This window comes from Numida meleagris, chromosome 4 (genome assembly GCF_002078875.1).
Source record: "Numida meleagris isolate 19003 breed g44 Domestic line chromosome 4, NumMel1.0, whole genome shotgun sequence".
NCBI lineage: Eukaryota > Metazoa > Chordata > Aves > Galliformes > Numididae > Numida > Numida meleagris.
The window spans coordinates 19,381,703-19,512,650 of NC_034412.1; the positions used below are offsets into that span (position 1 = coordinate 19,381,703).

The window sequence follows — 130,948 nt, forward strand, 5'->3', positions numbered from 1 at the left end:
GAGGAACCAGGGGAGGAAAAGATAAGTGTCGGGTAATAGGGCATAAAAGTTGTAACACTGCTTTCTGCGGCGCGCCTGCTTGCAGGACGCCCGCCATTGCAATTGCGAATAAAATCTGCTTTTATCAGAGATACCGTCCTGATCAATTATTTGGATATTTCCAACAAGTTTACCTTCTGATTTTACTTACTTCTGTAGCCCCACAGAAGACTGACAGGCAGAAAATTGAAGCAAGAATGGAAATTCAGAACATTTTCAGAAAACGTTGTTACCTTAAAGTATTAGTAATTCTTTCAGAGATTCTTAGTCTCTTAGCATTGAAGCAATGCCATTGTCTTTATGAACTAGCAAAAATACCATGAAGTGGAAGCATCGCAGAACAGCACTAATGAAGAAAATTAAGTTCTCTTATTTGTGGTATCTACACATGGTTTAATGCGGTGTTCTGCTTGGAATCACCGTGAAACAATCCAGCAATTTGGAATAACTTGAGGAATCAGGGATGAAAAATGCCAGGCAACTTATACAGACTGAGATATGATGTAAATACTCATATCCTTACTATAAATAAAAACAATGCAGGGAATTGTAGAGGGACATTTCTAGAAGGAGGCATGGGAAGTGTTGGTAATGATGATAAGAAGATGTATGTAATCAATAAATATTTCTGTTCTCCATCTCAGACTACAGGATGCTCTGTTGATGTACTGCCAATGAAACACTTTTCTGTCCAGTAGTGAAGCACAATGTTAAAAGCATCTGTGAAAGATGGACACCTGAATGTCCGGTTTGGCCACGCAGGCTGCATCGTCGTGTTTTGAGAGAACTGTCTGCAAAATTATGTGGCTATTTGGGCTGGTATTACTATGTCTCCAAAAGCAGAGGAAAGCTCAGAAGGAAAGCAACACTGCTGTGAAGAATGCCACTTGGGTGTTGTTTGCTGCATCCCTAGCCCTGGTCCTTCACCAGACACAAATTTTCACAAATTTGGATAGCAGACGTGGTTGGTTAATGGAATCAGAATCATTAAGGTTGGAAAAGACCTCTAAGATCCCCAAGTCCAACCCCAGCCCACCTCACCATGCCCACTGACCATGTCCCTCAGTGCCACATCCCCGTGGCTCTGGAACACCTCCAGGGACGGTAACCCCGCCTCCCTGGGCAGCTGTGCCCGTGCCTCACTGCTCTTCCTGAGAAGAAATGTTTCCTAATACCCAACCTGACCTTCCCATGGCACAACGTGAGGCAGCCGCTGGTACCACGGCCGGGCGTGCAGGAACCCAGCCTGCCCCGATCTGATTGCGATGCACTGCAGATAGTGACCTGCCCAAATTGCTCTCTGCCATAAGTGGGCAAGACTAGAAACATAATCATTGCTGAGTCTAGGAGCAATGCCCCAGGTGGCACGCTTCTGCCCACTACAACCCCCGCGGTCATCACACTGGCCGCTCTGGAGTCGGGCTGGGATCTGTTCCTTGATCCAGCATCCCAGTTCTCGGGATTCGCGCACACACCGGGCTCAGCTCCGCTCCGCCACCGGACACGCCGCTACTGGGGGCTGCCGGCTCCTCAGCCGCCGTCCTCAGCGCCCGCCCCGCGCCTGCGCCAACGCGGCGGCCGGAAGCGGCGGGGCGGCAGGAGCCCGGCAGGAGCGGCGCGGCGGTGCGCAGGTAGCGGCGGGCCGGGCACACCGGCACCGAGGGGCGGGCGGCGGGCCGGGGATGCGGCGGCTGAGACGCTGCTCCGGGCCGGGAGGAAGCCGGGCTCTGCGCCGGTGGAGCCGGGAGCTGCCTTGTTGTAAGGCCGTAGATCCTAGGTTGGCACGCACGGCGAAAAGAAGTTTTGCGCGTTTGAGGAGCTGAAGTTGCATGGCGGCAGTCGCTGTGTGTCAGTGCCTTCGAGGATGCGGGCTGGCACTGCCTGCGAGCAGCTTCGGGGCACGCGGGTGTCCGCGGGACGTCGCCTCCTCTTAGCGGGCGGGAGGAAGCGTTTGGCTAAGCGTGCAGGCAGAGCCGAAGCGGATTATTGCTGAGGCTGCGGTGCTTCGTAATCCTGTCTGGACAGAACGCTTCAGAGGCCGTCGGCAGATCAGAGCATCGCCGAGGCGCGCTGCCATGATCGGTTTAAACAAATGTCTGCCGTAATTTTAGTGGTTTTCTGGTGTGACGGCGTGAGGAGATGGCTCCGCTGGGCACAGTGGGGTCAGCACCCTGCTCCTTCGTCCCGCTCGGTGGAGGTGGTGTGAACAACGTACCCGCAGTGCAGTGTGATGGAAGGGAGACGTAGGGAGAAAGTGGGTTGGAACCCATACCCTCCCTTCTCATGGGAGTTCTGCTGCGTGACAGTGCTGAGGTCGCCTTATGGCTTCGTGTTCCTTTCTTCTGCCCTCTAATAGTACTGTGTCAGAGATAGGCTGGCCTTACGTCTGTCTCCTTTTCAAAGCAGAACGGAAAAATAAAGAGGAATACTGCTTTCAGCAGTTGTCCAGAGGTGGGTTTTGGTACCTGATTCCAGCTCTGAGCTGTGAAAGCTTACACTGCCCTGTAACCCCATCAGTGAGAGTGCAGTGTCAGGAGAGGAGGCTTAAGGTAACATTGTTGCTGAGAAGAGCGGCCTGTGCTCCTCCTTGCCATCCTCCTGTTACCCCCTTTCATTGCCTCTCGGGTGTGAGTGCCTGCGTGGCTGGCCGGCTCCCTGTTGGCAGCGCTCAGCGCTGGATAGAAGCGCGGTGAGCACAGGCTGTGTGTAAGCGGGAGCGGCAGGCCCGCCCAGCTGTGCACTGCACGGATCCCAGTCATTACAGCTGCTTGTGAAAGTGTGCCTGAGGCTGCAGTTCTTTGGACAGGTGAGCTGCCCTCCTGGCTTTGCTTTTCCTTATTCTTCTTTCTTGAAACTGGAAAATCTAGTTCCTTGTTCCCCTCCGGTCCTGCTCAGTATGTTTAGTTAAAGCTGTGCAGCACTGTCTGTCTCCTTATTTCATCATGTGCCAGTATTCTCAGTCCACTTGCACCCCACCTTTTTTTTTTTTTTTTTTTTAAACAATATAGATGCTTTTAGTTTGTTTCCTGAAAAGCTTTACTTTTAGGGCTAGTCTACATGTCAGTGTCAGAGTGTGAAGGGCTAGAAGTGCAGTGCTGCAGAAGTTTAAGAAACCAATAACTACACTAGAATCATTGCTGAAACTGGCGTTCAAAACAGTAAAATAGGGGTACTTGAGAAAGAATAAATAAGTCACATTTAGATAAAGAAAACAGGTGGTAAATCAATTGAAATGGAGTAAACAGGTAATTGCTCTGAATTGCTTTTGATTGGAACTTTATTTTTAGAGCTGTTGGAGACATCAGGAAGATCTCTGGAGTGAGAATATTAGCAGTAATTTATATTGGAGGAATGCAGAGAATATCGCTGGAATTTAAACATGTTGCACTAAAACTAAGGGCAGACTTTCTGCCTGGAAACAAACATCAGCCTCCATGCTAATCGTATTATTTCTAAGTCTGCGGTAGTACAGCAGTTCATAGATTTTTATCCAGATATTTAGTAGAGAATACATACTTTGCCTTGTGAAGTCCAAGAACTTTATGTAAGACTTGGCGACAAAGTTTAATGGTGGAATTGCAGTGGTAAAATGCCTTTTCTTGAGCTTCCAGAACTCCGTGTGGGTAGGTTGTAAAAGACTTTTGCACTGTGGCCTCTGCCCCTCTCCTGAACCTGTTCTGGAGTACATATCACATTGCTTAGATCTCCTTTCCTGCGAGTATTTACTTTTGGGTCCTCTATTAAAATTATTAGGACTGAAACTTAACTGCTGTCCTTGTAGAATTTATCTTTACGACTTCTCATAAAGAAGATAAATTGCCATTGATTATTCTTGGTTAGAACAGTTAGTGTAAGTAGGCTCCTATATCCAGTCCTCTAGGTGGGTCCCACAGTACAGTGCTGAAGTTAAATATTTACTTGCTGCATAGGACTTTGGTCTTGTGCAACCCTTGCGAACATCAGTTGCTGGAGCCAGAAGGGAAGTTCTTTGCCAAAGATAATTACAAGGTAAAAGTTTCCCCCTCCAGACTGGAGCAGTCTGCGCTCCCGGACAGCTAACTGTCACCAGGAGGCTCGGCCTCTAGTGCCTGGAGCTGCTCTGAGCAGCTTCCTCCTTACATAAAAATTAGATAGAAGTTAATTAAAACACCATTTCCAGACAAGTATGAAATAGGAATGTAAAAGTTGTTAGCTTTTTTTGGTTTGTTTTTGCATTGTGGTCTTTAACTGCATAAGCATAAAGCATCCTGTAGTATGCTTGTGTCAAGTGTTGATAGTCTCTGCTGCACGGCATGAGCAGGTAATTAGGGTTGTACTTCCACTCATAGTGATATGACTAGAGCCTGCCTTTGCCACGTCTGGTTGGCTTTCTAATCTTGCTCTTGTTTATACTTAAACTAGCTGGAAGAAATTCTGTGTTCCTGTAAGCCAGCTGTCTGAAGGCCCTGGCTCTGGGACCCTTCCTTCCAGGCAGAAAGCTTGTTGGTTTTAACATACGTTGTAATTTGGAAAACAGCAACAACGAAACCAAGAAAAAAAGTATCCTTATTCTTGTGAGCATTGGCTGTCAAACATGAATTAAGCATGCTTGCTTGAATGTTTTCAGCCTACTCCATGCCTATTTCCATGCTGTGGTGGGCTTTCTTGCAGAGGTCTAAAATCTGATTGATGAACTGCTTTGAAAAGAGAATTCCTCCAGAACTGATGAGATTAGATGTGTTCCTTGGCGATGTGACGTGTCTCAGTCTTGAGTGCTTTGCTGTGGGCAGCCCAGCATGTGACACCAAGTGCTGTATACTAGAGTACCCATTTCTCTAGCTAAGAGGCTTTGTCAGTGGGAGGCATCTCAGACTTTCTTGTTTGCCTGTGGGGAATAGGTGCTCCAGATAATCAGGAGAAAAAAAAAAAAAAACACCATCAAAAAACTAACTACAACCAAAAAGCCCTGCTCACGTATGGTGAAGGAATTATTATTAGGTGAAGGAATTTCTGCATGCTGTAGTGGTAAGATGTTTTGAGTTACTTATAAAATAACTGATTCCTTGCATATGTTTTTGGTAATTCTGGCTTGTTGTCAGAATCCACTTGGAGGAAGATCTTTTCGTGTTATTGGAATGAGTTTGGGTATGTCATGTGTCTGTTTGATTTGCATTTGTTGTTTTTGTTTGGCAGAAGAACGTTCTGTTTTAGCTGTAGCATTTTGCTGCTAAGTCCTGCCTTTCTACTTATTCATTTAGAAACCTCTCCCTAGATGTGATGGACAGGAGTTGCCTCCGGCACAGTCTGTGGCTATTGTGGAACACACACTTATATAGATGTCTGAAGAGCTTGTGGAGTAAAAGGCAGTTCAGGTTTTTAGCATTTCTGTTCTCTTTTACCTCTTTGTGAACTTGCTTTCGTGATGTGGTTCATCTCAGGTGTGTTTATTCCAAATTCTTGGTTTCAGAGGAGCATGGGTGCTTAGCGTAACTGAGATCAGGATTTAGATTGAACTCCAGATGGTGATCAGAGGATTACTTGAAGAGCTGATTATGAGAGTTCTTTGTATAAGTCTCATGCCTAACTGAATAGTTACATCACAAAGATTTCTCTTTAATGAGTCATCAGACAATTTAGTGAAAAAAAACAACCACCACCTTTTAAACTTTTCCATGAAGCTGGTTTTTCCCTTAGCCTATCTGGCTCATATTGAGCTGTACCTCAGCACTCGCAGACTCCTTTAATAGATATTCATTTCCTGACTCTGAAAATGACATCTATGATATCTTTGATGTCTGGGTGGCCTACGTTTGTCCTTGTGTTCATCTACCAGGTGAGTGTACTGCTGTGATGTGAGCTGTGAACAAAGACCGTTGTCTGTGGTTTGTTCCGATGTAGAATCCACTGAATTTGTGTATGCTATTTTTGGAGTTTTCTTAGCAGAGAAGATGGTCAGCCTGTCCGACTTCAGAGCCAAGTTAAGGGGAAAGTAGCAATGCAAACAGCGAGTGGGTGAGAAAACATTCCTTTTACTCCTTTTGTCTGTTACTTCTTGCCAGGAAGCATCTTGTTCTCTTCTTCACATTTGTGAACTGTGGCTACTCTTTTCTTAGCTCAACAGATTTGCCCATCAGCTTGCAGATAAAGGCCAATGCTCCTGGCATCTGCAGCTCTGGATTGCTGTGCTGGCACGACTCGTCAGGCTGCATTGTCACTGTCTTGTTTGGTGCCTGGTACCGTGGCTGCCACAGCTCGGGCCTTTGCTCTGTGACTCTGCTGTGTTAGCTTAGTACTAACAGCGGTGAAGTTCTCTCAGTTATCAGTGCCTGTCTCTGGACTGCTTGAGTGTTTCCTGAAGAGCGTTTTCCCACCGGTGCTGCGTATCCTGCTCTGTTGCTGGCTTCAGATCCACCAGGCGGTTAAATACTGGTGGAGCAGTAGTGGTGTTGGGCTCCCATGCTGGTGGTACCAAGGACCACAGCAGGCAGCAGCCTGATTTTCTTAGCATCATTTGTTTTCTGCCTGTTTGCCTTATAACAAGCTCACTTTCTTTGTGGTATTGCTCAGTGAATTAACGAGAATGTTCAAAAGTTTTTTTTAGTCATGGGGCTACTTGGGAGGATTCTTTTCATCCCTTCCTAAGCAAAGGTTAACATAGCAGCTGGATGACTAAGAGCGCTTTAACCTTCCTGATTCACTTACAAATGTAGTACTTTTTTAATGGGTTATTGTACTTGAGGAATGCAAATGACCTGTAGTTTTGATGTACTTGCCTGTCAGTAAGGGGAGGAAGTAGTGGTGCTGGGTAACTGATTTGTTGTGTTTTTGTGATGAGAGACTCCTCCTGCAGCCTGCTCATCACAAGGCTCTTCAGAGGTGTTGGCTGCAAGCTAGATTATTTTTATGTTCAATCATCCATTGTTTTCTCCTGGAGGCAAGAGCTGCTGGGGAGGAATAATGGCAACTGTTGATGGGAGTGGTCTAATACAGTTATGTTTGGGAGCTCAGTGAGGTGACTGACTAGACAGACAGCTGCAGGGTACTGTACATCTGGCCCCAAAGAGGCTGCTGCTGCTTGTGGCTCTGCAAAGCGTGATGTGTTGTGTTACGTCAGATTCCCTCCTGGCCAACAGATCCTGGGGTCTTCTGCCAGTTTTGTGGGAGGCCTGTATGGTTACAGCACCAAAAAACAGGTTTGGATTAATGTGTTGGATTGCATAGGCTGAGTGCTAGATAGTTCTTAACCCTTAAACCGGTGTGCTCCAGTAAGAGACTGTCATTGTTACCAAGAAAAATGCTAGTAGGAAACCTGCTCAGCCAAAAGGCTAATTTCTCTTTTTGTGTTCAGTGAGCTCAGTGGTTTTGTCAGAGGTGATAGTAGTTTATACTCCTTTTTTTTTTCCCTGTTAAGTCATGCTTTCTCCTAATTGCTTCTTAAGATTTCATTATGGTCTTTTTCAGAAACCTTGCATTTCCAAGGGGTAAGTGATATATCACGCCTGTGAGTTGGGAGAAGACTTTTTTGTTTAATTAAAGGATTAAATCTTCCAAATGCTCTTAGAACCCACTACTGAGAGAGCAGGGCTATTGCCAGAGCTGCTTGGAGGTGCACTAGAGGCTTCCACGAACTTGTTTATGCTTTGCGGGATTAAGTATGCCCCTTTGCCCCCTGGGCCAGATCAAATGATGCTGAGTTTTAATGAAGAACACTTCTAAGTCTGATATCACTTGGCATGAACCTCCATGTTCTTGGTGTGGTTATTCACCAAGCACTGGGACTTTGCAGAGTCATCCAGGAATGAAACTGCACTTTGTGGAGTTGTACTGAGGTTACTGTCTGCGTGGAGGACGCTGGTGCTCATTTCTGGGTAGCTGTGGATGAGTAGCTCCAGGCAGGGCTTTATGCATGTGTTGTGTGCTCTCAAGGTTCCCTGATGGTACAGAAGTGCTGCTTTTAAGTGGCTGGCATTCTTTAGTCTGTCTTGTCTGTCTGACACTCCACTCTCCTTCTCTTAGTAGTTCTTTCCAATTCCAGCAGAAAGGTGAGAAGAACTGAGAGCTGGGAATATATACCAAACCTGTCTGCCTATGAGAGACAACCTCTGCAGAGAGATGTTGGACTTGTCCAGCAGCTGTGGCCAAAGGGGGTAAAAGCTCTTGGGAAGGTTGTGTCTCCAGCATTCTGGTGTAGCAGCGTGTGCTGAGCTGGAGTTGCTGGGAAGTAGCTGTCTTTTCCTAGGCTTCCTGGCTGCTGGGAGCCTTGAGAATGTGACCTGAGTAAACTGGAACAGATGGAGGGTTTCACTGCCTTAGCTAGCGCTGTGACCCTTTCATGGACACTGCAAAAGGGCAGCCTACATAATAGCGATAACAGGAACTGCAGGACACGCTGGGTTGAATTTTTATCTGCCTAAGTAGCTGCTAGTCCGATTCCATTAATGCTTGCATATTTAATAAACTTTTAATGTTGGATTTTAATGAGTTGGCAGTTATCTCTGAACATCCAGCTGCAGCTCTCACGCAGTCTAGGAGGCTCTCGGATGCGGATATCTCTCACTTAGAAGTCATGTGGACTCTCCTTGGGCAGTCAGCACTTGACAGGCTGTAGCATGCTTTGATGTAGGTTGTGCTGATGTGCAGGAGCAGTGAACTTCATAATGTGGTTAGAGCCCCGGAGGGGAGCTTTTCAGGGGAGGAATCTTTTAAAAATCGGAATGTAAGAGAACGTGACCTTGGTTAATCTCAGAGTGAACCATTTATCAAATTGGGATAATTCTTGCTAGCGTTCAAATTATTTTGGTTGCAAAATGGGCCTCTTACGGAATTCGTTTCTAACATGGCGTTTGCTTATTTACAATCTGAATGTTTTGGCTTTGTCTTTTCAGGCTCATTTTCCAAACATACATTAAAGTCCTCGAAACCCTAAATAGGTGAAGTGCTCTTCTTGTGTTGTGCAATTGGAATTGAGTGTCCCTAATGAGGTCAAGGATTCTAATCTATCATTGAGGAAACTTTGGCAAAATGAAGCAGAGAAGTTTGATGGTAGTACTTTGGAGATAAACCCAAGCATAGAGAATAAATGTCACAGAATCAGAGTTGTAGGGGTTGGAAGGGACCTCTAGAGCCCCGAACATGCCTGTAGCCCTCTGCAGGGCTCTACCCAGCACTTCCCTGTCTGTCTGGAGCTGGGGAGCGCAGAACTGGGCGCAGTGCTCCAGCTGTGGCCTCACCAGGGCAGAGCAGTGGGGGAGAATCTCCCTCAGCCCACTGGGCATGCTCTGTGTAATGCATCCCGGGATCCTGTAGGCCTTCTTGGCCACAGGGCACACTGCTGGCTCGGGGTCACCCTGCTGGCCACCAGGACACCCAGGTCCTTCTGTGCGGAGAAGCTATGTAAAATGCAGCAGACAAGGTGAAAAGGGACCTTGGAAAGTATAGTGTAATTCTCAGCTTTGTCACCCGTGTGACTTTAAAGTCACTTATCCATTCCTAACCTTCAGGATAAACTCTCAATATGCTACTGTAAAGCAGATAGTAAATGTATAAACTCTGACCGTTACAGGATTAAAGCAAGGAGTCCTTACTGCCTCCTTTGAGATAAGTCAGCAGAGTTGTTCAGTAACTGGACCTGTCGGGTTGGTTTCAGGTGACCTTTCAGTGAGCCAGGCAAAAAGCAGGAAAAATGTAATGTCTATATAATGTGGTGTCATTTTCTGAGAGAGTGCTATGTTTTAAATTGAGATTCTTTTTATATCTCCAGAATACCCATTTCTGAGAGGAACAGTAAAGAAACAGAAGTGCAAAAACTGATGGACCATTACATCTTCCAAAATGAGCCTATTCACGCGTTTCTGCTGGAAACTAGCATGTCTTGAAGGTGAGTAGGTTTTGTTTGTGACAGATGAGCTGTTTGATGTTTTGGGCCTTGACCATCAGTCATCCCAAAGATAGTGTGCAGCTGCTTCTGTGGGAAGGCACAGCCCATGGAAGCATGCTTGTGAAGCGATGTGTTTTGCCATTGAAGAAATATCTAGGAGGTGGGTATGTTTTCTACCATGTCGATTAACTATTGTTAATTTCAAAACTCTTGAAAAAAATTTAGTGCTTAGTGAAGGGGATGGAGCATGGGTATTTTTTGTAGAGTGAGGGAAGCACAGGTGTTTTACTTGCAGGATAGTAAAGTTAAGTTTGCAAGACAAATTTCAGATTGCTGAATGTATTAAATTAGATAAGGCTTTTTCAACTTCAGTTGCAGTCGTACCTCAAGTGATGTTATCAGTGTTCAGAGCAGTTAAGGAAGAATGCCTGCTGTCAAAGATAGTAAATTAATTTCCCCAAAGTAAAGAACATAGTGCTTCAATGAAATGAAATCAATCTTATTTTCTAGAGTTTGTGGTATCTTTTATGTTATTTTTGTACTCAGCCTCTTAGGGCTGTAGGTGGTGACCGTACAGTGATGTTTTAAAATCCTTTAATAGCAGAAATCAAAATGGGAAAAGTCACAAACAGTTAAGATTTAAAACATGGTCATTCAGACTTCATTATCACTTTAATTGGGACATAAAAGAAGCCTTGTGTCTATACAAGTTCTTCGTGTGTGTTTTATGTGTATATATGTATAAAAAAACAACTTGGTACTGTTTTTCCAACCTAAACTTTCAAACTATACTAATCATTGAACTTGGAGTGCCCAAGTTGCTTTCCACATTATGCATCCCTTTTATGTCAAGAGGCTGTGAATAGTTCTGTATTTGTATAATGATCTTCAGTTATTTTTGGAGGGAAGGATCTTTTAAGCTCATTCTATGAATTCTGCACCAATAACTATCTGTATATTAATATCCGACATTAAAAAATTGTTGCAATGTTTGAGTGATTGCAGAAGTCTGCAGTTACACCTGATGCTGTTTGTGTGTGGGTGAAGGATATTTAGAAGGTAAAATGTCATCTGTGAATCCTATTGCTAGAAAATCTAGACAACTAGGAATCTGAGAAACTTGGAAATATTTATTCTGGTGTAATCTGTACTTTTGTATTTATGTAGATCAACAGAACTACCTCGTCTTTCTTGTGCCCTGTGTTTTCTGCTTTCGCATCTTAGTGGAAAGTGCAGTTTTCATCTCTGGAGAAAGACTGTGCAAGAGTGAGGAAAGAGACTGTGAAAGAAGGATGTTTTTCTTGCTACAAGGCTTCTTTGTTCTCTGAGGTCAGGAAGAGCTGAGCTCCCAGTCGTTTCATACGCTCTCCTGTTACCTGTTCAATGACCGTAGGTCAGTACGCCTAAATGAATGGATTATTCTCTGTATGAGTCATTAGGTAAATACCAGGTAGCACTGGCATTCTGATACTGTCTGCTTTGAGTGCTCCTGTTTCTTGCTTGTGGTTGGCCTGCTAGTTTCTTACCTGCTATCACAGCCCCAGCAGCTTTTCTTAGCACAGGATCTTCTCACGGTGCCGTGGAAGTTAGAGATGTCCATTGGTCCTCGTTGCTGTTCTGGCCTTGTTAGAGTATGTATTTTCAACAGTAGCTGGAAAAAATATTTGGAGATGTTTCCATTAAAACAGTTGGTACTGATTCTTGGCTCTAAGCCTCGTCTTGATCAGAGACAGCATTGTGGTTTGCCAGATGGCCTGCAAGCTGGATCTGCTGTGCGTTCTGATTGCATCCCTCCTGCAGGACAGGACACTGGAGGCAGCGCTCCTCCTCTGGGAGTACCAGGGCATGCTGTGTTCAGACCTGTCACTGAAGCAGGAGGTGTCAGCATTTTGTTCCTGCTTGAATGCCTCAAAAGACAGCTGATTGCTGCAGATAGGGCTTTAGGACTGGAGAGCTGTGAGCTGTGCTTCTGTGGCAGGGGCCTCAGCCAAAGGTGGGTGAGTACTGGTGCTATGTCACTGTCTCCTAGAAGAGGAGTTCTGTAGCTTACATGTGGAGACAGGGCACTGGGAGTATCTGCACTCACTGAGAAGCTTTGTTGGGAGGGAGTAGGGCATGTGTTGCCCTCCAGCCCATGCAGGTACTCTAAGACTTGCTTGCATTTGGATATGGGTTAACCACTCAGTTTTGTTGAGGCTGTGGATTTATGCCCATTTTTTACGTGAGTGAGACAGCAGCGTGCTTCTGTCCTAAGTATAAGACCTTGCATAGACACAGGGGTCTTGATTTGTTTCTGTCCTTTGTCTTTCTGTCCCTAACGTCATCACCTGTGGCCTTATTAGAATTGCTTCTGTATTTTGGACTAAATTCTTTTCTCCCTATGAGAAGACTGTCACCAATTTAATGTAAGTCTTGGCTAAATATGGACAGTTTGAATATGAGGCAAAGTCTCACAAACCGAACGATGCTGTTCAGCCAGAATCCATCACTATACATCTGTACTTTCTCTGGGAGAAGGAATGTTTCCAGTTGTGGATGGATGAGTTCATTTTCAGGGGAGCTCTCGAGCCCAGAGGAGACTAGAGATGTGAAGGAAAGCTGCGTAAACCCTTAGATAGTCCATTGCTGCTACTGATGCTGTCTGCAGGACATTGGTTATCCCCTTGAGCCGAGGGGAGCTATTCTAGCCATCACTAGTGGTTGTTTTTAGAGAACTTCAGGATTTCATGTTATAAACTGAAAGTGCAGTAGACACAACTCATTTATGGTACCAGTAGTGTAACAGCCTGAGACAAACACCAAGTTTCCTAGAGGAGATCCATCAGACTCATCCCCGCATTGAATTTATAGCTGCTGTCAACATTGGGGCAGTGAATTTGTCAGCTTGGTAGGTAGATGTACACAGACTTTTTTGGATGCTTCATTTGCTGTGCTAGGAACCGTTTTGCTTCAGCAGGGTGCTGGGATCTGATAGCATTCACTTAATGGTGAGGCAGGCTGCTCCGTCAGTATCAGCCTGAGACCTGATGCTCTTAGAGCTGATTTACACAGCCACTGTCCCTTAATTAGCTCTCTATGAACAACACTTTAGGGCTTCCTGATCTGGGATCTCACTGTGCCAGTCTGCTGCCTGCTTTAGGTGGGGAATGAGCATCCAGACTGATGGCCACAGTGTGTCTGCCTTCTATTAAGTTCTGCTATGAAGAAAGTCCGTTTTGGTTAGCAGAGCACACTGAGTTGTCATTTCGTTTGGTAGCTTTAGTAGCTGAAGTATTACACAGGATTGTTGCAGTGTTTTTCCCAGCTTCCTGAGTATAACAATTCTATTTTCATGGTATATATTTCTCCTACATTTATATGGTGAGTGGACATATTGAAAAATGTTGGATTGCACTATGGCCATGTGTAATGATTAGGTACGTAAGTGTGGGAGAGGTGCAGCATTCACTTTGTTGTAAATCTGCCAGCTAGTATTATTTGTCTGCATGTTGTCTTATCAAATAAGAAGGTATTGTTTCTCCAGAGCATTTGCACTTGCCATCTTGAAATGGAATTACATTTCTATTAAACTAACGTGTTTACTCAACACTACTGAGTAAAGGAGAAGTTTAGTGTTGTTGATAAGGTACTTGGTTTATTAAACACCTGACTCTGTCTCTGTTCCCTGGTGCATGAATGGTGTTGTATGGCTTGTGTCAAGATAACTGTGTTGGCAGAGGTGCTCAAATCCTGCTCAGTTATGTGTTCCCACACTTTATTTTTCCTTGAAATCTAAACACTGTCTTTGGGTTGATGGATCTTTTTAATCTCAGGTGAAAAGGAACTCTGGTTTTATCTCTTAAATTAAGCAACATTGATAAAAGCAGCCAGGTTATGCCGGAGTCAATGTGATGGTAATAAATTCCTTCCGCTCTTTCTTCAGCCACAGTGAAAATGGAAAAGGCTAAATTTACTGCTGTTCTTCAGGCCTCTTTGTACAACGCAGAAGAAAACGTAGGCATTTTGACCTTCCTCTGACATGTGTAGTCAGTGAAGATGAGGGCAGAGAAAGCCTTTGTCAAAATAAATGAAGTGGATGCTGAGCTTTCTGACATTTACTAATTTACTAGTTACGAATGCACTCCCGTGTGTTGCAATTAAAGTGGAAGCCTGCAAGGCCAAAAGCAGGCAATCTCTGCTGCTGTTTCATACAGCAGCACATTGCTTGGTTTCAAGCTGTTGCTTCTGTTTTTAAAGCTCTCTGTCCCAGAGGTTCTATGGTAGTGGCTGTGAGTGAGATGCATGCTTGCAGATGCAAAGGATGCACAGGCTTGTTGTACTATATGCGAACTAACTGCAAGGAAGGTGGTGAGAGCTGCCAGTTGCAAACCTTTCCCTGGGTTTGTTATGCTGACCTGGTCTTGACTGCAGCAAGGACAGTGAATTTGTTGTCCCAGAGGCTTCTTTGTAGAGGAGGTGACAGCTCAGGGTGCAGGGGGGGTTCCTGCTAGTGGCAGGGGGGCGGGGACCTGCTGGCGGCAGCCCTCAGGGAGCTCAGTGATTATAGAGGTTCCTGTATTTGCCCTATCCTGTACTGGTCTTCAGCCAACTGTTTCCAGCATCAGGATGGCCAAGCGCACATCCAAAATGAGCTGGTGTTGAATTCCTTGCTTGTCAGTGGGGAAGTTTTGTACTCTGAGAACCTGAGCAGCGTAACTCAGTGGTGAACTTAAGTCAGGGTGGATTGTTTCAGGTGCAGACTCTGGGCAATTGAAACCAGCCTGACAGAAGAGTTGCAAAATCTAGCCTGCGTGGCTCAAAGGAAAGGCTTAGTCTGGGGACACTTTTCTTGCAGAAGGTGGCAATACATGTGCCTAACAAGCTGTCTCTTGCAGTTAAGTATTGGCAATTTATGGGAAGTGGCATCTGAAAAATGCAGGTGATTTTCTTTCTCACAGCGTATAAAAGACAGCTTCATTTTGTTGTTCATAACCAGAAATGACAAAGCTGTGCAGTAGACTTAGGATATATGCCATTAAGGTTTTTGTTTTGATTTGCTCTGGAAGGAGCTCATATCCTCAGTGGTACACACAGTGTGGTTTGAAAACTGCTCCTGCTGTAGGTGAGGCAAACCCAATTCTACAGAAACACTTTGTATCCATAGGAAAAATAAAAATGTGGTGACATTGATGTTGGGCGTTGGATGATACAAAGTTAAGGGCTTCTTACAAATCCATCTCTTTCCCTTACTGGGACCTCTCAGGAAGAATGCTGTTACACAAACATTATCTTGCATTGCCATGGACAGAACTTTCTAAATTTTGTTCCTGCTGGAGTATTTCTATGCAAAAAGAAAGTGGATATATGTAGCAGTAAATGCAGTGGCTATAGACACGTCTGGTACAACTGGGCGCTTCTATTAAACCGTGAATTGAAGGGAGCATTAGAATGGTTGCCTGAGGCTCCAGTGTGACTTTTCAGTGCTCTGGATGGTTAATGTGGAATAGTCGTACTGCTAGGATAGAGAACCCAGAATAATTTTCCTTGTCCTAGTTAAGTCAAGAACTATTAGAGCAGTGGAAATAAGGTTTCAACAAGAGGAGGAAAAGGGGTGAGGGAAGCGTCAGCTCTCACTCTTACTAGTTAGAGGGAAAAGTACACAAATGCACCAGAAGTCAGAACTGCAGGAATTGTGAGGAACGGTTACCAGTGAAAACAGAAATTATGCTAATGATGCCAAAGCATGTGAATGGATTAGGAATTATTTTCCCTCTTTCTGGTGCTTAAAAAAAAAAAAAAAAGAAAAAAAAAAGCAAACTGCGTGCGAATGTGCAGTAAGGCAGGGAGGTCAGGTGGATGTGTTTCTCTGACCTGCATGTTTGTCAGGAAAGAGTTCTTTTCAGATCTTAAGCCTGACAGCTGAGTGTTGTGGTTTAATCTGGCAGGTGGTTCAGCACCACACGGTCCTTCCCTCACTCCCCCCTTCCCAGTGGGATGTGGGAGAGAATAAAAAAAAAACACAGAGTAGAACTCATGGGTTGAGATAAAACTACTAAGACAGAGAAAAGAAGATAGTAATTATGATACATATGTGTATGAATATGTATGACAAGTGATGCACAAGCAATGGGTCACCACCCCCCAACTGATGCCCAGCTAGTCCCTGAGCAGTGGAAGAGAGAGAAATGATCTCTCATCCTCTTCAAAACTCCGTCTGCTTGATGTCATATGGTATGGAATATCCCTTGGGCCAGTTTAAGTCAGCTGTCTTAATTCTGTTTGTTTCCTCCCAGTTCCTTGAGCCCTCTGCTATGAACGTCCTGGGCTCTGTACAACACTGCTTAGCAGCAGCTATAAACATTGGTGTGGTAGCAAAGTTGTTTTTCTCCTAGAACCAAACCATACCATCATACCAGGCATTCTGAAGGAAACAGTCCTGTCCCAGCTGAAACTGAGCCACTGAGCCACTCAGGGTCATTCCTCTCCCATCCAGTACCAACATAGCACATAGCTTCCACAGGGGACCGACGGTGGTGGTGTTTCCTCAGTGCTGGGAGTAGAAAAGGGGCAGCAGCTGAGAAACTCCAGTAAATAACCTCAACTGCCTAGTGATACTGAAACGTTTGGAGAAGTGATAGCAAGTACTTTTCGATGTAACTTTCTCACCTCATTTTCCTGAGGCATGTTTTTGCCCTGTACTTTTTCTGTAACGCCTCCAAAAGGTGCATGCAGGAAGGAAGAAGTTTGATCAACTTGTTATTTACACAGAAGAGGATAGAAGAGAAACCCAGAGGGGTGGCAGAAGTGAGCATAAAATGTTCTTCTTATGTTCTCTTCTAATGATCTGAAGGAAATTGTCCTTCGTGTCATCTGAGGTGATTTTCACAAAAGCCAACCTAGAAAAGTCATACCTGTATTAGATACTTAGTGTCTGCAGTCAAAGTCTTATTTTGTGCCTTCATCTTGATTACCTTTGTTACCTTGGGCACTTGACAGGAGGAGGAAAGCTATATTGTTCTGATTGCTTCATGTTTCCAAGATTTTTTTTTTTTTTTTTTTTTGAGAGGAAAGATTTCTTGAGCTTTGTTTGACCTCTGAAGTAGAATTTGGTCTTTCTGGGAATTGTGATTGCCTGGAGCAAGAGTATGTGTACTGAAACAGCAGTAGCAAAGACCTTGATCTCAAAGGCCACCTGCAACTGCACTCCTTCTGTTCAGCCTTAAAGTTCACCAGGTTACAAACTCGGCTTGTCATCTTCCTATACAATGGACGGCAGTTCTGCAAAAGATGAACAGGATGGTTTCTCCAGGATTACTTCATGCTTATAACCCAGCCAGAAGTCTCCTCCTGTGGAAACCTTAGTGTAGTCTTCAGAAGATATGAGTTGTCTTTTGGCCTTCTTTCCAGATTCTCCCTTTACTACTTAGTCTTTTGGGGGCAGTTGGTAAATCCATGTCAACATGTAGCTTTTGACCTTCAGGTTTGCAACCCAGCTAACACAGATACTTGGTAGGAGTTGAATATTTTATAACAGAACTTCAACTGTTTTTTCCACAAATTGTATAAGCTGATCGATATATAGCAAAGAATTTCATTTGAAAAGCTAAACAAACTCCTGAACATTATTGATTGAAGAAAATGGGAAAAGTATGTGATAGTCTTTACTGATGTGGCTGAGCTTTACACTTGTTAATGTTCTGTGTATGTATTTTCTGTTCATGGTGTGTATTTATTTTATTTACTGAGCTCAGTCAGAAATAACTTCATAGCATGAAAGGATTGTGTTTGTGGAGTGAACTCTGTTGGTGAAAGAGAAATCCTAACCAGAATCACTGTCCCTGCATAGGTCTGCAGATCTTTTGGTGATATTCCCTTTCCTGATACTGTCTTAGCTTTGAATGTGAGACATAAAGGGCAGAGTGCCTTCTCAGTCATTTTGCTTTTAAGTAGTTTTGGTAGTTGAGTAGAGCTGTTCTAAAACGTTTTTTTCTTTTTCTACTTATTTTCTTCAGCTTAAACACAAACACAAGAATCCCACGGGTGTTTCAAGACTATGGTCTTTCAAGACTATCTATCTAGGATCAGCAATTTCAGTGTATGCAAGGCGCAGTCAGTTTTTGTGTTTTATTCTGTCTGCTGTTTGGCACAAGAGAGACTCCCTGGCCCCCAGCTGCTGCCAACAATTACAGACAGTTACCAGTCCTCAGCAGGAATAAGTGTTTTCAGCCAATATTTACAGCCTGTTCTGTGCTGGAAGAATGGAGCTACTGCTGCTATTGTAAGTTGGAGATGTAGGGAGGCTTCCTTTTGGCTCTGCAGTAAAAAATAAGATGTAAAATACTGCTCTGGTTGTGTTTGTTAGCTTTATTCAGTACCCAAGAAGCACTGCAGAAGATGTTGCATAGCTGCAGGCTTCCCCAGCTCCAACTAATTAGTGTATCTGTGCTTTCTTCTGAGACTGAGTCCTGACCTGTGAATAACAGTGGTCACCTTGAGCTTGGTCTGGAAGGATCCTCCATACAGTTGTACATCACAAAGCACGACTGATGCCAAGGCTCCTGGAGGCGTTTTGTGAATTGGTTGGTGAGGTGCTTCCTTGGGATATGTCCCTTCTGCAGCATCTGTCTGAAGGCAGGATCGTTAACCAATGTTTGATGAGATACAGGAAAACTCTTTAATTTGCTGAGTGCCATTTATCGTAATTTAAGTGTTTCTCATAAGAAAATGGCACAATTGTCCCACAAGAGGTTGCATTTACAGTATAATCATATCGTAGTGTGTCAATGTAAAGGTTTATTGTTTCCTGTCACTTGAACGGCATGGCACACCAGTGTTTTGGTTGTCGTCCATATCTTTTTAGCATCAGATCTGGCCTCTTTGTCCTGATGCCTACAGAGGTTGTTGTCCTATTGGAAGAATAGTCATCAGCTGTTGGGAAGCTGAAAGTTCAAGGCAGCCAGCAATGAAAATTGAGGTCCCGTGGTCTCAGTGGTAGTGTGTTCCTACCTAAGGTGTACATGGAAGACCTAGATGCTGTCTTGGCTTTGCAAGTTTACTGCCAGCAGCTAATTGCAGTGAAAAAGAGGCTTCTGATGTGGGTGTGCTCGCAGCACTTAATTTTCTCTCTGAAGGTTAACTGTGGTTTTGCTGTGGGTTTCTGTTCCTTCATTTTTTTTCACTACCGCAGGAGAGAAAAAATCTGGGCCTGCTTCTGAAGTGCATGGTCACTTTCTAAAATATACTCCTAATCTTGAGAAGAGTGCAAAATAAGAGAGTATTAGTGTATGTGCTTTGAAATCCATTCCTACTTTGAAAAGGGCAAATGTATGTACTCTTTACTTGTTGTATGGAGGATTTCCAAAGGCTGGACAGCTTTCAATAGACTTGGTAGCATTGGTAGTTTATTACTTTCTAGCTTGCCAACAGCAAAAAGAGTTAGTTGAGGTGAGAAAGATATAAACAAGGAAGGGAAATGGACTCTTCTCTGACAACAGAGGGGAGAGAAGCAGATAGTGATGATTAGGTTACGGTCTAGGAGAGGTGAAAGCGAGAAAAGGAAGAAAAGTAGAGGTAGGGATCTCCATAGTGGTCAGGGAATGCATTCATTTCTTTTCAGGATAAGCAATTTTAGTCGTAAGAAATGCTAATCCACAACTTTTCTCCCCTCATAAATTTATTTAACCAATCTAAGCCTATTCATTAGGATGGGAATAACTCAAGGAAATAACGGGAAAGGGCTGATCCTTACTGGCCTCAATGTTTGCACTTTGCTGTGAGTTTAGCAGTCTCATTACAGCAAGGTGGTGTAATTAGGTAGGAGCTCCTTACTCCTCAAGCCAGATAACACAATGCTGCAGCATGTTACCTACTGACACTGTAAGCTGTGTTGAGTGACTTGGTTTCTGTAAAGAGCAGTCAGATACCTTTGAAGTCTTGGATCTTTTTGCAGACTGTTCTGTGGCCTGAAGCCTTACAACGGTTGTTTCTTGAGCACACCAGAAGGGAAGATAACTTGTAGAAGAGATGGTTGTCTCTAAGCCTAATCAGAGGCTTTTACAGGGACCAAGGGATGTCATAAGTGCCTAATCTTTCCTGCAAAAGCACAATCTACTTTTTTGATTTACCTTTTTTAGCTCAAAATGGTGCTGCATGGATGCTAAAAGCCCACGCTCCTGAAACAGATTGAGCAGAATAAGAGCTTCAGTGATGACTGCTTCAGGAGAGGAGAGGGAGAAGGTAACAACGTACAGCTAGCACGTATTAGGGACATCACTTAATGTATCTGAAGACCTCAGACACTATCAGTGCAAACGTGGCAGAGGAACCCAGAGAGAACTAGTTCCCTTAATGAGCCAGGCTGGATGTTAAAGTTGCACTGGGTGTAGATGTGGGACCTGCAGAAGTGAGGGCACTTCCAGCGAACCAAGCCATGAAGAGTGTTCTCAGTGATGCTCAGGAAGTGTGAGGCAGGTCCAAGCTTCCACTGGCCTGCCTGCAGCTGTTCTCCTGCACTATTGGCACATCCCTCAGAGCAGCTCTCCTTACATTTTCACAGTGCAGCTGCCTGTGCAGTAATGGCTGGTACAGAGGTCTGCTACCACCAAAATAGGTGAAGTCTTCCAATATCAACATCGATTTGAATGGTGTTATTCTAGCTATTACAGTAATGAGTGTTGTACAGAAGCTGCTTGTTCTTTTCCCACACTACCTAAATTGCCAGCATACCTTGCAGCCCTATTTGGCTGGCTCAGCATCCCCACACCTCCCCAGGTCACTGCTATCTGCACATTGGCCTATTCCCATCTGGCAGCCAGCTCACAGAGCTTCTGAGGTGCCACTGCTGCTGGTGTGCTAGGAACACATCTTGTAAACGAAATGCAAAGTGTGTACAGCCATTTGTAGGCAAGTGGCTTCCAGCAGGTGTGACCCCACAAAGCATGCAGGCCACCGATGTACCAGTGGATGCATCGTGGGAGAGGTGCATCAGTTCTCTGTGTGCGGAGGTACAAGGCTGCTTTGGTGGCACCTCCTGGCTTTGTCTTCACCCAGAGGATGTACGGAGTGAGTAAAGCACTGTGAACTCTGCTCATACATCAGGGGCTAAACTAGACCGTGTTTATTAATACTGATAATTCAGATTGTGCCAGAACACCTTGAAAATGTGACAGTGGGTGGAGAAGCAGGCAGTAAACACTGTTAAATGACAATTCTGTTCACTATTGGTTGGTAATTGAGAGAGGCAGCAGCTGCTGGTGTGCTGCTTCAGCCAGGATGAATTAGAATAACATACATTCAACATTTTCCTTGTGCTTTCTGTGCTCTTTGCCATGCAAATGTGGTGTTTAACCTTTGAAAACTTGCTGATAAGCTGCTATCAGCTGACAGTTAAAACAACAAACCCTCCCGCCTTGCTGAGCTGGGATAGGAAATTCCCAGGGCTTCAAGGCCTGGGTGGTTAAAGACCAGCAATAATCCGGGACCAGCAGCCAGGCTGGGACAAAGGTTACTCTCTGAAGAAGTTGGCTGCAGCTGCTGGCTTTGTGCTGTTCCTGCATCCTCCCTGTAAGTATTTATTCTGCACAAAATATTCTATTTTGAACTAGATGTGATCATGAGAGTGCAAAGCCATACTACGGTGCTGAGCAGCATCTCTAACAGATCTTAAACCGGATGCAGGAAGTGCAATCCGAGCTCTGCTGAACACAATGCGACAGTCACAGCTCCGCTTTCACCACTTGTAGGAGAATTTCAAAGCAAATAATGTTCTATTTGTTCAGTTCTTTAAATAAAATACATCTGCGGGGGATTGTGTTTGAATCCAGATACTCAGGATTCTGCTGGTATTTTGTTGGGATGAGAAATAATAGGTTGAAAGAAATCCTTAGCTTATATGAAAGGGGAAAAACTTAATCACCGGGTACGTTTTGTAGTCATTTCCAGTTTGTATGATTCTCTGTGTTGCATATGATTGGCTTTGTATTTGTTTTATTCACGTTAATTTTTTTTTTTACCACGAGTATTGGCTTATAGGCACATAAAATCTTCCGGGTTGAATCTGGAAGGCGATGTGTTAAAAGCAGAGTACTGTAAAGGCTGTAGTAAATCCACATGCAGGAGGAGCAGCACTCACCTGGTGGCTGAAGTCCTCAGGCCCCCAAAGCCTTTTTCCTCCAGAGTGCTGACAATTCCTACTTCTGCTGGCAGTTACAAACTGATGTTTTAAGTCTTAGATGGATATATTTTTCATGTCAAATTCAACAATATATTCTGGTGGCATTCTGCCAGCTTCAGGCATTGTCAGGCTCATGTCTTTTAAGAATATCTCTCCATTATAATGTGCTGTCTAATGTAATCAAATGCAATCTTTTCCTATTTTATGTGGTTTTGATTCTCAGTTATGTATTATTGTTTCATCTGTAGTACTTATCTACTTGCAGTCTGTTTTTCCTTAAGCAGGAAAGCTCATCTTTCTGTGCATGTGTGTACATATATGTATGTGTGCACATAAATACACACGTACCATTCCTTTCCTTAAAACTGTGGTTAAAATCTGTGACTACTGACTTCTGGGGCCATTGATTTAATAGAACCTCTAAGTGAGTTTCTTACAGATTATGGCAAACATCTCCATTTTCATGTATTAATAGGTCTGCAGGTAGAGGCAATCTGTTTTGAGACTATCTACTTCAGTCTTTGCCTTGTTTGGTAAATTCGAGGTCTTGATTATTTCTAATTTTATGAAGAGCTGGGCCAAGTCTTGCAGTCCTTTAGAGTTTTGTGGGGTGGGAAGAATATGCAGTAGGCTGAGGACTGGAAGTCCGAGTTTCTTTGCTGGCATGTTTGTGATGGCAGGAGGGATAACGGTACAATGAATGGTGTGTGTGGTGGAGGACTGTAACAGCTTGTGCTTTTCCTAAAATTTCCTTAAAAACAGGGAAACAACTTGGAGTGCAGGTATAAAATTACGCGAGAAAAATCATTAATAGATTGTCTTAAAGTGTGTTATTTTAAAATCCAATCCAGAATGAGATGTATGCACTTAACATGGAAAGCTGCAAACTCTATTATGGAAGCTGCTTTCTTAATTCAGATAAAAAATTGTAACACAAAAGAATTATAGAGTGTATGCCAGTGCAAAGGAAGGATGTGCTAGATGTGATGAGGTCTTTCTACTTCCAGCTTCTGTCCTTTTTGAAAGTGCATACTTTATTTTGACAGTTTTCTGCTACATTTAAATGTATTGTGTATCATCAAGATGTGCTAATAGGATGTTTTGGATAGATATTAGGAGCATTTAATTAAACAGATTTTTGTTCAATTGGATTCTGAGTTTCCTTACTGTTTTTCTTTCTAGAGAGAAGAATTCAGTGCTGGACTGTCTGGAGCTTTCCCTGTGGTGCGGCTTCAGAGAGCAGCTTGGTTTACCTGACTTGAAGAGTCACATGTGCAGCAAGCCAAGGGGACATGGGCTTTCAGTGCATCTGGAAGAATGATCAGGTAGCAGCAACTGTCTGTGCTTTAACTGTAGCAATGAGTCAGAAACTTGAGGAGGCAAGAAACAAGAAAGCACTCACTCCTGCAGCTACCCATAAATTTTAGATGTGCTTTGCTTTTTAAAGGTGGAGATGAGGTAAGCTTACCATCTTGTGTGACTGTGTGTCCACAGCCATGTCACTGCTAACCTCGCTCTCCTCCAGTAGCTTAGTTGCATGGGTTCCAGTTCAGATGCAGTTTGTAGTGAACAGGAAGGGACAAGTAGACACACCAGTGAAATTCCATAAAATGTAGAGACTAATGATTCACTTTGAAATTGGGAAGCATGCTATAGGCTAAGTAATGCTAGAACAAGATGTTTTTAGCCATTTGTTTGTTTTCAAGCAACTGTTCATCGTTTCTAAAATTATGTCAGATGTTTGATAATAGTATCAAACTTGACTGCTGGAGGTAACTGCTGTGCCACGGGCACTCAGATTTGCTGGCTCTCACTGCTGATTTTGTGTCTGGTGTCTGTTGCCATAGGTAGTGCAGACACGTTCTGTCTGATGCTGCCCTTTGGCAAATACCAGCTGTGATCAGGGACTTTCTTTACTGTTGTGTTTTGTTTGTATTAAAATAAGGTATCTAACATTTCAAATTGGGTGCAGAGCTGTATGTGAGAACTGTGAGAAGGAACAGATTGTAAAATAATACCATAATCTTTTGGGAATTAAGCTTAGTGGAATATTGTCCAAAAAAAAAAATCTTGCTTTCTTTACAGATACTAGCTGAGTAATCATTCTTGTCCTTAACTGTAAAATCATCATAGTTTTCTTCAGTCAGTGAATGGATATATGCATAAGGCAAGAAACCTTTTCAATCTCAAGGAGACTTATAAAACAAGACCATTTTCAATTTTGTTTACATTTGTATGATCTTTCTCTTAAATAGGCCATTCATACATTAAAAAAAAAAACAACCTAGAGATATGAGAGCTTTAGGAGGTAACTGAGCCACCCATGTAAAGGATTGCAGGAACAGATGCATTTTGGGATTCACATTTTTAATATAAAAACTCAATTTTTATTTGTTCTGTGAGGGATAATGGGTGCTGTAGAGGCAAAGCATTCACTTATTCAGTCTCTATCATGCTGTGGATTATAATTAAGGTGAAGTATTTTACTGAACAAAGACATTCTCCCTTGATTTAAAATTTATTTCATCTCAATGAGAGCAGTTAGTTGCTCCCCTTGCTTCCTCAACAACTCATCACTTTCTTCATCAGCACTGCTTCTTTTTATTGATCTTATTTTATTCAGTTAATAGAAAAGGTACTCAGTATTGGTGTGTTATATGCACAGTAGTGGTGTCATAGCAGAATAGAAGTGCCTTAAGGGCAAAAAGTACCTCTTTATGGAGGAATGTGAAGTCTAGTAGATCACATGCAATGGGGGAGCAAGTGAACCAGACGTGCTCTAATCATGTAGTTTATTTTTGGTATTTTTTTTTTCCTGACAGTATGTTACATTCTTTTTGAAAAAGATACAAGCACTTTCTGCAAACCTTGCCTCACTACTAAGTGGGATGTTGGGGTCTGAGCAGGCTTGCATCCCTCAGCTTGAAGGGGACATGTAGTCACCTTTTTTGCTCTGCTTGTGAAATACTACAGGTTTTATATACTGCCATGGCAGAATTGTCCTGGAACGTCCCAGGGTTTATGCTTCGACTGCCGTGTTTTTGAGCATGACTGTCATTCTGTCTCTTGTAGGCATCACTTCTGTTTACAAACATGGTACTTATTTCCTCTGGATAGGTAAAATCCAGTCCAACACAAAGCTGATGGTTTGATGTAGTTCAATATTGGGACACTGGCTAACTTTTATGTGTCTCTTTGAGGGATGTGTTATTTTTGGCTGTCCCTTAGAGACAGCTCTATGACTTAATTCAGAACGCAAGTATTTGGTATGCCATGCAGCACCTCCTAAGATTGTCCTGCTTTGGGGTGATGCACGTGATTCTGCGTTGTCCAGCATCACTCTTGAAAATGAGAATCAAAACCACCATTGCTGACAAGTTCGACACTCAGTCTAAATATTCCGAACCAAAAATCTGCTAAACCTGACTTCCAGTATTTAAGGTGTTATCATCACTCTTTGTAAAGTGAGTAATTCTGTGTTGTGGTTCTTCAGACCAGCCAAGAGGATCTTGGGGTCTGTGTTCAGCAGCAGCAGAACAGAATAAATGCCACGGGAAAGAGGAAAAGGAGAAGGAGCAATGAGCTGTAAAGAAAAAGCTACTGAGAGCTTCATGACTGGTGCTAGTCTGGGAGGAGGATGATGAGTAGGTTTTATGTGTCTTAAGAGTATTTATATAGGGCTGATCAACGGTTCTCAAAGGAACTTTATCACAAAGCTACAGAGAACTGTTAATACCAAAAATACTGCCTCATTCTGGCAGGCTCTAACTTACAAATGCTTGAATTCAGCTGTCTTAATGGGCTTTTGACATTTTTTTGTATTTTTTTTTTTGCTATAAATCTGAGTAATATTCCTCAAAGAGGTTGTATAACAGCAGCAAGGCTGGAAAGATTTAATTCAGCAAGACCTCATGCTGCAAAAGATCAGATTAATTTTTTAGCTTCTGGTCTTGCTGCAGAGCTTTCCGTACTTCGCTGTCTTCATAGGAGGAGAGTCCTGCAAGGCTCCAGAAGATCATTCTCACCTTTTGGCTCAATGCATCATCTGCATTGCTGAGCAGTTCTTGTGAGACATTCACTCATTTACCCTCTAACACAGGAGGCAATGAGAATTCCCTGGGTTAGGGCTGTAGTTACCATTTAGAAAACTACTTTCAGTGGCTTAAGTAAATTTCTCTTATTTGCAATCTGAGCACATTACTCCTCCTCCTCACCACAGAGGTGGAAGATAGGGCTTTTTTGAGTGTGTATGTTTTTTTTTTTCTTTGCGGAAACCATTTCTGTATTTAAGGATCTAAATCATCTCTCAATCTTCTCTTTTTACTTTGCTCAGATGGAGCAACCTCAGTCAACCCGCTCAGCTGTTAGGTCCCCTTGTCAGCTCTGCTCTCCTCGTGGTTCTGTGGTGGATTCTGTTTCTTAGCAAGCCTCACCCGAAATGGGCTTTACTAAAGACTTTACCAAAACTTGAGCATCAAGTGACAACTTGATATTTATAATTTGCACTTGGTCTGTGATCCTCTCTGTATCCCCAAATCTTTCTCTACAGAACATCTGCTCAGCAGTTGTTGATATATTTGTGCAAGTGGATCTTACCCTCTAAACAGAACATCCCATATTGTTTCATTATTTCCCCAGTAGTTTCCTATTCATGCCTTGACAGATCAGTGCCTTTTTGTGGGAATAATGTAGGTGATAGGACTCTCCTTTCCACACATCAGTGCTGAGGCTATGTTCTCAGGTCCCAAGAGCCCAGCAGTGCTCTGCAGCTCCCAGCCTGGGAGGGGAAGGGTGACTATAGCTTAGCCAGCTTTAAAAGCATCCCTTATGGCTGCTAATTGTACATTCTTATTACTTTTGCAGCATTTCTCTCTGCTGGCAATTCTGTTAGTGTTAATTATTGTTATGGAAGACTTCATTTTGGAATGATCTCTGGAAGAATCACTATTTCATGGCTCTTTCCCCTAACTAATGGGTGTGCTTTTCTCACAGGGCCTCTGCTAAGAATTTCTGCAAATGACCTCCAAGGGGAAAAATTAGCAGAAAATGAACACATTTCCTTCCCTTTAATTGTATTTTTGGTTAGGCATTAAAGATAGGGGTGACTTTCTCAAAGCACTGCGTATCTGAGTTTGTAGCCATCTCCAGCTCTCTGCTTTCAATCATGAACAGATCTGAAGGTCTCACCACAGCTCTGGTGCTGTCAGATTGTGATTTTTCTCAGCTGTGTTTGCAGGAAGGAATTCTCAACCAGAATCTCCCCAGTTCTGAGATTTTTAAAAGCCTGGAGATCTTCCAGTGGTTTACATACGATTTCTATCGCCCACTCCACCACTGAAGTTCAGGGCATTTAGAAGAGGAATGTCTGCCTGCAGATATGAAGGGAATCAAGCATTTTGCAGATTTCAGAGCTTGACAACGAAGTGTCCCTTTAGACATCCTATCTGTGCAAATACTTAGGCTTTCAGCAGAGTGGATTTATAAGCAGCTTTGTGTACATGTAGCTATGAAATTAGCCTTTGAGTCACTTCAATCTCTTCTGATTTTCTGCTTTTTCTAGAGGTGTACGCCATGGCGAGTGTTTGGCATTTGCTTTAGTTTTTCTGCTTCCCCGTGTGCCATCGGAGATGGGACGCTAGGATGAATGGGCATTGCTCTGATGTAGCACAGCCATCCCTTACATCCAAAGACTGATTTTTTTTTTAAAGTATTATTATTTTTTCCTAAGATCAATATCAAGTTATCAAGGCCTATAAGCAGCAAGCTTATGTTATTTTTGAATATTGGCCTAATATTGTTGTCTTTAGTCTCCTGCAATTTCAATAGTTTTCCAGTTTATGAAAATTGAAGGTCACAGGATTAGAGTGCTTGTTAAATGATTATATTTGGACTAAAGTGTTACGCCTAGCAGATGCTGTATAGCATTCCTATTAGTTACTAATTGGCTTGGAAGTCCTTAATTATCCTATCTTTTTCAAATGTAGTGAACAGATATTTGTTAAGTACTTTTAGCTTTTCTTTTGCACCCATTTCCACTGGCTTTGCCTGCTGTGTCTCCTAGTGGTCTATTTAGTTACTCAAATATCGTTTCTAGCTGTGAATTTGTCACTAGCACTTGTGTGCTCCCAATGAACTTTGTTTTCATAGTAGCTTATATCCTTGTCGTATGCCGTATGTTTTTTTCTCCTTTTGTTTTCACTTTTAATATTGAACTAAACTTATGCATAGGGTCATGTTAGGGCATCTGATACTTCATAAAGAGTTCCCCACTTTTGCCAGCGCTTTTGTCTGAATGAGATGTGGGGAAATTCTAACACTGGTCCACTTGTAGTGAGTTAGCTCCTCTGTTGCATGAGGGGTGTGTGATGTGTGTTATTGAAATAGATAGCTGATTCCAGCCCTCCTGTTTTCTAATGCTGTTGTTTGGCTAGCAGCACGATCTTGTAAGCAGCCATCACTTTGAGGGCAATGGTTGCTTTTCATACCGACTGAAAGTACTTATCTTGGATTCGGTTTAGGATCTTTGCATCTGGAAAATTTTAACCTGGGCTGTTGAGACAAGGACACAATTCAGTCTTGATATGCTGACCCTGGGCACCATGGAAAAGAAAATCTGAAGTTGCATGTGCAAGTACTTTTCCTCTATGGGATCCATCCTGGGGTTTTGTTCCCACTTACTTTCCCTGCTGGGTGTTTTTTAAATGTCACTGTAATTAACCCTTGGAAACCTCTGAAAATTATTTTTTATTCTATCTTTGCCTCTGAGTTTTTAGTTCTGTGGCAATATTCCTCCTTTTCTTCCACTTCTTGAGCATGGTACTGTGCTCCCCTTCTCAATCCTGAATTTATCCCATTTCGTCTTAGGGCGAGGAAGCAATTGTCATTTTTGTTTCTGTACTGAAAGTGCACAGAAATCTATAAGCTCATTTCTGTACCATGATGGTGAGGCTGTAAAGCAGAATGTTGTGCTCTGGGGGCAAGGAAGGCAGGACCCAAGTGTCCAGGTGCTGCTGGGGTGTGAAGTCATGGCATGCAACTGTCCCTTGGAGGAGATATCACTGCATTCACAGCGCTGCTTCTCCTTTTGTGTCCTACTGCTTGACCTGTAACAGTTGCATTGTCTGGGTACAAACCTTGCGATGTATTTTTTTTGTGAATTCTAGCTCTTAAAAAATAGGTATCCATTCATTAGATCTCCTCAGCAGAAGTTAATGTGTGCTTTCTTTGATCTTGAAAGTAGGTAATGAGAGATTTGCATTAATTTTCATTTTCTCTGGTCAGCTTTATAAAGCTCCATTCAAAAACTGAAGTCCTGAATCAAAGCTGAAATGATTGTGGCTGCTACTGCATTTGGAGCCTACTGATAATTCATATCGTAGCAGCCCTTTGGTTGGATTGATTGCATCCAGCTCCTGGGTACTGCTGAGAGGTGAGGGTGCGCGGATGGGCAGGCGAAGGACTCCCATGCTATACCTTCAGGCTGTGCCATCCTGGCTGTCTGCTGAGCCCCTGGCTCCCTATCAAAGACACTTAAACAAAAAAACACCAAATAACCCTACTGTCTTACCATGTGCAAACAACAACCCATCCCCTCATATAAGTGCTTTTTATGTAAGTACTCTCTGCACATGTGGCTCTATTAGCCTTCAGGAAGGCCCTTCTTCCGTGGAAGTTAGTATCAGGGATGTAACGGAGCACAATCTTTGTTTTTCAAACTCAGATCTGTTTTGTTGTTGCATTCATCCCTAGTTGATTTTGGGATGTTACCCAGTTTCCATAGGAAAACATGGGAATGTCTCAGACATCCTCTCAAAATGTGCTCCACAGGGTGAATGTCACAACATTTGATTTTTGGCTTAGTTGCTTCCTACTGGCTAGGAGCAGGGGTGGTAAAAATATGAAAATCCTGGCTCTTAATAATCTGGAAGGTACAAATTGTTGAGAAACAGTTCTCATCACACTGATGAGTTCTGTTACCCACCAAGATCATGGAACTGTAGAACAGCTTGGGTAGGAGGGGGCCTTATAGCTCACCCAGTCCCAATTCCTGCTGTGGGCTGGCTGCCCCCCACTGACTCAGGCTGCCCAGGGCCCATGCAGCCTGGCCCTGAGCACCTCCAGGGATGAGGCACCCACTCTTCCTGGGCAGCTTGTGCCAAATGGTGTAATTGCACACCATGCAGGTGAGGTTTTTCTTCAGACCTTAATTCCTGGCCATGCTCGTCTCCTCTCAGAGATGCAAAACCAAGGCCGAGCTTGATTCTGGGCAGAGAGAACATGAATTTTGAGGAACATGGTTTAGTGGGAAATATTGGTGATAGGTGGACGATTGGACTGGATGATCTTGGAGATCTTTTCCAACCTTGGTGATTCTGTGATTCTATAATTCTATGGTAAGTGAACTGGTGCTGCTCTTGGTGCCTCCACTAGGACACTACCATCCACTCAGGCCTCCAAAATGGCACAGTGCCCTTGCATCTGGTGTGCTGAACTGAGGGCGTGCGTTGGCACGGCTGTGGGATGGGATGGAGATGGCGGTGGGCTGCTGTGTGGATGGAGCCCTGCTGTGCCCACCGCTCAGTGTGGCTGCACGTGTTCAACTCGGTGTGCTCGGAGTTGTGCTTCTGAGTGTTTCTGACATTGGGCGCTTGTCTGCCTGCTGTTGCGAATGTTTGGGGAGAGCTGAATGCGTGATTCTGTCAGTGCTCCTATTTTGATTTTGTTGGTGCCTTTGCATCACTAATCAAACACAAGCCTCCTATTGTTCTCCCTGCGGCTTCCTTCCAGTACATGCTTATATTTCATTATTTTAATAATAATACCCAGGGTTTGAAATCCTCAAAAAAGCCCGAGAGATAACAAACTCCTTTTCTGATTACTAAATGCACTTGATTCATAGAACAGATGGCTGCTATTCGATACGCTGCCGTCACCGAGCTGCGCGCAGGGGCAGCAGCTCGGCTCGGAGGCAGCGGAGGATGTCCTCGCCCGCTCCTTCCCCAGCATGGCAGTGCTGATGCCATTTTCCCCCCGGCCCCAGCGATGCACAGCCTGCTCCCCGCATCCCCTCCCCGCCTCGCTGGCGTGGGGCTGCTGGGCTCGTGCTGCCTGGATCTGGCTGGCAGGAGGTGGCCAGCGGTGCATGCACCGATTGGCTGCCCCCTGCTCCCCAGCCAGCTCCGCCGAATCTCCAAACAGCCCCATTTCCATCCATTCATGAATCTGTGACGTCAGCATGCTTCTGTGCTCCTTTGCAGCAGGCTGCAGGATTGTGTGGGTGGAATTTCCTTTTATTTTGCAACACTTCCTTTTTTTCTTCTTTTCTTTCTTTTTCTTTTTTTTTTCCTTCCATCTTTTTTAAAACAAGAAAATGGAGCATCACATAGGCGACCTTCATCCTCGTAAGTATTTGGAGAAAATACCTATTTTGAAGCGTGTGTGCTTGTGTCTGTGTTTGATGGGCAGTGCTCCCGTTTCGCCATTTATCTGGGAAGGACAGATGGATGTTGCATTTGTGATGTGATAGGGCTGAAAAATGATGCTGAGAGCAGGGATGGGGAAACAGGAAACCTGAATTCATCCATACCCACGTTACAGAGTCGGAGCTGCCCTGTCCTTTTGCTTGTCTGAGAGACATTTTTCAGTTACAATTCTGCACGTTATCTTCTTGTGCCCCCCTTTTAAAGGGGAAGGAGGGAAAAGCAATAGAGAATGGATATGTGTGGAATATGCAGGGAATGTCATAAGTATTGTTAGAGATAAGATAAAGAAGCAGAATTGTGGTTTTTGTTTGGTTTCTTTTTTTTTTTTTCCTTTTAGGTATTTGTGATGCTTTCCCATGTGGACTAATGAAATGCTGCTTCTGTTGTGTCACAGTAGTAAATAATTTAAATGTGTTTTTGAAGGGATGGAAAGATGTCTTTCTCTCTTTAGCAGCCTGTTAGGAATTTTCCCTTTATTACAGCAAGCAGCGGTTGTGCTGTCTGCGTGGCACCGAACGCGGGAGTTCTCCCCTTTCCCCAATAAACCAGGAGCTGGGAGCAGCATCTGGGTTAAGGATCAGATCACAGGGGCAAGATTTGTCATATTCTTGCTCACCTGGATGGGGCATGATGTCATGTTTTCTCCAAATGTAATGAGTGGAGCTGTTCTATAATTTTATTTTTGGAACCTGGGGGGAGGTGTCTGTACTGCAATATCTTAATCATACTAAGCCAGATAGCTCTACTCGGTAAATGAAAAATGGGCTATTTTAGGTTGATCTGGGGGAAGATGACATCAGATCTGTACGTTTGGATATATGGATTTTATCAATAGGCAGTCTGTTTCAATGGGAGAAACAGAAAGAACTCGTGAGTGCTGATTTTGAGGGAGAATCTATAGAAATATTTGAGAAGCATGGAAGTGAAATTAGAGAGATTGAGCAGGTCTGACTGCAGGTGCGGCCCTTCTCTCAGCACCTGCTGAGAGGATATCCTGCAATTAAAGTTGTTACTGGCGTACAAGTTTCTGTTACTGTCCTTTTTGTTGTGTGGCTTTTTATTCCTAGGGCTACGACCCTTTGAAGCTCCGCTTCGGTAGCACACTGCTGCTGTGAAACTCAAACACATGACATTTTGGTGGAGCAGGTTGCATGTTCTGCTCTTACACCGGTTTTGTTCCTGTGCGTCGGGCCCTCTGGGTCTTTGTAAGCCAGAGCAGTGCTGTCACTCAGAGCTGTCTTTGTCCCCCGCTGCCTGACAGTTGCATCTATGGCCGGGATTCACTGTGACCCCCACGTCTGCAATTAGCCATCAGCTCCCAGCACAGCGCATCTGGTGAGCATGCTCACCATTCCTGCTGTACGAGGAATGGTGTTAATGGGGGCACGTTTTCTTCTGATTGCTTTTTTAACCTTCCTCTTTTGTATTCCGTGCTAAGGAGTTGGTAAGTGCCTTATCTCCGATGGATCAGAAAATTGAGTCATGATTTGTTTGAGAATCTCTTCATAGGAAAGCAGTTTCACAACTGATAGTTATTAAAATGCGGTGCTGTTCTGAGCAGACAGGATAAAGGTTTTGCTCTATTTCCAGTTGCGTTCCTTTTTAATGACTGTGTGGGCAAATACTAGAAGGTGTCTGAGCCCGGAGTTGTTCGGACTTGGTGCCTCTTTGGGGCTTCCTGCAATTCAGCTGTGGGAATAGTCATCACATTTTTCAAAATGAGAGAATCTTGAAAGCTTTTATATGTCTACGTATATTTAAAAAAAAAATAAATAGAGAAACGCGTCTGACACCAGCCATACGAACAGGTTTGATGCTGGTGCAGGTTCTGCAGCCCTGCTGTGCAGGACAGGGTGGGCCGGGCAGTGCCCACAGCTTGCTGTGCACCAAGCGGCTCTGCCAAGCTCCCACCTGAAGTCCCAGCTGTGGAGGAGGATTGCGGAGGGCTGCTTCTGCAGCTTCGGGGAGTTTTGCAGTCATCTCTGAATGAAAGTGAATAAATTGAGGCAAAGATTACCTCTGTGTTTGCGGAAGGAGGCAGGAGTTGGACTCTTCAGTAAGCCCTGGCCTGCTTAGGGCACCTCTTTTCTCTCCTTAAGCCCTGTGCAGGGGCTGGAGCTCCTTTAGGATGCTCTTGCTGTGACACTTCAGCAAATCCCTTTTGCTTCTTGCTTGGGAAAAGGGGGTGGGCAGTAAATATTTCACCAAAACCATGCTCTGCTCTGGATTGGATAGCAAGCTGGCTGCTGTGGCAGGGTGGGCTGGAAGCAGAAACACTGTGTGCTTGCTGCCTCCTCTATGAATACTCATTTTGACCTCTGTGCTCGTCCCCTGTTTACAATCTCAACAAAACATCGCGTGTTGGAGTGGGCTTAAAGGCACTTGTGACAACTGGGAGTGGGCTGGGGTCAAGAAAGGATTTTTCTGTGAAAAGTGCATGGTTCTGTAATCCTCTGTCAAACCTGTGATTGTTGCTGCTCTTTGAAGTGCAGGGTGGGGGGTGAGGAAAGAAAGGAGACACAGACCCCTGTGGAGCATGAAGGGACGCTGGGCTTCCTCCAGCAGCAGGACTGTGGAGCGCAGGTCTCAGGGTGGAGGTTTCCTTTGCTCCTGGGATGTTTGTCCTTTCCTGTCCCCAGCCCATTGCTTTGCAACCTTCAGGTCTTGTGAAGGACACCAAAAGCAGCAACAAAGATGCACAGCTGCGAGCTTACCCCTGGAACATGGAACACCTGATCTCTGTCCTCATGGTGTGAGAAGATCCCCTTCCTTTGTCAGAGCTACCTAGCAGGGTGAGTCAGGGGCTAGCATTGCCTTGGAAGGTCCCTGCAGGATGCCAGGTGGCATGCAGGGCCTGTACGCTCTCCTCTGTGGTTCTGCAGCCCGTGACATTGTGTGTTGTGTGTGCTGCCCTGATCATGTTACCATCACAGACGGCTCTTGTGGCCGAAGAATAGGATCACACCTCTCGGGTGCTGCTCCAGCCCGTACTCTGTGTCGGTAAGATGGGCTTAATAGAGGCCCCTGAGCAGGCCATTGTGCTCGCTGCTCTCTTGAGGAGTAATCCTCTTTGCTTGTGGAAGTGCTGCGGTGCTGAGCACAGCCCAGTGCTGCCGCTTCCCCTGGGAGCTGCCTGCTTCTCCAGGTGTGCCACTCTCCCCATCGGGTGCCAGCACTCATCGTGGTGATGATGGAAGGCTGAAGTGCTGCATGTGCCCCAGTATTCGTTTTGTTTTTGTCTGCAGCTGTTTAGTTACCTTAATGCTGGGTATGAATCACATAAGCTGCTAGTGCCGAGAAGGTTGTGTATAGTTTTTATGTCAAATGTGCTTTGCAAATGTTGAATAATTCATGTCTACTACAAAAATAATAGTAAGTATGTGAGTGAATTTACCTGAGACCAGGCTGATGTCTCACATGAATTCAAGTGAGAGTTTGATTTCAGTCACTGGATTCCTGAAAATAGCACTTGCATATCGATCTTCATCCTCAAAGATCTCTCAGACGTTAATTAATCTTAATGCTGCTCCTTGGAGGAAAATATGATGTTTCTGTTCTGTGAGGGAAATTACAAGATACAGTCCACTGGTAGTACTTGGAAATCCTGGTGGCTTCATGTGGCAATGCCAGGGAAACTGTCAGGGGGTCTGTGAACTCTGAATTTCTCTTGATTTTTGTAGTTGTGAAATATTTGAATTTAAAATCCTTTAATTTGTAATTGTTAATTAGTAATGTAATGTGGATCTATAATGAGGTAGGAAAGTGCAAAATTCTGAAGGATGGAGAGAGGGAAATGGCCCTGAAACCTGTGACTGGCTTTTAAAAAGTGTTTCATAGCATCATGACAGCTGTAAAGATGAAAGAGGTATGTCCAGCTTAAGATCAATTCTAGATTTTGATCCAAGATGGTCTCTGGTAGTAATTCAGTGGTAAAAGGCTAATCAGTGTTTAGTCTGTTTATGGCAGCTGGATGTTGCACAGCATCCTTGAAGAGCTTATGACAGAGGGCATCAGTGGCCTGTTGGACGTTGAAGCCGTGTACATGAAACCACTGGTCTTTGATGGATGCCCATAGCTCGGGACATGCAAGCAACCATACCAGAAGTCGAGAATCATAGAATTGTTAAGGTTGGAAAAGACCTCTAAGATCCAACCATCAACCCGTCACCACCATGCTCAGTAAGCCATGCTTTTTTGGAAAGGGGAAAGGGAGGGGGAAGAAAGATGCCACCGCTCTTCTATAGTAAGGAGACTGTAGGGACAGCAGATATGGTTTCGTAGTACCACCCTGTGCTTCTTGTTTAAGGTTATGTATGGATACTGGGCATGGATGTGCATGTGAACGCAGAGTGAATCACAGCTGCTGTCAGTAATTGCCTTCCTTTCCTATGGACGTCCTCCAGATTTTTGGTCAGGCAACCAGTTCCTGGCAGACACGTGGGGATTTACTGAAGAGTGGATTTAGAAACACTCTTCCCATTTGATTGTCAAGATCACATGTAGAGTCCATGGGCATACAAAGTTAATTTCACATTGTCCCATTCAGTTCGTTGTAACAGCATGGTACAGGGTGATCCCCCTTTTCCAGCCCTTTGTCTGCCTCCCAGCCCTGTCCCCCAAAGGCAGCTGGCTGGTAACCATCCTTTTTTCAGAAACGGATGGCCTCAATTTAGAACCACAGAGAAGGGCTGGCTGCTTTGCAATAGAAATATGTGGTACCAAAATCCTGCAGTGAATGTAAGAGTCATTATGCAACATCACTTATTTCCTATGGCATCAGATTATGCAATTTCTGAGCAGAAGAATGCAAAGCCCTGGAAGAACACAGCAGCACTTTAGGAGATCCAAAAATACCTTATACAGGATAGAGGAAGCATTTATGTACGTAGTGCTGAAAATACACGGTTATGTAAGCTGCTTATTTCATAAACTGTGCTTTGGGAAGCTGGCTAGCTAGCAGGTGAAACAGGAATCAATCTGGCTTTCACTGAAATCAGCTGGAGTGGTCTCCCTGAATATGAGGTGGGGGTGGAGGTTGGTTCTTTGTCTGCCTTGTTCACAAAGATGATTGTTCGTTTTGTTTGTTCCTCATGCCAAAAACTAGAAGTGGCTGCCTCATTTCTTCTTCCAAATCAAGCACCACCTTCTCCACACCCCCAAATCTGTGACCTTATGGTGGAGGAGTTCCTACTTTAAATGTTTGTCTGGTGTCTTTGGAGTTAAAACATTCATTCCTGTGAGGAGAGCCAGTGCAGATGCACGACCCATGCAGTGATCAGTCAGCAGAATTCTTTACGGTGTAGTAATGCCCTGTTAAATTTCTTTGGAGGAGATGAGAAAACATGAGAAAAGGGGATCTGGTTGATGGAACCTGTTGGGGTTTTGACGTGATTGCTTACCAGAGGTTCTTCAGCTGAACAGCTATAAAATACCAGGTACGCCCTTTCACAAACAAATAACAGGTTAAATGACATGAAATAAGAGTAAGGATAAATAAAGTAATGTTGAAAAATGTTTCGCTAATAGCAGTTGTTAGCTCTGGGTTCTGGAGTTGCACTCCTCATACGCCTTACACCTCTGCTTCCTGTATCCCGGTCATTTGGGATCATTCTGAAGCAAGAGCATCCATCAACAAAAGTAAGTAAGTGGTGTGCCCACACTGGGGATTCTTAGTGCAGTTTTACTCCCCTGCCTCTCAGATGATAGAGGAGAAGTGGGAAAGGTGTAGAAAAGTGATCAGAGATGCAGAGTAACTTTCATACAGTGAATGAGTAGGTGGAGTGGATTTTCAGGCTTGGAGATAGATGTTGAGTGGAGGATGAGATGGTTCGTAAAATCACAGCTAGCATTAAGAAGATGAAGGGTTCAGGTATCAGCGAAGAGCTGGCTGTTTGAGGAGAGTGACAAGCATGTGGGGGGGTTGGTGTGAAGGATACGTGGTGCTACCTTGTGCAACACACAGTGAAGCTACAAACCTTCCTGCTGCAACGTAGCGAATGCCAAAGTGTTCTTGTTTGAAAAATAGTTTGACACATCTGTAACAGGAAAAATGTGTTGTGGGCTATAGAGTAGAAAACTAGCACAGTGTGCTGCTGGGCTGGGAGGTCGGTGTGCATTGCGGGGAGACTGCCTGGGGTGTGCTAGGGGCATTTACCTGTCTGCAGATCCCTATCTTGGTTCTTGGAGCAGGAAATGGAGATAGACGACCATGCCATTCTGGTCTGGTCTGGGATTTTTCCTGCGGTATGGCCTATGTGCTGCTTCTTTCAACTCCAGCAGGCTGAGCTGGAATATATGAGATGCAAACCTCCAGCTGGCTCGAGGCACAGAACTCAAATGCAGTCATTCTGAATAATTCTTGGCTGGAATGCCGTACTATTTTTGTCATTGTCAGAAAGAGTTCAGACCAGAAAGCGAAGCAGAGTTGTCTTTCTCACTGATGCAGTGACAGACAAAAGTACATTACAACTGTAAAACCATTTTGCCAAAATGTTGAGCACCTATTTGGGAATAGACTGAGTATATTGAATAGACGTGAACACTGATCAGCAGATGCAGGAATTCAGACTTGTGTTGTGATGGTACATGCGGCATAGTTATTTGTCCAGGTCTCACCTGCTTAATGCCCACGGCTATGTTAAATACTCAGCTAACCTTTTAGTATGCTTGTTGAATTGTAAACCCTAACACACCTAGCTCAGGAAATACTGTGTCTGCCAACGGTGATCATCTTATGTTGAGGTGGCATTCAAATATTTACCAGAGAAAGGAATTGAAAGTACGCAGTCCGGTCTTGTTTCTGCAGTCGGTACAGAAGTCATGCAATATTTATCTGACAGCCAGAAATTACAGGGAAAAGCACAGGAGACAAAAATTGTGACAACATTTCTGTTTACCCAGGAAAGTCTGCTGCTTTCTTGTAGAGCAAGCAAGGGTACATGCATAAATGTGCTGAGATCAGAGCTGCTGCAGTGGCAGCTGGAAAATCTCGGGTAGGCCAGATGAAGTGTTTATCAGAAATTAATGATATTTTGGCAATGTTGTCACTGCAGTACTTGAAAATAAGGCTGGTCGTGGCTGAGAGATCATGCAGGTGTGAGGGATGGGATGTGTGTTGTGATGGAGGAGCTTTGTTGAAGGAGGTGACATTCATTCCCTCCTCTCCGAAAACAAACAAACAAAACACTCCCAAACAAAATCAGCCGCAAAACTAATGAGCTGTTGCCTTGGGCTAGTTCATAGTTAGCTTAAAGATTTGCAAGTTCTTTAACAAAAAAAACCCTTGTTTTAGATGGAGACGTGAAGGCAAAGCAATTCAGTGTGAAGCATCAGGATATGCTCCGTTGCATTTCCCCCATGTGAATAATGCTACTTCAGAAAAAAAAAAAACAGAGGTTACACTTCGGTCTATGCAACTCATTCTGCATTTCTATAGCTGTTATTACAGCTTGTGTTCTGAACAGCCATGTCAAACAGAAATGTGTACTCCAAGTGATGTAAAACCATAGAAGTGCAGTATAGAGGAGTGTCTGATTCATCCATACAGCACTTTCCTCAGCAGAAGACTGTGAAGAGAACAAGTTTGCTGGAATCCTGTGAATTACAGATCATGTGATTGCAAACCCCAGAGGTCAGAAATGAGAGCCCCGACTCTGGTACTCACCAGCTCAGCAGCTCTCTGTTCTTTAACATGCTGGAGGTGGACCATGTGCCAGGTCAGGAGACCGCAGCAGGCTGTGTGGGAAAGTTCCCTGCGGAAGGAGATGGTCACCAGGGGCAGTGGAGCTGCTGCAGGCTGTGTGCGGTGTGGTGAGGTAACTATGCTTCATAAGCAGGCTTTTTGCATTTGTGTTAGACTCCAGAAGGCTTTGAAGTATTGTCCCAAGCCAGGAGTGTTGCATTAGTCTTTAGATGATATGCAGTTGTGTTATCAGAACGGAAAGGTATAGTTACCGTGCTGTACTTAATGTAGCCAGGAGATAGTCATGCTGAGTACCAGGAAAACGTAAGGGAGCTCCTGTGTGTGGTTATAAGTGGTGGTATGGGCAGGAATCCCCTCTGACCTTGAGGTTTGCCCTGTGTCAGTCAGCTAGCTTCTGCCAGCTGCTCTTATTTAGTCCTTCAGTATGCATCAGAGAATTGCCTTTTCTTAGTATAATGGACATGCAATCATAGAATGCTCTTGACTCTGTGATATGATGGCATTTGAAGGAAACCAGTCCAATGTTACTAGACATGCATGTACATATGTACCATTAGGAAACTGAGAGGTGACCGCTTTGTACTCAGGCAACCTTTACGGTATGCTAAGATGTTTTGTGTGATGTCTCTGGAATTATGATTTGCTGTTTGAGTTTTAGCGCAGCTCATCACAGGAGACTTGATTATAGCTTGTGCAAGGCACGTGTTTGACTCGGCCATGTCTTCCAATCTGACCATTGCTTTGACACTGTCATAAATGTTCAACTTGTGCAGGTAGCTCTGTGCGTGTGTGAGAACACTTACCAGAGGGAACACACGTATCAGGCATTGTGGAAGCATGTCTTGTGATAGCTGATTCACCCACACCAGTGCTGCTTTGGTTAATCTGTCACTTTTCTAATAGCTGTCAGCAGCATGGTGAGGTGCAGCCTCATTCTTCCCAGAAGAGGGGTACTTTGCCCTGCTTGTGTTTGGGCATGGGGAGCTTTTGCTGGGAGAAAAGCTGTGCCTGGAAATGGAATCACTTACAAGAAGCTGGGATTATACAAAATTACTCTAAGCTTTAAATTCCTTTATAGACATGAAACAAATTTGCTAGCTGCAGAGTGCATGAACTCATCAAAATAGCTTAAGTCAGAGGTTTTGCCTTGAAGTCTGCAGTTGCAGAAGCACTTGGTGAAATGTGAGTATCTTCAATATACACAGAACCCTCCTACACATGCACGCAGCTTTCAGCTTTGGCTTGGAGGCTGCTACAGCAGAAGCATCAGTAAGACAGAAGAACTCCACTTGCCTATGTTCTTTGGTGTAGAAGCTAAGGAGGCACATACAGATCATAAACATCCCCAATGGCAAATGCTCTGTGTATTGTGAAGCTTCAGACTTTCAATGAAATGTTTAGGGTTTTTTTGCATTCACTGAAAGTAACATTTCTTTTATTGGGAAGTGTTGAATATAAGCGATCTCAGTCATGCATCTGGTACTCTGACCAAAAGAATAGGGGAAGCGTGGCAATAAAGCTTGAAAAATTCTCTTTGTCCCTTGTTTGAAGAGATGGCAAGGTCAAAGGCAACCTAATTTGGTTGTGTTAAATCAAATTTTGCTGAGGTAAGAGACTGCACTGCAGAATTTACTGTAATGTCAGATAATTAAAAAAATGAATTTTGCCAGCAGCATTGATTCATTGTGGCAGAAACCGCCTTCTACCCCCGCTGATGTATCTGGACCACTTCTCTTCTCACTGGCCCTGTATGGAGTTGTTATAAAGTGAACGCTGCCTTCTTGTGCTCTCAGCAATTTGACTACATCACCAAAGTAGCAGGCTGCTTATGTAAGTGCCTGAATAGTAAGGGTGTAGCACGCCAGTTGGGAAACAGTCCTGTAACTTTTGCATTCGTCCTATCCCTTCCTCCTGACTCCATGGAGCTTATATAGCAGTGTATTCTATACAATGTTAAATGTGTGCAAGGAAAGTTGTTCTTTGCTAAATCTACCGAGTAAAGCATTCTGAAGTCAGAAAACTACATGCAGAGGTAACAGCAAAATCCTAGCTTTTTTTAGCTAGTGTATTGTGTTAAGTAGATGTGAGGTACTTTGGGACGTTATCACCTCAATTCTTGTTTTGGCTCTTACTCTGGGGTTTCTTGCAGCTGAAATGAAGACTGTTTCATTCACACTGCTGAACATGCTGTGTTACGGAGAACAGATTCCTCTGTAGGGACACTGGTCACTCTTTTGCTTAAGGAGTCACTTGTCCCTTTCAGAGTGCTGGGAGTCAGTGGTGCCCAGGAGCACTGAGCTGGAGTTGTTTTGGAGTTTTTCTGAAATTCTGTTCAGGTTTGAGACTTTTCTCTTTCTTTCTTTGCATCAACAGCAAAATCTGTGATTGTATAACATCTGTGAGCAGTAACCATGCTGCTGCAGGCACCCCACAGCTCCTACACCAGGTGGGCAGTTGTAATGTTGCTCGTGGATAGGTCCGGACCAACCAGCTCTTGGGGGTTCTGTATAAGTTTTGGTCAGCTCCTTTATTGGGATAGACCGTGGTCTCACTTAGTATTTTGCGTTCTCCTGAAGAATTGTGCTTACAACCGGAATGACATCCTTCTGACAAAGCCTTGATGTGTACCCTTATGATCAGGTGGAAATACAGGAAGAGGAGGTGATGTAGAACAGTCTCCTGGCTGTTCTCGTTCACTGCTTCCCCTCCTGAAGTGGGACTGAAGCACAGGGCATGAGCTTTTCATACACCGAGCTGAAGTTCTTACCTTTCATCTCTGTAGTGACCTCATCTTGAGAAATTATGACTCTGATCTGTTCCCTCTTGATTGGCTGCACGCACCTGGCCACCTCGTTCTTCCTTTCAGTGCCTGTTTGCGGAGCTCAGGACTTTGCACCCGGTGTAACTGATCTTCTTAACAAAATTGTTTCTCTCACTGCCATTTTTCCCCCTGTTAATTTTATATGCAATTTAAAATTGGACTTTGGTCTGTTCCAGGCTGCATGTGCTTAATGACTTGTGGTGCAGGGTCAGAGCCTTGTGTTTCAGAGGTCGCTCTGCCCAAGAAAGGCCCTGGGCAGTGAGTGGCCAGGGGGTGACCTGGGCCCTCCCCCAGCAGGGGTGACACAGAGCTGGCTTGTGGAAATAGGGCTTGCAGTGGATTGTGTAGCAAGAGGAGAGAGACGGGAAGACCTTGAAAAAGGGGCACCGTCTCTGAGTGTGTTTGCAGATTAAACTGGAGGACTACAATGGTCACCACTTGCAGCTGGGGGGGAGCCGGTACCAGCCATCCTTTGGTGGATTCAGAACACTGTGTCACAGAATCATAGAATCGTAGGGATTGGAAGGGCCCTCTGGAGGTCCCTCAGTCCAACCCCCTGCTAAAGCAGGTTCCCTACAGTTGGTCACACAGGAAGGTGTACAGACAGGTCTTGAATGTCTCCAGAGGAAGAAACTCCACCACCTCCCTGGGCAGCCTGTTCCAGTGCTTGGTCGCTCTGTCAGTAAAGAAGGTCTTCCTTGTTCTTTGTTTCTCTAATGCCTCATCTCAGGGGTTTGCAGAGGAATCCTGGGTTTGTACGCTGCACCAGACCTGAGGTCATTGATGGCACTCAAACTGTAGCTGGGCAACACCTGGGGATCAATTTCAGTCTGATAAAGGCTGTGCTGTGAAGTGGGACAGTTCTGACCTTCAGATGCGTGTGCAACACTAGTGGTGCGTGTTCTCCAGGATACTGAGAGTTCTGTGTTGAGCAGAGGTTCTGTAGGAATAATTTATTTGCTTCTTTCAGGGCAGTCCTTGCTTACGAAGTATCAACAGTTGTCTGGTATGGCTGGTTAACTTTGTTAATTATCTGCTCCCCTTGTATAAAAGTGCATGTAGTGAAAATACGTGGATGAAAATTTGAGGGTTGTTCTTTTTCCTCTTGTTGCAGGTACTGGCTCCATGCGTCACGTCTGAATTGTGCCATTCTCTAAGTTTCAGCTCAGCCCGTCTCCTTGATGCACACTCACGGCATCATGGCCAGTACTCAGGATCGCCTGAGCTTGTCTTCCTCTCCAAACTCGGTCAGCAAAGCTTTCTGTGAAGATAAAGACTTTGGTAGGCTACATGATGAACATGGACCTACTGGAAACCACCCGTCCCCCGAGCTCATAGAAGATATGCGTGAGAAGGGCTTGCTGCAGACGGACCTCATGGACAACGTGAGCAGCCCGGTCACTGCAGCCGTGCTGACCAGCATCAGTGAGGACTCTAGGGACCAATTTGAGAACAGCGTGCTGCAGTTGCGAGAGCAGGATGAATCTGAAACAGCCATTCCTCAGGGCAACAGGAGCACTATGGATGGAGAGAGCAACAGTGGAGCGGACGATGTTAAAGTGCAGTTCAACAGATCAGGCAGTGGGAGCGGTGGGTTTCTGGAGGGACTTTTTGGCTGTCTGAGGCCCGTGTGGAACATCATAGGCAAAGCATACTCTACAGACTACAAACTGCAGCAGCAAGGTAAGTGGGGAAACAAACTTCAATTTCTTCTGGGACAATGTGTGAAGATGAGGAAACCAATCTACGGCTTTTCCCAGCTTTGTGTGTGACCATTTTGCCTCATACAGCCCTGTAATGGGTTTGCAAAGAGAAATCTTGTACCTCACAGCCTACAGTTATTGTTAGCATTGAAGGCTGCTAGGGATGGAGTCAAAAACAATTGCATGTTCTTACCCAGGCCCTTGGACTGTTGTGACAAAGTCTGAATCTGAACCACGTATGTTTGTAAGTGAGGGTCCGAAGAACTGTGGCAAACATGGGATTGTACCAACTGCTTCGTTTCTGCATCTTCCCTGTGCCAGATGAACTTGACATAGGCATTTCTACTGCTGTGTGTGCATGAGGGCTGTCTCCAGTTGACTGCCAAGACTGACTGCCAAGTTGACTAGCAGGAGTATTTCTTCTCTATGGGCACATTACATTAGAAAAATGTATATGTATGTACCGAAAATGTAATTTGGGGATAAGTTATGTCCCAAACGATTGCATACATGTATCCTTTGGGGCTACTGAAAGCTTAAGAGCTGATTATGCTATGCCTTTGGTGTCCAATTTCTCCCCTAGCATAGGGGGAGAGAAGTGGCAGATGGGAAAAGAACAAGCTGTCATTGGAATTAAGGAGATGAAATGGGTGAGATGTCTGCTCATTGAGAATGGGAACAGCCTGACCACCACTACCGAGGGGTAGAAATCTCCTGTGTTACTGTGGTCATGACACAGTTTTAATTAAATGATTTTTCTGGTGTAGACAAGTTGTAAGATAACGTGGTCAGAAAACCCAGCAGTGACATCTGAGCTGGTTCCTAAAACACTGGTTTAGTTGGGAAACGGTTCCTAAGGTGAGGTAAGAGCACTGTTAAGCAGCATTTTGGGTGAATCTAGCTTGAAATAAATTTAGAGCTTCTTCCAAGAGTCAGTCGTTTCAGTTCTTGACTCCAAGCAGGGAAACCCACCTCTGGTTGCAGAACAGCAGTTGTCTTCCTACACAGCAGCCCCTGTGTATCAGACCTGTGTGCCAAGCAGCGGTTCATTTCCATTTGGAATCCCTTCTGCAAAATTGGCTCCAAGTTATGTCCACCTATAGTAAACTTAGTGGGTCACACCTGCGTGGGTCCGTAAATAAAACTGGTGTGTGGAAGCTCCTTGAGGAGCTGGTGCTCCTAGGAGGATTACATGGGTAGCAGTAAGATGTGATGAGGTTTAGAAGAGGTGAGCGAGCTGCTGAGCAGCCTGACAGCGCCCAGAGGGGAGTGCTACCAGCCTGTCAGTGTCATGCTGTGTGGTTTGTGTGCTTGATGCTCGATGTGAAGCTGAAGCTTTCAAAGGAGATGACATTGTTTTGTTTATATATCACTATCATACTGGATGTACATTAAAAAACAACAACACAACAACAAAATCCAGTTTTACACTGAAATTACCATGATGAGAAGAAAACGAGGCCTAACGTATGTGTATTGCTTTTGAATGAATATATATTATTCATTGTTTCCAGCTCCTGATTTCCCTCATTCTGTTTTATTTGTTTGCGAAGAAGTGAGGAGTACAGATCTTTATGGTATTTAGAACAAGAAACTGTTCCTCTGTGCAATCCTTAATACTGAAAGGTGCCATTTCTAATCACAGTGATGCATGAGTGTGACATTGCAGGTACACCTTGATCCCTAGCTCTGTGCAGTGCTTCTGCAAAGCCTGGACCCATCCATGCTGCAGAGGGGCATGGGCTGCTTCCAGCAGTCCTATACATGCTGCATACCAGTGTTGTCAGACGTTCTTACCAGGTCCGACCCCTTGTACTGAGGGCTGTGGAGCTGCCAGGTGCTCTGTGTCCCTGGGGGCTCAGGTGGTAGCTCCAGGAGGGCTCCCTGGGAGGAACAGGGATCACGTTTCCCATATGACTGGGACAGCACTGTTCTCAGTGTCACCAGCATGTACAGAGCCGCAGATACGTGAATGCCCTGCAATCTGTAATCGCCACTGGACGCTTCTTTGGGAAGCAGTTTTGAAATGGCCACTGGTGTGGCAGTATGCGGATTGCTTTGGATCTGCTGTGTGTGGCCCATGTAGTTCAGCTGTGTCCTCAAAGTCTTCACTGCTGTAAAGGAGAGCGAAAAGATATTTTTTTCTCCACAATTGTGCACTTGGCCGGATCTCTGCTGTTAGACTGCTGCTGTCCAGGGATAAACTTCAAGATTTTTTCTAAAACTTGAGGATTTTGTCATACTATGGCATTCATATAGCAGCCTTAAGCTGCATCACGGAAGGCTGTAGGTGGTGGAATCACTGTCCCTGGAGGTGTTCCAGAGCTGTAGAGATGTGGCACTGAGGGACATGGTCAGTGGGCATGGGGGGGGTGGATTAATGATTGGACTTGGGGATCTTAGGGGTCTTTTCCAGCCTTAATGATTCTATGAATCTATGGTTCTGTTTTCCAAATGATCTCATTGTGCTTATTGCAACCACATTTGTACACTCCATCAGCTGTATACAAACCCCCAGTTGGTGACAGATGCATGGGATTTCCTTTATTTCGGTTGTCTGGCAGGAGGGCTGAGGCTGCAGTGCTCCTTGTTTGGAGCAGGGGCTACAGGAGCATCTCTGGCCCCTGGAGCAGCAGGGAGGTGCTGGGGCGGCCTTCCCTTCCCCTGGGAGCTCATTTGCAGCCTTGGGCTGGTGCCTTGGGTCTGTGCAGATGATCTGTCCCCTGCTTTAAGGCAGAGGGGTGTTCTGCTGCTTTCACCTCCCTTCTCCCAAGCTACATGGTTACACCATGCTGATTTTTGGAGAGCAAGGTGCTTTATGCCGTGTGCTTGTGAGTATTACCAAGCGGAACTGCTGCTCATCCTGGTGCCAGTGCTGGCAAAAGGCAGAAATTCGCTTCCAGTAGATGGGCTGGATGGCTCAGGTTGTGCCTGCCCTGCTTCCCCTGGGATACAGATTACCATCATTCTGCTCCGGTGGTTCTTAATCGCCTTAGAAACACAGGCTCTTGCATAATTCCTACCGTTATTATGCTTTATTTTATTGAGAGGTGTCCCACAGGTTTGTTTAGGCCCAGAGAAGACTGGAACATGAACTGCTCCAGCTGGTAGCACAGTGCATTGCCTCCCTGATGCTAGAAGCCTTGGCTGATGCCACTTGTTTTTATATGCATATTTTTAATACTGACCCTTGTCAGCCTCTTGTCCTTAGGGGTTGTTCCTGGGTGCAGCAGAGAACACATACATATGTATGTTTACAGTATGGCAGTATATGTGTATTTTTTAATTGGTAGGTTTGGGTTGTAGTAGAATGTGCAGGTTTGCACCAACTGCATGTAGTTCGGTGCTGTTCTCCAGCAGCCTCAGCCTCTATGCGAAGCGTCAGTACTTGTTGTGATATGGGAAACAAATGAGTCTTTGGCTATCCCAAAATGTAGTCATGTTCCATGCAGTGAAAGGGTTTTGGGGGACTTTTGTCTTACTTTATTCAAAGGGTGCTTACACACAAGATGTAGATCAACTTTTAGTATGTTCTGGTAGCAATAGGACAAGGGGGAATGGCTTTAAACTACAAGAAGGGAAATTTAGATTAGATTTTAGGAAGAAATTCTTTACTCAGAGGGCAGTGAGGCCCTGGCACTGCTGTCCAGAGAAGTGTGGGTGCACCATCCTTGGAGGTGCCCAGGGCCAGGCTGGATAGGGCTCTGGGCAGCCTGAGCTGATGGGGAGCAGGCAGCTCACGGCAGGAGTGGGACTGGGTGGGCTATAAGGGTCCTACCAGCCCTACCATTCTGTGATAACACGTAACACTGAGACCATGTGGGCTCCTGGGGCTTAGCAGTCCGCTTACTTATTGCGGCTCACAAACTGGGGTGCCACAGGGAAGTGAGTGAGAGCACTGCATGCTTTGTCCAGGAAAGGCAGTGTCCTTGCGTGTGAAGGAACAGCTATTTCAGTACAAAGGAACAGTTTCAGTGTTGCCCATGTAAACACACTGTTCATCAGCGAACACAAAACAGCAGCTGTATTTGCCACTTCTTTCAGCAACAAGGTGGCTGTCAGGTAGAAATACATCTCTGAATTTCTCTATGAATGCATTGTTATTTAAAGAACTCCTTACTAAATTCCCAGTTGTTTGCTGAAGAACAGTTACTGTAGAAATACTTGGATGTCCTGTGACCAAGACAGCGGTAGCAGCGTATTTCACACATTGATTTATAGTAGAGCCATGTCTGTGAAGCAGCATGTGCTGAGGATTGAGCTTTGCCCCGCAGAGCTGAAGGGAGTTTTTGCTGTAGGTGAGCACTGATGTAGAGCTCAGTGGGCAGAGCAGGTCCTGGGCTGGCTCTCCTTCACCCTGCCTATGGCAGGAGGCACTGCTGGGGCTGATTGCTGTGGGGAAAGTCTGTCAGGTTGGTCCCAAGGAGCCTTAGGGACACCCGTTCCCTTCGGTGGTGGCGCTGTCCCACTGCAGCTAAATGGCTTTGTGCTGACCTGACATGGGTCCATCCAGGCACACCTTTCTTTTATTTCAGAAATCAGTGTGTTCACTGTTGCTTTGGCTGCTAAATAATTCATTCTCTAAATGACAGCTTTTATCGAGTTGCAGGAAATGAATTATTGCTTGCCTTTCATCTCGATGTCTGTGGGATGTTGTGGTAGTTTCAAGGTGACTCGCGGACAGCGTAGCTTTCTGTTCTGCTGTTCTTTAAGCAGCTTAAACAGTGCTGCTGGACCATGCCAGCCGCATCCAGATAACAGTGTGCGGTACCTGAGAGGACAGCCCTGTAAGCTTTATGTGCTTGTTTGACCACTGCTATGCACAATGTTGGTGCAGGAAAGACCTGTTTCTGTGGGTGGTGGTGGTTAATGTGCTTTGTGTCGGGTAGCTTAGTGGGTATTGGTCTGGATTTTACAACCTGCAGCTTCTGACTTTCTTTATTTACTGTTTTTGCTCTTCTTCTAGGGGAAAAAAAACTTTTTCTGATGTCAGTTATGAATGTTGTATGTTTCTTATCATCTCTGCTTTACAGTGGGGTCATGTAATTATAACAGATACCATCATCCTTCAGTTTTGGAGCAGAGGAGCTGCTCCCTGAAGTGCCGCTCCATTGCCCCCACTCTGCTAAGTGGCTGCTGCCTGCCTCATCCACGTGGCTTACCCAGTGTTAGCTGTAGGGAGGTTGAGAAGAAACAGTATGGGGGCACCCAGAGAGGAGCTGGAAGAAAGGGCTGCTGGGGCTGAGCGTCCCAGTGCTGAGAGATGCCGTCTCCCACCCATGGAAAATCCACCTTGAGATATAACAGGGGAAGTGGACGGTGCTGTCTTGATGTGATCTCGTAGCAGAACGTTTTTGTGGTCTTGCTCCTTTGCGCTGTTCCTTTGCCTGTGCCTAGATACATGGGAGGTCCCGTTTGAGGAGATCTCGGAGCTGCAGTGGCTGGGCAGTGGTGCGCAGGGAGCTGTCTTCCTGGGCAAGTTCCGGGCCGAGGAGGTGGCCATCAAGAAAGTGAGAGACCAGAATGAAACGGACATCAAACACCTGAGGAAACTCAAACACCCGAACATCATTGCCTTCAAGTAAGTGGTGGAGCTTGTGAGAAACGTACCAGCACTGCCTCTGTCCAGGGAAGAGCTATTTGCGTGTGTACCCTGGGCAAGCTTGTGATTCCAGGAACTAAGTTAGATTGACTGTAGGGCAAAATGCATGGTTATTTTTTGCTTCCTTTCTCAAATCATTGTGAAAACAAAGCTATGGATGCCATCCTCACCCAGTGCTGCACTTTGCATGCAGGCTTGTAAAATGCCTGCTGGGAACCCTATGAAACTACCTACAGAGGTAGGAAATTGAAGGAATCCCACTCTTGTCATGAGTTGGATTCTGTCTGTGCAGAGTGTGGAGAAAGCATTCCCCTCCCTGTACAACTGGGAGAGCTGTTAGCATGGCCTTGCTCAAGTGGGGTGGGCAGGTTACTCTCCTGCCTCTTGATTGCCACCTTTATGAATTGCTTTGGGACTTGTACTCTTCTGATCCTCACTAGATGTGTGTTTTCTTTGACAGAGGAGTCTGCACTCAAGCCCCATGCTACTGTATTATCATGGAATATTGTGCACATGGGCAACTCTACGAAGTCTTGCGGGCAGGGCGGAAAGTCACTCCTCGGCTGCTTGTGGATTGGTCCACTGGGATTGCTAGTGGGATGAATTATCTGCACCTTCACAAAATCATCCATCGAGACCTCAAGTCACCAAAGTGAGTTTCCAGCTATTGAACGTGCCCCAGTTGCGATTTAACCATAGATGTTTCTTGTTCCTTTAGCCTGTGACAAAATTGGGATGGTGCGTTAGGAAAATACTTCAGCATGTTTTACATTCACAGTTTGCTGAGGTAAAGCTTAACAAAAACTTGGAAACGCACCCAAATATAGGGAATTTCTGGTGACTTGTTAACTTGCAATTTTATCAAGATTGATTTTTTTTTTGACTTGCAGAATTTAGAATAGTTGAGGCACAAAAAACAACTTCCCTAAAGGAAATGAGTGCAGTCACCAGTGAAAATGCACCATCTTTTTCCTTGTACTGTAATCATAAACAGCATGCCTTCATCAGCTGGTCATATCGATTAAGAAGAAATTGACTCTCACTGGCTGTTGCAGTACAAGAGAACTTGCAAAATGCTGATTTCTTTTTTTTTTTTCCTTCAGTGTTTTAGTTACACACACAGATGCAGTTAAAATCTCAGATTTTGGTACCTCTAAAGAACTCAGTGATAAAAGTACCAAAATGTCTTTTGCGGGAACTGTGGCTTGGATGGCCCCGGAGGTGATACGCAATGAGCCTGTTTCTGAAAAAGTGGATATCTGGTGAGTAGGAGAATTGTTTTAGTTGAGCATCTTCACCTTCTGTTTAACCAGTTGGTTTTCTTAGTACTTATATATTCAGCACTCTTTTCTGTCCTAAGGAATGCTCCGTTGTGGACTACTCCTTTTTCCATCAATCTAGTGCCCTGAACTGTCACTGAACCATGGGCTGTGGCAGAGGGGGAAATGATATGCAGGTGTGATACTATTAAAAATGCTTGAGGGAAAACTGAGCCTTGAAGCTCCTTTGAGGGATGACTGTGCTGTTTTCAGGGTCTTCATGGGAACTGCATCTCTGTTTCTACGTTGTTTCTGCATATTAAACTGTAGTAGCCAGGACAAATGCCCTTCTCCCTGTTTTACAGCCATGATGTTTGTTTCATGCAGGTGTAGCAGGCTGCAGCAGAGCCAGCTCTTCTAGGAGACACTCTTGGGTTGTTTTGGAAAGAAAATATACCCATTTGTCTCCTGTCCTCCCTTTGAATCACAGGTTCCTTAGGAGCAGTGCTGCTGTACTTCTACCCTCAGCTTTCTGCCTTTTAGGGTGGCTCAGGGTCAAGAATATTGTGTGGAGCATTGTGTCCAATAAAAACAGAGCTGCTGGCTTTGACTGTGAGCACTCCTTGACTCCTTTTTCTGAGTGATTTAGAGGTGGTGCTCTTTGGTGTAAACTTAAAGGTCCCTTTGGCCCATTCCTCTTCTGTGGAAGCAGTGGGGACTGCTCAGACTCCTCCTCGACATCCATTCTTCCCACAAGATGAGTAAAAATGATGTTCATGAATGCTGACAACAAATGAGAACAGCTCCTGAGCAGCTTATATGTCTGCTCTCGCTCATCCTTCACAGCATGCTTTAAAAAAAAATCTATAATCTTGTCAGGAGTCTTGAAAATCCTTTGCCAGGTCTTAATCATAACAAAGCTGAAACCAGATGAGGTTTCCTGGTAGCTTGTCCAACCAGCTGGGGTCCCTGCTTTCCTGTGGCCCGCAGAAAAGTTTGAGGGAAATATGCTCAAATTCTGTTCTTCGATTTTTTTTTTCCTTTCTTTTTCTCCCCTTCTTCCTTGTGATTTGAAATCACTGGGTTTTGAGCGTGCTTTCAGCGTATTTTTAAAATCTCACAATGAAATAGAAAAACTAGTGCTGTTTGATGTTCAGCCCAGAACTGGACAGGAGAGGAAGAGTGACCTGATGTGCGAAACAGGTTTCCAAGCTCCAGATGTTTCTGTTGAATTGAATTCACGTGGATGTTTTTCTCCCTGTTTGTTTTTCCATCAGGTCATTTGGAGTAGTTTTGTGGGAGCTGCTTACAGGAGAGATTCCCTACAAAGATGTGGACTCCTCTGCCATCATTTGGGGAGTGGGCAGTAACAGCTTGCATCTTCCTGTTCCTTCCACCTGCCCAGATGGCTTCAAAATCCTCATGAAGCAGACCTGGTAAGGGCCTGAAGCCCACACTGACCTACAGCTCACTCCTAGGGGTTAAGCTGGCAGGAGAGTTGAGCCCAGAGCATAAGGTTCTTAAATACTCTTGCACTTGTTACAAGAACATTTTGGATTCTGCTTCCTTGTGGCTGCAGGCCTGTGCTCCAGAAGGATGTTTGGAGTTCAGAGGAACTGGGAAGAGAGCTGTGTGGTTTGAGAAGGCAGGGCAGGGCTCTGGCTGGCTCCAGAGTGAAAGGATTTTTGTTTATTTGAGCACTGAAAACCCTTCTTAAGTGACTGTTTTTTAGACTGGACAGAGAGAAAGTCAAACTTTGTGTATGAAATCAGTATTTTCCACAGGTGACATAGCTATAGGAAGAGCTTTCAGTTACTTCCACCTGCCAGATGAGAGTCGAAATTCCTGGTCTCAGGTTCTGTATTAATGCTTAACCTATGTAATTTGGTCTTAACACAGAGTTTAAGTGATCTTCTGACTCTTTGTGTTACGCCAGCCATCCCCCCAAAGGCACAAAGGGGAAAACAAGCCAAAGCAGCCATGGATCTTTTCAATGCCTGTTCACCCTTGTGATCCTGAGGTGCAGCAGTTGGCAGGGTTGCAGTATATGTGCTGAGACTGATGCTCTGCCTAGCAGTGCTTCTATGCATGGCTGCAAGATGTGGGAGGTAGTTTGTGCCACTTTGAGCACTGTGTACATACTCTTGTAAGCTCACCTAGTGGAAGGAGATTTGGTGCGGAGAGGTGTCTGGAGAAGCTATTTTTTGTCCTGCACGCTGAATCTTGGTTCAGTCTTGAAGCTTGAAGATACAAATGGATTTCTATTTTAGTAGGATCTTGCACAGATGCTCAGGGTGTTACAATACTGTGTGGGCTCAGGCACATACTGTGTCAATACATTTGGTGTTTTTAGATACCCTGTTTTGTTGGATGTGAATTATTACCCTATCATTTCAATGGGATTGAACATTTCCATGGACTTAAATTAATCAGAAAATGAAATGAAATCTGTGTCTTCTTGTCTAACAAGTTAGGAGCAGTTTCAGTTTCTATTATATTTTTTGCTTTCTGACCATGTTTTCGTATTTTAGAGAGCTTTCATCTCTTCTGTTTCTGTAGGATAGATCATCACAAACCGGAAACAGAATACAAAACATCTCTAGACCTCTTTTGCACATTCAGCAAAAGACAAATCCTAAAAATGCTCCTTTGCTCTAATTTGTCAGCTACATTAGAGAACTAATTCCAATGAGAAGCACTTTCAGAAGGGCAGCAGTAGCTGGCAGTGTTAACCTTATCTCATGGTGGGCATTTGTCTGTTTTGTTCCAGGCAGAGCAAGCCCCGGAATCGTCCCTCCTTCCGACAGACACTGATGCACCTGGATATTGCATCTGCTGACGTGCTGGCTACTCCTCAGGAAACCTATTTCAAATCACAGGTAACTTTATTTTATTTTTATTTTTTGATAGATAATGCAGATATATTTTAAATGTTCAAACTGGAGTAAAAAATTGAAAAGATAATGTGAAATTGTTGAAACTAGACGTGCTACAATGTTATTTCTTCTAGCTGAATTACTTTGGGTAAGATGTTTTCATCCCAAACATGCAATTTTCTGCAGACACAAAGAATGTTGCCCAGAAGCTTTTATTTGGTGCAACCAGAGATCATAAGCCTTTGTAAATACCTCAGAGTAAATTGCTTCCCTAGGCTGAATGGAGAGAAGAGGTGAAGAAGCATTTTGAGAAGATTAAAAGCGAAGGAACCTGTATCCACCGGCTAGATGAAGAATTGATTCGCCGTCGAAGAGAAGAGCTGAGGTCAGTTGATAGACTTGTTTATTGCTCACTTACCCAATCCAGCCTTCTCTCCTCCAGTGACATGATCCCAGCTCCCTTAGCCTCTCCTCATGGATCATGTGCTGCAGCCCCCACACAGCCTTCATGCTATTCTGTTACTGATTGCCCCAAAACAGGACTTGGTGCTCCCAGGGACATAAATTCAGGCAACCTAAATTCCTCATGAATTCAGAAACTCATGCAGCTCCTGCAGGAGCTTTGAGTAACTGGTGGAAAGCTATAGATTGAGGAACAGGGGGAACTGTTCCTGCTCTTGGGCTGCCTGAACAGTTTGCTCTAAGCAGGAGAGGGGCAAAGGCTTATGTGCTTACCAGGAGATATTTCTCTCTGAGTTTTGGTGTTTCTGATAACGGCGCAGAAGCTGATAGATCTCTCTCACTGAGAAATGTATCTTGCAATTTGCTGTGAGCTTTCTCATCCCTGACACTTTATTTGGATTATTTGTTTACCAACAAGTGAATACAATCCAATTTATCATCCCACTGAAACTGATTGTGAATGCTAGACCAACTTAAAAATGAAAGCAGGATGTTTATTTAAGAAAGCAAAATGTTATCTTCTATTATATAGATTTGCAAATATAGTTATGACAGAGAAATGTCGAATGCCACGTGTGTCAAGCTGGAGAAATCAAAGGAAGCCTTGTCCAGCCGGCTTGCTGTAGTTGTTCATCAATGTTTCTTAGCCTTAGGAAGCTTTCAGAGGCCACGTTTTCCAGCTGTGGTTTGAGATGTGTTATGCAATTGTACCATAGCTATAAGGACATACTGCTTTTTATGAAATGCAAACTGATTTCTTCTGTGCAAACAGGACAATTAGGGCTTGGCTGAAGGGCTTACGGATGCATGTGAGGCATTTGCAGCTTCCCTAATGAGAAAGTGTTGCCACTCGTTCAGGACTGTGAAACACTTTATAAACTGTATCATAATTTATTCTTGGTATCAGGCTCTTAATTTTAATTTGCTATTAGCTCTATATTGGGTTCACAAACAATGCTATACTGCTGGCAAATTTGACTTATAGGTAACCTTTTCCTCAGCCTTGTTTCCTTATTCTCCTGCCTTGATCTGCAGACATCAGGCTCTGGAATCATGATTTTTGTTTTCTGATTTTCAGACACGCGTTGGATATCCGTGAGCACTACGAGAGGAAGCTGGAGCGAGCCAACAACTTGTACATGGAGCTCAGCGCTATTATGCTGCAGCTGGAGGTCCGTGAGAAGGAGCTCATAAAGTATGTATCTATGGGCTGAATGGCCTGCCACACACATGGCAATTTGCACGCTGGACAATAAACCAATGCTTCATTTCTAAAATACATAGGAGTACTTAAAGATTTAGTATTCCCTGACATTATTCCAGGGCTAAAGAGAGGGCTAGCAGGCACTGATAGGTCCCTTAAGAGTAGAGCACTGCAGACCACTTAATGCACATATCTTTATACCATGTTTACTGGCTGAGAGAAAGGCACCTTTCCCATTTGATGTTGGCATCCTTTGGCCCCTTTGTAAAGAGAAAAGTATTGCTGTTCTGGACTGTAAACCAGGGCTGTGTTCCAACTGCCTGATCTCTGCAGAGAGAATTTAGAAAATGACTATGTCCTTTCCCAGAACAGTGTGTTGTGTTGCACCCAGCCATCGCTGAGAAACAGGCACTCAGTGTGCTCACTGTACAGCTGTGGTTCTTTCCAGCAGGAGCTGCAATTGGATAGAGTGAGAACTGATCTGCTTTATTCTTGCTAAATGTTTCAGAAGGGAACAAGCAGTGGAAAAGAAATATCCTGGGACTTACAAACGCCACCCAGTCAGACCAATAATCCACCCCAACACAGTGGAAAAGCTGATGAAGAGGAAAGGGGTCTCCCATAAACCGGGCAGCCAGACTAAACGGTAAGAAGTAACAGCCTCATTCTGTGCCCGCAAACAATGGTAGATCTCCACTGAGATGAGCAAACAGCTGACTTCCCTTTGGATCTGATCACACAGGACAGGCCGAAGGAGTGTTCACTCTTGAGCCTGGTCTGATCGTCAGAACCACAGCTGTTTAATTACCTTCAGGTAAAAGGGATGAATCCTGCCTTTACCTCTATCTGGGCAGCTCTCTGGAGCTGATTGGTCCGTATGACTTTTTCACAGGTGATGGTGTTTTCATAGGAGATATCTCATCTGTATCTTGAATTCTGGAGTCCAATTAAAGAACATTCAGATAATCCCTGACTTGGATGACTGTAAGCAGGATGAGGGCTTGTGGAAATGAGCCTGCCCTCAGAGAGTCTGGATTCATTGTTGAGAAATGAAATAGGGATTTGGGAATTCGTGCTGTCCTTTCAGCTATTTCCTCTCTGCATGACTTTCAGAAAATGAGGTTTTTTTGAAAAGTTGTTGCCTTTTTTCTGTTTTCCAGGATTTCCAAGAGTTAGAGAGTCCTGATTAATAGTGAATAATGACTTCCAAATTAATGCTAATATGTGCCTCTAAAGTGGGCTGGCTGATACCATCAGCAGATTAGGGTCCTATTGTGCTGAGCATTGTATGTGCACATAGTGAAAGATGTGCCCTACACGGAGATCTCAGAGTGGAAAAGAGCAATGTGGGGAGCAGATCATCAAAGTGTGATGGAAGAAAAGGAGTATGTGGTTGATACTGGGAAGAGCAGCAAGATGGGCTGAACAGAAAGGGCATTGAGTGGAGGCAGCCAAAGGAACCTAAACACAGAAGTTAGACTGCTGGAAGGAGGGAGGCATGTAGACTACAGAAAGCAGACTATGCTTATGGCTATGGTTGCCTCTCCTATGGCTCCAAGCTGATGATGTCATTTCTTAGTTTGTGGTCCGATGTTAAACTTTTGCTGTCTGTCTCTCAGACCAGATCTACTGAAGTCAGAGGGCATACCCAGCGCAGAAGCAGCATCCAATGGCTCACCAGTCTCAGGAAGTCCCAAAATGTCAACGCTGAGTGGCAAAAGTCGCTACCGCAGTAAGCCACGTCACCGCCGAGGGAACAGCAAAGGCAGCTACAATGATTTTGCAGGGATCTTGAAAAACCAGCCAGTGCAAGATGATGCACCCCCACCTCCACCTCATAATCATTCTCATCACCCTGGTCTACCACAGCAGCATGGCCATGGCCATCCCCACGGTCATCACTCACGGCTTCATGCCCATGGACAAGATATTGCCAACTGTGCAAACAACTTACGGTACTTTGGCCCCGCAGCAGCGCTGCGGAGCCCACTCAGTAACCATGCACAAAGGCGGATGTCTGGTTCCAGCCCCGATCTCATCTCCACTGCCATGGAAGCAGATTGCCGGAGGAATCTAGAGAGCAAAGAGAGCAAAGATGATCACTGGGAGTGTTGCAAAACAGATCAGTACAATTCCTGTCTCCAGTGTAGGGAAGAGGACAGTGATCAGGTACAGATGTCATCTGTTGAAACAGGAGTGAGTCATTCTCAGTCACCAACGTCTGTTTCCCTATATGAAAATGCGCAGTACATTGAGAAGATGGAGGAAGAGGACTTCAGCAACTGCACGTCAGCGTCTGCTCTAGGCACACCACAGCACATGGCTTCCTCAGTGCTACCTTGCAAAGCAAGACCCATTCAAAAGGTAAGGGTGGCATGGTGATTTAGAAAAAAAATAAGGCTTCCTCATCTTTCCCTTCTGCACCAAAAGAGTATTAGAGTTACAAGTACAACTTTTATCTTAGAGATCATGCCAGTGGGAACTTTGCTTTGTGATCTGGGCATTCTTTCACAATCAATTTTATTGAGAAGTAATGTATCAGAGAGTGTTGCTAACAATGAGCCTTGTCAGATGCCTCTGATAATGCCTCAGGATGTCCCAAAATTGCAAAAAACCCACTGAATCTTTGTTGTTGAAACAGTCTCATAACGTTTTCAAGCCTTTCTCAAAACAAAGGAGGGGATAAATGCATTCTTTTGTTGACATTAAATACGTCGCGGTTTCAGTGAGCATCTGTAGCACTGCTATGTCTCGGAACAGAAATACAGCCTTGGCCATGGTCTTGGGAAATTGCCCTTTTGTAGCACCTGTGAGACACCATCCTCCTTGACTGAAAGTTGTGGTTCTGGGTTAGCAGATTTGCTTGAAATATATGAGCACTAAGCACACTGACCTGGGACTGCCAGAGTCAAAAAGGTGTTACGGCACAGCTGTACAGAAACAGATCTTTATTCCGTCTCTTCCATCCAAGTGGTAAGAGAGGAAAGAACTGGTCTGAGTTCAAGGAGAAGGGAAACTAAGTGTAGGCAGAAAAGGGAAGGAAAAGAGGAGACCGGAACCAAGAGTATGGTTTGGAGCCCAGAATGAAAAGAGGAAGAGCTCATATTGTGTGTATATATATGTATATATGGTGGCCTTGCCTGCGGCAGGGGGATTAGAGCTTGATGATCCTTGAGGTCCTTTCCAACCCAAGCCATTCTATGATTCTGTGATATTACAAGAAGATAGAAGCAGAGTCTGAACTGGGGCTTGGCAGGTTAGGATGAGAGGAGGCTGTGTACCTCCTTACCTAGTGTAGGGAGCATATTTAGATGGGAAAACAAAAACAAAAGTCTTTGTGCTCTCTGAAGCAGAAAATGGAACAAAACTCCAGTTTTCCAGTTAGCGAAACCCACTAGCAAAGGGATGTCATTGCCAGTGCTGCTCTGGGTAGGCTCACATGGAAGAGGTTGAAGTGGTAAAGCTAAAGAGTGCCGGATCAACTCAACAATTTATGTGGATTTCAGTGAATTACTTGGTTTGCTTCTGTTTGGGGGAGTATGTGAAATCCAGAACATTATGTTCTCAGTGCCTGAAGTATTTCTGGTTTATTTCTAAGTCAGTCACTCCAAATTCAGAAATGGCAGCATTAGGACTGCGTGAAATAATGTCCAGGTAGGACCAAGTCCGAGTCAGTTCTATTTTTGTCCGGTTGGTTGCAGCCTACTAGCACAGTGACTTTGTCCTAGTGAACCGAGGGGCAGCCGTGAAGTTGCATGTTTGTTCTTCCACAGTTGTGCTATCATTCTTGTCCTTTGTTTTCTGCCAGAGTGGCGATGACTCCTCAGAAGAGGAAGAGGGCGAAGTAGACAGTGAAGTGGAGTTTCCTCGTAGACAAAGGTAAAAGGTGAATTCACTCTAATCTCTCTTTGGTAGGACAAATTTCAGCAGAACTGTCATAGCAACTGCACACCAGCTGTGCTGGCAAAAGAACAGAATCGCATTCAGCGCGTCCCATCTGCCCTCAGTGATCCTTCATGTTGACTCACTGTTTTCAGCCTGTTCTGTTATCTCCAGCATGGCTCTCCTGTTGCAGGCTGTTCACAGCACAACTTGATCACACTTGTTTAGCAAGAGGTAGAGTGATTCAGGCTGTAAAAATAAGCTGCTGCATCTGTTTCACCACAGTCAAACTGACTGGTTGTTGGGACCCTCTGTGGACTCTTTCAAAAGTTGTGTTAACTGTTTCTGCAGTGGGGCTGACTCCAGAACCTTCATGGTTACATTCAAGGAGCTAAGTGAGAGCACAGCAGGTCAAATTTGATGGAATTGCCTATAAAATAAGATACTTGGAGTCTTACTTAAGCATTTGTAATAGCAGGCCCTACAGGCCTGTGCTCTTGAAAGAGATTGTAAATTGTTGCAGTAACTTTATGAAAACCACTGCTTGAAGTGCAAAAGTGATCCAGAGGGCAAACAAGTTAAGGGTTATTAGGAGAGGAGCAGAGAAGATAAAAGCCATTGTATTCATTCACAGCACACCTACAGCTTGAATCCTAAATGCATTACCCCAATTAAATGACTGTGATTGAGTTTGAGAAGGTACAGAGAAGGGTGACAAGAATAGTTAGAGCTGGTTTCCACAGAAGAAGAAATTAAATCCATGAGAAGTCTTTGTCTAGCAGGAGGAGATGCTATAATGGAGGTACATGGAATTGAAACTTAAGTGGAGAAGGTAAACAAGTAAAGATTCCTCACATTCAAGTTAGGGACACCTAATGAAGCAAACAATGGATTGAAAATGAATATAGAGTGCTTTTTCCATCCAAAACATTTCAAACGTGCAGTTCAGTGTCAAGGAGTGCTGTGGAAATTGAACCATAAACAAGTTGTAAGTGTTAAATTTATGGAGAGTTGGTCCATCAATGGCTGTTAACAAACACGATCATCCAGGCTTGATCTTCAGCTCAAAAGCCTGAGCACAAGCCAGGAAGATATGCCAAGAGAAAGCTGGCTCTGTCTGCACACCCTGCTCTCATACTTCTCCTGATTATTTCTCCTTGCTGAGAGTTGGAGATAGAATGCTGGGCTAGATGAGCTTTCTGTTCTTGTGTGTGAGGTTGTTGCTTCTTCTGTGATTCACTGTCTTGGGGGACAAGTTACCTTTCCTGAATTCAATGTGATGACCTGTTGTGGGTCTCCTGGCATGTTCACTCAGATGATATTTTGTACTGTGCTGTTAAGTACCAACATCAGGTGATTTCCACGTTCAAGCAACGTGCACATACTTAAATTGTAGGCTGGCTGTTGGGGCTGCTGCCAGGTGGTGCAGATATTACAAATTCAGTTAGCTTGAACCCTACAATATAGCCTTTCTTTGGGGAAAGGGACTATTACAGAAAAATAGGCTGCAGAGTAGATCAGCCAGTATGAACGTGTAGGAGGTGAGACCAAAGAAGAACAGCTGAATTTAAAGATGCAAATCTTAAACTAACTCGTTTAAAAGGTGGTAGATTTCCATAGTTCCAAAATAGGAAAGGCAGCCCAGTGCTGCAGAGCTCTTGCTGTCAGCTTTGCAGATCAGTTATGACTCAACTGATGTGTACGTATGGTGGAAAGAGGCTCTGGTGCCTAACACTGCACTCGGGAAGCTGCTTTTCCTCTGCAATGAGAAGCACTGTGATAGAAGCTGAACTACTCTTCTGGTTTGCAGACCTCACCGCTGCATTAGTAGCTGCCAGTCCTACTCAACCTTCAGTTCGGAGAACTTTTCAGTGTCAGATGGAGAGGAGGGGAACACCAGTGATCACTCGAACAGCCCGGATGAGCTGGCTGCCAAGCTGGAAGATGAACTGGCTGAGAAGCTGGAGGACATGTTGTCCCAGACTCCAGAGATCCCCATTGAAATCTCCACCCAGTCTGATGGGCTTTCAGACAAGGAGTGTGCTGTGCGGAGAGTCAAGACTCAGATGTCTCTGGGGAAACTTTGTGCAGATGAACACAGCTGTGAGGTGAGTTGTGAGTTTCCCAATCCCCTCTTCAACTCATTGGTTAATTAAAAAAAAAAAAAAAAAAAAAAAGGAAAAAAAGAGGAATCCAAGGACCAGGAACCAGGATGACTGCCTAGGAAATGCTGTAGATGTACTACATGAAGGAGATGGTCTGAATACCTGGTCTTTCTTGCACTTGGCCAAGTAAATAGATGGGGTGAAAGTAGCACAGAAAAAGCTGAACATAATCTGCCAGTCAGGATGAGTGCAATACTGGGAGGTCATCAGATTTGCAGTTGCATTAAGTGGGATTTAAAAAATAGCACACAAAACAGATAATGAAGTGGAAGGGATATCAACTGTCTGCCTCATACTTACCTGTTGGCAGACCAGTGACGAAGCTAGAACAGTTTTCTTTCTCATACTGTCTTTGTAGTGTTCAGGAGAGGGAGGGCAGAACCTGCTGCACCATTCTCTCATACCCCTGTCTGTATGTGGTAATGGTGCTCTGAGCAGATATTTTTCTGTGTCTCCTCCTCGAGGGGTAGAGAAGTGACCTTTGGTAGTGCACTTGCGTGCTGTTGACATCTCCTTTGTGTTGCCAGCTCATCCTTCTCTGCTGGTGGTGACCTTTACCAGTCTCCTGTTACAGTCTGGGATGGTGTGGTTGATCTGCAGGGCAGGATTGTTGCTTAAATATTTCCCTTTCCTTTTGCTTTGCAGAACCCAGCACAGTTTGGAGAATCAGACTGTGACTCTTCTGAAGGGGAGTGTTCTGATGCCACAGTCAGGACCAATAAGCCCTGCAGCTCTGCTACTTGGTAATACAGATCCTCCCCCAAAGCTTCCTGATACTGGCATTTTGATTTCCCTGAGATTCCACTTCATTCCCCTTCATCACACTTTACAGGAAGAGACGATGTTTCTCCTTCCCACCCCAGGAGTGATTTGCAATAACCTGAATCTCTGGAAAATGTCCAAATGAAATTAATTCTCTTTGAGCATTTCAATCAAGAATGGCAGGGATGTATTTTATTGAATAATCTAGTTACTGTAACATGGATATTTATTTTTTTGACATTTTAACACTTTTTACTGTAAAGAGTGGATTGTATTTATAGACACACAGACTTGTTGCAAAAAAAAAAAAAAGTTCAGAAAGCAAGCACATTACAGAGAAACATCCTGGGAGTCCTGCCTGGACAGCTTTGTGTACAGACGTGGGGGATTCTGTTGCTGCTTTCACAGGGGACCAGGCCTCACGGCCCTGAAGACTGGAGAACAGATCAAGAAAACTAAACCACTCCGTCTTATCAAATGAGGACGTGTAAAAAGACCTTACTCTAAGGTAACCTGTGAACAAAGTGAATTCAGTATAACCAGCTGGGTCATTTTTTAATCAGAAGGTGGACGTGTTCCTGGAGAAAACTGGTACCGAGGTGCTAACATCCAGGGTCTTCTGAGTCAATGCATCCCCAGGAATGTAATAATGGGTTTTATTTTAAGGGTTTTTAGTTTCTTTTTTTAATCAACATATTGTTGTGAGATCCTGCAAATGTATTCTAACCTCGTCCTCTCAAGAATTGGTATAAGAGCACTTCTTAACATCGTCCTTGCTTCACTCTGGCAGTGTTGATCTCCAGTTGAGCAGGGAAACCTCCTTCAGATGCAGTGTGCCGTTTCCCAGTTTACTTCCTCCTCTTACCTCCTGTCTGTTTCAGTCAGCTAAAGAAATCAATCAAATCAGTGTTGGAAAAGGAAGAACCTGCAAATGGTGGAAAGCAAGTTCTGCAGAGCCCGAGCACTCTTCTGGGGAGGAAACTGGAGATGCGTGTGCTGGACTTGGAGAAGCAGCCTCTCACCTACAACAGCATCAATAACCAGCAGAGAGCTGTGTGTTGGGGGGGGGAAGACTGGGAATCACTGGCCTAGATCCGAGCATCAGCCCTGCTCCGTCTCCTTACTGTACATTCTTAGAAGCATTCATAGCTGCCTGCCCTTCATGTCAGGCTTGGTGCAAATCAGGTTGCACAGGGAACCTTGTGGCTGTGGCACAGCTGTGTCTTGGGTGTATCCTGAGGCCTCTGTTTCTTCGAGCTGAAACTCTACAGGTGAAAGTGAGGATAATACCGGTATGTGGACAGGCCGAGGCATTGGCAGACGAGAAAAGCTTGTTCTCTGATAGAATTCATAGTGCCTTCCCTTCAAACACTACTCTTCTAAATCAATATTTAAAGAGAACAAAACAATAGAGCACGCCCTCCCCTCCCTTCCCCTTAGCTGATCTTTCCCCTACACGAGCTTTCACTCTGCCCTTCGTAGCGTGCTGGCTGACACAGCCGGTGCTGCCCTGCAGCCTGGCACACCAGCCTGAGATGAACGGCAGGAATGGACCATGGACAGGTACTTCTGTTGCTTTGTTTGTTTACATTTTATGTTAAAATATTGGTTTGAATTTATCTGTGGTAATTTATAGCCTCGTGGCAAAATGAAGGAAAATGTCTTATACAGAGAGCAGTATTGTATGAGTTAAATTATCCCATATTTTTAAATTTTGTAGCTGGACTACACACAGATCTTAAGTTATGATGTTATTTTATTATTTATTATCATTTCTGTAGATCAGAAGGTTGGCTTCACTGCTAGCACAATTGTAATCTGTTTGTGTGATGTTACCTTCTCCCTGGTCACTGGGGGAGATTGGATCAGAGCTGGTCTCAGTGGCTGTCAGTAGCTGCTGCCTCCCGTGCTTCCCACGGGTGCTGTCACCCTATGGCAGGGAACCTGGCACAGCTGGTCAGGGCGGGATGGCTGCAGCCAGCCTGTGAGCCCTGGGGTATTCCTTGTGGGGATGCTGCAGTTGCTTGTGTTGCTGTTAGAGTTGGCGGCCCATGAGCTGGTGGGGAACGGTGAGCAGGGAGCGAGTGGCTGTTGTGTTGGTCACAAAGGGAGTAACCTTTACAGATCCCCTGGCAAGAGCATCCACAAGGACAGGCAGAGAGGTGGGCAGTTACTGCTGGCACATGGTGGATCACTGCTGCAGGACCGTCAGACTGTGGAGATAGCTCACCCTGCCTGCAGCAGCAATGCTCAGCTCTGGGCCGAGACAGAGCGTGGAGGGGAGTGAAGTCTTGTCTGGTTTGTTTCTTGTTTCCTCTCTTCCATCACTCATTCTTCTACCCAAATGCCTCTCCCGTGGCTGGCGGCACGAGGTGGTGGCAAGGCCAGAGCTGGCTTTGCTGTTGTGGTGTGGGAGAGATTTTGGTGCAGATGAAGTGGTGCAGGTGGTTACCCAGCAAGCTGGAGGCCAGGGCATGAGAATTCAGCAGTGCAGAATCGTGCATGTAACATACACACACAAAGAAAAAGATCAAACTACTCCATAAAGAGAAGGTGAGAACTACCATCACATGTATCATCATACCCCCAGGCAGCCCTGCCGCAATAGGCCCACAGCAGAGCTGCCTCCAGCTCAGGCCTATCTCAATCTCTGTGCAGGGACTTCAGTCTGTGCTAACTCCGTCCCTACCAAAAAGATCCTATTGGGCTTTTGGTAGCCGCAGTCTCTGCTCACAGCTTCACAACGTGCTGAAACTCCTCTGGGCCTGCAGTGATGCAGAGGCCTTGGTGTGTGGGATCTTGGGACCTTTCTGGCCAGCTGTCCCGGGGAAGTGGTGGTTGCTCCCTGCCTTGCCCTGGGACATACTGGCCCGTTTTGCAGCTGGAGAAGCAGAGCTGAACCCTGCTGCAAACACTGCAGCCACACACAGGCCTCGTTTCTTTGCATGCCCAGCTCATTGCACCGTTATGTCCAGCTTCACCACTCCTCGTAGCTGCTGCCTACTATGCAGTGTCCCTCCGGGAGTGCTGCTAGGGCTGCCCCTTCCTTGTGTGAACACACAACCCTGTACTGGTAAAGGTGTAATCCCAGCCCTCTGCCTGCACATGCCCCATGTGCTCGGCTGTGTAGCGGGGCTCAGCAGTGCCCTGCCTGCCTGGGACCGCTGTGCTCTGCTTGGTGCCACTTGCCCAGATCTGCACACGGACATGATCTCATGTGCGGTTCTGTGCACTTTCTCTTCTTTGCAGTAACACCGTGTTTGCAGGACAGAAGTAAACCGTGTTCCCCTTCCAGCATCCTGACTTCCCTAAGCCAGTTCTTGTGGCTGCTGACAGCTCCTGAACACTAGCCTAGATTTTCTCCCAGAGCTGAATGTTGCCTTCCCCACTGTCGTGTTAAGTAACCATTTCATTTTGGCCCTGTCCAGTAGTGTTCATCTCTCTCCTCCCTGCTCTGCGGATTCCTGATACAAACTTGATTTTTTTGTATTGAACAGTGTACAGTGATGGAAACAAGAATGACTATCAAAGCAAACAATGCATGGAATAAAAAGCCAGTGTACTTCAATGTTTTTCAGGCTGGTCTGGTATCTGGGAATGGTTTGCAATATGCTTTGGGATAAAGTCACAGTCTTTCAATAATTAACGAGATGTTAGCCAGCAGTTTGTTCTTAAGTTGCCTGTCTCTAACCCCAGCTGAGCTGGAACTACCCAGAGCTCTGAGTACCAGGTATGATGGCGCACAAGTAGATTTTAAGCACCCAGGTGTCCCCGGGCAGTGACCTTTACTTGTGGCAAGCTGCTTTGCTGTGAGCTGGGTAGCTGAATCCTGAGAACTTTGCCCTTTACTGTCCAGGTCGCTTCCAGCCCTGGCTGCTGTGGTGGAAGAAGCAGCTCCCTGTTGGACCTGATGCACAGAGACACTTCCTGGCTGTCCTCAAAACCTGGATGTTTTCACTGTAGGATGTGTGCAACTTTGCAGTGACAGGCAGAGTCTTCTGAATCTGGGAAAGCTCTCCTGTGGAAGGTACAGGGACAAGCTAGTGACTCTGAAACATTACTTTTAACTTGCTACTTGTACCTCTGCATCTAACAGCGCAGAAGTAGAATTTTTTTTCGTTTTATGCCAAAAATACAGAATAGGTATTGGTGGGGAGAGGGCTGGGGGAGGAAGGAACACAGCCTGAGAGAGCTGGGATATGCTGCTTTTAGAAAGGCAGTGAAAAAAAGCCAAGGCTTCTGCTGGCACAGCTGAGTGCAGCACTGCCTCACCGCAAGCAGGCAGCTGCTGGCTGCCACAGCAGTTACGCTGCTGGGACCAGCCGGGACTCCCCCTCCTCCTGGAGCGCTGCTGCACCGACACCTGAGCTGGACTTGTAGAGACGCACAGACCTCGGGAAGCCTGGGGCTCGGGCTGGCAGGGAGACCACAGGAGCGTGGTGCTGGGCCAGGAGGGACAATTTGTCTTCCTCCAGGGATCCCAGTACTACTGCCTTTCTGTCAGTTGCTAATACATTTGCAACAGGCTGGCAACACCTGCTGGCACAGCAAAGATGCAGGCCGACTTAAAAGGACACAGGCAATTTACCTCCAGTGTTCACCAAGTTTCCTTCTATTACGTTTTCAGTGCAGATACATGCACAATAAAACATTCATTAAAAAGGAGAACATTACACCTCCTCTTAGATGAGGAGAACAGTAAAAGCTGCAATTGCCCATGGTCCACAGGGACACAGCATGCAGAATATAACCCACAGGAACAGAGACCTGCAGCTTTTGTGAGGCAGTCCCCCATCACCTGGGTCATCTGAGCCATCACATGCTCTTCTTGCCATTGAGTAATGGAGCATGCTCGTCTTCATCCAGCTTTAAGTGCTTCTTGCTGTATTTCTTGATCAGAGTCCCTGGTATCAATGCTACCGTAGCCATTAGAAGCAGTTTGAGCAGCGTGTCCCAAGAGAAAATGGCATCCAGAGAGTTGATCTGTGACAGAATGGCTCCTGTCTGTACACAGATAAAGTTATAGGGTGTAAGACCTGGAAGAATCAGAGCAAAAAAAGCCAGTTAGCATCCCCTTTGCCTCCATGCAAGAACGCCAAATTAGCCCAAATGCATCCATGCCCAAAGTCAGATGCGCGTCTGTGTTTGTAACAGAAAGAGAAGGGCATGATACAAAACTTTGCTGTGCTGCTGCTGCACCCACATTTACAAGAGGAGCAGTGTGAATGTGAGCAGTTAAGTGGGGCAGCAGTCCCAGCTAGGCCCTGCTGCTCTGCCTTCCCCAGCCCAGGGCTTGGTGCTGAGGAGGAGGCATTGCCACTGTGTCCCCTCTGCCAGTGCCCCCAGGCCTCACCGATGAGAACGGAGAAGAAGAACTGGGATATGGGGATGTTCAAGATGGGTGCTGAGAGATTCAGAAACCAATTTGGTGTCATGGGGAACAGCCTCAGGAACAACAGGAAGAAAAACAGGCAGCTCCTGTTCTCTTCGACCTGTCAAGAGAAATGCTCCTCGTTATCTGTTAGTCAGACAGCAGTAACAGGGGCATGGCCCCAGCAACAGAATGGCTTGGCAGGGACCTAAAGATCACCCAGTCCCAACTCCTGCTGTGGGCTGGGTGCCCCCCACCAGCTCCGGCTGCCCAGGGCCTGGCTCTGAGCACCTCCAGGGATGAAGCAATGTACATCTACCCAGAGCCCAGCAGCCCACAACATAACCGGTCCAGAACTGCTGGAGAGTGCCAAATGCGCAAACGTGGGAGCCCAGCGGTGGGCCACCCCTGTCCACACGAGCAGGGAAAACGAGATCTGACCTGAACGAGAGATCGGGAGGTGCACAGCACGGCTGCTTCAGCCGCCCCGCAGGGACTCCCCGAGCCCAGCGCAGCCCCCGCGCGGTACGCGCACAACCGCGGCCGTTACCTTTCTCTGCAGCAGAGCCACTTTATCAGGAAAGTACCGCACAACCAAGCGCTTCCCAAAGGCGCCGGACAGCAGGTAGCAGCAGGTGGCTCCCAGGGACGTCAGGGCCGAGCAGAGCACCAGCCCGATCCACGGCCCGAACAGCGCTCCGGCGAGAACGTTCTGCGGGGAAACAGCGCGCTGACAGCCGGGCCACGGCCCCGACGGCCCGCGGCCCGCAGCCCGGCCCCGCTGGCGCCCTACCAGCAGGCTGGAGCCGGGGATGGCGAAGCTCTGCTTGTAGAGGTAGGCGGCGCAGAACAGGGCCACCGCCGCCCCGCGGTGCCGCCGCTCGTAGTCCCGCAGCGCCTCGGCCAGCTCCCGCAGCTCCTCCAGGTCCGAGGGGAAGCGCAGCGGCCTGAGGGGACACGCGGCGAGGAATCGCTCCGCCAGCTCCGGCCCCGCCTCCCCCTCCGGCCCGCACCCACCTGCCCGCCTGCCCCGCGCCCAGCCGCGCCGACAGCAGCCACAGCGCGACCGTGCAGCCCGCGAAGACGAGCAGCAGCCCGACCAGCCGCCGCCACATCGCGGCACCGCGCCCGCCCCGCCCCGCCCCGGGCGCCGCGCAGGCGCAGTGCAGCCGCTGGGGGCGTTCCGACAGCGCTCAGGCACGGGGTTGTACGTCTGTATTGAGCGCAGCGCCGCCGTGCGGTGCCCGCGGGACGCGCCGGAGCTCTCAGCCGCCGCCTGTCCTTCGCCGCTCCGCGCACGGGATGGGCCTGAAGCTGCGCTCCGCGTTCTCCGTCAGCACCACGTCGTATCGGCACAGCGGCGGCCTGCGTCAAAGCACGAGCCCGCGGTGAGCCCCTGCCCGCCGCCAGCCCCCAGCGCGGCCCCAGCGCGTAGCGCGGTCCCAGAGGTGCTCGGGCTGGAAGGGGCTCGCAGCCCGTCCCGCCCCAGCGCGCTCCCGCTGCGTGCTTGTCTACCGTGACGTGAGCAGTGCTGTCAGTGCAGCGGGAGGGTTCCCGAGGTGAGGTGGAATCCTAACAGGGATGCTCCCAGTGTGTTTTAGTCCTGATCTGCGTTGCCTTTGCTGTGTGTGAGGGCAGCAGCCCAGCAATGGAGAGGACTGCAGTGGAGAGCCTTTACTCTGTAAAGACTGGATGTGGGGCCGTCACCGTCCCTGGAGGTGTTCCAGAGCCGTGGAGATGTGGCACTGAGGGACATGGTCAGTGGGCACCGTGGGGTGGGCCGGGGTTGGACATGGGGATCTCAGGGGTCTTTTCAGTATAAGGGTATGGCTGCAGCGAAGCCTCTGCAGAAGTCTCATCAGTGTGTGTGCTGTGGTCAGCAGTCAGTGCTTCAGGGCATGGTGGCCAACTGTTCCCAGTCACCAGGATTCCAAGAGTGAATTAATCTCCCTGTTAGACTGGATATAGAAATTTACTGTGGTATAAAATGTGTATATGAGGCAGTACATCTGTATTTCCCTAAGAGTTACGTTTGCTTTCAGCCCTGAGTTCAGGCCTGGGCAGCTTCTCTGCAGCCACACACAGGTCATGATCCTGACCAGAGGTTAAAACATCACAGCACCACGTGGGGTTCAGACCACAAATTACGTTTTCAATACAATGAGATAACCTCTGTGGTCAGGCAGGTGGTCAGGGATTTGTGTGCATATGTGCAAGGCAGAATTTATTCCCAGGATGTGTATACAAGAATTATTGAACGTGAAATAAATGTAACTCCTCTGGGCAAACTTGCCAGGCTTGGAGTGTGGGAGATTCCTGTACTTCTGCCCAGTTTGCAGCAAGGACAGTTTGTGTAACACTTACCTTTCTGGGTTTGTGAGTGATTGGAACCTCATCTGGAGAATCCTGAGTTTGAATTTGGGGCCGATGACAGATCCTGTGGAAAACGTCACGGAAATTCTTTTTATGTTTTCAAAATCCTGGTTGAATCCAACGAGCAAGCTGATGTGGTTGTACTGCTGGAAGGCTGCAGCTTCACTAGAGATAAAGCAGATGATATCAGGGATTCCCTGGGGGAACAGTGTGGTTTTAATACAGTCAGTGCAATATTAGGCTCAGTGCTGGAGGAGGAGGACCGGACTTGTGATCAGTTTCTGGTTTTTAGGAAGTGGGTGCATGTTCAGATCTGCAGTGTGAACCTGTTCAGCCACTCTGAGCGATGGTGGCCAGCACAGAGCTGCTCACAATAGCGCTGTGTATGGCAGCTGCAAGGTTCCCTCGGCACGGTGAGGAAGGCGGCTGTGACTGGAGGTGCCTCCAAGCTGCAGCACTCACACACAGCCCTTGTTTGGGGCTCTGGGAGGTGTGATGGGCAGGACGTGTTCTCACCTGCCTGCGGTAAATAGGCCGTGTGTGGGCTGCCATGAGTTGTGCAAGCCAGAGCTATGTGGGTTGTTCCAATGTGGGCATATAGGGCTGGGAGAACATGCAGTGAGAGAGATGTGGGGAAACTGGTTGGGCAGGACTCGATGGGCTGCAGCGTGTTCATATCAACGGGAAACTGCATGTCCAGATGAATGCTGGTTGTTTTTGCCTCTCCAAGCAGAATGAATTGATTTGGCTGTTATGTGTTCAGGCCCAGGTTCATCCCTGCTGTGCTGGGCACAAGGAAAGGGGGAGCTGGGATTTACCCTGCTCTCCTGTAGGCTCAGGACAGCCCTGCTGTTCACGACAGTGCTCAGGGAGCTGGGAAGCACCCAGAGCAAAGGGCTGGGCTGCACTGGTGTGCACCAGGGCACTGCAGAGGTCACCCAGCATGTGTACAGTATCAAGGGTCAGCAACAATGGGAGGAAGAAGTCTTGCTTTCTTCTTGGCTCCATCTGTGCTGGGTGGTTTGCTAATACTTGTACATCTTCAAGTCAGTGAGACTTACGGGTTAACTTTGGATTCTGCCTTCTTCCCGGTGCTGTCAGCTAACACCACGCTGAGGGTGCCCCTCCTGGTGCCCTTGTTCCAGGTAATGATATCCACTAAGTAGTGGTAAACTGCGAGCAAGAGAGAGCGCGGTCACACCCTGCCCCGCTGTGCATCCCAGCCCGGCTGTGTGCAACCCTTGGCCCAACACAACCTGCCTGAGGCAGCTCAGGAACCTTTCTCCCTCCTGCTTGCCACCTTCATTGCAGGGATCTGTCATGAGTGCTAAGAGCTGTGGGGTGAGGTGTGGTTGGGTATGTGTGGGAAAGCCCCGGAGGAAGCACACTCCTCAGGATTACAGCACAGCACACCCGGAGGCCTCTGTGTGGCTCTCACCGTGCTGCCTCCCACAGTGCCTGCTCTGGCCTCTGCAGATTGCCTTTTCTTTCTCCTGTCCCCGTCTCCATGCCAGAGCCGACCATCTCTGCTGAAGGAGGCCATGCACAAAGAGAAATCATTCCAGAAATCTTTGTCACTTACGGCAAAATGGCTCTTCATCTGCTGTATCGAAATACATATTTGTCACTGGATGGCTCTGTTGTATTAAATGGCTTTTCCACTCGTGGGCGTAATAGCCTGTAGACAACAGTTGAAAAATGAAACAGAGTTCCTGAGCAGGTATATAAGCAATTACATTGCTGAGAATAACAATGCAAACATTTAAGAAATAGTGTTTCTCTGTTCAGCTGCAAAGAGAAGCTGTGGCTGCCCCATCCCTGGAGGTGCTCAAGGCCAGGCTGGATGGGGCCCTGGGCAGTCTGAAGCTGGTGGGGCAGGGCTTGGAACCAGAGGGTCTTTAAGGTCTCTTCCAACCCAAGCCAGTCTGTGATTCTATCATTCTAAGGTAGCCTGTTGTGTAAAGATCTCAATTCTTGTTTTGGCTTTTCCTGCCCTGCATCCGCTATGTGTGAATTTCTGTTGTAGATCATAACGCAATGTATTTGTGCAAAGCACAGGGAAATCCCTTTGTGCTCCCCTGATCCTTACCTAGGACGGGGCATGGCATCGGCTGGAAGGTTTTGCAGCTGGTACATTTGCCCTTCCTGTAGCTCCTGTACGACTCACACGGGTACGTCGTGATATTGCAGCTCTTTTTCAGGGACGCCATGAAGAGGAAAACAGACCTCTGGTGGTCACATTTAAAGTACTTCAATCCTTAACCAAACACAGAGAAGAAATATTTCATTAGCAGTCCTCATGCTGCAGGAAAGCAGTACTGTCTGTGGCTGCATCCATCTAACAGATGACTTCACCTTGAACCTGCTTTCTGAGTAGGTTCTTGCTATTGCTGGTCCCTGGGGTAAGAAAAACCTCCTGCGTTTTCTAAACATATCCACAAAATGAGGATGCAAGTTTACTTGATGAGTTTTTGCATGGAAAATTCATCCCACGTATGCCTGTGCCAGCCCTCACTCGGACATTGGTGCCCACCAGCTGAGCCCATTACATCAATGTGTCGGCAAGGGATTGCTCTTATGGCTTTCCCAGAAAATGGCTTTCATCTATTTTCTATCCGTGGTGATGTTTCTTTGGCCTTCTCCTGTTCTCTGATTGGAAACATTTTGTCAGTGTGTGTGTGTGCAATTCAAGAATGAGTTACCAGCAAATACTGTTGGTGGGCAGCCTGGCTGGTCGGTGCCGCCGTTGGGGTAGAAGTCAATGTGGCCGAGGGCATCTGCATAGCCCAGTCCTGGGAAGGGAGGATATCCGGGGAGGGAATATTGAATAGTAGAATGGTGAGGAAGGAAACAGAAGAAACCAGCTGGAGAATGTAATAGTTATTTAGCTCTAGGATGCCTGCTTGTGCAGGGAATATTAAAGTCATTCACCTGTTTATGCAGCGGGCCAAACTGAGACCCAATGAGGTCATTTTAGCAATGGTATCAGATACATAAAATAAGTCTGTGTGTGTGACACAGTGCAAAATTTGCCTTTTTTGCCTGCAGGAAAGGAGGAGGGCTGTGAAACATTGGGTGTTTCTGTGCTGCTGAGGTCCGAATTGTTGGCGATGGCAAAAGTCAGCAGTGAGGTGAGGAGAGGGAGCTGAGGAGAACAGAGCAGAGGGCTTGTGCCATGCTGCTGGCCCAGCAGGAGGGTTTGGAGACATGCTGTGCACTGGCTGGCAGAGGAGAGGGCTGAGGGAGATGCTGGATTTGCCATATAGGATGGTTTAACCCAAAAGAAGTGGGATGGAGGCAGGAAGCATCATGCTGAGCAACCCCCTTAGAGACTTGCAGGGTGCCAAAGCAGCACAGATCATCCTAGCAGAGCTGCCCACCACCACTCCTGCTTCCCTGTGAATTGTAGAACCATTATGGTTAGGAAAGACTAAGATCATCAGGTCAAACCATCAGTCCACCCCCACCACGCCCACCGCCCATGTCCCTCAGTGCCACACCACTTTTCTTGCACATTCCCAGGGACGGTGACCTCATCACCTCCCTGGGCAGCCTGTACCAGTGCCTCACTGCACCTTCTGAGAATACATTTTCCCTAATATCCAACTGGAACCATCCTGAACCTAACTTCCAACCTGAACCTGCACTCCCAGCAGATTTCCTTTCAGTGGTAAAGAGGAGACATCACCACGTACCATCGGTGTCCGAGTGAATGACATCAACAAACTGTGCATCAGTAGGGTCCAGCCTCTCACTGGGTGGCTTTCCTCTGTACAAGGGGCCCGCTGGGTCGAGGCCTGCAACACAGAACTATGCGCGTGGCATCACCCCAGTGTGCAGCCCACAACGCTCACAGTGAGCAGCAGTCCTGGAAGCAAAAGGGCTGCCAGCAAGAAGGTTACCTGTGATCCTTCCCAGCTGACCATTAAACATCTGTCCCACGAGGCCGGAGATGTGCGCTCCCAGGCTTACTCCTATCATGTGAATGGAGTCGAGTGATGCTCCATTAATCTGGGATTTAAAAATATAACTGTGGCCGCAGGTGTTAGGCATGCTAAAAAAGCATAAGAAAAGTCAGGAGGAGGAATGTAAATGCATCTCTCTACTTTTCCCATGTTTTCCAGTGGTGTGTTCCACTCCATATAAATAGAGTTGGACTCAATGATCCTTATGGGTTACATCCAACTCGGGATATTCTATGATTTTATAATTTTCCTGTTTAGTAGTCCCACAGTATATCCAGAACTCATATTTAAGGCCCGTATCTGAGAGTTGTGAATGCAACAGCTCAGGCAAAGGTTGTATTTCCCTGAGGCACTGAGTACATGTTGGACAGGAACAAGTATTCATGGACTCCATGCAAGGCATTAGCAGACATAAAGATCCAGTGACCCAGTGTCACTTTAAGCTGACTTTGGACATCCAGAAGGTGGAAATAGAGTTTCAGTGGATGGGAAAACAAATATCCAGAAATGCAAAGTGAACTGAATATCACAACAAAATGCCATCGTACCAAATCCAAGTACAGATTTTGGCACTGCAGTGTAGCTACATTTCCAAAAAATGAATGTATTCCCTTTTAGGAGTTTCTGTTCCCAGACATGCTGCTGTTTTTAAACACTTCCTTTGTGCCCTTTACATATTGTGCGTTAATAACTATATCATAGCGTGAACGTTCCACTTACCAACATTTCATCCATAAATTTCCTCAGAATCTCAGCAACTTTCTTGCCATTTCTGGAAGCGTTACTGTAGATGACAGTAGTTGCCCCCCGGTTCCAGTCCACAACGATGATGTTCATATCCTCTACAGAAAGCAGGAGATGCACCAGGTCAGGGATCCAGACCGGGGCAGAGCCTGTGGGCCGGTATCCATGGATAATGAAGGTGGTTTTCTTGCTCAGATCTAGATACTTGGAGGCCGTTGAATTGAGCTCTTCGGCACAGTCTTCATTCTGTCTGGTGTACAGCATCAGCTTCACTTCCAGGTCGGTCCCTATCAAGGCGCTGCTGAAGCTGAGCACGGTGAAAGCAGGACATATCTCCCTGGGATCTGAAACGAGCACAGCATGGCATTCCTGAGGTTAGCACCCAAGCATTTCTCTTGGCCTTTTCTACCTGCCAGCCCTGCCCAGGCACAGAACGTGTGCTGGGAGCTGCGTGAGCTGCTCCTTTCCTGTGCATCATGTTGGTGCTTGGAGCTGCTCTGTATCTTAGTTTTTCTTTCTGTGTTGGAACAAAGGCAGCGAGTGCACCTTCTAGGAGCAGCACAGCCCTGCTGCCACTAGCAGCTGGGAGGTGGCATGGGCTCTCCGGAAACCTCACAAGGGAATGACAGCTAGTGTGATTGCTGTGTAGGTTGGACAGCGCACCCAGATGCCCTGGACAAGTTCTAAGGTGAAGAGATTTCTCTGTACTTTGTCTGGAGCTGGCAGGCTGCGCAGGATCTTGCTGCTGTGAGGGACAGCTCAGTGCTTCATTTGTATTTGCAGATACAGCCTGCTATTTCAGACTGTGAAATGGGACACCCTTTGTCTGAATGAGATATGGTACTGATAATGCTTTCTACGCAGCTGGAGAGTTCCCAAATTTTCAGTAAGTGCTGCTTTTCACGACAGTCTCTGCCATTTGAAAGCCTATCTTTGTTCTCTGCTTTTCCAGCAGACCACCAGCTGAGCCTTCACAGCCCCATGCAAGCTCCAGCAGAGCACTGCTAGGAAAAGGAATAACGGTCTCCAGGCAGACTGCTTACGAAGGCCCTCCCAGGTTCTGTAGCCTTTCTCTGGCCTGCAGGCCTGTTCCCCAAATCTCCTTGTTTTTATTGAAGAACCTTGTGGGAGAAGGCGTCTCTCTTGCAAACAGCCTGGGCTGCAGTAATAGCTCCTCTGCAGTTGCTAGAGGATTTTTGCTGCTCAAAAGGGCTTTGCTGTAGGTGGAAGAGGTTTGGGAAACCTGCAGCTTTAAGGCAGCAGTGCTCTAGCAGGTGTCCAGTACTCTGTGCATTTTAATTTCTAAATGATGAATCTCTCACAGTTCCCACAATAAACTTTCATGCTTTTCCTCCTATGGAAATCAGAAGCATGAGAGTAATACAAATGCTGTGTGCCCAGCACATAAAATAATCTGCTCAGTTGCCATAGTTCTGCTAATTACTTTGCAGAAGCCCCAGGAGCTCCAGAAATAAAAGTTAATAGGCTAAGAGGATGTTGCAGTTAACTCCAACTGGATATTTTAAATTACTACTATAAATTCAGAAATAAATTTTAACATTTGAAATCCACGGAGCCCTTCCTGTGGAAAGCCTATGGTAAAATACGAATAGCGGAACGGGAGCAGTGGGAAATGAACTCTCAGCCAGGGCCAGCGAATATCAGTTGAAGTCAGGGGCTTTGAGTTGAGGGTGTTCTGCCTCCTAACACTCCCATCTCCCAGGAGCACGTCACTCTGGGCCCTGCTTTCTTGAGCAGAGGTGAGCTTTGGAGCCTCTTTCTTGGTCTCTTTGCTCTCCATAGAGCAACAGCAGCAAGAGTTCTCCTCCATCTGGAGATCTCAGAGTAACTAGCAGAGGGGAGCTATGGTTTTGTGCTGATGCGCAGCAGCACACACAGTGACAGTCAGCGACTGTCCTCTAGGTGCTACTGCAATGTAGGAGAAAAAAACCCACATTTATTTTTGATTAATATCCAGATATGTTTTAGTTCCCATATAGCATTGTTACGCAGTATTGTTAATCATCTTTACTGCTGCGGAGGCTATAGTAATGCGGGCAGAAATGCTGGACCAGAATTATTTCTACATGGTGCAAGGCTGCTCCGATTTGCTTAATTTGTCTCTTATCTCTGTGCTGTGCTGTGACTTGCCCTGGGGAGCGCTTGCTTGGCACCGGAGCAGCCCGAACCTTCTGCCAAAGAAGAGGTATTAGAGAGCAGATCAGGATTTGCTAATCCCTAAAACAGGAAGTGTTTAAAAAGCATTGTTATATCTGCACCAAGTCTGTTAAATTTGTTCTCTTTTCATTAACGAGATCAGATCAGACCTGATAGTGGGTGAAAGCCTGCCAGCTTCTCCCTGCTGCACGGCCCAGCTCAGCGCTGTGTGTTACAGGAGCTGACACATGAGGGCAGCTGGGTATCCTGCCTTCACTCCTTCTGATAAGCACAGGAGGGCAAACACCGCTTTGCTAGGCAAGGTGCTCTCATGCCTCAGCACCTGTAGCAGAGGCCAAAGCAATCTGCTAAAGTGATGTTCCTATGTTGGAGCTGGACATCTTCTGCCTTCAGCTTGAGATCAGCCTCTCAGGCCTGCCTGCAGCACAAGGGTATCTTCAGCACAGCTTGTTTTTTAGAGACCAGGAGCAAGGTGGGAGTGCTGCGGCCATGAGAATGGTGCTGGGCAGACCCTGTGGCATTCAGTGCAGTCAGTGCCACACAAGGCTTGTGTCCTCCTGGGCTCTCTCATTCCTTCCTTGGAGATGGTGTTTGGAGACTTTCCCTTCCTTTTGACCTGGGTGTTCATCCTATGGACGGGAAGGGTTTAAAACAGTGCTGTTTCGAGGCTGTCATCTTTGAGGCCTTCTGCACAAAAAGAACGGCATCTCCATTTTTTGACTGCAGCAGTTTGTCCTCTTGCAAAGTGAAGTTTCAGAAGGTTTCCTCTTCATTGCTTCATCACCGGTGCTTCTGCCAGATCTGTGGCTGTCCTAGCTGTGAGCCTTGGGAGAACATACTTCCTCACAGAGCCCACCACGGAGCTGCTCCCTGCTCAGCAGCTCCTGCAGACCTCCAACCAGCGTGCTGCTGCTCCTGTGGTTGCCTGCAGCGTCCCTGACTTCCAGAACACCGTCACCTTGCCTGGGATGTGCCATTTGTTTCAAATGTTGTCACCCTTAGGCATCAGCACTAAAGTGCTCGGCGTTGAGCGTTGCCACACAGCAAATCTAGCAGCATTGCTGAGTATTTCCACGCTTTCCATGTGAAGAGTGTGCCCGTCACCTCTTAAAATGGCCTTCAGTAGCTCGCTGGGTTTCCTTGGTGCTTTTTCACACAATTCTCTTTTCCCACTTATTGCTACATTTCCTACAGCATATTCATCAAAATAAGTACAACGAGACCCCCAGGACTGCCCCAGGGATCCTGATGAAATATCAGTTAGTCTTTGTGAGGATCCTTTGTGTTGTTTTAAATCCTGTTTATTTTCTCTGCAAAGCAGGGAGCTGCAGCTTCACGAAGCAAGCGACTTGCTCCCGTGTGTGCGCTAGCAGAAGGCACTACATTTGTTGATTATTAAGCAGGTTGATTCTTGATGGGGCCACGAGGATATCAAGTGAAGTTTAGTGTTCATAAATGCTAATTCATCCTTTGTGGCTGTCATGTAACGCGCTGCTGAAAAGAAATCATTCTTCTCTGAAGATTTCAAGTGACGTTTTCTGTGCCGATGGATGGTACTTATGTAAGAGAAATGTTTGCAAAGTGAAGGAGAGATAATACAAATGACTTCTGGCTTTATGTTTAGAACTCTTCAGTTCATGAAACCAAGATAGTTTGCTTTGCCAAAACAACTAATGCTAGCTAAAAATCCTGCACAGTAACCTTATAATGCAGAGGGCAGATACCTTTACATTTCCGCAAAGCAGAGAAAGCGCTATACTGAACAAAAAAATCAAAATGATTGACTTCCTACCTGTTTTCACCCCATACAAAAAGCAGAAGAGCATGACACACAGCCTCAGCATATGGGCTCCCACATGGAACTTCTACAGGTAGAAAATCTTGCGGGTCCCGCAGTTTCTTTGGCATGTACTCGCTGTCTCTGACAAGAGTTTGCTCTCTTTTTCAGCCAGTAATGTAGGTGTGGTGAAAGGAGGAAGTTATCAGCCAAGGAATGAAGACTGGTCTGAAGTTATACAACTTGCGCTTCTTTCTCAAAAGGTGGGGCACCTCCTATTGTAGCAAGATTCCTTATTTTAAATATCATTTGCCCTGAGGCGTGACTAATCAAAGACAGAAACGGTTTAGTATCACCCTGTAAGCAGCAGTTTGACTACCCGTGTTGAAATTACTGCGTGCCTGTTTGTCTTCTGCAAAGGATGTCAAAAGGCAGCGAAGAACATAGGTGTCACTGCAAAGCTGATAGGCATCTGGGCAGGGCCAGCTCTCAGCTTCCCAGGACCCCATGCTAGCAGCACTGGGACACTCCCATCCGTGTTCTTCTGGCTCTCCCACACTCTGGCTGTCTCCAGCAGGTTGGAAGCCCAGCCTCCCTTTTAATCTGTGAGGTCCTGCAGCCTCAGGCAGGGTGTGGATGGGCACCACTCTGTCCTGACAAAGGGAAGGTCCCAGTTCTACTCAGGACATGCTGCCAAGAAGCTGCTGTCTTGGATAGCACTCAAAATCTGGCATCCCCACGTTTTCTTGTAGCCCTGCTGGAACCTTGTGAATCCAGCTCCAATTCAAGTGAGAAAGGCTTTTTTTTTTTTTCCTGCTGGGCAGTAAGAAGACGGCAGATGCAGAGACAACTGTCAGGGGTGGGAAAGGAAGCCTGAAATGGGAGCCGGAAAATCTTGTGGCAAAATTGGTGCGATGGGGATGGAGTTTGTGATGGAGTGAGAGGTGAGGGGAAGAGAGAACAGAGACGGCTGCTGGATAGACAAAGCCACCACACAGCTTCTAGTGTTTTCTTTGCAGGGAGAGGGAACATGGGGAGGATCAGAAATACCTCATTAAGCACAAGCTCTGTTTTGCCCCTGGTGAGATGCAGCGAGGAGCTGAGCTATAACAGTTCCCAGCGGCGTAGCTGTTTCTTCGGTCTGTACTGTACACATGAAGCTTGGGTTAATCCTTACCTGCCTGCTGGCTGCCTGCAGCTCCTTCTTGTTCAGACAAGCGCACTGCTGGCTCGGTGCAGGCACTGCTAACTCCTCAGGCAGAGGCCCCCCCCAGCCACGCACAGTTTTTTTCTCAAGCACCTCAAACCGAGCATTCACAGCCTCACAAGACATCTGACGTGCTCCGTGTGATACTCACACAGGCCAACATTGGGTTTTGTTAATTTTGAAGAGGATAAACACAGTGGAGAGGCGCCCAAAAGATTTCTGTAGAATCTGGAAGCTGCAGGTTCCAGGAAAATGCTTTTTTTTTCTGATGCACTGGCAATAGAAAATACTCTGAAATTTTGTTTTCCTTCCAGATTCTTTCTCACCTCTACCAGTAGTCCTAAACTGTCAAAATATTTTCTCCTTAGCAAGTTCTGCCAGCGGTGTGAAGGAATCAGTCCAAGAGCGAAACACGCAAAGATGAACAGAAGGCTTTTACCTATCACAAAAGATGTTTGAGAATCAGAGATAAAATGAGGTAAAGAAATCAAGAGGGCCTTGCCTTTTTGTCTCAGCATAAGAAGACGTAACATTTTTTTTGCCTGAAGCTAAGATCCCCTTGTTCCTTTTCCCCATCACTTCCCTTAAATGTCTGTTTCCTCTCTGAGTCAGCTCACTGGAGCAGCCATCGTCAGTCACTGGGCTGGCACTGGCAGGTTCTTCTAAAAGACAGTGATTTTGAGTAGCCACCATTTTAGCACAAATGGCACTGTTTAAAGCATGTGTATTGGAAAATATACCCTGGATGTCAGCACTGGAAATGTCCAGTGCCACTGTCAAATCTAGAGATAAGGAGTTCAAATAGCCTCAAACTCCTGTTTACAGATCACGTCCAGCCCTAGAATCCTACTGAGCAGACTTTCACTCGTGCCCTGCACACACGCTCCTTCCTCAGTCACATTAAAGATGGTAACAACTGGCTTGTGGTTATCTGGGTTTTGTACAGTGAACTCTAACACAAAACACAGTTATACTTCTTGGGACATAAACCTCCATGGTCACAAACATCCCATTCCGAGTTTTTAAATGCAAGAACAACTCCAGACAGTGAAAACTACTTTTTTTATCACGTGCAAAAAAACATTTAAGATCAGAATTGGCAACAACTAAAGAATAAGTTAACAGAAGATATAAAATAATTTTACATAAGTAGGGAGAAACATCCTGCTATTAGCTCTGAGGTTTCAGGTGGCCTTTGTGATTTCCTGCAAATTAAAGAACCATGTTGGACTGCTGGGTCACTGTAGTTTGAATCCAAGCCCTTTTCAGAAACTTTGTTTCCTCCTTAGAGAAGTGTATGACAGAGGTGGTCAGAAGAAAAATAATTTTTATGTTGCTTTCATGCACCCTCTGCGTGAAATCTCCCAGGTTCACTAGCTTCCCGTGGGAGGGACGTTTTCATGGAGATACTGGAGAGACAAGTCTGTCCACTTCATTTCTTGCTCTTTCACAGACTCCGTTGTACCTCCATTGTCTTGCTCTGGTTCAGGGAGCTCATTCTGAGAATGACAAAAAAAGGTACAATGCATTCTGTGCATAATAAGCTTCCTAAAAGGAGCAGGTGACTAAGACTTCGTATGAATAAATATAAAAATCCACAAATGAGACCGGAGGGGGCATCTGAACAATACATATCATACATACTGATTCAGTTAAAATATTACTAAGCCTGGTGAGGAACAATGTTCTTTTCATATGATTATGATGCTTCATCTGAAAGGTAAATTGGCTTTCCGGGGCCCTGGGGCCTTGCTATGTACTCAGACTGCACACACAGTGAAGGAGAATATATAGAAAATGCAAAATAAGTAAATAATAGCATGGTGCAATTATTCCACTGCTTGTTTGGATTGTTTCTTTGTCACTGCCCAGAATACAGATATTGCATTTACTGTAGCTGTATTAAGACAGCTGGCTTTGTAACACATCACTTTCTTATGGCAGGTGAGAAATCCTTCCTCTTCCTACATGCAGAACTCTGGTGCGGCTGTGCTGTAGCAACAGGAGATGTCAGAAACCCCCACCAAGTGCAACACCAAGCTGCTCAGCATGCAGGAAGGAGGAAGCAGAGTTTAAATGCGATTTCATTTTACTTCCTTATATTATTTGTTCTCCGTGTTGCTGTATTGGTGTAGTCACAAAGTACGTTATTCCAGAAGACACTGGGCAAGAATTCTGAGTTCTGGATCTCTGGAAATCTCAATATGAGCTAAATGAAATCACTTTAGAAAACAGTGTATGACTTTGGGCCATGCGAGCTCATGGAAATCTCTGCAGTGAGCACTGGATCAGATGCTCAGGACAGGCTCACATACCACTTTACAGCCATTCTGGTTGCTCCTTCACAGTGCTTCTGATCAAATCTCCTGTGAATTTGTGCTGGTCTCTCCATATGATCAGAGCCAGTCCCATCCCTGGGGCTCTGCATATCCACAACTGGACCTTTTTTTCTGTTGTTAACTGGTGAGGTTTCCAGCTCTGAGCCTGCCATAATGAAACAGTAATGTTTCTCGACCTGGACACAGGGTGATGGCAAATGTCAGCAAGGAAGTAGTTTATAATACTTAGCTTGCCTTAAAAAAACATTATCCAAAGCAAAGGAGGGGTTGGGTGCTGCTATCTGAGAACTACAGTTCTGCAAAATCTTTCCCTCTAGTCCAAATCTTGGCAGGAATCGCTGTGTATTACTGATTTTGGAGGAGGGTAGCTGCTCCTGGCCCCCTCTGATGAGAAGGTGCCGAGATCCCCTCACTGCTCCCAGAAGGGGCTTGGCAAAACTCGAGCTGCACTTTTTCCAAGAGTGATGACACACTGGGATGTAAGGGCTAAAGCCCAAGTGATGTCACTGGCAATTTGGAAATGTCTCTTTGCTGGCAGAAACTATCAGCCTATCGGTTGCCACGATTTTGGCACGACTGTTTTGTCAGTGCTAGCCAGCTTACACCTGTGCTAACAGGGAAGGGGAAGATCCTCACATACCATGGAGGATCCATGGAGAGTTCCCAGATGGCTGAGGTGGGGTAGATGTGAAGCTTCAACCTGGGGATCTGTGGGATAAGGGATCATCTGCACCTTCCTGGCCTGGCAGCAGTACGGCTAAGCAATGGAAGGATGGTCAGGTTGAGGGTGGACTTGATGATCTTGAAGGACTTTTCCAACCCAGGCAATTCTATGATTCTATGACAGCTGTGCCTTCTCAGGGCAGAGGGTTCTCAGGTAGGGAATCCTACCTGCAGAGAGCAAGCAGCGTGCTCGCTGCTCTCCTTGAAGTGGAAACTGCAACGACGCGTTTCGAAAAGTGATTAGACATGTGAAAAACATTCACAGAGAAAGGACAGTCCTACTTCTCTGTGGTGCCAAAGGCAGAGGTGTGCGGCGGGAAGGTGCTCCAGCTCTGCGGTACAGCAGCTGGCCAGGGAAAGGGGAGTGCAGCTGCTGCGGGCAGGACGACGGCGAGCCACGGCCATCCCAGCAGCTTCTGGCACGGCCCGGCTGCCCGCCGGCGGTGTGTGTGCTGCAGTCGGGAGGGCCGGGCAGAAGCTCGGACGGACGGGCAGCGATGCACCTACCAGCGGGATGGCCACGTCCTCGTACGGCAGTTTGTCCTCCCGCCACGCGTCATCGATCAAGTCCAGGATGCGACCGTCCCTCTGCACCTCGCTGTCCATCCTCGCGGCGGGCAGCGGTTCACCTTCCGAGGCAGCGCTGCGCCAGCCCGGCCCGCGGGGACACGCGGAGCACTTGGCGGACGCGCGGCGGCACGGGCGGCCCCAGCCCTCTCGGAGCGGCACCCAGCGCTCCGCCCCAGCCCGCCGCGGCCTTCCGGCGCCCGCCGCCACCGTCATCAGCCGCCGCCGCCCGCGCCTTCCCCACCCCGGCCGGCAGCGCTCGGCGGGCGGGCGCGGTGCGCTCGGTGCCCTCGGCCTCGGCGAGGGCTCGGCTCGAGGTCCGCTTGCGGGGGCAGGTCTGCTGCGCAAGGCCTTCTTGTCCTGTAGAAACAAAGCATTTCCCTTCTCTGCCCTGCAACTTCGTGAAGCTGCCCGCCCTTCTGCCCGCTTCTAATTGGGCTAGTTTGTCATTTTTTCCCATCTTTGCCCTCCCGCTGTCCGCGCCGCAGGTGGATGGGGTGGTCGTGCTCGTGCAGTGCCGTGGGTGACCGCTGTCTTGCGGCCTTTCCTGGCTGCTGAACCCACCGGCGTTTGGTGATGGAAGCTCTGCTGGAAGGAATGCAGAGGAATGGCCAGGGGAGGTACGTATGCACTACTGTGTGCCCGTCCTTTAGAACAGCGTGGGGCTTCCCTTTTACAGCCGAATGCTGAATCTGAAACACCATTCTGCCAGGCTTCCGTAGTGTAAGTAAGGCCTCTGGTGTTCATCCAGCACCTTTTGCAGGCGGATGAATGCACCACGCAGTGGCCCACAGCAGGTGCAAAGCAAAGTCGCTGCTTCAGCAGCTTTGTAGTGATCCCTTGCTGTCTTGTAGGCTGAATTGTTAGAATTTCTGTGTTTGGTCTCCCTAAATACATAAACCTTCCCTTCTTTTTTTCTCTTCAAAAGCCCCTTCTTGCCTTGTAGCATCAGGAGTGATGGTAATTAGAGATGTGAATAAATATTTTTCTTAGGAGCCCGGCGAGGTTGGTGAGACATCTTTGCTGTCTGTTTGTACTAAGGGCACCTGATGACTTCCCGCTTGTGTTGGAGCTGCAGACACCCATTTATCTCTGAAGATCCCGTAGCGCCCTGCCTTGGGTGAAGGCCTCTGGACTTTGAGATCTCAGAGAGAGGCTGTAGTGCCAATAATGGAATAACAGTGCTTTATTTATTAAACAAACATGAAGCCAAAGACATCGATGCCATTTTCATCGTTATCTTTGAGAATGTGACTCGGGATTAGCAGTACTGTATCTTCTACAGCTAGCTGGCTGCATAAATCAAGTCTAGACATAGCTATGTATCAGCAGATGCTGAGAAGGAAATGTTCTTGCTGTGCATAATAGCTGCTAATTTTTGGTTAACTCACAGGCCAGGGTGAACTTCAAATTTAACTGATTTTGGCTGCTCTAAGAGCTATTTCTTTCCCTATAGAAAAACTGTCAGCATGTGAAGTCTGCGTATGCTCTGGGGGAGTAGAGAAATTTCATTCCCTTAACCTATTGATTTCCATTCCTTTTCAGAGCTTTCTATTTGACAGTCAAATTAAAGGGGTGAAGATCATCATGGAGTTCACAGCCCTCTAGGGCTGTATCTTGCAAGCCTTAATATTGTCCCTGGCTTAGCACTTGTGAAGTTTTAGAGGAGTTGGTTGAATTGGCTTCAATAATTACTGCACCAAATTAGAAGTTGCAGCATCACCAGGGAGCGTGCTCTCCCCGATGGATCTGGAATGTTTTATTCTTCATTATCATGTTGTCATCCAGCCCCCTCCACTTAGGGGTTTGTCTGCATTTGTGATAAACTTTTGTTTTTGGGAGCTGATAGCTTGGCTGGGAGATTTCTCTGGTGACTGAAACTGGGTATAAAATGCCTGTGCCTGGAGAGCAATTAGGGGAAATGGAAAATATGGGCAGAAAGTGTTGTGGTTTACTTAGGTAATGCGTAGTACCAAGACAAAGGGACCAGTGGTCATAGGGGCTTGCTGTGACATTAGGAGAAGACAAAACACGCTATCTGTAAAAGCGTGTAGGCCATTTGTTCTGACTGGGATTTCCAAAGCACGCCCCGTTGGTCATTGCCCAGTTTAGGTCTCTACCCAGTGATGTTCCATACCACTTGTGAGGTATTTCTTAGAAGGTTTGATGAACGTGTAAATATTTCATATATTTATCTGCAAGCTAACTTGCCTAGAGCTTAAAGCACTGCCTTACAGCGCTGATCCCTTCAGTGCAAGGCAGTTTGTTCTGCTGGCAGCGCTGGTGTGGGGATGCAGGACCTCTGCGTGCCTCTTTGTGACATGAAGCTCGGTCCCTTCCAGCAGCGGGTTCCTTACATCCTGTGAAGCCGAGCTGCAGGAGCTGATGAAGCAGATCGACATCATGGTGGCTCACAAGAAGGCGGAGTGGGAGGGGCAGACCCAAGCGCTGGAAGCTTGCTTGGGCGTTCGAGAGCAGGAACTTTCCTCTGCCAGGGCTGCCCTGGAGGAAAAACATAAGGAGGTACATAAGGACTGAACGCAAACTTCAGAGTTTGTTGACTTTGTGTGGATCTGCATTTCTGTTTGTTTCATCAGATGTGAGTTCGTTTTTTGCTGGTTTTTTTTTTGTTTGTTTGCTTTAACGTTAAGGCAAAGTAAAGAGTTAACATGAGCAAATAGCAGTGCTAAGTAAGGCACAAGCCTGTCTTGTGATATGTTTTACCACCAAAAGCGAGCACTGATTTAAAAATTGTGCATTATGGTTAAAAGCAATGCTGCAGTATATTCATACTCTTGGTTTATTCATATGAATTTTCGCTAATGATTTCTTCCAATTTAATGTGCTGCCTGTTTATTGGCTCGCTGTCCTTTGGACCCACAGTTAGGAAGGTGACTGCTCTGGGTTGTGGATGGGAAGAAGGGAAAAGGATCAGGGAAAAAAAGAAGTGGAATAGGAGGATTTGGATCAATAGAAGGGAAGTCTATCCCAAGAGTTTCAAAGCACTATTTCTTTCTTTGGCCATGCGTTATTTGGAATTTTTGTGTCATCTAACTGTAGTAAGAGAATGACACGGCCATCTCTTCTCTTGGTAGGTAGTTGGAAATCAGAATGGATGTTTATAATAAACAATTTGATGAAAGCAACAAAGAAAAGCAACCTTTTGGCAGCAGGCAGAAGTGTCAGCTTCATCTCAACAAGTGAAAAGCAGACACTGGTTGAAAACACGAGGCCAGACCAGAGACAGTTCTGGTCCCAGCCAAGCAGAGATGTAGGCATAAGCTTAATTTGTTTCAAAAGGACTGACCCCACTGAAGCATACACTTGCTTGGAAAACTAGGATCCCTTAACATTCATTTACCACTTCTAGTACCCTGTATACTTATGAAATGAAGACTAATCCCTGTATTTACTGATAGGGAAGTCTGTTTCTATTTTACTCATCTGCTTTTTAATTATTCATTCAGGTTGGCAAGTTGCGGCAGCAGCTGGGAGACATGGAAACAGCCAAACAGGACTTGGTTAGAGAATATGAGCAGCAGCTGAAGAAGTTTCAAGAGGAGGTAAGTTTCAAAAAGAGAAGGTTGGTTTTTAGTTCCCAGTTGATATATGATCAGATAGGTGAAATGCTTGGCACTATTGCTGTTGCTTAAATGTCATGGTTTTAAAGCTTCCCATTCTTTTGGTGTTTATGCTCTTACAGAAGAGAGCACTGAGCACAAACTGATGTGTTTGTGCTTTGCTAGCCCTCTTTTTGGCACATCAGGGGAACTTGGTGATGAAGAAAACTGCAGGAATAAAAATATGTAGTAAGTTGCAATTTTCATGCATTAGACATCTGCAGAGGTTTAGTGCAAAAAATTCCTCTGTTTGCCAATCCTAGTCACCATAGTGCTTATATGGAAGTTGCTATGGGTACAGGCAGCAGTAGTTTGCTCCTTCAGCATTTCCTTAAATTAAAATGGGTGGTGGTGTAACCGGCCTTGATTGTGTGAAGAAAATGTGATCAGATCGGTACGCAGTCTCATCATTTTTTTGCTTCCATTGGGCCTGATTTTATTTGATGGGGACTCAGTTCTCTCAAAGCATATCAGTCTTAATATGCTTAAAAAAAGACACCTAAGAATGCTTGGAGAATATTTTGAAAAAATTAATTTCAGAACTTCCATCTCGAAAAGCTCCTTGTTCACCGCAAGGTGGTACACACGCCGTGTCCTGCAGGTAGCACAGCAGCATTCCATGTTTGTGCCTTTGCTCTGCCTGTCTCCTCTTGCTTGTCAGAAGCGGTGAGTTAAGTGGCATGAGCAGCTAGCAGAGCACTGACCTTTTCTCTCTGGAGAGTTCAGCTTGGTTCATGCTCACTGTAAGCCATAACTTAAATTAATTTGGTGGCCTCAGCTTTGGTGACAGAAGGCATCTGTCCTCATTTACAACACTCTACTGTGCAGTATGATTAACAGTAGATGTTCCCACTGAAATCGTGGATAGGCTGCAGAGCAATGCTAAGGTGCTTTGGCCAGATCAGCCTAAATTGCAAAGGCTAGAATAAAGTGTGTGCCTTGTGGTTAAAATTGCAATGCAATTGTGTTTTACCCACAAAGTATTAATGTAGATGGCATTAAGCTGCAGTATTCTTTAGTCTTCTGTTGTTAGTACTCTTTGGGGAAATTCTTTCTATCTCAGTTTACCACCATTACCAGTAAAATTACAGGTACAGTGTCCACCTCACTCAGGTTGCTGAAAGAATAAACCCGTACTTGTAATCTCCTGACTCATTTGGCAAAACGTATTCTGTCCGTTCCCACTGAATGTGCTTAAGTACCTTGCTGACTCAGGACTCTGGAGGACCTTTCCTGACCAGCGCGTGGCTCTGAATCACGAGGTCTGGATTCAGATGTTAGTTCTTCTCACAAGTTCTATCATGGGCATTGGTTCCCAAAACGGGAATGATGTCTTCTGAAGTTCACGTGACCATTTGGAAACTGAACTTGTTTAAATAGTTGAGCTGGGAAGCTCATCAGATGGAGAAATCTGTAGAAGTTGCAAGTGATTATTTGCACAGAGGGTCATTTAAATGTCAGTAGTTTTTTCCTCATTCGTGCTTGTAATAGGAGTTTAGCATTCTAGCAGTGGGTGTAGGAGTGTTATTTTCTGTTGGCATTTTCCAGTTATTGTGAAATACATAGTGTATCTAAGCAGATGACGGATGAAGTAGTGTTGGAATTATGTATAATGGCAATTCTCAAATCTTCCTTCTCCTGCCAAGTGGGAGGGTTCCAGTTCTCACCTGAGCTTCACTTTAACCTCAAAGAAACTGTCCTTCCATGTAGAACTGCCCCTATGTTCGGCACCAGGAGATGGACCTCAGGTTCTGCTGCTGCTACGGTGTCTTGGAGCCACCTGTAGAGAGAGGAGGTGCCACATTAACAGCTACATGTAGACCTCCATCTTATCAATATTTTAGTCATGCTCTCATTGTGATAATACAGAGGTCTAATTGGAGCTGCTGATGTCATGACTTAAGCGTGGCATCCTGCTCCTCTTATACAACTCAGCGTATTTTGTGATCCTATCAGTATAATAGGCTCATTATACAAATAGAAATCTTCATTTGCAAGCTGTGTGGCCTTGATTGGGGGAATTGTTTGCGTGAAGCTATTTTGTTTGCTTTCCCTCAGTGTGCTATTTAGTGCTTGCCCGCTGGCCTTGAACAAAGTTGCCCCTTTCACTGAATTCTTGCAGTTGGCTAGGCTGAGGAGAAGCTATGAGAAGCTGCAGAAGAAACAGCTGAGAGAAGCTAGAGAAGAAGCTAACAAGAGACAAGGGGATGACCAGTTTGAAATGAGCCGACTGACCCGGAAGCTGGAGGTAGGTGATGGAAGAGCAGCTGCTAGTCGGTTGGCTTCTATGAACTGACTTCTGGGCTTCTGGTGACTCTGAATAGGCAGCTAGGAAGTGCACTGTGAATCCTGGTTCAAAGGTACCCTCCATCTACACTCTTGGTGTAGCTCTTCTCAATTGCTTGTGTAATAATGACTGTTTCCTGCACCGGGGCCTCTTAAGTACACAGCATAAACTATTTTGCAGTTCTTATTCTTCAATTGAGTGAAAGGAAGAAAGCGCTGGAAGAGTAATTAGTTGTGTGAGTGGAATGAATTCCCGTGAGGTGAGGTTGTCATCTCACTTCTTTGAGGGAGGAGGAGCTACAAATGAAACTTCTTCTCAGCCATGTCTCATCCTTTAATCTCCCCTGGAGCTCAACCACGCTCCATTTTTCTCTAATGTACCCTCTAGACATGGCTAACAGACACATGTATAAGATGTAGTATCCATTTGCTGGAGCAGAGGATAGCGTTAGAGCTCAGCAGTTGGTGGTTGCCAGCGATTCCAGTGGTGGCCTCTTTTGGAAGCTAAGGTCAGTCTGAGTTGCTAAACCTCTGGCAGCAAATCCACACAATGAGCTGTGAATCTTTTAGCACTTAACATTGGTAAACAGCAATCATTGGCACTGATATTTTAACTTGGGGAGGGAGGGAAACACAGCAAGCACAGTGTGAGAGGGGTTTTTTACTGCTGAGTTGGTGCATCAGATGACTGGTTAATGGTTTCCCTGCTGCGGGGGAAGGTGCGTGAGGATGTGGTGGAGAGAGAAAGCAAACATGGGTAGGAGCTGGAAGGGGGCAATCTTGTCAGCTGCGTGGACATACTGCTCTGAGCCACCCCTGCTGTCCTTGCAGGAGTTCCGTCAAAAATCACTTGACTGGGAGAAGCAGCGTTTGCTTTACCAGCAGCAGGTGGCATCGCTGGAAGCGCAGAGGAAGGCTTTGGCTGAGCAGTCTGAGCTCATTCAGGTACTGTTAATATGTGCTGAAAGTTTCTGTTCTGTTCGTGCAGCAGGTGGGAGGGCGGGGAGGGGGCGAGAGGGAGAGGCTAATGAAATCTCTCAGGCTTGAATCCAGTTTAGGTTGCCATTGAAGTGACTTTTAATGTTCCAATGGAATAAGCTTTGCATGTATAAGTGCTGTGTGGAAAAAAAAATCTGGAGTCTATCAGCATAAGTTAGGTAAACCTCTTGCTGCTCTCACTCCCCCACTCCTATTAGCAGAGAAGACCATAGGATGAAGCTTTCCCTGAGAGCCAGAGACCACAGCATCTGATATTTGAAAACAGCTGCTCCAGCAAGTTTAGTTTGAAGCTGTTTGCCTCCCAGTAGCTGAATATGTACCTCCTGTGTCTGGCTCAGAGCATGAGATTGAAAAATAGTCTTCCCCAACGACAGATACTTCCGCACAGTACTGAAGTAACAGCGTTTTTCAGACCTGTTTTTTCCCTTCTTTTTCATCTCCTAGAGGCAAGGGATAATGGAGGTGCTGTCCCTGAAAAGCTGATCGTTCACTGAGTTAGTGGTGCTGCAGCAGAGCCAGATGAATTGACCTAGAGCACAGCTGTGCCGTCACACTGACACAATCACAGCAGACACTGATAAGAAGCTCTTGCTGGGGACTTCACACTTAATGGGCTCCTGAGCTGCTCTTGAGTGGGAGCTCCTGCAAGGAGGATGTGTGTGATGACAGGGCTGAAGCTGGCTCTGACAGGGGCTTCGTGAGAGGCTGACACCAGCAGATCTACAATGCAGAGAGAGTCGCTGAGCAGAAGGTCTTGCTGCTCTGCTGTCTTTGTGTCGTTGATAGCTCAATTGTCTGGGAACAGATGTGTCCTTGGAGTGTGGGCTGGTATCGTGGAGCGCAGAAGGACTTACTGTTTAGCAGAAGAACAGAAACTGGGGGTGGTTTTTCCTAAGCAGTGTAGGTAAGTTAGGTACACAGTTCCCATGAGCACACTGCCCGAGCCCTCCGTTTCTTTGGAAAGCCCAGTGTGAAAGTACTAAATTCTTCTCTTGGATGTTTCATTGCATTTTGTATGCTTGGCTGTTTTTCTGGTGCGAGGCCCAGCTGAGATCTGTGACCACAGAGCAGTTTCCTTCTTTCAGCTGGCTTTCCTCACACGTGTCAGTGCAGCCTAGGGAAGCCTGGCACTCTCCTCCAGGGCTGAGCACCTCCCTGCAATACCCGCAGCCCTCCAAGTCCATGGGGGAACCTTGATTTCTGTGCTGCCCTGCATGGCCTGTGCCTGGAAAGAAGGGTTTGCCAAAGTGTTTCCTTAATGCAGAAATAAATGCTCAGGTAGTCTGCCATGGCGGCTTGTTGGGCTGCACGAGGCTGTATGCTGAGCTCTTGCCCCTTCTTGATTACATTTTCTGTCACGACTATTCAAATAATGAAAAGGCTGTAATCCAAATTATACCCCAGGCTTCCAAAGGCACTGCTCATGCCGTCTGCTCAGCTGTGAGGCATTGTGTGTCAGACAAGGGGCGATTCTGAAGCCTGCGGGAATTGCTGCTCTTAGAAATGGGGAGGAAAGGACTGCTCCAATATTTTGTTTCAGCCTTTAAAAATTATAAGGTTTTATAGAAAAAGGGAATAGGTGAAGGAGATAATTCTTCAAAGCTTACATGAGAGCTGGCTTATTAGATTTCCACAGTTAGCTACATGGAAAGAAATGCCATGAAATAAAGTATTGTGCTTGTAAATAATACTGCACGCATTGTTTGCTAGTCATGTATTCCTTGTAAGTATGATATTTTTTTGTCTGCCATTAAAACAATGAAACATTCAAAGTGAGCATTGGAGCAAGCTGTCAGAAGCAGGTATTTTACTGCATAAAGCAAAGCATAATCGATGGTTGCACCCAGTTCAGGTTTTGATCTGCTTGGTGGTTCTTTTCCTCCCTGTGCACCAGGAGCTGCTTTCTGACCTGGTGTGGAATTAATGATTGGGTCATCTCTAGCTCATGCATGGTATTTGCAAACCTTCTGTGCTGGTACAGCCTTAGGTTAATGGGCAGAAAATGTTGGGCAGTTTGTTCTTAGCTCATGGTTGGACAGCTTGGGTGATTGGTGATCCTCTTTTCAGAGACCCTCTTTGAATCCCTTTTGGAATCAGCAGGGCTGCTCAGGTTTTTTGTTCTGTCTGCCTTCACAAGCTTTCCCTGCCTTGTAACCCTGGAACAGTGCTTCCCTAATTCCCTGGAGGGCAGACAGTCAGGCTTCTTGTGAAAACGTGACTTGTTGTGCCAAGAAACAGATAGCATTTCTGAACGGAGGTTTGATGTGCTGTAATATCTAGAATTTCACTTTAATGCCAATTTACAAATACGAAGCAATACAAGCAAATGCAAATGCAAACCGCTTGCTGTTAGCAGACTCAGCTTGCCAGTCGGAAGCAGATTCTGGAGTCAGTGGAGCTGGCTAGCCGATCGGAAATCCAGCACTTAACCAGCAAGCTGGAGAGAGCCAATGATGCTATCTGTGCCAACGAGCTGGAGGTGGAGAGGCTTAACATGAGGGTGGATGATCTGACTGAAAACAACCGACTGATTCTGGAAGATCAGCAGAGGGTTCAAGAAGAACTGAGGCAATCCAAGAAAATGCTCGAGGTCAGTGGAGGAATTGTTGAGAAACTGAATGTAAAGCAGCGAGCCTTTGTAAGCCTTCCAGAGCCTTTGCAAAGTTCCTGATTCACCTCAAAGCTGCCTTCGTACCCATGTGGTGCTCTGCAGTGTTTTCGAGGGTTCCTTAAAAATCTGTTCAGTCTCTCATCTCATAACAACAAACCAATCTAGTCCACCTTGCAACAGCCGTTTCTTCCTCCTGTGCAGGTGTTACAGGATGAGAAGATGGAACTCAGAGCCACCTTGCAGTCTCAGGAGGATTTCATTGACAGCTCCAAGTTGCACCAGGAACAATTGCAGAAAGAGCTGGCCAGGGTGACTGAAACTCTTCACACGAAGGAAATCCTCATCAGGTAGCATCCCTGCCTTACTGGTGCTTTTGTGTCCAGACGTATATGCCAGGTTCTCTCACTGAGGACAGAAGTTGATGCCCAGGGTAGTGCACTGTTTTTCACAAGTGCTGTGCTTCCTTGCAGCATTTGGCAAGTTGCATTGCTCTTGAAATCAACTGACTCTCAGTGTAGAGTGTGGAAGGAATCAGCTTCCCACTCCGCGAGGCTCCTGGGGGAAGCACAGCGATTCTGAGCGTGGTTTCTGGATTTTTGTGTGCGGACCTTTTGACAATTTCAGCTGAGTGCTGGAGCGCTTTCAGGATTTGACACTGAGCTTATCAATGTCAGTGGAAGTTCTCACTGAATTAATAATGAAACGTTAGGGCCCCTGTGAAGTGATTTCATAGGTGAGAAAATCACCTCTGTTTCACCTTCTGCACTGGCAATGTGCAGAAGGCAGAGGGTTCCAGTGGCCGTGTCAGTGCACGGTGGTGTGTGCTCCTTAGCAGCCACACCATTTCTTGCAGGTGTTTGCTGGATGGCTGCTATTGGCAGCGAAACTGTCTGCTTCAGAGAGACCAGCATCAAAACAGGGTGCACATCATGTATTCACAGTGTGTGCCGGTGTTCCCCAGTGTTGGATTTTGTGGAATTTTCAGATAATTCAACGGAAATGGAATTGGGCCTAATGTTTCTGTACTGAGTTTAGGTTTGGTGTTTCTGCTTAGGGCCTTGGAGGAACGCTTGCAGGAGAAGCAGTTGTCTTCTCCAGGGCTGGAACATATACTCCTGCAGCTGGATGTTGCCCAGGAGAAGGAGCAGCACTTACAGGCAGAGGTGACTCACCTGGAGGACAGGTAGCTGTCTGCTCGCTTCCCCCAGTTCTGCGATGAAACTCAGATAACAATGTAATGCCAAATGTTTTGTATTCATCAGGTTCAGCAGTCTCTCTGATTTTTTTTTGTAGGCTTATTTAAAATATCAAAGGGCTAAAGAAATCAAATGCTATTCATTTTGGAGTTTAATAGTGAGACTGTTTTGCTAATTGGCTGGCTGCTTTTCAGTGCACGCTGTGGGTGTTTTCAGGGTTTTGGCTTGCTTAGGCTTAGCACCTTCATTCATAATAGGTTATGGATTCTTTGTCAGGCAGCTTGTAAGAACCTGATCTAAATAAGAAATAAGAATTAGAAACAAGTTTTCCTCTTTGAGTTGGTGGTTTTCAGACAGATGTTTGCATGGGAAGCTGGTAATCTCATTAGGACAAAGAAAGAAATGAGAAACCACTGTATCTGTTACATCAGCATGCCCATCCCTTTTAAAAGGATTTTGGTACACAAGCCCAAAGGATTGCTAGGGAACATCTGGGTCAGAGTCCAGTTTCAGTTATGACGGACATGAGAGGCTGCTTGGGAGATCAAAGTTTCTCCTGACCATGTTCTGCTTCCTGGGGTATTCTAATCTGTAGTTTTACATTTGGCACCCAGCCTGGTGACTTCAAATGCAAGGTGTGTACAGCTGAGCGAAGAGCTGGTTGAGAATATCAAAGAGCTGCAGTCAATGGAAGAACACCATACCGAGTCAAAGGCAGAGATTAAAAAGGTAATATCACTTTGTTCTCGGAGAGTGGGAGAGGCACTTGTGGAGTCATCAATTCCCCGTGTATGTCGCGTGCCTCACAGGGGCTGCAGTGCTCTGTTAGCAAAGTGTGGATGGGAGCCAAGGCCAGGGGTGCTGTGGAGGCAGGGGCATGTAGAGGGTAGGGAACAGATCTGGCCAAAGGGTGATGCAAAAGTTTCACAAGTTTCCGTACGTGGCTGTGCAGCTTACTTTGTGTAAGCTGGATTGTCTCAAACTGATGCTGGAGAGGCAACTGTGCAAAGAAATCCAGGCCTAGAATTCTGAGCTTAAGCCTTCTACAGGCTCTGGACTAGAAGAGGAGCAGGGAAGGAATAAGTTTTGCTATAACACATCCCATATCACGTGAGCTATGGCTTCAAATTATGTTCTAGTTCATGTGTGAATTGAAGAGTTTGGACTTGAGCAAAACCCTTAGTTTTGTGAAAGTCTTTCATCCCTTATTCTGAATGTGCAGAGGTGCAGCACCTGCCTGAGATGTGTGCTTGGCTGCACATTTGAACATTCATCCAATTGATGAATCTTCTACAAGCTGTGAAGAGGAAAGAGATTTGTTATGGTTGTTTCTGTTCTATCTGCTTGGGAGGCATTGAGATGACATGAACACAAATCACCACATGGTATTTACATGGATCTCTACAGATATCATCTGCTTCAGTTTCCTAAAGTAATTGTAATTCTCAGCAAAATCCCGCAGGTTTGGGTGCTCAATATTTCTGGTTAATGGTGTAGAATATTAGGGAAGAAATTGCACTTTGTTGTTGTTCTGTTACAGCATTAAATAAATGTTTGGTGTGCCTACCAGAGTGGTGTATGCAATTTGGGTCTGGTATCTCAAAACGAATGTAATAAAACAAGATAAGGTATGGAAAAAGATGACCAGAAGGATGGTGTGGTTTTTGTATGAGGAACAGCTGAATGGAATAGGACTTATCAAACTGGAAAAGAGATAAATGAGATTGAACGTACTAAAAATAAAGCCATGCCTATCATGTGGAACATAAATAGAGAATGATTATTCTCACATAATACGGGGACTAGTGGTCATCAAATGGAGTTAGGAAAATAAAGAGGTGTATTTTTACCCTGTGCATAGCTAGCTTGTGGACATTTTCCAAGGGTGGCTTTAGTTGCTACAAGCTACTATTGAATCAAAAGCATTTGGACAAATTCAAATAAGAAAGGTCAAGCTAAGGCTATTTAAAGATACCATCTCTGCCTTAGGAAGGCGGTGTGGCAGACTGCTCATCTGTGTTATGAAAGTATTACTGCACGTAGCCAGGGAAGGTACTGGGCCTTTTGTTGGGGAATGGTTAGCTCAGGGGACAGGGATTTCATTGAGTGGGGGGCTGCTCAATCCCCCGCAGCGTGCAGCTCGTGTTTATGGTGTGGAAAAGGATTGAGATGAGGTGGCTCTCAATCAGGAAGGCCATGCATGCACAGAGGGGTTTTTGCATAGAGCTTTTTGCTTTCTGCTGCTTAGATTTTATGTGGCTGCGTCCAACGCTTCCCCTGTTTTGCTGACACATCTTTTAAAAGCTCTTGGGTGGTGTGTCCCTATCTCCCTCCAGCTGAAAGAGCAGCTCGCTCAGGCTGAACAAATTCACAGAGGTGAGCTGGAAGGGTTGAAAAAGGAGATCTCGAGGTTGATGCAAGAGTTGCACCAGAGGGACATCACCATCGCGTCGGCAAGCGGCTCCACGTCAGACCTAGAACAGCGGCTGAGGACAGAGATTGAAAGAGCAGAGAGGAAAGCAGTGGAGCACAGGGTAAAAGCGGCCGGAGGCTTGTGTGCTGTCTCCTCAAGGGATCGGAGGGCTTGGAATAACACCCTGCTGTGTTCATAATTCCTTTCTGTCTGCAGCCTTTAAACAAAGATGTTGAGAGCCTTATGGTGAAATCCTCTAATTGGTGGCGGATCTGTCTTCCTGCTTTTCAAACCTGTGGCAGGCAGTCCTACTGAGTTCTTTGAAATTGCTCACATTAAATAGGTCTGCATGATGATGTCTTTGGAAAGTAAATGAATGAGCGTGCATGGTTACTTGCATGGTCTTCCCTATGCTTGTGCAGGAATAATGGCTGAAAATGTGCCTTTTACTTCAGTTGAGGGTGGGAAATGGCCTTGATGCTGCGTGTGCACGTCATGTTCTTTTTCTAAGCTGTTGTTTGCCTCTGTGTCTCCTCAGGTAATTCTAGTTCAGCTGGAAACCTTGAGGCTGGAAAACCGTCACCTCTCGGAGATGCTGGAAAAGGTGGAGCTGGGTGTGCTGGAGGTATGCGTGGGGGAACGGGGGTGGAAAGGGCCTAGCGCTGTGGATCCCCAACCTGGGAGCAGTCATTCTCTTTGCCCAGACCTCTCACTGTGCACTTTGGGTGCGCTTCTGTTTTGTGCCAGTCTACCTCAAAAATCTGATTCTGAATCTCTGCTGTCCTGAACTCCAATCTGTAACTACTCTGGTCCTTCTGCTTTCTGGGATGAGAGCATGTTCCTGGCCTCGGAAGGAGAAGACGGGGAGGAGATGATTCAGAGTGAGAGTGGTTACTTCTCAGCAGCAGCTAAGCCCCTGGGGGTACGTGTTTCCCCACACCCCTAGGAAGTGCCTGGTACAGCTTGCTGTTCTGCTGTCTGGATTGCTGCTCAGGCTGAGGCAGTTTGTTGGGGTGTCACCCGAGTGTTCCTAGCATAGGCTGACAGGTTCCATCATAACTAAATGAGAAAACCCTAGAAATACAGCTGGAACAGTACTGGAGGTCATATATCTGCCTCTGACCTTGGGATAACGAATGAGAAGGATTACATCTGAGCAACTCTCGGTCCATATTTTCCTGACTGTTTTTAAAAGCATCAGCCAGCGACGATAGATGTTGCCTTTCCTAGGCAGATTAACACATATTGTCTCAGTGCAGACACAATAAGGCATTTATAATTGATTTGCTGTTATGAAAGCTGTGAACATTTTGCCAGTCAGAAGTGGGATTGTAGAATGTTTTCAGGAATCACTTTCCAGACTTTGCTCTGGATTTGTCTATGGTATCTTGCAAAACCTACGTTTGACTTCAGCCCTTCTCTGTTAGGGAAAAGATGCCACCCTGAGAGCACTCAGTGAAGATTATGCTGTTGAACTAAATAAATTAAAATCTGAGAACCAGCAGTTGAAAAAGGATCTAGCAGAGGCCAGAGCAAAACTGGAGCTCACAGCCCAGGTGTGCCAGAATCAGCCTGAAGGCACTGCTCAGCAGTTGCAAAGTGAAGAGCCTGAGCCCAGGGATGTGCAGTACAGGTGAGTGTTGCATAACCCTAGGATGCTGTTTCCTTACCGTGAAGGAGAACAGAAATGCGTGGGATTTTAATGACTTGCTTTATGAACAGCATCTTTCTCCAGCATGTAGTATATAAGGGAGAACAAAAAGGACTGTTTTGGAATCTGCCTTTATGCTTGAAGTAGTGCAGTAGCTTTTAGTCCCAGGTGATTTGCATTATGCAAAGCCAGCTAGTATTTGACTGCCTCTGTTCTAGATAGAGAAGCAGTATGTGCTGCTTTTGGTGAAAGGATTAGGTTTGGCACAGTTGTCTGTGCTCTTCTCCTTTCTAGGACATGTGCAAACAGTAGCTTTCGGTATCTACGGTAGCTGGAGAGCGAGAGAATTCCTTGGTGACTGAATGTGCATCGAGGGTTGTATGGAAATGAGAGATAGCCCTGGCAGTCCAAACTACCTATCAGTAAACTGTGTGTTAAGTTTTATTTCTGTGCCAGTTCTTGCTGAAGTTCAGCTGTTAAGAGGCAAACTGTCAAACAGTTAAGTTTTCAAACCTGCCTTGCAGGACAGCTCAGGAATCACACCATAAACAGGACGAACAAACAGAAAAAATACATCACAAGCCTGACAAGACTACTCAGCATCGTCAGAGATGGAAGATCCAGCCTTTGCCTGCTGAAATGGGCACAGTGATCCCTGAGGCTGGTGAGCTACCTACCCAGACCAACAAGAAGAGCTGTGCGGAGTCACCCACCCTTGCTCCAGGTGTCTTGCAGGGAACAGATTCTTTGCTCCTTGTGCTGGGTGACGGCAAAGATTTTCCAGATGGAGCATCCAAGCAGTCCATCTCAAATCATGAGCAAGAATCTGTACCTTTGGTAAGCAGTTGTATAGAAGCTCTTTGCCATTCAACTACTGACAGTATAACTGAGTTCTCATGTAGCAGGAGACAGATCTTTGAATCTATGATCTGTCTGTGTGGTGTGTGATTCTGCAAGCATATGTCAAACCTAAAACAGGGAGGAGAAAACACTGCTAAATGATTATGACTTGGACAATGGGAGTCATGTAATTATTGGTCAGAACTCTCTGGGGAAAGGTTTTGTTTGTTACAATTGCTAAGCACGTTCCAGAAACTCATGATTCTCCTTGTACTAGTGCTGTACATCAGTATGCACCCACAGCCTGCTTTGTTGCTTCAGAATTCTGCTTGAGCTTTTGGTTTAGGACTGTATTACAGTGAGTTTGACCCCTCTGAATGGGACTGCAGCAGTCAGCACATTGCACTTTGCACCACTTATGTTAGCTGATAAGAGAGCCTAGAATAAGTGCTCCATTGCACAAGCAGAGGTTGTTATTTTCCCAGTCAGTGATCTTTTTAATAGGAAGCAGTGTTTGCACCTTCTCCATCCTCTTAATGCAGCTCAGCTACTGAAGCATTTGCCCACAATACAGGAAACCTGGGCTCAATCACTTCTTGCCTGAGGTATTTAAGACCATATATCCCCATTTCTGCTGTGATTTCCAGCCTGCAGACTGACTGGAGTAGGGAAAGGTGGGGGACAGGGAGGTAGTAGAGGGACATCGAGACTGATTGTACGCTGGTGTTTGTCAAAGCAGGGCTGTTGCATGGGAAGGGCTGAAGCCTGAGTACTGGTCCTTGCTCTAGGTGCGTGGTCACTAGCAGTGACCACTGTAGAGATTTCTTCCCCCTGGTTGTTTACTGTAAGCTGTGACAGCAGCGGTTTTTATTTTGTGGGGAACCCAGAGTAGAGTCTCTGAGGCTCGTGCATGGGTGAGAGGGGGCTTGTCAAGTCTGTAGGTCTTGTTAAGATCAAACATAGGTCTTAATTGTTTCAAGGCTGAAATTGCTTGTGAGTATGCCCAGAAAATGTATGTTAGGAGCTTAGAAAACTGTAAATTCTGAATGGAAGCTCTTCAGATTGCAGGAGAAGTGCTGAAGTGCAAACAGTTCCACTTCAAACCTTGAGGAGCTCTAGGGGTTGATAGTAGAAGGGCATATGCTGCGTTTTGCTCAGTATGGTCTGAGGGGAAGAAAGAAGGTTACTGAGGAAACAAAAATGTTTCTCCTGATGCTGACTCGGTCTCCCTGCTAATGGTCAGGCACCTGTGTCTTTAAATCAGTTCTTTTAACATCAAGAGGGGAGGCTTTGTATCAGGCAGGAGTGGGGCAGGGCAGGTTGGTTTGCTATTTGCAGCCTTTTTTCTCTTTCCCTTTGTTCCTCCTTGTTGATAGAAGGCCAGAAAGCCATGAGACTCCAGGGTTGGGAAATAACCGGTTACATTGTCTTGCCAAGACACCCAGGCAAGTTTTCTGTAATGGAAAGCAGCCCCGTTGTAATTCACCTGCCAGCCCCAGTGCAGGAAGCTTCTCTTCAACCCTTTATTTAAGCTTAGCTTACAATGTTATTTTTGTAAGTTCAGAACTTGTGGGTAAGTGATATGAGTAGCAGGAACAATCATTGACTGTGAAGGAAAGAATCTGGAATAGTTCATTGCTAGCTGAATGGAAGAGGTGTTCAGTGAGCTGCCATGGGAGCCTGGCTGCGCTTCCCTTTGGGACTGCAGCAGAAAGCCATTAATGCAGAATAAAAGGAAGCAGAGATACCCCTGGTGTTCACCCAGTCTGGCAGTTCCTTCCGTTCTTGGGAACCCCTGTTATGAGGTGATACTGCACACGGAGTTTTTTATGAAGACAAGGAGCAAAATGCAGACCTTAGGACTAGAGCTGGTAGGGCGAGTGGGCCCGTGGGGATTTCCAGTGCCCTCCTCTAGAGTTGTGCAGTGACTGCACAAGCCCTCTCGTTATCTTCAGTGGAGAGGGTGGTAATTGAAGTGAAACTCCAGTTTCTGTGGTAAACAGTCAATTCCTAATGACACTCCTGAGGTCAGGGTTGCCCCCATGGAGTGCAACAGGTGGAAAGGCTGTTTCTGTTCCGCTCCAGCTCCCAGTGCCTTAGTGTGGTGAGCAGCTGAGATAGAAGAGTTACCTATGCTGAGGTTCTGCTCATAGTTTTCACTGTTGCTTGGAGGCTGTTGGGAGGGATGTTTAGCAGTGATACCAGTCTGAGTCCCGAGTGGTTACGCAGAAATGATGCAGCCCCTTAGAGGGGGATTGTTTACTTAGTGGGGTATTTAGTTAGAGGTGATTTGCTGGTCAGCATTGTTTCTAATTGAAACCTGAAATGACAAAATACCCGATATCCCTTTCTCTCTTCAGTGCCCCCTGCCTCCATCTTCAGTTGGCTCAGTAGCTGCCCGATACCTGGAAGAGGAAGAACTGAGATCCCAGCACATCCTGGAATGCCTGGATGCTCACATAGAGGAACTGAAAAAAGAGAGTGAGAAGATAGTGAGACACTTTGTACACCAGGAGTAATGTTTCCTCAAGTACGCTCAGTTGGAGTGCTGTGTTCCTTGCATGGTTTCAAACTGAGGTGGAGGGAGGTACCTGCAAAGCACTTGCTGTTGGAGCTTGAGGAGCTGAGTCAGCAGGCTGCATGCTGGGGAGGAGGACCTCCACCTGAACATGTCTGATCTGATGGAGGGCATTCCAGCACAGGAACTGTGCTCCCACCACACGTTGGTCAGCTTCCAAGGGCTAGAAGGCTGCTGTAGAGATGTTTGTGCACTCACCTGCAAAGACTTCATGGTGTTCTTAGAAGTGAAGCATTTGCTAAATTTAATGTAAAGTATTTTAAGTGTATTTTATACATGTAAAAGCATTGAAATAAAGCGAAGTGGAAAAACATTGCTTTTCTTCTTCCTGCGAATTTACATAGTGAAGGTTTTGGCTCATCTTGCATTCTCCTTGGGAACTTTGATGAACAATTTAAACAGTTTTTCCATCCTTTCCCTCTAGTCATGTTCTTCAAGAAACAAGAAATAGAATTCCTCTTCCTTTAGGCCACCCGCATTTTCTCCGGTTATTTTTCCCTTAGTGGAATTTCTTGTTATTTCCTGGTTCATCTTGCAGCTTCTGCTCTTTGCTGTTTGTGTAGTATCTGGCTTCTTTATCTTGCTTGTGAGTTGCTTGAAGTACTGCAAAATAACTGAAAAATGAATAGCTGAATTGTGATTGCGGCCACAGCTCCTACAAAAGAAAGAACAGTAGTTGGAACTGACAATGAAATCAAATGGGAGGGGAGCACACGAGTGAGTGAGATCCATCTGTCCAGCAGAGCTACTTGCAGCTGCTGTTATCAGCTTGTTTCAATGCAGGCTGTGTCTTGGACGCTGTCCAGCCAGGCATAGCGATGCTGGAATACATCTGAGACCTGTTCCTCGAGTCCTTGCTCAAGAAAATGAGTGAAGAGAACTTGTTTGCTGTGGAGTTGCCTTTCTTCCAGGGGTGTACTGCAACTTCCCATAGCCAAGCCTTTGCAGTCTCTGCATGGACAAACCTAGGCATGGGAGCATCCCTCACGCTCAGTTTCCAGTTCCTTTCCATTGGGTTCGGCAGATCTGTTCAGCATGGGCAGGCTGCAGCCTTCCTGACACGCCAAAAAGCAGGACAGGGCCTCGCCGGGCAGGTCTACATTCCAATATTAGAAAGGTGGAGGACTTGTGAATCAACACGTTCTTTTATTTTGCCTTTCTTCTGCAGTTCTTCAGACAAAGATGAAACCTTCCAGATCCGTTCTGAGTTCCCTCTGCGCCGTTTTTGCAGTGAGTCATTTAACTGCCCACGTGGTTGTGCGTTTTGCAAACAGCATTGGCCTGGGTTCCTGCTCAGAGCTGCCCACAGGTTGGCATTCCTGGAACATCTGCATCTCGCATAAGGACTTGCTGGACGCGGGGTGTTTGGACAAAAACCGGAGTGAGCTGTAAAAGGTTGATCTAAAGAGGGCAGTTGGCTGCAGGGGAGCTGCTGGCTTAGGGCCTGGCCCAGCTCCCATGCTTCCATGTGCGTTGGCTGTGGATTATCTTTAAGGTCTTGAAGAACTGCCAGATGCACTCTCCTTGTGTTCTGCTGAGGAATGTGCCTTTCTTTCAAGCTCCCCATTTCTTTCAAGATGGGGAGGAGGCAGAGGTGTCACAGCAAGTGCAGGCTTCTGATGTCCTTTCATCCAGGTGTTCTGCAGGCGCTCCTCTGTGCCTTCATGGCATCACACAGCCCCTGCAATGAGCACTGGCCCTGGCAGCTCTATCGTTAATGAAGAGAAGAGGTTTTTTGCTTCCAGTAGCACCACAGAATCTCTTACACATCTGAGATGAGATGTTGATGAGCTGCTGAGCCAGATGCTTGCTTTGTGTTTGAAAGACAAAGGTGGCAATTTGCTCGTGATAGTCCTGTTTGCAGCAGGGCATCATCTGTGAAGTTGCTGCAGGCTCTGCCTGCCTCCAGCATGCTGCAGCTGTGGCTGTACAAGTGCTTTTTGGGTCACTCTTCCCACTGAAGTGTTAAACATTTGTGCCTACGTAGCTGTGTGTCACTGTGGGGTCTGAGTGCTGCAGCACTTTGCAGGGGAGGAGGGAATGCTTCCCAGGATGTCACCAGGCAGAGGACAATGGTGTGTGGGGAGATGTTCTCTCTGTTCCCTTTGTGCCCTTGGGTGGCACCCAGCTCACTGGGCAATGCCAGCCCACAGGAGGGCAGGACTTGAAACTCACTTCTATATGTAAGAGGAGGTTGTGGTGGTGTGGGGGTCGGCCTCTGCTTCCAGGTAATGGCCTCGAGTTCAAGGGAGGTTCAGGTTGGGAATTAGGAGAAATTCCTTCTCTGAAAGAGCAGTGATGCACCGGCATAGCTGCCCAGGGAGTTGGGGCAGTCACTGTCCCTGGAGGTGTTCCAGAGCCGTGGAGATGTGGCACTGAGGGGCATGGTCAGTGGGTATGGTGGTGTGGGCTGGGGTTGGACGTGGGGCTCTTAGGGGTCTTTTCCAGCCTTAATTACTCTATGGTTCTATGTCGTGTATGGAGCCTCTTTGTCTCAAAGTACAAAAAACTCTCACCGGTGGGTGGGGATGAGGGAAGTATGGGAATAACCCGCACGTTTTTTGTGCAGAATGCTGTGCCTTTGTGAGGAGGAGTTTGTATCATTTGATCAGTGAAACAGAATGCAAAACCAGCACAGATTTATTTTAAATCCAAGAGCAAACACAATGTCTATCAGGTCACACTAACATCAGAGGTGTATGAAAATGTTGATCTTATGGGGTGTATTGGTGGTGAGCTCCAATATCAGACTGCTGTGTGCACTGTGGTTCTCCAGGAGGAGGGTATGGGATGCGCTGTACGTGGCAATACCGTTGCTTGGCCCTACACAGCCCTGTGAGCTCAGCAGTCCCAGTTCTGCATGGACAAGTCAGAGGAAGGAGCAATTTTTGAGATCTTTATTCTCTGTTTTGCTATACTTTTGATTGTGCAAACACCTCTATACTTGAGATACGATTACAGTGCTAATAGTACAGAAGAAAAAAGTGCTTACAATTCAAATGCTCTAATATAAAAAGGTAAAAATTATTTTGTTTACTGAATTTAAGATTCAGTGTAAGAAGTCATTTCGCAGTATTGCTGAAATGTGTAAGACAATGAAGTGCACAAGAAAACGTCAGTATCTTCTTCCCAACACTTCTCTCTCCTGGGATGTCTAAAGTTGTACAGAAACCTGGTTTAAATAGCCTGAAATTCCCCGTGCCCTATAGTGCTGCTCAAAACCAGAGGGTGCTTTCTTCATCCTGCCCCGTGATGAGGTGGGTTCTACTCTAGGTAGTCGCAGTAAGACTTCTCTTGTGGTCTGTAGTTTGGAAAGCAGCCATCGCTGCCAAAGGCCCACGGCCACATGGCCATTGGTTTCTCCAAAGCGTTGCCTGGACAGTGCTGCTGAAACATGGCTGGGGGGTTGATTTAGTTCCTTGCACTGCTGCTCCCTTTGTCACAGGATTTTTTGCCTCTGAACTTCTCTGAGCCCTTGGTCTTGCAGGAGGATGCAAGCATTGCTCTGCATTGGAACAACCTTGCTTGAGAGAGCAAACAATCTCCTAAAGCGGTATTTAGTTTTCGGACGCGTTGGGTGGTGCAGGAGAGCCGGGGAACGAGGAGGAGTCATTACTGCGTCTCAACGTTGTACTTCAGGACGTGTGAGTAGTAGCTGTGGTTGGCGTTCTCGTGCACCATGACAAACAGCTCCGTGCACCCAGCGGTGTTGCAGGTCCCCTCCCAGAAGCCGTCTCTGCTGAGGGTCAGCGTGTAGGTGTCCCCCGCCTGCACCAGCACCTTCGATATCCCCTGCATTTTGAGCTTGAACTGCACGTTGCGGTTGGCTGGCAGCAGCCTGGAGAGCGGCTCCAGCAGTTCATAGCCCTCGGCCCAGTTGCTGTACCTCAGCGGGAAGGCAGGCCACTTCACCTCGGTGTTCAGGCAGGTGATGAGGTAGTTGAAGACGAAGCTGTAACTGCCGGGGTCTGACTTCTTCTTGGTGAAGAACTTCAGAACAAAGGTCCCCGCGTGGGGCAGGTGGACCTTAAACTCAACTTGGTTGCCGCGGTGGATTTGCATGATGTGCTGCCTGCTCATCTCCTCGCTCAGGCTGCTGCCGTTGGTGTGCAGTGAGGCCAGGATGCTGATGTCCTTCCCCAGGGTGAAGGTGAGGGTGCAGCGCCCGTCGTTGGTGTGAATGATGGGGTCAGGGTGCGAGGGCCGCAGGAAGCCCTGTCGCTCCGTGAACCAGCTCGGCCCCACGGGCTGGTGTAGGTCCTTTGGGAACCGCCTGCTCTTGTCCACGGACTTGCACTCCACGATGTACTCCAGCACGCAGGTGTAGACATCTTCTGTGGATTTGGAGGATCTGGCGAAGATCTGCAGCTCCTGGCGTCCCGTCTTCTGGGGGTAGAGCTCCAGCATCATCCCCTGCTTTCTCAAGGTCAACAAGCCATGTTTGTCTGTTCCCTCCAGCTTAAAGGTGAATAATGTGGAAGGGTGGCACTCCACTGATATGGTGGCCATTCCATTTTCTATGAAATACATAAGAAAAGAAACCACATTGGAGTTTCAGTGCATTTTTTGTATGTACACCCTGCTCTGGAAAATGAACCTGTCCCAGCCGATTGCCACTGCCCTAATGGTAAATGACAGAGCTGCAGCTGACAGCTCATAGCTTGTCAGCTGCCTGCAGAAATCAGTGCCCTTCAGAAAGAACAAGGTACGAGTGGCCTTGGCTTGCAAACTTGCATTGATCCTGTAGAACATAAACTGAAATGGAGCTGTGCTCCTGTAGAATATAAACTGAAAGCATCCCTGTGGAATATGAAAGCCTGTGTGCAGTGCAAATGCCTGCAGCCTGTGTGCTCGAGAAGGGCTTATTTTGATGGGCTCAGGCTGATTTCAGCCCAGCAGCTGCCCCAGGGATCTTCAGAGAAAGGCACACAGACATGAGATTCCTCCACTGCCCTACGAGCCTGTTCACAATGTGCTGGAGGACAACATGAAGTCCTGCAGTGGTGTTGCCCTTCAGTTTTAACTCTGTGTTCTTTGCATTCATGGAGAACAGCTATCTAGCTCAATTCCTGCAGCCCTTTAAGGAGTTGGGGAGGGTGATCCCAAATTTGGGCCCCGTAGGGCAGCAGTGTTCCCTGCATGTCAGAGCTGCTGGGTACACTCAGAGTGCTGAGTACGACATAAAGAAGCGTGTGGCTACGTGTTGTTCTGTAAATCAAACTTTTGGAATGCCGCAAAAGGCTTTAATCTCATTGTCAGGTTATATTTGCTAATAGATGAACAGCAGTGCTTCTAATCTTGCGCTGTGGGTACTGACGTGGCAGGGGGTTACCTGTCTGGATGAGGGCTGTCTGTGGGTGTGCAGCCAGCAGCCCCAGCTTGTAGAAGTCGCTGTTGTGCTGCACGTTGCTCTCGAACTGCTTCAGTGTCAGCGTTGGTTTGAGGAGCTGCCAGTTGCTGTTATCTGGGAAGTGATTGTTCACGAACAGAGCTGGGTGAGTCAGAAAGTAAAACTCATTGTATCTGGAAGGAGGAGGAAGAGATTAAAGGAAAATGAGTAATTATAAGCCGTTATTTCTTCTGCTGCACAGCAGCGGTGGTTTAGTGGGAGGAAGTCGGAGCATTTTGGGCTGCTGAGGGCTGTGGGTTCAAAACTCTCCAAGGAGAGAGGGAACCAGAGCCTCCCATCTCCAAGGCAAACTGCTGGAAAATGGCATCTCCAAGGCAAAATGCTTCTGCATAAAACCAGGGCGTTTGGCTGTCCCTGTGGTTCCTGAGGAAGGGGGGAGGCCCTTCTTGGCGCTAGAAAGTGAGGTACTCACTGGGGCAGCCGGAAGCCAGGAATCCAGCACCTCATCGCATTGCTTAAATGGAAGATGTGAACAGCAAAGCACCTCCAGAAGCTGCTGTGCTGCTGCCTGCTCAGGAATGCGCTCCATCCCCTGCGTGGGCAGCCCAAGTGCCTTCCTCAGGGCTTCAGCTCTTGCAATGCAACTTGAAATTTGTCACCGGTGTCACTTACCACGCCCATTTGCTCCCTTTTGTGGTAGGCCTGTGTGCTAAGGTGGAATATTTCCTTACCTGAAGGTGAACTTGGTTGAGGCATCATCAACAATGCCGCTTCCCCAGGTGCTGTCGAGGAGGTGCCACCGCCCATCGAGGTAGACGGCGTTCCAGGCATGGTCGGAGTTCCCCTGGAAGGTCTGCCCCACCTTGTACCCATAGCCCTTGGAGTACCCCGACAGCTTCATGCACTGGATCCCCGCGACTCTGAAAGGGAACAAGAATTGAGCTTTTCTTGCAGCACTTCAGTTGGCACTGGGGAATGTCCCACAGGAGGAAGGGGCCCTTCTCTTCCCATTTTGGCAAGTTGCCCCTCTGCCTGGTGCACCAACAGTGCACCGCGGCTGGAGGAGGAGGAGAAAAATGAAGAGTGCCGAGCTGCTCTCTGTCTTGTTCTGCAGTGGAATCGCTTTGATGCTCTCCACAACCAGCCTACGTAATTATAAATTAAAAGTGCGTTTGCTCGTGCTTGTCCTCTCTCTGGAGCAGGAGGCCCAGTGCTTGGCAGCAGCTGCGGCTTCAGACCTCGCAGGGCTGTGGGGTCCGATTGCGTTTCCTTATGGAGTGGCCTTCTGCTTGCCCAAGCTACAAATGAATACACATTTCCTTTGTTTTTTCTATATGTAAATAATGAATACCTGTGGAAGTGTAAGTAGGATTTAAATAAGCAATGCGTTAATGAGCTCTCTGCTTTGACTCTAGTGTTAGCATTGCATTTCAGTGTTAATCTCAACTTGCTGCACTTAGAGAATTGTCTTTTGCGTAGGACGGTATTGACATTTTTCTTCTTCATTGAGAAGCGCGTTCGCTGGAACAGCTACCTTCAGTGACAAACTGTGCGTGCTACAAGAACGAGGCTGCCTGCATAATGCAGGCTGAATTCAGGGAGAGGAACAGTGATATTTATGGGGAAGATAATTAGCAGGATTGTAAAGAAGCCAGGTCTGATAACTGTGGTACTGGCTGGTGACTGGCAGTTCGGCGGCGCTCTCGGGGGTGCACCTTTTTTTGTGGAGGTGATGCTGCTTCAAGGGGAATGGCCTCACCAGTTTCATAGCATCACAAAATGGCTGGGGCTGGAAGGGACCCTACAGCCCCCCAGTCCCAATCCCGGCCATGGGCTGGGTTTCCTCACCAGCTCAGGCTCCCCAAAGCCCCATCCAGCCTGACTGAGAACTGGGAGCTCGGGCTGGGTGGATAGAAGAGAGAGGTGTATGGAGAGGAGGAGCACAGCAGCTCTGTCCCTGCTCCAGGAGGGACAGGACAGGAGCAGTCAGGTCAGCGTGGCACCGCTGGTCCCACGAGGCATTAGGAATGAGCATGGAAAGTTAGGAGGAATGCCATAGACAAACCTGGTGCTGCAGTGGGCTGTGAAGCCTTTGCCAGCTCTCAGCCACTTGTGAGCTCAAAGCTGATGGCAGTAAACCCAGAGCTGCTCCACTGACGGGATTAGTGAGAGCTTGGATGTACACGGTTTAACCGAGACAGAGCTGGTCTGGGAGCTCTGGGGGTGGTTTGATCCCAGGGGTTCCAACAGGGCCCAGCAGGAGCTGAGCAGCAATGTGCTGCTAACGGACTGAGGATCAGCACCAAATGCTCCTGGGCTGTACAGACCTCTTGTTAGCTGGGGTGTGCAGGTGGAACGCTGCAGGAGGAATCCTGCTCTGTGCTCTCCCTGTGCTCACACTTAAGCACCAGCAAAGACCCTGCAGGGGTTGTGCTTGGGTGTGCTCAAAGTTCCCAAGAGGGAGCATCCCACTGATGGTCTCTGATACTGGACAGGCCAAAAGCAGGCTACAGCATCCTGTGGGAGCTGGCTGGCCTTGGTGAGAATAGCGTGGGATCGCATCTCTGCTCATGTGTAAAACTTCACCCAGATAAATTCACCACACGGGGAAGATGGAGAATCTGTTGCTTAACTTGGCAACGTGATGGTAGAAAATGACCAAAATGCAAGGAGCTGGAACTGGAAGAAATGAGCTGAGAAGCAGCTGCCAACATCTGCTTGGTGCACCAGGGCGGTGAGTTGTTTTTCTGCTTCAGAAAGAGTAGGAAACAATCCGGATCTTGCTACAGGCATCACTTGAGTTCAGTGGCAGCTTCTTCCCTTTGATTTCAGGTTGACTTTGATGATTTCATCTGAAAAAAGAAGAAAGTCTGGCTCCTCCAGACTTGGAGGGTTCACCCACGAGAAGAGAGAATGAGGGGATGTCTTATAGGAAGGAGACGGCTTTGGTTGTGGTTTCTCAGGGAGGGAGCTGAGTATTTAGCTCATTGACAAACGTGATAGACTGGGTGATGGGGAGCAGTCCTGCCTCCCAGAATTACCAACCAGCCTGGAATGGAGGGGTGCGGGGTGCACCAGCATAGCCTTTAAATAGGAAGAGAGCTCCTTGGAAAGATTGTTTTTAATGAACTTAAGCATATCCTTCTTAATGAACAGATGATAATTCCCCCACTTCTAACTGCTAATAACTGGTTCATAAGGTGTGGTTATAAATTCATACTTTGTCATCCTATTTCTTTGTTGTACTCTTCAGAAAGCAAGATCAGATGTCACGGGATATTGGTTGGAAGCATCTACCACGTTAGCATCATTAGCATCTGACATGGTATTATCTGTTTTAGAATCTGTCCTTTTCACTGTAGATCTTGTTAATCCAATGGTGAAAACCCTCCTAAATTTTTTGGGACGGTGTGGTAAGCCAGTGGTCCTGTCTGTATGCTTGCTGATGACTGATGGTCAATGGGTGGCAGCTGGGACCAGCATGGTGCTGGTGTGGAGCTTGGGCAGTGGGGATCCAGGTTTTGGCAGGAGGGCTGGGGAAGCTCCTGCTGGGCTTCGCCTCCCTCCACCCTGGCAGTGTGCTGCAGGCAGCTCCTTCCTTCGGGTTTGAGTTCTGCCATGCTTTTAACCTTCACATGCAGATACTTGAAGGAAAAACCCAGGCTCTGCTAACCGAATTATCTCCGTGTTTTCATCTGCCATTATGTTAATGCGATGCGAAGCTCAGCAGATGGCACAAAGCAAATTATGCTGGGGAGGGAGCGGGGAGGGAGCCAAATTGACCTTTTCAGGACTTGCTGCTTTTCCACAGCATGGTTTGAAAGCTGAAGTTCTGTGTCCTGCTTAAAGTCACATCAGTCAATGCAAAGGCAGACAGAATAGGCACAGAGATGACAACAGATGTTAACCCTCCCTGGCATTGAATGTTCCTGAGCTTAATTTACCTGCACATTTGCTGGAAGAGCCCAGCGTATCCCTCGCAGACACTCTTCCTTGACCGCAGCACATCCGTGGGTTCACACAGCCGCAGGCTTTTGTTATGGAAGCCCACTACGTCGTACTCTGTGGGAAGGAACACAGCCAAAGTTCATCCCAAGGCCCCAGGCAGCAGGGGTGCTGGGCAGCAGGGGCAGCGCTGGCACTGCTTCTGTCTCTGTGAGCACAGCCAGAGTGAGACCAGCTGCGGTGGTCACGGTGTGTGAGCAGTGGGGATGTTGGAGGGGTATGGGCAAGCAATTTATATTAAAAATACTTGGGAAGTGTCTTGCTGGGAAATACTTGCCACGATTTGTTGCAAGTGAATTGTGTAGGCAGGACATTAATACCTGGAAGTGCAGGAAACCTAAGTTCGTTGAAAGAAAAAGAAAAGCAGCACAGCAGGGCTCCTTCTAACAGAGCCAGAGAAAGTTGTCTGGGAAGGCGAGCTCAAGATGGACAGTATTGGTCACATCCATAATCTCTTTCCTAAAATATGAATGCACTTCTCACAGAATCATGTCATTCCTAAGAGTTTTTTTTTATAGCCTCTGCAAAATGCAAGCAATCTGCAAATCCAGTTGGCCACCACCACTTGGCTGGATGGGGGAGGTTTCCCTTCTGCCTCCTCCCTTCTCTTTGCATCTTGATTACTCCTGAAACTCCAGTGTTGCTTGTTGCGGGGTTTGGGAGGAAGAAGCAGGGGAGACTGCATGATGGCAGTTCCCGTGGGGTCAGAAGGGTGTTGATATTGGCAGAAATGCCAACCAAACTGGTTTTATGAAAGCTGGCCTCTCTGAGTTACTGCTCTGGTGTGTCCATAAGATGAACACAATTAGGAAGCTGCTGGAAACTGGATTCAGGGCAGTGGTGAGGATGAAACTTCTGGTGGGGCAGAAGGGCTCTGGATGTGACAACCGGCCTCTGGTACCTGGTAGCCTATCTTTGTGCTCCAGCTGGCTTGCTGGTGGGACTGGTGTGGTTGCACCCTTCAGTAAATTGGGTAGGGGTGACAGAGCCATCAGATGGAAAGAAATCATTTACACATAAACCTTGTGGGGCCTGGAAGTGCTAGAACAGGGAGTGTGGAAGCAGAGATGGTGGAATAACCTCTGGATGCGTTTCTGGGTAAATCACAGAATATCCCAAGGTGGAAGGGACCCATAAGGATTATTGAGTCCAACCCCTGGCTCTGTGCAGCACCACCCAAAAATCAGACCATGTGTCTGAGAGTGCTGTCCAGATCCTTCCTAAACTCCAATAGCTCGGCGCAGTGACCACTTCCTCCCACCCACCACCTGCCCTTGTGTGAAATCACCCACAAAATACAGAGTAAATTACAATGGCTGCGTAATGGGAGTAGCAGCAGCAGTATTATCTTCTCAGTGGAAGATCCCAGCTTACCTATGTGGTGGCATATCCACATCCATATGGCACGGACTTTCTCCAGGTCTGTGCGGGCTTGTTTAAGCAGGGTTTGGACAAGCTCCTCTACACTGCCCTTGGTGTTCACCTGTTGGAAGAGGAAGCGCTGTGAGACTGGCATGAAAAACCACTGCAGTGGATCCCCTGCCTTCTCCATCCTGGTTCTGCTAAAGCTGCTGAAAGCCACCTGCCAACACACACTGCTGTGGCTCAAGCTTCATTAAAAATAGAAATACAAAGCTCTAATTCCGTGTTTTGAGCAAGATGTATTTTTGGTCACAGGTTCCCTCCCAGAGTGGGGTGTCTGCTGCTGATGTGTGCAGGGAACAGGGATGGAGGCACAAGTGAGACTTACTTTTAATGCATAGGCATCCAGCTTCTCAAATTTCTGCAGATCCACTGCCAGGGATTTCAAAGAGGATTTGTCCCATGGATACACTGGGAAGAAACAAGCGGTCATTGTCTGGGGAAGGGAGGGCTGCTCCTGCCCAAGGGGACATCGGCAGTGGTTGCCCAGGGACAGTGAGTGTGAGGCCACCCATGCAGGCAGAGCTTCATTTATCTCAGCTTTCCGCTGAGACCACATGAGAGAGAAAGCAGATTTACGTGTTTAAAGGTTCCTGCTACATACTGCTCCGAAAATTACTTTTTGCCTTTTGGGAACTGGATATTTTCTTAAAATTGGTCATCAGTTTTCATCTTTGTCAGGTTATAACTGCAAAGGCTCAGTGCAGATGTGGGGTCTGGAATAGCTCAGCGAGTTAGCTGGGCAGCTGGGATGTGAGCACAGAGCCTGGCTGCAGCATCGGCATTGGGGCACAGAGCTGTGAGAACATCTCCAGTGTGTGATGGTCCCAAAGCCATTGTGGATATATAGAGGATTGGGAAGGTGGATGTGCTTGTGGTAGTGCAAGTCAGATCACTGCTTCAGGAGCTTTTAGGAATGATGGGATTCCTATCTGGCACTGGCACAGGTTGCCCGGAGAGGTGGTGGATGTCCCATCCTTGGAGACGGCCACGGTCAGGCTGGATGGGGGCTCTGAGCACCTGATGGAGCTGTAGGCCTCCCTGTTCATTGCAGGGGAGCTGGACTAGGTGACCTTTTAAGGTCCTTTCCAACTCAAACAATTCTATGGTTCTATCTGGGGCCAGCATGGAATGAGGTACAGCAGATAATTACCGTGAAAGTCTTTTGCGCTTGGTGGCCGTGGGGCTTCGGTTCTTTCAAAAGCTGGAAAATTAGACAAGAAATTGTGAGGTGAGCAGTTCTTGGGAACAGAAAAAAGAACAAAGAGAAATAGATGAATTTTGAGTCCCCAGGCTGTCCCTTGGCTCTGTGCTCCTTGGCACACAGGGCTGGGGACATCAGACGCTGGCCAAGCCACTGGTGGCCTGGAGGATCTGTGGGTGGCATGGTCAGCACCTGGCCCAGGGGCTGTGGCATCTCCAGAGCTTTGAGGTGACAGCTCTAGTGACGGGAGGAGGGAGCCAGCTCCCTCCGGGGCCAACCCCCCATCACGGGGCTGTGCGGCAGCAGGCAGCCTCACCTTTGTTGTCCTGGCCTCTCAGGCTGGGCACTCTCCGGGGACCTGCAATGACACCAGCACAATTTGTGAAGCCACTGTGAGGTTGTGGCAGTCAGCACCCGGCACAGTGATACCTGCAGAGGAAGGCATGTCCCCTCTGCCATGGTGCTTCCTGGCCAGGAATGTACCTTTCCCAAAGGAGAGCTTCTTGAAGAACTGTGGGGAGGTGCCCTTGGGATGGATCTCCACCGTCACCTGGGTTCCTGAAAGAAACAGCAACAAACACACTGGGAAAGGGAGCCCTAGTCTGAAAGCAAACGGGAAGGTGAGTGGCATCAAGCCAAGGGGTCAGTGTGCCAAGCCCAGGTCATATTTGCCCAAATCTAGAATCATGGGTTCATCTGGGTTGGGAAGGACCTCCAAGGTCATCAAGTCCAACGGAAATGGTTCAGCTTTAGCAAAACAGGCCGCACCTCTGGCCCTTTGAAGGGACCGGAGCACTCCACTTTCCTGGCAGAACAAATAAACCACACCGTGAGAAACCCCAGGGTCACCCCTAATGTAGCTCTCAAAAAAATTTAAATCTTCCCAGTTCTCATAAAAAAGAAGAAAAAAAGGCAGCCTGTTATAGTGTAACAGGCGATAAAGCAGTAGTCCTCAGTGACGATCATGTGGCAGCTTGAAGAAGAGGTTTATTGCCCTATTAAGCAGTCCTTGATGGAGATACGGTAAACAGAGAATCAATGTCTTTCATCGATTTTTCTCGGAATAACGCATAAAAAGGCTCAAAGCTATGGAAATGACTTAGCTTGGGATATGAGAGCCTTTGGCAAAGGCCACTGCCTGTAAGGGGCAGCAGTGGCTGGGAGCACTGTGCTCTGCAAGCCGGGATGCTCCCAGCAGCAGTTAATTTGAAGGTGAAATGCAGTTACTTCTCAGAGGCATGCCTTTGTTTACACAGTATGATTTCCTTAAGACTTTTGTATTTGCAGGGGTGCTTTTTTATTTCTCAGGATTATTTTTATCTTTGGATTTTGTGGGGGCTTTCCTTGACAACAACTTTCACTTTCTCATTTTTTCCCCAGTTAAATTAGATTATGAATTTTTTTTCAAGAAACAAATTTAGCATTGTGGAATGCCTCCTTCCAGTAAGTTTGGCATTTAAAAAATGATAAAAATTAATCCCTTGGCCCAATGAGTTCTTTGGGATGCAGCCAGCCCTGATCTGCTGTGGGATGGCTCCTTGCCCTACAGAAACACCTGCCCTACAGAAGGACCTCAGCGGCCAGATGTCCTCAGCTAAACCTCTGCCAGCATTCTCCCAGTCCTCACCCCCTTCCAGCTGATATCTCAGCCATTGGTTAGAATCATAAAATCATGAAGGTTGGAAAAGACCACTAAGATCATCTAATCCAACTGCTGACCCATTCCTACCACGCTCACTAACCATGTCCCATGTAACACCCATGCTACATCCTGAAAGTCAGGGAGTGGTGGCAATGCTGACTCACCCTGAGAGGATGCAGGGCACTACTGGCTCTGTTGCCAGTGTCCCTATGTGCCACCCAACTTTGTGTCTGTGATGCTTGACTGTTGGGGACTTGTCTGCTTGCCATAGCTACTGTGGGGACAGCTTGAGTTAACAGTCCTCAGAAGACCAAAGGAAGCATTCAGAGGTATTGCTGTTCTCCAGTGCTCGGGAGTGGAAGGACCCAAGGACTATCTGAGTTCCTGTGGGATCACTTTAGGGCATTTTTACTTGTTTGGGGTGTCCCAGCATTGTTTTGTTACAAAACAGCTTGAGCAGGAGCTCCCTGAAGCTCTGCGCTGGATAACCCATATCTCTTGGGTGTCCACTTACCTTCATTAGTGTAAGAAGTAACAGTTTGCTTCTGCTTGTGGGGCTCCTTGGGAGCTTGCTGGCCTGTTTGTGGGAAGAGGAGAGCAGAGAGCCCAGTGTCAGCTCTACAGAGCAGTAAGGATGTGGATGAGGGCTTGCATGTGGTGCGGGGTGGGACTTGGAATGGGGTGAGATGATGGTGCAGGGTGAAGTGATGGCACGGAGTGGTGTGAACAGGGCATGGGCTGGGGCATGGGAGCTTGCACACCCTCACAGGTGGCAGATGCCCAGATGTGCATTTACCACATTGGGCGCAGCCAAATTTTGTCGGGGTGTCCCAGACCTGTGCACTTGGGGGTGTACATGAAGTGTGAGGCACTTGGAAAAGCTGAGGGCCCTGCAGGTCTGCCCTGTACTACGTGGGGGAGAAGGGGGCCCACTGAGATGGTAATGTGGCTGATTAAGGGGGAATTCATTAATTCCTGGGGGAGCAGGGGATCAAGAGCACTGCCTGCTCTTCCAACACCTCTATGTCAGTGGTGTCACCAATGCACGTCCTGGCTGAGGGGCTAGGAGAGCACAGATGGGTCTCCCCAGTGACCAAAGGTTCTTGTGCTCAGCAAAGCCCTTGGAGTGCTAGAAGGGGACGGGTTGGTCCCAGTACGTTGCTGCCAGAGGGGCAGAGCTGGGCACCAAACGCTGGTGGGTGGACATTGCCTGCTGGTTTTGGTAGCGGGGTTTCCCCACACGCAGAGTGAGAAGACAACGTACCACTGAGGTCTCTCTTCGGTAGTGGCTGTGGTCTGTGGTTTCCATTTCCATCATCCTGCAGACCTGTACAACATAAATATGAGGTTGGCAGGCAGCGCTGGCACGGTGGGGTGTCAGCTGGGCATTATTTCCCAAATAAATGTGCTCCCTTTCCTCCAGCAGGGAGGGTCCCTTGCGTTTGCAGAACACGGCTTCAGCCTTTTGGAAGACCCCCTGAAGGCTGGGAGCCAGGGAGATGGCACCGGAGCTATAAATGGCTCTGGGCAACCACCTGTGGGGACAAAGCCTGCACACCCTTTGCACCCAGCAGCTTTGTCTCGTGCTCGCAGGGCAGGGCGAAGTGCATGTCTGGTCCTCACGGTGCCTGCACGTCACCTGTGGCCAACAGTGGCACACACCCATGTCCAGTAGCGTGCAGCCTGCAGGAGAAAACAGCCCTCCTGCAAAACGTTTAGGTTTTTTTGCAACACGTCCCTTTAAACAGAGGAAAGGGAAAAGCCCAAGCCCTGCTCCAAAGCTCCTGGTCCCCGGTGAGCAGCCGGCGCGGCACCTGCAGCCCTCCCCTCCCCGGGACGAGGCTTTACCTGCGCCGTCCGTCAGTCCGTCCCTCTGCCCTTTCCGCTCGGGGCGGACGATGAGCAGCAGGTTGATCGCCACGGCACTGGCACCGTCCTTCAGGTCCACGGTCCCCATCGCGGCAGTGCCACCGCTGAGCTGCCGCCGCGCCGAGCTGCCCCGCTCGGTCACCATCCGTGCTCTGCCAACGCCGAGCGCGGCCAGGAGGCAGCGAGCGTCCTGCCCGGGGGAAGGAGCCGCGCTTCGGCCGGGGGCTCTGGTTTCAGAGCGTGCCCTGGGCTCCCCCTCCCCTCGCTCTGCCCTTTCGGCGTTGAGCACTTGCCTGCACTCAAATCCCCCTCGCAGCTCTCTTGGCTTGGGGGGGATTCGCTTTCCCCAGCGGGCAGAAATCCTTAAAAGGCTTTCCCTTCTGATTCCGTCCCCAAGTGGAAACTTAAAGGATGCTTAGGGACAGAAATAATAATAACCTGCGCTGCGGAGAGAGCCGGGGGCTGCAGAGGAGCTGCAGCCCGGTGTGGCTGGGAAGAGCCGCTGGAAGCTGGGTGCACTGGCAGCTGCTTCGGGGTGGAAGGAATCACCCTCTCCACTGTGTCTGGTGCACAGAGCAGATCGAGCAGGGGAAACTGCCTGCTGCCAAACGGGCTGTCCCAAAAGAGCAAATCATCCTCCCACCACCCCCGCTGCAGAGGCGCTGAGCGGGAGTGGCATCGAGCAAAAAATCCTGCTTTTCCAGCGACTCCCCCAGCCCAAAAACAGGGCAGTGCTGCAGGGTTAGCGGCTCCTGCAGCCTGCAGAAGGGGCTGGCAGGGAAACGCTTTTCTAATTTTATCTCTGGCCTCTGTCCCACTGTGCGGCTGCTGGCCGGACCGCCTGGGCACCGCTGGGCTTGCCAGCAGCCTTGCCAAGCCACCTGGGGCTTGCCCGTCTCCACTCCCTGAGATTTATGGCTGCGGTGACTTTCTGGTCGCCGCTTCGCCACCTGCCTGCTGGCCTTTAGCGCTCACTCGCCTGGCTCTGGCCCTGGCTGCAGCACCCTTTCCTCTCTGCTGTCCCTCTCCCGTGGGCAGCTGCTGTCATTACAGCCCTTCGCCCTCCTGGGCTGTCTGTCCGCTTCATACTGCTGTCCATTTTGCACCAAGATCTACCCACCAGCATGACACGCTCTGCTGCTGCCTCCCATCCCAGTGCTTTCCTTGCTGCTCCCAAACTGCATGTGCTCTTCACATGGATCCTCTCCATCACCAGGAAAGTGGTGGTCTAGCATCAACAGGGACAAATCCAGGCAGAAGCCACAGATGAAAGAAGACAGCACTTGTGTGACCTGAGTTATGCCATGGCCATGAGCCAGAGTGCTGCAAGCCCCCCAGAGGAACATAACCGCGAAAGCTGGGAGCAGAGCTGGTGCGTTTTGTCCATGGTTGTGCTGATGTTTTCTTTCTTTTAACAGTGACTTGGATATTCCAGCCATCAGCATTGCTCTGCCATCACTATGACCTGGCTACAGCGTATGTCCAGAGAAATGAAAGCATTTGTAGGAAGTTGTGCTTTCCTAGAAATGATGATCATCCAGGAGAATGCAATTCTTCTTGCAGGACACTTTTGCATTTTTTCTTTGCTCCTCATTTTTTTTCCCAAACAAAGAATACTCTGAGGGTGGAGCAATGAGATTTCTGGTTGTGGTTTTATCACGAAGTGAAGGTTTTGCTTGTGGTGGGTGCTGCTCATGGAATCATCCAGGCTGGAGAAGAGCTTCAGGGTCACCAAGTCCCACCATACCTTGACCCGTACCATACCCAACAATTTGTCATGTGCTCATGTCCCTACTATCAGCCCCATCAGCACCAAGCCCTGGCCTTGGCACTAGGGCATTCAGGAGGTTGTTAAAGCCCTGCAATTTTTCACACATGGGAAATCTGTCATTGGCCAGAGGTAAGGTCATGGCTAGCAACAGCTGTCTGTGTGCCAGGATATTTTTGAAGCTAAAAATTTACATTTTGAGGAGGGGAAGGAGAAAGGTTTTTATCGTTGTGTTGATTTTAAAATAAAGGCAGATCTTTGAATTTGCTGCGGGATGCAAAATGCTCACCTAAGTCCCAGGGAGATGAATTAATGGCCAGAGAACAAGAGAAGCTATCAGAGTGGCATGATTACATGTATTTACCACGTAGCTGTCATTTCTCCAGGGGTGATCTGGGGGAAGGAGAGTCCATACAAATGTAGAGCAAGAATTAGGTTATTTGAGTCCCGTTGGGTGGAGAAGAAGATTGCAGGCTGCCTGGCTGAGGAGCACGCGTTAACTCTTCCGTGGGCATTTTGCATTCAGTGCTGATCCAGGGGCTGTGCAGGAGGGGCAGGAGGGGGTTCCTGGCCTTGGTGGACTTCCCAGCTACAGGAGATCCCCATCGCTGGTCTTGTAGGGCTTGAACTTGGAGATGTGGGAGCAGAGCCGGGCCAGCTGCTCCATGTGCATCGCTGCTGGGTTTGGACAAGTTCTGTTTTCTTCCCTGTGCCCTTTCTCTCAACTCTCCTAGCACCAGCTCCATGTTGTCCACCTGCCACAGGGGCGGTGTTATCGCAGCCCTATCCACAATGATGCCCCGGGTCCATCTCCCAACCCAGAATAGCTCCTCTAGAGCTCGTTATTGCGTGCGTGTGTATACATATTTGGTGTTTGTTTTTTTGCCTTGTGCATTGCTTTGTATTTGCAGACGTTGAATCTCAGCTGCCATTTTCTCTCAATTGCAGGCTAACTTTGAAGTGCCACACAGAGCATTACAATGGCATTCTGATGAGTTTTAACCTCCTCTTTTGGTTTATCCTTTCCCTCTCCATCCAGCAGAGCTGTGAGACACCGCGCTTATTCTCCTTCAGGCAGCCTCCAACCTGCAGATTGCTCAAATGCTCCGTTTGTTTTGCAGCTTCTGCTGTGTCAGCAGCTGGGCTTTATGATTTAAGATGGCAGTAGAACTTTCCACTGAACTGTAAACTCCCGTGCTTGGTTTCCCATTATCTACGCAGCCAGGAGATGAGCTGGTGGCTGGGACAGCCCTGCCATGAGGGGTTGGGTTGGATTTAGGGTGCAGCAGGAGGCTGTGGTGAGGCCAGGCTATGACACAGGAACAGCGGGTACAGTGCTTTAGATCTGTGTCTTCCTGCATCCTCAAGTTTGCCAGTGCCCAACTGTATTGTCATGCCTGTCAGAACACGGGTCTGCTGATCCTCAGTACAGCTTGGCTTGCTTCTTATTGCTGGCCTTTCTAGATGGGGAGCATGATCCTAGCTGGGCAGAGTGCTGTTGTTAAGGCACTAATCCTTTCCTAACCTCCAAATAACTCAACCCCTGAAGGTATTCTGGGCACCGAGGCCTTGTGGTGGGCTCCATCCCCCAGACCTTGCAAGGAGGCCAGTGAGATCTTCCTCCCAGATCCCCTGCTGGAAGTTTGGGGATCGATTACCATGTCCCAGTAATCTGAATAATGCCCTGGACAATGTGCTTTGCTGTTAGCCACCTAGCATTGCATTGCCCTCAGACAGGTTAGTATACAGTGCAAAGTACACTGGAGGCAGGTGGTATGGATGTAGATGTCAAAAGTACGTGCAACTCATTACCAGCATTTGAGTAAAAGCGAACTTAATGAAACCTTCTGGAGTGACAATGAGCCTAGCTGGTCAAAGCCCCAAGCCTTCCTGGGACACTGTAACACTGGGACTGAGCACTGGGAACACTACCTGCCAGTGGCATGCTGCCTGCTTGTGGTCACTAGGAGCTGAAGCTGAAGCATCTAAATGGCCTCAGGTAGAAATCTGGTGCTTAGAAGGACCGGCGTGTACCTCAAGGCAACCCAATGCCAGCTGAAGGCAGGTAAAGTTAATTAGGGTGGGGCATACCTGGTTTTACTACATAAGGGCTGCTTGCACCCTTCTGCTCTCAGGGCTGCTCACCTTGGTCATAAGCAAAGCCCAGAACACAAAGCCATTTTTGTCAAACCTTCACACCTCACCAGGCCTTTCACTATGCCTTGGCAGAGCTGCTTGGCCTCATCCCTGGGCTGAAGCCACAAGGTATGCTGGTCCGTTGCCTGACCTGCAGCCCTGTAGGGCACTGGGAGGTGGTAGATGCCCTCCTCATTCCCATCACCCTTTCAAAAGGAGATGGGAATCTCTAATTTTCAGAGCTGTTCAAAGCAAGATCAGCAGTGCTGAAATGCATTCTCCTGCCCCAGGAGACCAAAAGTTCACAGGGGAGACTTTTCTGTTCAGGAGGAAATGAGCTCACCTATGGAGCTGGGCTGTTGTCCTTGTCCAGTTGCTGGTCTCACTTCCACTTGTGCTGCTGGTAATAGGAAGCATTATTAGGCTCTTTCCTGGAACAGCTGATCAAAAATCACATTATGCTTTTCTTTCTGCTTTCCTGGTTTTAGGTGCCTGAGCTTTGAATGCACGATGCTATGTGTCTGTATGCACAGTACCGGGAGGAGAAGATGGTTGTTTGGTTAAAGAAGTGACAAAAAAAGGGAAGGAATCACAGCCAGCACCAGCACATCAGAGCAAGCACAGGAGCCAGACTCAGAGAGTTAAAACAACCCAGAAAACTTGAAAGGATCCCTCAGGGCAGATCCTGAGCAGATGCAGGTAATGAAGTTTCACTTCTGTGCTTTCATTATCATTGTTCTTAGCTGGAGGTTTACAATTTGTCCCCCTCAGCTCTGCAGCACGTTATTTGTGTCATTGAGGTGGCTGCAAGGACAGTGCTCCTCGTATGTCTTTCCTGCTGGGAAATGGGGTGAGTGCTGCTCCAGGGGCTCCTGCTACACTGAGCCCACATGCCTCTGCCTTCTTGCCTGCTGCAGTGCCAGGTGCCCAAGGTGCTGATGCAGTGTTGTGCCCAGCTGAGCCCAGTGACCACCAGCCACTCTCCTGTCCCCATGCTCCTGCCCAACACACACCTTGTGTTTAAAGGTGAGAGTAGGCGTGCTGGGATTCAGTGTGCCCAAAGCTGGTGGAAGGAGTATTAGTCACTATATTGTAAAGATATTGGTTTTAGCTTTTTTGGAAATATTTTATTACATCATAAGATATCTACATCTTTTCAGAAAGGTAAAGAGGGGAGCAAATTCAGACAGAAACTGTGGCACTGTACTGGTGCACAAGTGGCAGTGCTTTGCAGTGCCGTGGCATTGGTTCCAATCAAAAATCCCTTTTCACAATTTGTGCTATTTATTGATACACTATTTCTGTAATTTTCCTGGTAATTACAGATCTTGGGAGGCAACATTGGTAATTCCTGTATCATCTCCCTGGTGCGACTACTTTTGGAGCTTATCCTCTCCCCTTCAGTGAGATCAGTGAAAGTTATTTGATTTTTCACTTGCATCCCAGAAAATGGCAGAGCAGAATAGGGAAGGCCATGCCCTCCATGCACCAGTTCAGTGCCTAGGGTTGCTTGCTTCCATGCCAGCACCACCCCAATGCCAGTCCCATAGCAACTTAACTGAGCTCGGTGGATTTGTCTTCACCTCTGTTGCAGCAGCAGCAGCACAGCCTGCAATGACAACACAGCCATCAGCTTGTGGCTTGGGAAGGCACCACTTGCTCTCCTGATCCACATCCCCCTCTGCTTTAGGGTTACTTGAGCAAAAGGAGACCTGACCCCCTGCCACTGCACTGCTGTGTAAATGGGGAGTGGTCTCTGTCCAAATATCTTCATCACCCTGAAAGTGTTGACTTTGATAAGAATGGCACAGTGAGGGTGGCTGCACCTGGGGGCTCTGTGTTGGGCACCCTGAGCTGGGAGCCCATCTGCCCCAGGACACCAAAGTGCCATGGATTCATGTGCTGGCATGCCAATGGCTCACCATGTCATGGGCTTGCTGGATAGCTTTGTGCTCCCTTCTGGAGACACAGCTAGCCTGTCCCTATTGATGGCCAAATGTCAGTGGATTCAAATCGCTCGCAGCACCCTGCAGCCAGCTCCGTGCTCTTTCCATCCGCACTGGCTCAGATGACAGGGCGTGCTAGCAAGCCCCCCCTGAGTATTATTATCATTATTTATTTGTGTGGTGGCAGTGCCTAGGAACATCCCCCATGCACCAGCAGCCTTCCATGTGGGACAGGTCATGCTAGGAGCTCCGCTGTATGCCGCAGCCACCCAGTGCTGCTGCAGCACAAGCAAATGGGGCAGTTTGCTGAAAGCAGCAGGTCTGCAATTTAGCATAACAGGAGGGAATTGTTTCCCTGGGTTTTGCTCTGCAAAACCGGCTGTCTCAATCAGCTGGCTCCCGTTACGGTGTTTTTCAACTGTACAGAGATGAGCCAAGGACACATGCATGTAATGTGATCTAGGAAGATTCCCCGAGTGCCAGGAAGTTGGGGCCACTTTCCCGGCCCCTGCACTGCCTGTCTCAGTATGGATGTGTGCTTGGATCTCCTCTGGAGCTGCGAGAGGAGCCTTTCAGACTTGCTCGTGCTTGTGGCTGTTTGTAGTAATGCCTCAGTAACCAGGCTGTGCTCTCCTTCCCAAGGCTCTTTGCAAGACCCCTGTCTTTGCAAAGCCTCATCCCTGCAGAGACCATAGGTTGTTGTCCTTCCTGGTGCCACCAGCTGCAGGAGGACCAGCAGGCATGGCCATGATGCCCATGGGCTGTACTTGGCCTGTTTGTCTCTAAACAGAGGAAGATGAGGCACAACAGCAGCAATGAGCACTACCTGGGGCCTGTGGAGCTGGGCACAACATGGTCCTCTGCCCTCAGCCCACTGCTGGTGCTCATGAGGGAGCACCGCTGTGTGTTGCAGATCCTAGAATGGCTTAGATGGGGGACATCAGGGCCTGGGTGTGCAGGATGGGCTGGGGGTTTGGTTGGGACCCCTCAGCGATGCCTTAACCCCTGCGCTGCCTTTGCAGTGCCACCTGGAGTCCCACCCGGCCTACAGGCACATGGGAGGCCCAGGTGGCATGGCCGCATCATTTGAGGTGCAGAGCCGGAGGCTGACAGCTTCCCTCAGCCAAGTGGCTGCAGCCATCTGCTCTGTGCCATGCCAGGCCAACGGCTGCTGCAAAGAGCGTGCGTGCCGCGGGGCGCTGGGGATCTGGCAGTAACAAGATCTGCAGGGCTTTGGAGAGGCGCTGACTCTGTCTTTTCAGCTCTGGCTTATGTATATTTATCTGTGCTTACAAATAGAGAGGGCTGCATGGGTTTCGCTGGGCTGGGATGGCTGAGTGGGGCGGGCGGCCTGGCTCCCCTTGGCCTTTGGGTGATGTGGAGCTCCAGTCCTGTGGAGCTGCAAGGCTCTGGGCTCTGTCCCTTCCTTCCTGCTCCTTGCCGCAGGGCAGACATGGCCCGGCAGAGTGGGGAAAGAGAGGCAGAAGGTTGAGCAGCGAGTGCCTTACTCAGAAACATGTCTTTTATCTGAAATGCACACCTTGGCGATGCAGAAAAGTCAGGAAAGGGCTTTCATTCAGTGCTATGCGTTAGCTGTCAAACACCTGACTCCACAGTTTGATTTCTGCCAGCCAAATTAATGCAGGCTGATGCAAGGTTTTCTCTTGAACCAGTTTTGAGTGGGTTTTTTTGTTTGTTTTGTTTTTTTTTCAGGACTATGTGTTATCAGGGGTGGAAACTTGGCAAAAAGACTGAATGAGGGCTGCTCAGATATGGGGTGCTGAGGACTCAGTGCAGCACGTGCCTGGGCTTGGGGACGTCTGCATTGGGAAATTTCTAATATCCTGTCTTTGAGCTTCAGTCCTTTCACTTCTTTTAACTTGTGAAATACATAAAGTTGTTCCCAGCTCTGCCATAAGAGCTTTTCTTTGTGATCCACACTTGGACAAACATCAGGGACCTGCTCAGTGCTGGTTGTGCTCAGCCTGAGCTCCCGGCGGACATTAATTCCAACTGAGACTCAAAGTATTTCATGAGCTGGCTTAAGCCCCAAGTTGATTGCAACACACCAACACTGAAAAAAAAAAAACCATCTGAAGATGAGCCAGGTTGCATTTGCAAAGCACCGTCCTAATGCTGGGTGTGTGGGGCAGGAGAGCTGGGCTGGAAACATCACAGTAAGATCTGGGCTACAGAGCCTGTCCTGAAACTGGGAAGCCAGGAGTCCCAGGAAGGATCAATGCCAAGCATCTTCTCAATGCCTGGGTCTGCTCTGCTAGGTGCCTGGGTCAGAGATGAGCCCGGGCTGTGAATGCGAAGAGTAAGCAGAGCTGGGAATCCTAGGATGGAGAGGGCTGCTGGTAGTGGGGTTTGGGACATTATGGACCATGGGGTGTAGTTGTTCTCTTCATCAGTTAATGAGCCACAGCTTGATTTTAGTTGAGAAATTGGTTCCTACTACTCTTAAACAGAGGTGAGTACAGATATGCGAGCCTTATGGTTTGGACGCTGAAAGTCAAAGAAAAGAAACCTGAACCTATTTGACTTAAAGGTCGTGAGACTTGGTGTCATGGTATTTGAAGGTCTCGTGATTTTTAAATGTTAATACTGTGAGCCCCAAGCCTGGAAATTCACTGCCAATAGTTATCAGCGGAGACTTGAAGACTCAAGTTACTTCTAACTCGCTTCTGCAGAGGTTTGATGGAAATGACCTGTAGGAAAGGTCTTCTACACAAGGTCTGTTATGGAGTATGAACCTGGAGAATTTCCCAATTCCTTCAGTGTCTGCTATCTGCTGCCTAGCCTCCAAAGTATTTGGTCTCCTGGCATTCTGATAGCTGAAGTCACATCTGCACTGGGGTCTGACTGTTGTCTATGGGGATCTTGACATACTTCCAAGGAGTGGCCGCCATGTCCTGAAGAGCAAAGGAGCTTATCCAGGCACCCAGTGCCGTACTGGGCTCAGTGCCATGTTTTTACCTAGCCCATGCCCTCCTGAACTTGCTCCTTCTCCCACACAGGTGCCTGCTCGCTGTCAGAGCAAAGCCTTGGTGATGTTACTGTGCTGGCCTGCCCGAAGAGGGCCACAGTGCATGGGGCTGTCACACTGCCCGCACTGCTTGCTCTCCAGCAGCAATCACCAAGGGCATCAGTTAGCCAGGAAGGTAGTTCTCAATAACTCAGTTACTTGGTAATGCATACAAATGACTCCATGCTGCCATACATTGCTCAGATGAGACGATGCTTTTCCTGCACTTGCATGTGGAGGAGCAGGCACCCTGTGGTGCCAACACACTAATTAATCCCTAAATCCATAGGGTTGCAGTGTCTGCTTTGCTGCCCTCTGATGCAGGTGGGTGGGCAGCTCCCCAGTGCCTATGTGGTGCCCACCCAGTGCCCACCTGTGCTGCCATAACCATCTGATGAATCCCCCTGCTTTTAAGGGTATGAAGCCACACAGAAATATGCTACCAGAACCATTATGTGGTGCTAGTATCACCAATTAATGTTTCAGGGAATAATGTTACTCTTCAGATGCTAAATGCTTTTCTCTCCTAAATGAACTTGTTGCTGACAACAAACCAAGACCACCATCCTGCCCAGAAGTTGCTGAATTGTCGTTCAGACAGCATGCGGAGTGGTGAACGGAAAAAGCTCCTCAAAGCAGGATTTTGGATGGTTTGTCCTGGCCCAGCACCTGTCCTGCTTGCCCTTACCTCCGTGTCCAGGTGATGCAGAAGCTCCTGATGTTATCCATGCAGCAGAGGTGTGGAAGAGACCTCCAGGTGAGACAGGTAGCTGCTCTGTTGTATGCTAACCAGGGCAACAGACAGCCAGAGGAGGAAGTGAGGTGCGGCGCACACTGACTCCGATCTTTGCACCATGAACTTGAGTCACGGTGAAAATGCCATTTGCTACAGCTCAAAGGGAAAATTCAGATCACCTGGCCAGGTGTGGCACCAATGCACACATGGGTTGAGATGGGTTTTCTGTTCCCGCAAGCACTGCTGACGTGTGTGGTGGGAAATACTAAGGTGTGCAGGATGGGAGGGATGGGGGACAGCAGTTCTTCAGGGTGGTGGCATCTACCATGTGCAGGGATGGGACAGCCATATACCTGGGCTGTGGCTGGCTTTAAATACACCTGGGTTGTCTGAGAGGTTGGCTCAAAACCAACCAGGATATTGTTAGTTATGTTTTCTTTAAATACCACAGGCTCTTGCCTGCAGAAGACATATAAGCTGGCCCTGTGCCAGCTCAGAGGCCTTGGAGTAAGCCTGGAGATTCGCCTGGCTGCCAGGCTCCCTCTGCCCTGGTTGGTCCCCAGAAATGAATTCATAGAATGGCTTAGGTTGGAAGGGACCTTATAGCACACCCAGTCCTACCCCTGCTGACGGGCTGGTTGCCCCCACCAGCTCAGGCTGCCCAGGGCCCCATCCAGCCTGGCCCTGAGCATCTCCAGGGATGGGGCACCCACACTCCTCTGGGCAGCATGCCAGGGCCTCACACCTCTCTGAGAATTCCATAATGTGGAAAACCTGGGATACACTGGGAAGGGTAGAGAAAGGAGGGAAGCAGGTCTTCCCCTTCCCAAGGAGAAGCTGAGCAGCTGGGAGGGAGAAGCTGTGTCTTCCCCACGTTTTCCCCATGTCTTCTGCATGTTCTCTCATGTTTTTCCCATGTCTTATTTATGTTTTACATCTTCTTCCATGTTTTCCCCATGCACTTGGATCCTGCCATCCCAGCGATGTTTTGTATGGATGCGGCCATGCTTAGATGCCTTCAGGAGCCCAAAGCTCTTCCATGGGCAAGTGGAATTTGAGCTCATGACTTTAAAAATGCAAACTGAGCAAAAAATACACTGTCCAAACATTAAGATGGAGCTGGCTTGTGTTAGGAGGACTTATCTATGCTGACCATAAATCGATCTGGGTTGGTTTAATTGCTCATTCTCAGTAAATAAAGCTGTAAGCGAATGTTTATCCTGTCATACAGAGGAGATCTGTATGGGCTGAGCAGGGGGAGAGCCAGCAGAGAAATCCATCTGAGAGCTCTTTCCTTCACCCCAACACTACTGCAAAGCACAGGATCCTAAACCAGAGCTGGACCAGGATGGTGGGGCTGTGAGAAACAGCCTATTTCCAGCAGATATCTGCCTGATCTGGACTCAGAAGTAGTAATGTTGATGATTTTGGGGGCGAAGGTGTGGATGAGCATAATGGTAGATTTTGCAACACAAATTAGAAGTGCATTCAAGGCGCTCGGCTGGGGTTTGGCCGTTTAGCTGTGCCAGCAGAAATATTTTTATTTTTCTTTGCTGAAAGGATGCGCTGTGTGTTCCAGCAAGAAGCTGCAGCATGTTCCTCTGGAAGTTGAGACGGGGAGCAGAATGCCTGGCCAGCTGACCGGGTGTTGATAGGGACTGGATGGAAATGGGGGTGGTGGGGCAGCAGAGCTCCCCCGGCATCATCCCCATGGGGATCATGAGCTGGGCTGCCCATGACCCTGCCACCTTTTCTTCCTAGAAAGTGCAGAAGCAGAAGCCCCAGGAGACAACCTCCGGCCAGCCTGGCTATAATTAACCCGCAGCTTCTAAAATTACAAGGTGGGAATTGCTGGGGCGGGGTCTCCTGCTGCTGCTCTCTTCTTGCTGCCCTGTTTAAGGGTTTGATGGCATTTGTCATCTCTCTGTTGGGAGCACAGGACTCAGAGCTGACTGTGTGTGCTGGAGGGCTGATCGCCTGTGTCGTACCTGGCATCATCAGGGATGCAAACAAGGTGCTGCTGCAAAAGTACACATGCCTTAAGGCAAACTGATCAGCAGTGCATGTGCTCACTACTGTATCGGTGTGTCCAAATGCAATACAGCCTGGAAAAATCTGTGGCTCAGAGCTCAGGGTGTCTGCCACCCTGTCCTTTGCAGCTTCTTCAGTTTATTTTAAAAATGAGCTCCTCCCCTGGGGTACCAGGTTCAGTTTGCCTTGGCCCTTCAAGTAAAGACTGAACTGGGGCAGGGGGACAACCAATGCTGGCATCCCACTGTGGGCATGTGGTTTGTGTCCCACCATAGCACAGGGTTAGTTTCTCACCATGGGCATGTAGTTGGCATCCCATCAAGTGCATAGGGTTGGTATCCCACCATGGCCATGTGGTTTGTGTCCCACCACGGGCACAGGGTTGTTGTGCCAACATGGGCATGGAGCTGGTGTTCCACCATGGGCACGTGGTTGGTATCCCACCATGAGCGTGTTGGCACTTACCATGTGATTACAGGGTGTGATTACAGCACAGGGAAAGGGCTGGGGCAGAAGTGTAGTGAAGGAGCCATAGCAAGTGCAGGCAGGTGCTGCCCACCTGAGAGGGCTGCTCCAGGAGGAAGTCCTAGAAGGGAAGTAGAGCTGCTGTCGTGCTTCTGCCCATACACTTGCACTGTGAGTTTCCCAAAAGGCAGTGAAAACGAGGACTCACGGTAACCACATGGTAAGCACCAATGTGCTCATGGTGGGACACCAGCCATGGAACCATATGCCCATGGTGGGACACAAACCACAAGCCTATAGTAGGATGCCAACCCTATGCCCACAGTGGGCCACCAGCCATGCAGCCATGTGCCCATGGTGGAACACCAACCATGTGACCATGCTGGGATGCCAGTCCTGTGCCAGTGGTGGGATACAAACCACATGCCCTTGCTGGGACACCAACCCTACCTGGCTGCCTCTGTCATGGCTCCTCCACGCTTCTGCCTTCTCCTGCCAGTGCTTCCCTCTCTGGGATGTTTCCACTCCCTGCCCTGACAGCAGCTTTTGCTGAGGGCTTCTGCAGGGTCTGGATGCACCCTCAGCCCTGCTGACTCCCACATAGGCAGCCCCCTGTTCCCCTGCCCGCGTGCTTGCTGGTGCCTCGCTCTTCCTGGAAAGCTCTGTATTTACCAGGAACCCTGAGATTTATGCAGGACGACGTCAGATATTACCTAATAAATTTGCCAAGAGATTTTTTTTTTAAATTTTACATTACCAGCTATTTCTAGCCTCTGTAAATGCAGTGATGATTTAACTGCAGAGGGTTTGCTGTGTCCTTCAGACGCGAGATGACAAATGCCACCGGAGGCGGAGTGCACCGCAGTACAGAACTGGGACTGTCCCATGCAGGGCTCAGCACTGCTGGTTGCTGACCTCCAGAGGCTGGCAGGGGAAAACCTCAGCATGAGCATCCCATGTCCCTGGGAACTGGGGAAACAAGCTGCTGGACGCTGTGTCACCCCCGTGTCCCCTTTCCTGGCCAAAGAAACAGGGCAACGGGTGCTGATTGTGCACCCACAGTGAAACAACCCCAGTGGGATGGTCATGCCTGTGCTCAGCAGCCTGTGCTCACTGCCAGAATTACCCCTGAAAGTTGGAGTTTTGGCTGAAAGATCAGAGCAGGCTCAGCTTTCCTCTTATCTGGAGCCAGATTTCCTATTGTTTGCTTTCTGTAACCAAACCTCAGCAGCTGTAAACGGAAGCAATTTGGTTTCCTCCTTGGCTTTTCAAAAAAATCAGAATGGAGGTAACTGTTTAAAGCTGTCTTTGCAAACTCTGGTTTTGATCAAAGAGCTGTGATTTTGGTCAAAGAGCTGCCGCAAGCATTTCCCCTTCCCATCTTTCCCCTCTTCCCTTCCTCCACTTAGGCAAAAAAAAATAACGTCCAGTGGCCCAGCTGGCATCAAAGAGCCCCTCATTGGGAGGGGGTGACACTCCCCATCTATTCGGGGTGCTGTCGGGGACTGCTGATGGAGGTGATGACCAGGATCCACCACAGCACAGCATGAAACACCCTGCAAGAGAGGGGCCCAAGGGAAAGTGGCCACTACAAAGCTGTGGGGTGGCTTCGGGGGATAGCTTCGGGCTGATAGTGCCCCGAAACCTCCGTCTATGGCACGGTCCCCCCCCCCAAAACACGAAGAGAAATGGCATCTTGTTTCAGGATAAAGAGATTTCCTTCGACGTGTGGTTGAAGTCCCCTTCTCCTGGCGCATCCCGGGGGGGGGGGGGAGGGCTCCCCACCGACAGCTCTCTGCAGCAGAGGGGCTTTGAGGCGCACTCTGTGCCCGCTGCCGCCCGCCCACGGTGCCGGGGTCGGCTCCCCCAGAGCCGGCCCCGCCAATTTACTCCGCGCCCCGGGCGCAGCTCCTTTCCCGCCCGCCCCGTCGGGTCTTCCCCT

The 130,948-nt window shown here is 47.2% G+C and overlaps 6 protein-coding genes and 2 long non-coding RNA genes across 27 annotated transcripts; 3 read left to right on the forward strand and 5 right to left on the reverse strand.

Annotated features, from left to right (window-relative positions):
- On the forward strand, window positions 1,594-65,534 carry MAP3K13 (mitogen-activated protein kinase kinase kinase 13). 9 transcript variants are annotated; one of them, XM_021397265.1, is made up of 18 exons: window positions 1,594-1,670; window positions 9,779-9,895; window positions 11,063-11,288; window positions 23,229-23,371; window positions 43,166-43,734; window positions 49,152-49,335; window positions 49,817-50,008; window positions 50,460-50,618; window positions 51,893-52,051; window positions 53,386-53,494; window positions 53,767-53,876; window positions 55,032-55,148; window positions 55,666-55,803; window positions 56,777-57,521; window positions 58,966-59,036; window positions 60,850-61,147; window positions 61,850-61,947; window positions 62,037-65,534. In XM_021397265.1, the coding sequence occupies exons 5-18, from the start codon at window positions 43,233-43,235 to the stop codon at window positions 62,071-62,073; spliced, it is 2,919 nt and encodes a 972-aa protein (XP_021252940.1). In that variant the 5' UTR covers window positions 1,594-1,670; window positions 9,779-9,895; window positions 11,063-11,288; window positions 23,229-23,371; window positions 43,166-43,232; the 3' UTR covers window positions 62,074-65,534. The 9 variants fall into 9 exon arrangements, with proteins under 9 accessions (XP_021252940.1, XP_021252935.1, XP_021252943.1 ...); XM_021397260.1 differs by lacking the exon at window positions 11,063-11,288; XM_021397262.1 differs by lacking the exons at window positions 1,594-1,670; window positions 11,063-11,288 and adding an exon at window positions 1,798-1,816.
- LOC110399094 lies at window positions 40,607-42,579 on the reverse strand. The gene is made up of 3 exons (XR_002438888.1): window positions 42,423-42,579; window positions 41,998-42,180; window positions 40,607-41,859 (listed from the first exon to the last, which is right to left on the reverse strand). It is a non-coding gene; the product is annotated as an uncharacterized LOC110399094 (long non-coding RNA).
- Window positions 66,556-68,502, reverse strand: TMEM41A (transmembrane protein 41A). 2 transcript variants are annotated; one of them, XM_021397274.1, is made up of 5 exons: window positions 68,355-68,501; window positions 68,131-68,284; window positions 67,888-68,049; window positions 67,320-67,458; window positions 66,556-67,002 (listed from the first exon to the last, which is right to left on the reverse strand). In XM_021397274.1, the coding sequence occupies exons 1-5, from the start codon at window positions 68,450-68,452 to the stop codon at window positions 66,782-66,784; spliced, it is 774 nt and encodes a 257-aa protein (XP_021252949.1). In that variant the 5' UTR covers window positions 68,453-68,501; the 3' UTR covers window positions 66,556-66,781. The 2 variants fall into 2 exon arrangements, with proteins under 2 accessions (XP_021252949.1, XP_021252950.1); XM_021397275.1 differs by lacking the exon at window positions 67,320-67,458 and having other exon boundaries at window positions 66,895-67,002; window positions 68,355-68,502.
- On the reverse strand, window positions 68,566-79,889 carry LIPH (lipase H). The gene is made up of 10 exons (XM_021397273.1): window positions 78,390-79,889; window positions 74,396-74,763; window positions 73,613-73,721; window positions 73,406-73,507; window positions 72,413-72,502; window positions 71,800-71,967; window positions 71,293-71,388; window positions 70,772-70,883; window positions 69,702-69,875; window positions 68,566-68,702 (listed from the first exon to the last, which is right to left on the reverse strand). Exons 1-10 carry the CDS (start codon window positions 78,439-78,441, stop codon window positions 68,603-68,605), a joined length of 1,371 nt encoding a protein of 456 aa, XP_021252948.1. The 5' UTR covers window positions 78,442-79,889; the 3' UTR covers window positions 68,566-68,602.
- On the forward strand, window positions 68,587-80,500 carry LOC110399093. 2 transcript variants are annotated; one of them, XR_002438887.1, is made up of 3 exons: window positions 68,587-68,725; window positions 78,546-78,637; window positions 79,950-80,500. It is a non-coding gene; the product is annotated as an uncharacterized LOC110399093 (long non-coding RNA). The 2 variants fall into 2 exon arrangements; XR_002438886.1 differs by having other exon boundaries at window positions 68,695-69,094.
- ANAPC13 (anaphase promoting complex subunit 13) lies at window positions 80,627-83,410 on the reverse strand. The gene is made up of 2 exons (XM_021397276.1): window positions 83,151-83,410; window positions 80,627-81,080 (listed from the first exon to the last, which is right to left on the reverse strand). Exons 1-2 carry the CDS (start codon window positions 83,247-83,249, stop codon window positions 80,955-80,957), a joined length of 225 nt encoding a protein of 74 aa, XP_021252951.1. The 5' UTR covers window positions 83,250-83,410; the 3' UTR covers window positions 80,627-80,954.
- CEP63 (centrosomal protein 63) lies at window positions 83,436-101,717 on the forward strand. Of its 4 annotated transcripts, none has more exons than XM_021397269.1 (14): window positions 83,436-83,830; window positions 85,553-85,733; window positions 86,678-86,773; window positions 88,953-89,078; window positions 89,948-90,061; window positions 92,472-92,705; window positions 92,928-93,073; window positions 93,781-93,909; window positions 94,537-94,651; window positions 96,259-96,456; window positions 96,874-96,960; window positions 97,763-97,968; window positions 98,511-98,823; window positions 101,187-101,717. In XM_021397269.1, exons 1-14 carry the CDS (start codon window positions 83,787-83,789, stop codon window positions 101,343-101,345), a joined length of 2,148 nt encoding a protein of 715 aa, XP_021252944.1. In that variant the 5' UTR covers window positions 83,436-83,786; the 3' UTR covers window positions 101,346-101,717. The 4 variants fall into 4 exon arrangements, with proteins under 4 accessions (XP_021252944.1, XP_021252945.1, XP_021252946.1 ...); XM_021397270.1 differs by having other exon boundaries at window positions 85,556-85,733; XM_021397271.1 differs by lacking the exon at window positions 85,553-85,733.
- On the reverse strand, window positions 104,287-126,842 carry KY (kyphoscoliosis peptidase). Of its 7 annotated transcripts, none has more exons than XM_021394350.1 (14): window positions 126,463-126,842; window positions 122,360-122,409; window positions 121,144-121,197; window positions 116,292-116,354; window positions 115,542-115,604; window positions 113,869-113,943; window positions 113,702-113,743; window positions 113,335-113,385; window positions 112,510-112,592; window positions 112,134-112,242; window positions 110,699-110,816; window positions 107,486-107,674; window positions 106,737-106,927; window positions 104,287-105,921 (listed from the first exon to the last, which is right to left on the reverse strand). In XM_021394350.1, the coding sequence occupies exons 1-14, from the start codon at window positions 126,501-126,503 to the stop codon at window positions 105,017-105,019; spliced, it is 2,034 nt and encodes a 677-aa protein (XP_021250025.1). In that variant the 5' UTR covers window positions 126,504-126,842; the 3' UTR covers window positions 104,287-105,016. The 7 variants fall into 7 exon arrangements, with proteins under 7 accessions (XP_021250025.1, XP_021250023.1, XP_021250020.1 ...); XM_021394348.1 differs by having other exon boundaries at window positions 121,144-121,200; window positions 126,463-126,841; XM_021394345.1 differs by having other exon boundaries at window positions 118,017-121,197; window positions 126,463-126,505.

Excerpts from the sequence above, each read along its gene's own strand:
- MAP3K13 (XM_021397265.1), top strand. The coding sequence starts at position 43,233 with ATGCACACTCACGGCATCATGGCCAGTACTCAGGATCGCCTGAGCTTG. Across the intron at positions 53,877-55,031 it reads CGTCGAAGAGAAGAGCTGAG|ACACGCGTTGGATATCCGTG; the intron begins GTCAGTTGATAG and ends TCTGATTTTCAG. Across the intron at positions 61,948-62,036 it reads CCCTGCAGCTCTGCTACTTG|GAAGAGACGATGTTTCTCCT; the intron begins GTAATACAGATC and ends CACACTTTACAG.
- TMEM41A (XM_021397274.1), bottom strand. The coding sequence starts at position 68,452 with ATGTGGCGGCGGCTGGTCGGGCTGCTGCTCGTCTTCGCGGGCTGCACG. Across the intron at positions 67,459-67,887 it reads TGGCTCTGCTGCAGAGAAAG|GTCGAAGAGAACAGGAGCTG; the intron begins GTAACGGCCGCG and ends TTCTCTTGACAG. Across the intron at positions 67,003-67,319 it reads CTTCTTCTCCGTTCTCATCG|GTCTTACACCCTATAACTTT; the intron begins GTGAGGCCTGGG and ends TGATTCTTCCAG.
- LIPH (XM_021397273.1), bottom strand. The coding sequence starts at position 78,441 with ATGCTGAGGCTGTGTGTCATGCTCTTCTGCTTTTTGTATGGGGTGAAA. Across the intron at positions 73,508-73,612 it reads TCAGCTGGGAAGGATCACAG|GCCTCGACCCAGCGGGCCCC; the intron begins GTAACCTTCTTG and ends TCTGTGTTGCAG. Across the intron at positions 70,884-71,292 it reads AGATGAAGAGCCATTTTGCC|TTTACCACTACTTAGTGGAT; the intron begins GTAAGTGACAAA and ends TCTTGCTCGCAG.
- ANAPC13 (XM_021397276.1), bottom strand. The coding sequence starts at position 83,249 with ATGGACAGCGAGGTGCAGAGGGACGGTCGCATCCTGGACTTGATCGAT. Across the intron at positions 81,081-83,150 it reads AGGACGTGGCCATCCCGCTG|AATGAGCTCCCTGAACCAGA; the intron begins GTAGGTGCATCG and ends TGTCATTCTCAG.
- CEP63 (XM_021397269.1), top strand. The coding sequence starts at position 83,787 with ATGGAAGCTCTGCTGGAAGGAATGCAGAGGAATGGCCAGGGGAG. Across the intron at positions 89,079-89,947 it reads GACTGACCCGGAAGCTGGAG|GAGTTCCGTCAAAAATCACT; the intron begins GTAGGTGATGGA and ends CTGTCCTTGCAG. Across the intron at positions 93,910-94,536 it reads GTGACTCACCTGGAGGACAG|CCTGGTGACTTCAAATGCAA; the intron begins GTAGCTGTCTGC and ends TTTGGCACCCAG.
- KY (XM_021394345.1), bottom strand. The coding sequence starts at position 118,341 with ATGCTGATGGCTGGAATATCCAAGTCACTGTTAAAAGAAAGAAAACAT. Across the intron at positions 107,675-110,698 it reads CTCTTCCAGCAAATGTGCAG|AGTCGCGGGGATCCAGTGCA; the intron begins GTAAATTAAGCT and ends GTTCCCTTTCAG. Across the intron at positions 106,928-107,485 it reads TCAACCAAGTTCACCTTCAG|ATACAATGAGTTTTACTTTC; the intron begins GTAAGGAAATAT and ends TCCTCCTTCCAG.